The 144,179-nt window shown below is 39.6% G+C and overlaps 1 protein-coding gene and 3 non-coding genes across 4 annotated transcripts; 1 reads left to right on the top strand and 3 right to left on the bottom strand.

Annotated features, from left to right (window-relative positions):
• Nucleotides 1-7,527: 7,527 nt before the first annotated feature.
• LOC116662301 lies at nucleotides 7,528-7,658 on the bottom strand. The gene has a single exon (XR_004318341.1). It is a non-coding gene; the product is annotated as a small nucleolar RNA SNORA61 (small nucleolar RNA).
• Nucleotides 7,659-43,466: 35,808 nt separating this feature from the next.
• On the bottom strand, nucleotides 43,467-43,570 carry LOC116662336. The gene has a single exon (XR_004318372.1). It is a non-coding gene; the product is annotated as a U6 spliceosomal RNA (small nuclear RNA).
• A 6,439-nt stretch (nucleotides 43,571-50,009) lies between these two features.
• On the bottom strand, nucleotides 50,010-50,081 carry TRNAV-AAC. The gene has a single exon. It is a non-coding gene; the product is annotated as a tRNA-Val (tRNA).
• Nucleotides 50,082-51,442: 1,361 nt separating this feature from the next.
• SHROOM4 (shroom family member 4) lies at nucleotides 51,443-100,529 on the top strand. Its single transcript, XM_032475715.1, has 9 exons — nucleotides 51,443-51,849; nucleotides 57,076-57,210; nucleotides 59,863-62,347; nucleotides 67,899-67,960; nucleotides 86,384-87,157; nucleotides 90,347-90,496; nucleotides 91,363-91,543; nucleotides 95,556-95,825; nucleotides 96,979-100,529. The coding sequence occupies exons 2-9, from the start codon at nucleotides 57,155-57,157 to the stop codon at nucleotides 97,246-97,248; spliced, it is 4,248 nt and encodes a 1,415-aa protein (XP_032331606.1). The 5' UTR covers nucleotides 51,443-51,849; nucleotides 57,076-57,154; the 3' UTR covers nucleotides 97,249-100,529.
• The last annotated feature ends 43,650 nt before the right edge of the window (nucleotides 100,530-144,179 follow it).

Raw genomic sequence — 144,179 nt, 5'->3', positions numbered from 1 at the left:
AAGCCGAGGGGTAGGGTTTTTTTTTATGGGGGGATGAATTAAGTAGATAAGCCTCTAGCAAATTTAATCTAGAAAACAAAGACGAATTACAAATAAAACCTAAATGATAAATGGAATATAACAACAACTATAAAGAAGGTCTCTTAAATTATAGGATACTACTAAATTGTACCTTCATAAATTTGAAAATCTCAGAGAAATTTCAAGTACCTAATAAATTGTTAAATACCAAGCATTATTGAGAAGTTGAAAACTAAATGGATCTGTAATTGTAGAAACATTGGAAACAATTATCAAAGAGAAAATTCCAAAAATCCTTTAAGGCTAGATGTTTTTATCAGTGAGTTCTTTCAAGGAACTTTCTAGGCATAGCCAAATTCAATTCTATAACAGTGGTATAAAATTGAAAATCTTGCAGAGTTATTCACATTGTTTTTGAAGCTAGCATTGCTCTGATACCAACGCCTGACAAATTGCTCCAAAAAGAATATTCTATCCAATTTGTGGACTTAGATGCAAAACCTATATGAAATTCTATCCGATCTCCTTCAGTAATGTTGGGCAATAATTCACTGCAATTGTTAAAAGATAATTGTTAAAAAGGCAAAAATCTTAACTCTCATACCGATATAAAAATGAACATATGTTAAAGATTTTATTTAACATTAGTGAAGAAGTTGTTAAGGTGTTACAATCACTTCAAAGGATAAGTCAAAGAAGCACAACTTTAATTTAAAACTAACACACACTAGGCCACGGTCACCATTGGGAGCTCTAAGAAGAAATATATCTCATTCACAATAGCAACCAGACACATACAATTCTCAGGAATGATCTTAATAGGAAATATGTATGAAAGAAAGAGAATGCATATGGTGGGAATTACAAAACTGTACAGAAAGGGAAAATGTGTAGACATTATTTTTGCTCAGGCAGGTAAACTCTTAGAGCACTGCTATAATGATAAAAAAGCAAGACACAATGTAATTAATGGATAGGATATACACATGTCCTGGTTTAGGCATGCTGTTCGAAGATAACTTCCAAACTGTTGTTCCTCCATACTCATGCAAAAATCCCTTCTGAAATTCAAGCAAGTGGGTTTTACCATTTTCATTCCCTTATCAATGTCATCCGTCAGCCTCCAAGTCATTCTCCCACTCCCATTTTATACTTTGGCACCTGCTTCACCATTGTCTTCTCTACCCCAGTTCCTACTGTCATACTGAAAGATTTCAAGGTCCTCGCAGAGGAACACAAACTTTTGTCTTATGGGTCCTTGATCTTGACTTCAGAGATAAACCCTTCCAGATCAGCTGCTCACTCCCCTGACTGTACCATGGACATTCTAACCTTCCAGTAAACAAATATTTATCGAATGTCTAACCTATGCTAGAGTCTAGTGATTCAGTCATGAAAGCCTGACACCTTCCAGTCTTTCTCCATCAGAGTTCCTTATTTGAATCATAGAACAAAGAAAATAAATTGAGTGACTATTACCTCAATTTTTCCCAAGGATGACACATAACTCAGAGTATGCTAGATGCATAAGACAGAAGTTAATTCATTACAAACAATGGATACTTTAGGGCTGTGATTCTCACTGATGAACATCACTTAGGAACTTGCTAGAAATGCAGATCAAGAGTGCTACTGTAGACCTATGGGATCAAAACTCTGGGTGTGGCCCCCAGCAATGTTTTAACAGGCTTTCTGGGTGAAAAGCTTACAGTTTGAGAACACCTGTCTTGAGGCCTTAGGGCTCAATTCCCATCTTAATTCTCATGAATCAGTTGAGAAAGACTGAATTCAACTCTCTGATAACAACCTTTTCTTCTTCTAGCTTTCTCATACCCCATTCTCTTTCCAGCCACTCTTACATATCATTAAGGCTGAAAATATCTTGTTCTCTTATTCTGTCAGTCACCTTTTGATCACCATTGACCATGACTCTCCTTATTCTGCTCATTTAATCTGAACAACTGCATTCATTCATGGTTTTGACTACCACCTCTGTGCTCACAATTACATCTCTAGTTCTGATCTTTCTCCAGAGCTCATATGCACAGCAGCCTGGTAAAAATCTCTGCAGGAAAACCCAACAGAAAATTGAAATGCACTGTGTATAAAGATAAATTCATTATTTTGCTTACAAAACTCTCTCCCCTTCCAATAGTGGTTGGTGGTACTTTCATCCACTTCACCATCCAACTGGGAGAGACCTGAGTCACTTCTGATTCCTTGTTCTCCCTCACTAAGTCATGTTGATTGTTACCTCTCAAACACTTCCAGAATTTCTCTTCATCCCTCCATTCCCACCACTATTGCCCCAGTTCCAGCCCTCATCATCTCTCGCCTGGACTATTTCAGTAGCCCTCTCGGCTGTCTCAGATCTGTCTGCCAAGGTGTTGCTACAGAAACAAATCTAAAATACAAATTCAATTATATTAATCTCCTGCTGGAAACTTGTCTGGGGCCTTCATTACTCAGAGGCATGGTAGATAAGACATCTTATATCTTCATCCCTACGCATACCTGCAACTTCATCTGGCACTTCTTATCTTGGCTTTTATGCTAGAGCAATACCTTTCCCCAAGAATTTCATGCTATTTATCAGCTCTGTGACTCTGATTCTACTGCATTCTCTGCTTTCTACTTGGAACATACTTCCCCTTAGTTAATGCCTTCATATTAACCTTTAAGATTCAGCTCTGGTGTTGTTTCTAAGATACTTTCTCTGATGCCTTGGGTTGAGTTAGGTGGACTTTCTCTGGCTCCTACAGGACTCTAGTAGCTTTGATCACATTGTATTGAAATAATCTGTGTCTCTATGTATCTTCCCCGTTAGACTAGACTGAGAGTTGGCAAAGTACAGCCCACGGGCTAAATCTAGCCCACCCCCTGCTTTTGTATGGCCTGCTACTGAGAGTGGTTTTATTAAATTTTTTTTTGGGGGGGGAGGGAGGTAATTAGGTTTATTTATTTACTTTTTAGAGGAAATACTGGGAATTGAACCCAGGAACATGTGCATGCGCTCTACCACTTTTAGCTATACCCTCCCCTACTGAAAGTGTTTTTTAAAAGATATTTTTAAATGGTTGGGGAAAATAGATAAACAAGTTTCTTCTGATTCACACAAGGAACTATATTCAATATCTTGTAGTAACCTATAATGAAAAAGAATATGAAAAGGAATATGTGCATGTATATGTATGGCTGAAACATTATGCTGTACACCAGAAATTGACACCACATTGTAAACTGACTATACTTCAATAAATAAAAATAATTAAATAAATGACTGGGGAAAAGAAACCAAAGAATAGGATTTCAGGACAGGTGAAAATTATATGAAACTCACATTTCCATGTCCATAAATGAAGTTTTATGGGAGCAGAACCATGCTTATTCATTTACGTCTTTATCTATAGCTGCTTTCGCACTACAATGGTGCAACTAAGGAGTCGTGACAGAACCTGTCAGAACCTGACCTGAAAAGCCTACACTGCTTATTGTTTGGTCCTTTACAGGAAAAAAAAAATGCTGGTGCTTAGCCCTGGACTAGAAGAGGCATGAGGGGAGGGGCTGCTCCGTATTCATTGTTGTGTCCCTAGCACTTATGATATCATATGGCACATAGGAAAGACTGGGAATTTTTTTTTTAACACTTCCTGATGTAGGGAAGTAGAGAATATAAGTAATTGATCCCCTTGATAATTATATTTTTCATGATCACCTAAATTGGCATTTCATTCAGTCTCTTGTAAGTATGGTTATTTATGAGCCTGTTTTTAATGAATCAACTCTAGGTACACTGATGCAAAAAACAAAAAGAAAATCTGGTTTTTGTCCCTGTAAACTTGAGGTCCAGATTTTGGAACAACATGATTATGAAAGGGAGCTGTACTGCCATATCTTGGGGTTTTGTCCAAGCTATCTTCCAACCTCCTTAGCTGACCTCTCTCTGTTGTCAATATATTCTTGTCATCTACAATTATATGGAAGGGGTTAAAACTCAGGAAAACTGTATTCGTCCAATCAAGTATTAATCTATCAGGGATAGGAGGAGCTCCACAGTTGACAGTGTTAGAGAAGTCCTGGAAAGGCAAGAGATGGAAGAGTCAAGGTCATTTTTTTCATGTATTGTCATTCTATTTGACCTGGGTCCATCCTCTGTATCTGCAAACCAGCTCAGGTCTCTCCCATCTTGAAAATAATCTTTGTTAGATCTCTGTTTATCTTTAAACATTACCATTTGTTCTTTCATGGCTAAGCTACCTTGAGAAGTTGTCTACACTCATGGTCTGTGGCAACATCTGGCCTGCCACCTGTTTTTGTAAATAAAGTTTTATTGGAACACAGGCAGGTTCATTGATCTGTGTGTTGCTTTTATACCACAGTAGCAAAGTTGAGTAGTTCCAACGGAGAACATAAGGCCCTCAATGCCTACAATATTTACTACCTGGCCCTTTATAGAAAAAGTTTGCTGACTCTTGGTATCAGGCATCCTTCAAAAAGAGGATCTTGAGACTCTATCTAAAGGTTAAAAAGACTGAAAGAGAACCACCACACTCTATAAGTGAGACTGAATTAAATATCACAGAAGATTTAAATCCACAAACAAGTGAGGCAGACTAATTAATTCTTGAGATTCTATTCTTTTGAATTTTTTTAACATTTTTTATTGATTTATAATCATTTTACAATGTTGTGTCAAATTCCAGTGTTCAGCACAATTTTTCAGTTATTCATGGACATGTACACACTCATTGTCACATTTTTTTCTCTGTGAGTTATCATAACATTTTGTGTATATTTCCCTGTGCTATACAGTGTAGTCTATTCTACAATTTTGAAATCCCAGTCTATCCCTTCCCACCCTCCACCCCGCTGGTAACCACAAGTCTGTATTCTCTGTCTGTGAGTCTATTTCTGTCCTTTATTTGCGCTTTGTTTTTGTTTGTTTGTTTGTTTTTGTTTTTGTTTTTGTTTTTTAGATTCCACATATGAGCGATCTCATATGGTATTTTTCTTTCTCTTTCTGGCTTACTTCACTTAGAATGACATTCTCCAGGAGCATCCATGTTGCTGCAAATGGCATTATGTTGTCTGTTTTTATGGCTGAGTAGTATTCCATTGTATAAATATACCACCACTTCTTTATCCAGTCACCTGTTGATGGACATTTAGGCTGTTTCCATGTTTTGGCTATTGTAAATAGTGCTGCTATGAACATTGGGGTGCAGGTGTCATCCTGAAGTAGATTTCCTTCTGGATACAAGCCCAGGAGTGGGATTCCTGGGTCATATGGTAAGTCTATTCCTAGACTTTTGAGGAATCTCCACACTGTTTTCCATAGTGGCTGCACCAAACTGCATTCCCACCAGCAGTGTAGGAGGGTTCCCCTTTCTCCACAGCCTCTCCAGCATTTGTCATTTGTGGATTTTTGAGTGACGGCCATTCTGACTGGTGTGAGGTGATACCTCATTGTAGTTTTGATTTGCATTTCTCTGATAATTAGTGATATTGAGCATTTTTTCATGTGCTTTTTGATCATTTGTATGTCTTCCTTGGAGAATTGCTTGTTTAGGTCTTCTGCTCATTTTTGGATTGGGTTGTTTATTTTTTTCTTATTGAGTCGTATGAGCTGCTTATATATTCTGGAGATCAAGCCTTTGTCGGTTTCACTTCCAAAAATTTTCTCCCATTCCGTAGGTTTTCTTCTTGTTTTATTTCTGGTTTCCTTTGCTGTGCAGAAGCTTGTAAGTTTCATTAGGTCCCACTTGTTTATTCTTGCTTTTATTTCTTCTAGGAGAAAATTTTTGAGATGTATGTCAGATAATGTTTTTCCTGTGTTTTCCTCTAGGAGGTTTATTGTATCTTGTCTTATGTTTAAGTCTTTAATCCATTTTGAGTTGATTTTTGTATATGGTGTAAGGGAGTGTTCTAGCTTCACTGTTTTACATGCTGCTGTCCAGTTTTCGGAACACCATTTGCTGAAGAGACTGTCTTTATTCCAATGTATATTCTTGCCTCCTTTGTCGAAGATGAGTTGACCAAAAGTTTGTGGGTTCATTTCTGGGCTCTCTATTCTGTTCCATTGGTCTATATGTCTGTTTTGGTAACAATACCATGCTGTCTTGATGACTGTAGCTCTATAGTATTGTCTGAAGTCTGGGAGAGTTATTCCTCCAGCCTCTTTCTTTCTCTTCAGTAATGCTTTGGCAATTCTAGGTCTTTGATGGTTCCATATGAATTTTATTATGATTTGTTCTAGTTCTGTGAAATATGTCCTGGGGAATTGGATAGGGATTGCATTAAATCTGTAGATTGCCTTGGGCAGTGTGACCATTTTAACAATATTGATTCTTCCAATCCAAGAGCATGGAATATCTTTCCATTTTTTAAAGTCTTCTTTAATTTCCTTCATCAATGGTTTATAGTTTTCTGTGTATAATTCTTTCACCTCCTTGGTTAGATTTATTCCCAGATATTTTGTTACTTTGGGTGCTATTTGAAAGGGGATTGTTTCTTTACTTTCTTCTTCTGTTGATTTATCGTTAGTGTAAAGAAATGCAACTGATTTTTGAACGTTAATTTTGTAACCTGCTACCTTGCTGAATTCTTCAATCAGCTCTAGTAGCTTTTGTGTGGACCTTTTAGGGTTTTCTATATATAGTAACATGTCATCAGCATACAATGACACTTTTACCTCTTCTTTTCCAATTTGGATCCCTTTTATTTCTTTCTCTTGCCTGACTGCTGTGGCTAGGACTTCCAGGACTATGTTGAATAGGAGTGGTGATAGTGGGCATCCTTGTCTTGTCCCAGATTTTAGTGGGAAGCTTTTGAGTTTTTCACCGTTGAGTACTATGCTGGCTGTAGGTTTGTCATCTATTCTTTTGAATTTGAGTGATGATGTTGTTGGTATGAGGCACAAGGAACAGTATTTGTTTTCACCCAATTCTGTGTTTGCTTGCTTGCTTCCTCCCATTCAAAAGATGTTCACAGAGTGCTCCAGGTAGTCTAGATCCTGAGCTGACTGCTGGGGATACCATAGAGAATAAAACACACACATTCCCTGCTCATATGGAGCTTAGAGTCTATTGTGTTTGATCCTGGCATGACTTTGAGCAACTTTACATAACATTAGCCATTCTTTTCCCTCCGGTATAATGAGAATACTAATGCCTCTTTTGCAAGTTTGTTGTAAGGATTAAATGAGATTATATATATATTTCCCCCAAGTCATTCAAAGGATATTTATTGAGTGCCAACTATGTGCTAGACACTATTCCAGGTATTGGTGCTACAGCAATTCATACAATAGATTTAAAAAGAAGATCTTGCCCTCATGAAAACTGCATTTTAGTCAAATATATGAAAGTCCCTGAAACACAGGGCTTTTGATGACTGTTGTTTTCCTGAGTAAATAAAAGGAAGGCAGTGCTTAGCCTTTAGTACTGATTTTAGCAGGGAATACAACATTGGTTAAAACTTCATTACACAAATTTCCTTTTTTCCCTACCCTGATGAAACTAGCCCACAAGCTATATAGTGGATACATGGACTGTGAGTATAGCTTCAGTACCACCATTCCTCCTTTTAAGACCACCAAGACCAGTGTTCAGATCCGACGGGAAAGGGAACCGGCAGGTACGCGTTTCCTTGTGATGTCTAGCACTTTTGACAACATAGACTAGGTGCTATTGTCAATCGTAGAGTACCTTAATAATTGCCCATCAGAATAATCATTCGGTTGGATACCACAAGTTGTGAAAAACAGCCAGCTCCAAATTGGTTTACTTCTGCTTCCTTAAGTGTGCCTCTTTTCCTTCTCTGTGTTGTTCCTAGACCCAGAAAAGTTTTCACCCCTCTCTGCCAAACCAAGGACTGGCCAAACACTAAAGTCAAGCTGCAGGCAAATACCATATGATCTCACTCATGTGTGGAAACTAAAAAAAAAAAAAAAAAAAAAAAAGACACAAATGAACTTATTTACAAGACAGAAACAGACTCACAGACATAGAAAACTCACAGACATTATGGTTACCAGCAGGGGAAAGGAGGAGGGGAGGGATAAATTGGGAGTTCAGGATTTGCAGATACTAACTACTATATATGAAATAGATACACAATAAGTTTATGCTGTATAGTGCAGGGAACAATATTCAATATCTTGTAGGTACCTATAATGAAAAAGAATATGAAAATGAAGAAAAGATATATAGAAGTAAAATATATGACAATAAAAGCATAAAGGATGGCAAGGGGAAATGAAAATGTACTGTTTTAAGATTCTTACACTTACATGTGAAGTGATATAATATTATTTGAATATAGATTACAAGTTAAATGTGTATACTGTAAACTCTAAAGTAACAACCAAAAATTAAAGTAAAGAAGTATGGATAATAGGCAATAAGGGAGATAAAATTTAAAAAAAAAGGAAAATGGCTGTCAGAGCTTAAAAGGGGCTCTCTCTAATCACTGTATTCAGCAACCCCATTTTACAGGTGAACAAACTGAGGCCCAGGACAAGAAAAGGCTCTAAGTTCACACAACTTGGAAGTAACAGGGGCAGGAGTAAACCAGCAGCTTCTGCTTACCAGTCAAGCATTCTTCCCACTGTTTCTGGGATGTCTTACATTTTCTGCCCTCTCTAAGAAGCCTTCCTGCACTTGAGGGAAACAGCTTCTTCCTACACCCAAAGTACGTTCATGATCCCATTGTTTACCTTCTCTTTTCCCTCTGCCAACTCTTCTTTTTTGAACTGATCCACATCCAAGTGTTTCACCTCTCTCCTAGATGCAGGGTACTGCCTTCATCTTCCCAGTTTTACCTACTTTCTGAGCTGCCGATTCCCATTGCAAAGTATTACCCCCTCACCCAGCCCCCCTGCCTAATAGCTCTATTTCTGTCCATGGCATATTTCCCAACCCTGTAAGTCAAGCTCACAACTGTAGGCTCCTCTTCAGTTCCCTCTTTTATCCCCAGCAGTCCCCAGGTCCTTTCTCACCTCCTTCTGCAGTATTTCTAATGTCCATCTCATCTATCTCCTTTGCCTTCTTCCTACTACTGGCAGGGACTCATTACCTCTTATCTGGATGCCCTCCAACCCATTCTCTGCAGTTCTGCCAAATGAATCTCCCTAAAGTACATCTCTGTATTCATTTCAATCAGCAGTAATTGTGCTCTGGGTAAACCTCATGAGTTATGAGATCTCAATTGTGCTTAGCCTGGGTCATGTCATTCTCTTCCTCAAAAAAAAAAAAAAAAAAAAAAAAAAAAAAAGCCCCAGTCGCCTCCAGAATTAAGTCCCAACACTTCATTTCAGCCTTGAAGACCCTGTATAGATGGGTCTAAAGGAACTTTTTTCTATCCTTATGTCCCTGAAACCTTAGGGATATGTATTTACAAAGTTTATCTCCTCACTTGGACATACCCAATTCTTTCACTTTGCCCTGGTCGTCATCCTCCTCTACTTCCTGGAGAAATTTTGCTCCTTTGAGCCCTCCTCTCCTTATTTTTCACATATTGTCAGCCTGTTAGCTTTCTCTTTGACCTAGGTCCTTCCTCTGTCCATCCTCTGTATCTGCAAACCAGCTCAGGGTCTCTCCCAGCTTGAAAATAACCTTTGTCAGATCTTTGTTTATCTTTAGGTATTACCATCTGTTCTTTCATAGCTAAACTACCTTGAAAAGTTGTCTACACTTGCTGTTTCTACTCTGCCATCTTCTATGCATAAGCACAACCCATAAGAACCTCATTCTGCCCCCCACTGCATTCCTTAAGTGACTCTGATCAATATTACCAGTGACCTGTTTGTTAGCTTCCATGTCTTGGCTATTGTAAATAGTGCTGCTATGAACATTGGGATACATGTATCTTTTCAAATTAGAGTTTTTCTTTTTTTTTCCAGGTATATACCCAGCAGTAGAATTGCTGGATCATATGGTAGTTCTAGTTTTTTAAATGAACCTCCATACTGTTTTCCATGACTGCAGCTGTTAGTTATTTAAAGCATGAACTTTTTAAAGTTCTTATCTTACTTCCCTTCTGCATTAGTATGCCAGGGCTGCCATACAGCTTAAAATTTTAAAAAAAAATTAAAAAATGGGCAGAAGACCTAAGTAGACATTTCTCCAAAGAAGACATTCAGATGGCCAACAGGCACGTGAAAAGGTGTTCAATATCACTAAGTATTAGAAAAATCCAAATCAAAACTGCAGTGAGGTATCACTTCACATCAGTCAGAATGGCCATCATTAAAATGTCTACAAATAATAAATTCTGGAGAGGACATGGGGAAGAAGGAACCCTCCTACACTGTTGGTGGGAATGTAAATGATGCAGCCACTATGGAGGACAGTATAGAACCTCCTTAAAAAATGAAAAATAGACTTACCATATGATCCAGCAGTCCCACTCCTTGGCATATATCTAGAGAAAACTCTAATTTGAAAAGATATGTGCACCCTAATGTTCATAGCAGCACTTTCTACAATAGCCAAGACATGGAAGCAACCTAAATGTCCATCAATAGATGACTGGATAAACAAGATGTGGTGTATTTATACAATAAAATATTACTCAGCTATGAAAAGGAATGAAATAATGCCATTTACAGCAACATGGATGGACCTAGTGATTATCATATTGAGTGAAGTAAGTCAGGCAGAGAAAGACAAATATCATGATGTTGCTTATATGTGGAATCTAAGAAAGATAAAAATTTTATTTATAAATCAGAAATAGACTCACTGACATAGAAAACAAACTGGTTACCAGGGGGAGAGAGGGGAGAGATAGATTAGAAGTTTGGGATTAACAGATACACATTACTATATATAAAATACATGAACAATAATTTTCTTCTGTATAGCTCAGAAAACTATAGTCAATATCTTATATTAACCTATAATGAAAAAGAGCATAAAAATGAATATATGTATGTACATATATGACTGAAACATTATGCTGTACACCAGAAATTGACACAACATTGTAAACTGACTATACCTCAATTAAAAAGTTAAAAAAAGAATATAACCCTGTTTATCTCTGCACAAGCTTCCACTCTATGCTATGCCCATATTCAACTGCATACTGAACTATAACATCATCTCCCATATCTCTTTTCACATTCTGCTCTTTCTTCCTGGAATGATGACTGTTCCCTCCTACTCTTTGCTTAGCTAACCCAAGACTTGACTAAGGCTTTACCACTTGTAAGACAATTTCCTTAGCTCTTTCATCCCTGGACTGTATTAAGTTTTCCTCCCATAAACAACACCCTCTGATTTCCTCTGTCTAGAACTGCATATTCTATATTGTAATAGCCTATTTACTCACCTGTTTCCCCCTGTAAATTTTGGGCAGTGTCCATGTGTTATTTATTCTTGTATTTCTAGTATAGACATCATTGTGCCTAGCAAGGATACAAGCTCAATACTCATTGAATACCTAACTGAATTGAATGAATGTGTGCCAGGCAAGGGCAATCAGGGTTACTGGAGTGAGGAGTAAAAGCTGAGAATCCCAGGGGTGTTGGGTTGACAGACTTCCAAATACTGGAAAAGTGAGGTGGTAGGTTCAGTACACTAAATAAATATGAGTCAAGATGAGTCCAAAGTTTCTTGCTTAATTGGCTAGATGGAACTAGGATTTATTGAGTGCCTACTAGGCACTGAGCATTTGACTCTGTATTTTATGTACATTATATCAGAAGGCAAGAAAATAATGAGCTTGGTTTTGGTCATGCAGAGATTGAAGTATTTGTAAGATCTCTTTCTAAAATGTCCAACAGGCAATTGTACCTATAATTCTTGGGTATAAGAAAGAAACAAGGACTCAGTAGTCAGACTGAGAGTTAATTGGGTAGATGGTCATTGAACCCATAGAGGGAGGTGGGAGGAGGTCTTCCAAAAAGGGTAGTATAGAGGGGAAGGGAAGAGGACTGGACAAAATCCTGGGGGACATATATTTAAGTGCTAAGCACAGTGAGAGGAACTCTTCCTCCCTTCCTTCCTTTCTCCCTCCCTCCTGTCCTTCCTTCCATTCTTCCTTCCTTCCTCAGACAAATACTAGGGCCATACTCTGTGCCAGGTATTCCTAGAGGAACTGGGGATACAGCAGTGGACAAAATAGTTCTTTCCATCATGAAACTGATACTCTAGTAGGGATAGTGGAAATAGACAATAATCACAAACAAATAAACATTATATAGTATCAGTTTGTGATAAGTCCTATAGAGAAATCTTTGACAAAGGAGGCAAGAACATACAATGAAGTAAAGACATTCCCTTCAGCAAATGGTGTTGGGAAAACTGGACAGCAGCATGTAAATCAGTGAAGTTAGAATACTCCCTCACACCATACACAAAAATGAACCCAAAATGGCTTAAAGACGTAAACATAAGACAAGACACTATAAACCTCTTAGAAGAAAACGTAGGCAAAACATTATCTGACATAAATCTCAGCAATGTTCTCCTAGGGCAGTCTACCCAAGCAATAGAAATAAAAGCAAAAATAAACAAATGGGACCTAATTAAACTTACAAGCTTTTGCACAGCAAAGGAAACCATAAGCAAAACAAAAAAATAACCTGCAGAATGGGAGAAAATAGTTGCAGAAGATGAGATTGACAAGGGCTTAATTTTCAGAATATATAAACAGCTCATATGACTTAATAAGAAAAAAACAAACAACCCAATCCAAAACTGGGCAGAAGACCTAAACAAGCAATTCTCCAGTGAAGACATACCAATGATCAATAGGCACATGAAAAAAATGCTCAATATCACTAATTATCAGAGAAATGCAAATCAAAACTACAATGAGGTATTACCTCACGCTGTCAGAATGACCATCATTCAAAAGTCCACAAACAATAAATGCCGGAGAGGCTGTGGAGAAAAAGGAACCCTCCTTCACTGTTGGTGGGAATGTAGTTTGGTGCAGCCATTATGGAAAACAGTATGGAGATTCCTCAAAAAACTGAAAATAGACTTACCATATGATCCCACAATCCCACTTCTGGGCATATATCCAGAGGGCACCTTAATTCAAGCAAGTTCATACTGTATAGTATAGGGAACTATATTCAATATCTTGTAACTTATGGTGAAAAAGAATATGAAAATGAATATATGTATATTCATGTGTGACTAAAGCATTATGCTGTACACCAAAAATTAACACAACATTGTAAACTGACTATACTTCAATAAATATATATGTATGTATATACAGAAAGAGGAAAAACTTGCAACACAACTTTAAAAAGAAAAGAAAAAGATAAAAATGTAAGAGTATATAAAATGACTGAATGTGGGTATAATTGGTTTAATGGGGGCAGAAGAGTCTTTAGCCAGTTCAGGGAAGTCTTCTGTAAAGATATTTGAACTAAGAATTAAATGATGAGAGTGAGGCAGCCATATAAAGATCTGGGGAGAAGAACATTCCAGGCAGAGGGACATCAAGTATAAAGGCCCTTAAATGGGAGAATACATGATGTATTCAAGGATCAGAAAGAAAGCTGAAACTAGAGTGTATTAAGCAAAAAGAAGCATGAAAGGAGATGAAGAGGTAGTCAGGGACACAGTCGCATAGGGCATTGTAAACACTGGTAGGGAGCTCAAATTTATTCTGATTGCAAGAGGGAACCTGGTCTAAGCAGGACAGTGCTGTGATTTATTTTGAACTTGGAGATGAACACTCTGGCTGCTATATGGACAGTAGACTGTAGGGGGCAGAGAGGAAGCAGGGAAATTTGTTAGGAGGCTAACTGCAATAATTCAGGCTAGAGGTGGTTATGGGTTGGGCTTGGGTTTTAGTAATGGAGGTAGTGAAAAGTAGTTGGATGTGGAATTTGTTTGGGAGGACCTGTTAATGGCTTAGGTGTGAGCTGGGCAGCATTGTGGTATGGAATGAGTAGGCAAGGAATAAGAATTTCCTTGGTTTTGGCCTGAATAACTGGATGGTGCTACTTACTGAGGTGGGTAAAGACTGGAAGAGGAGCGAGTTTGGTGAGTGGTAAGAAGGTATAGGAAATAAATAGCCCAGTTTTGTACATGCTAAGTTTGAGATGTCCCCTGGGCAGCTCCATGCTAGCATTTACCAAGAAATTAGATAGATGAATCTAAAGTTCAGGAAATAAGTCAATATTAAATATTTAAATTTTAGAATCACCCTATGATAATTAAAGCTTTGAGACTAGATGAAATCTCTAATTGATTAAGTGTAGACAGGAAAGAGGAGAGGTCCCCGGACTGAGCCCTGGGATACTCCAATAATTCAAGGTTCGGCAGATGAAGAGCACCAAAAAAAAAAAAAAAAAAAAGGTGAGACATGACGAGTTGACCAGTGTAGTGGGAGAAAACCAAAAGAGAGTGGCGTCTGCAACCCAAGTGGAGAAATTGATTAAAGAAAAAACGAGTAGTCAACTGTGTCAAATGTTAATGAGACATTGATTCTGAGAATTGACTATTGATTTTGGCAATATGGAAACGATTGGCAACCTGGACGATGGAAGGATGGAGACAAAAGCCTGAATGGATTGTTTCATGAACGGATGGGAAGTGAAAATAATAAGAATTCCTACATGTTTAGCTGTGAAGGGGTACAGAAAAGTGGAGGATTAGCTGAAGGGCAACTGGAATCAAGAAAGAGAGATTTAATATTAAATATCTGACTATTTAATATGAAATATCTGACTGCTAATGGGGTAATCCAGTAGTGAGGGAGAAATGGATGGTGTAGAAAAGAAGGGATAATTACAGTAGCAAAGTCCTTGGGAGGTCAGAGCAGACGTAGAAGATTGAACTTTTATTTAAAAAAAAATAAGGATAATCATCTATATTAAAGAGAGGTAAGGCAAAGTAGGTTGGTAATGAAGTGATGGGAAGATGAGGACGTTCTCTTTTCAAAACTTCTCTATTTAAGTCAAATATGAGGGGAAATTATCAGCTGAGAGTGAAAGGAGAAAAGGGGCATAAAAGAAAAAGAAGGGGCAATCAGAGATGGAGGAGAGGAGTGGAGGAGGAGACATATGGGAGAATGGTGTCATGGAAACCAAGGGCAGGGGGAGGATTTCAAGAAAGAGCAAGCCATTGATCAGTAGTGTTAAACGCTCTTGCATTAAAGGTGTACGAATATTGAATAGAGGCCATTGGGTTTGCTAATTAGATTATCATTTGACATTGGCAGAGAAGGCTTCATTAAAACATTAGGGGCAGAGTCCCAATTTCAATGAAGGGTAAATGGGATATAAGGAATTGTATTTATAAACAACATTCTTTAGAACATGAGGCAGGGGATAAGAAGTTGGAGAGGACCTATTTATCTCCTTTATTAGTCTGTGAATTCCTTGAGGGAGAGGAATATGTCAGATTCACAGGGTATACCTAGTGACTTGTACAGGGTATGGCCCTGCTGGTTTTCAATAAAAGTTAAACATGTGAGTGAATGAATGAATTCTGCACCCAGGAAGATCAACAAAATCTTTTAAGATGTTCTTTTGAGAAATTGGATCTGTTCTACTACCTTCAAAACAAGTGGCTGGAAAAATAGAGAGGTGCTACTGTACACTAAAGGAATGTAGATGACAAAGGAGGTAGTTCAAATGCAATCTGTGGTTTTTGAACACCTGCACCACTGCCCAGTCTGTAGGCAGAGACCTGGAAAGTCTGAGCCCAGAACTGTAAGAAATTAGATGGTGCTCTCTGCATAGGGTCGGAAATACTGAGGTGGCTAGAAGTTGTGACGAGGTTGCAAAGTTTCCTCTGCCAATGTTAGCTTAAGAGTCAGCCAGTTGACTTTTGGAGAAGGGACGGAATAGAGCATGAGAGCCATATAGCTATATTTGAAGGGTATAAATACAACATATGAGGAATTGCATAGATTGGAATCAGCGTTGATCTGAACATAATTAGATGAAGTCAAGATAAGGGCTATTTAGGCTGACTATCAGAGAGACCATCTTGACACTGAAAATTACTGGATTGTGGGCTAACCTTTGAGAGGAAATAGTGGAAACCCTGCCACTGAGTCACTGATCATTATTTACAATTAGGCAGGACAATGTAGTTGAGAAATAATGTAGCATAATACAAGGAGTGGTTTTGCTCTGTTCCCAGAGGGATGGACTGGATGTGACCTAATAGCTTTTTCCTACACTAATTTGGTTGATTGTGTCAGAGAAAAGACGAGTTGATCATTTTGTTTTCCCGTTGTTGAGTGACTCATGCTTGAGTTGACCACAGGGCTTTATATAACAAAGAGAATGCCCGTCGATTAGGCAGATGACAGAATATGGAGTGGGAGGCCAAGAGATTGGAGAGAAGACTTAAACTTCTTCCAAACTTGAAGAGTTGGTCAGGAACAGGTAAAGCTCCCTAAAGTTAAGACCTTGTGTTGTTTCCCATTAATTTCAGGATGTGGCTCCAGAGCCTGGAATATAGTATTTGATGAATAAATAGCCGATGAATTAATGAATATGGCACCTTGGGAAGAAGACTTAGGAACAGCAGGATAATACAAGCAGTGGACGTCAGGTTTAACATCAAGGTTGAACATGTTCCTTAACATATCTGAATCGGTTTTCTCATCACATTTTCAGTGGGTTCTTCTGAGGATGAAGTAAGAGCATGTAGATAAGATACATGGGATTTAGCACCTTAAAAAGTATTAGTTCTCTTTCCGCTTTTTTTTTTTCCAGACTCACTCTCTCTAGACAAGTCAAACTTTTTCTGTTTGTGTTTTACCACATTGGGAAGCAAGAAAATTATGCCTTTTTGCTTAAAAAATCATAAATATTGATGTTACAATAGCTTAGCTTAACATTAACCAACACAGCAGGCAATTTTAGAGCAATTTTTAAAAACAATAAACAGCTAAGGCACTACCAGGTGTGATACTCCTTCACTTTGCTTTTATCAGCTCAACCCCGAATCTTAATGCAAACAAAATAAAAAAGCTCCCTGGCAAGATGTTCTCATCCTTTGGGCTCACTCAGTATCCCAAACACCCAGGTCTGCCTCTCTCTGTGATTAACTGTAATTCACACTATAGTGGCCACAGATATAAGCTGTTTTGCTAGCCTTAGCTGTTGGAGCTAACCAGTAAAAAATTCCAAATTTACCTTTTCAAACTCCTTGCTTCCAGATTTTTTTCTATTGTTTTTTTTTTTTGTCCTTCTGCACAAGACAGAGTTTATAGATAAAAGAAGAGCTTTATTAAAGAAGTAATACCACGAAGTGTATAAAAATCTCTTCCCCTTAAGCAGGAGATATTTTCTGTTTTTCTCTTTGGCATTTCTTTTCTTCCTTCCACTTTGCTGCTTTTTAAGCTGGAGTTAGGAGACACCAGTTTAATTTGGAGACAATGACTGGGCTTAATTAATATCCCAGGGCAGCTTACTTCCTTCAGCAACACTGCCTGACACTTTTTTTTCCCCTGAACTGTTTTTTTTTTTTTCTCTCAAGGGGTTATATCCCTCGGATAGAACAGAACATTTTGAACAATATTTAAACGTAGTTTTTGATCAGAGAGTTAAAGTGATCCTATCCTAACAGCTAAAGATGAGTGCAGAGAATCTGGTGAACAATCAAGGAAGTCTTATAAAATGATTAATGGATAGAAAAGTCATTCACGTGAAGGCTTTGTAAAAGAATCGAGATTATTCAACCCAGAGAAGATGAAGTTTTTGGACCCTGAGAAATAGCCACTTGCCATGGATGATTTAAAAAACATAAACCAAAGCCAAAATGTCAACTTAACTCATTCCACAACCAATTTCATGTTCATGGAGGAGTTTTGCCTTGCAAAGTAAATAAGCTATGGGCTAGATTCTTTTTTTTTAATTGAAGTATAGTCAGTTGGCAATGTTGCATCAGTTTCTGGCATACAGCATAATGTTTCAGTCACACATGTACATACATATATTCATTTTCATATTTTTTTCTTTATAGGTTATTACAAGATATTGAATATTGTTCCCTGTCCTATACCATAGAAACTTGTTTATCTATTTTATATATAGTAGTTAAGATATGTGAATCTCAAACTCCCAATTTATCCCTTCCCACCCCTTTTCCCCCTGATAACCATAATTTCGTTTTCTTTGTCTGTGAGTCTGTTCCTGTTTTTTATATATTTATTTCACTAGACAGGAAGAAATGATTGAATAGTGCTTTTAAGTACTGAAAAGTATTCTCAAGGAAAAAAGTCTGCTTTTCTAGAATGCTCGGAGTAGAGCATGGTCTCCTCTCTCTACCCGTTTTTCCCTGTCAACCCTAAGACTTCACATCACCCACTTGTTTTCTTGAAAAATCTACTTTTCCATGCTGTCCACATGAGAAAATATATTCTGTGATACACATCACAGGATGTCTAACTGTTTGCTTTTTCCATTAAGGACAGCAACAAGAAGAAATGGCATCATTGGTAGCACTGGATTTCAGCTAGGTCTTCTAGCGGACTTCCAAATCACTTTCTGGAGTCCGTGATAATTTACCAAAAAAAGCTATGGAATTTTCTTTACTGATCTCAGCAGATCCTTACCTCCCCGGAAATGCCATGCTGAGACAGAATAGAAGGGAGCTGGCAGCAATGGCTGAGAAATGGATGAACTACAGCCTTTTCATTGCCTTATTTTATTCCATCCAGAGTTCTCTAAATATTAATGCATTGGGGGGAATCTAAACTACTTTTGTGAAGACTTAATGGCAGGCAGTCAGAAAAGAACATTTGGACTTTACTCTGTCAATTTCTTTTGGTCCCTCACACATACTAACACACCCAGCTTCCCAGTCTGTCCTTTCAATATATAACAATTCATTACCATGGCTTTGACTACCTGAATACTGATGGCTCTCCCATTTACATCTCTAGCCCAGAACTATTTTCTGAATACCACCCTCATCTTTCCGGTTGTCAAAGGACATTTTTGTCTGGAAACACTGGTACCTCAACCTCACCGTGCCTTGATATCCTTCCTGCAAAAGAAGAACCCTCTTCTTTTCCTGTTTCTTATCTCATTTAATAGTCCTAGTCCCCTAAAACAAGACTTAAGAGAAACATCTCAATTCCTCCTTTTCTCTTAGCTACCCGTTTCATTTTTTTTTGCACTTTAACAGCTTTATTGGGATAAAATTCACATACAATAGGACATTTAGAGCATACAGTTAAAATGAACAATTCAGTTTTTTTTTAGAATATCCACAGATCTGTACATATACAACTGTCATCCATCAACCATGCAATCATCATCATCATCTAATATTTTTGAAGTAACTTTTTTTAAACATTTTTATTGATTTATAATCATTTTACAATGTTGTGTCAAATTCTGGTGTTCAGCACAATTTTTCAGTTATACATGAACATATATATATATTCATTGTCACATTTTTTTCTCTGTGAGCTACCATAAGATTTTGTGTATATTTCCCTGTGCTATACAGTATAATCGTGTTTATCTATTCTACAATTTTGAAATCCTAGTCTATCCCTTCCTACCTTCCACCCCCCTGGCAACCACAAGTCTGTATTCTATGTCTATGAGTAACTTTTTTTTAATTGAAGTATAATCATTTACAGTGTGTCAATTTCTGGTGTACAGCATAATGTCCGATTTCACTTTTATCTCATCACCAAATCCTGTTGATTCTACCCCAAACATGTCTTCTTTCACATCTCTTGCTTTTAGCCTCCTTGAGCACCTTAACCGTTCCCTCAACACACAGTATCCTCTCACAACTCTTTGCCATTTACAGATGCTTTTCTCTCTGCTTGGAGCAGTCTCCCATCCCTTCTTTACCTGGTAAACTCCTACTCACTTGTAAAGGGCCCCACTGTATATTACAAGCCATTCTTCCTTCCCCCAGGAGAGCTCATGGTTCTCTCCTCTGTGCACTTACCATATCTCATCATATCTATCAGTTTAGGTATCTCTTTTCTCTACTAAACTATGAGCACATTGAAGGCAGGGACTGCCTCTTAATCATCTTTAAAATCCCAGCACCGAGCATTTAATAGTCTGTGATAACAATAAAGAATGAATGATGTAATCTAAATCCAATTTATCAATTTGCCTTTTAATGGATCAATGCTTTTGGTGCCAAGTTTAAAAACTATTTGCATAATCCCAGATGCCAGAGACTTTCTCCTATTTTTTTCTAAAACAGTTATAGTTTTATGTTTACATTAAATTCATGTTCCATTTTGAGTTTTTTTGTGTATAAGTAAGTATGAGACTTATGTTGAAGTTCGTTTTTAGACCTATGGTTGTCCAATTGTTAGAGCACTATTTGTTGAAAAAGTTATCTTTCCTCCATTGAATTGTTTTTTGCAACTTTTTCAGAAACAAGTTGGGCATATCTATTTGGGTTTATTTCTGGATTTTCTATTAATGTTCCTAGGTCCCTGCCTTTCTAGAATAATTGTGTCTATGCCTACAAAAAAATCTTGATGAGATTTTGACAGGAATTATATTAAATCTGTATGTGCCTTTGGGGAGAGCTGACATCTTTACTATATTGAGTCTTCTAATCTATGAACACAGTGTGTTTCTCTGTTTACTTAGATCCTCTTTGATTTCTTTCATCAGCATTGTTGTCGTTCTCAGCATACATGTCCTCTACATTTTCTGTTAGATTTACACCTAATTATTTCATTTCCTTTGCAGAAATTGTAAATGATATTTTTAAAAATGTGTTTCCTCATGTCTGTTGTTAATGTATAGAAATGAAATTGCTTTTTGTGTTGACCTTGTATGCTTCAAACTTGCTGATCTTAGGAGTTCTAGGAATTTCCTTTGTTTATTTGCTTTTGTCTTTAGATTCCTTGGAATTTCTAGGTATGTCACCTATAAATAGGGACAGTTTTGTTTCTTCCTTTCCAATTTAAATACCTTTTGATTGCTTTTATGTACTTTATTGTGCTGGCTATAAATTCCAGTGCTATGTTGAATGAGAGTGAGGAGAGTGGATATCCTTCCTTTATTTTTGATCTTAAGGGGAAAGCATTCAGTCTTTCATTATGATGAAAGCAGTAGGATTTTTGTCGATGCTCTTTATCAAGTTGATAGAGTTTCCCTTTATTCCATGTTTGCTGAGAGTTATTATCATGAGTGGATGTTGGATTTTGTCAAATGCATTTTCTGTATGAATATATGTATGAGTTTTTTTTTTTTCTTTAACCTGTTGATATGATAACCTTCTTTAATCCATTAACTGATTTTTGAAAATTGAACCAGCTTTACATCACAGGAATAAATCCCACTTGGCCACATTATACCATTCATTTTATATATTGCCGAATTCTATTTTCTGATATTTTATTAAGGATTTTTTATTATGTGTGTCATTATTCATGAGGTCTGTAGTTTTATAAATCTGTCTTTGTCTGGTTTTTACTTCAGGGTAATACCAACTTCAGAAAATAAATTGGGAAGTGTTTCTTCCTCTTTGATTTTCTGGAAGATATTCTGTAGAATTGGTGCTGATTCTTCTTTAAACATTTGGTAGAATTCACCAGGGAAACCATCTGGGTCTGGGGATTTCTTTAGTGAGAATTTTTTTATGTACAAGTTAAATTTCCTTAACAATTGTGGGACTATTCAAATGATCTATTTCACATTGGGTAAGTTGTGATAGTTTGTAGTTTTCAAGGAATTGGTCCATTTCATCTAAGTTGTCGTATTTATGTTATAAAGTTGTTCAGTGTTCCCTTGCTGTCTGTTTTATATCTGCAAAATCTACAGTGAGAGCCTTTGCTTCATTCCCGATGTTGGTAATTTGTATCTTCTCTGTTTTTAACTTTGTAAATCTTGCTACAGGTTTGTCGATTTTATTAGCCTTTTCAATGAACCAGTTTTTCCCCCATTGATTTTCTTTAATTTTTAAATTCAAATTTCATTGATTTTTGCGCTTATCTTTACTATTTCCTGCCTTCTGCTTGCTTTGGGTTTCTTTTCCTTTTCTAGGTTTTTGACATAGGATCTTAGATTATTAATTTGAGCCTTTTTTTCTTTTCAAATTTAAGCATTTAGTGCTATAAATTTTCCTCTTAGCCCTACTTAAGCTGTGTCACACAGATTTTAGTATTTTGTGTTTTCATTTTCATTTAGTTAACTGTAATTTTGTATTTCTCTAGAGAGTTCCTCTCTGATCCATTCATTACTTAGAAGTATATTATTTAGTTTCCATTTATTTCCATTTCTATTACTCATTCCTAGATTGATTTCACTGTGGTCAGAGAATATGCTGTGTATGACTTCAAATCTTTATAATCTGTTAAGGTTTGTTTTACAGCCCAGGATATGGTCTATCTTGGTATATGTTCCATGAGCGCTTGAAAATAATGTGCATCCTACTGTTGTTGGGTAAGGTATTCTATAAATATAGATTGGATCTTATTGGTTGATGTAATGTTGATTCCTTGATTATTTTAGTTTCCTTGATTATTTTCTGTCTGGTGGTTCTATTAATTGCTGAGAGAGGAGTGTTGAAGTCTCCAAGTATAGCTGTGGACATGTCTATTTTTCCTTCCAATTCTATCAGTTTTTGCCCGAACATTTTGCAGTTGTGTTGTTTGATGCATACACATTTAGGACTGTTGTGTCATCTTGGTGGATTGACTCTTTATCATTTTGCAGTGTCCTTCTCTTTCTCCAGTAATTTTCTTTGCTCTGAAATTTACTTTATCTGCTATTAATATAGACATTCCTTCTTTATTTTGATTAGTATTTATGTATTTTCTTAGCCTTTTACTTTCAATCTGCCTATATTATTTTATTTGAAGTGAGTTTCTTTTGACAGTATGTGGTTGGATCATGTGTTTTTATGCACTCTGCTGAACTCATCTTTTAATTGGTATGTTTAGACTGTTTACACTTAATGTAATTATTGATGTTAGGACTTAAGCATAACATTTCATTTTGTTTTCTCTTTGTACTCTTTGTTTTTCTTGCCTTACTTTGGATTACTTAACATTTATTTGAATTCCATTTTTATTTATCTCTAGTTTTGGGGTATATCTCTTCATATAGACATTTTAGTGGTTGCTATAGGTATTATATATACCTAAATTCAGTCTATTGGTGTTGCCATTTTCCCATTTTGAGTGAAGAATAGAAAATTTATCTCCCTTTACAACCATTTATCCTCCTGCATTTATAATAACATTTCTTAAATATTTACACTACATATATTTACAGCCATTTCAGACATTGCTGTAATTTTTGTTTCCACCATCAAACATAATATAGAAAACTCAAGAGGAAAAGGAAGTCTATTGTTTTTATGCATTTGTGTGCGTGTGTGTTGTTTTTTTCCTTCCTGATATTCCAGGATTTTTTTCTATTGTCACTTCCTTTCTGTTTAGAGAAGTTCCTTTAGCGATTATTTTAAAATAGGTCTGCCAGTGATGAATTCTCTTAGTTTTCCTTCATCTGGAAATGTCTTGATTTTCCCCTTCATTCCTGAAGGATATTTTCTCTGGATATAGGATCCTGGGTTGATAGTTCTTTTCTTCCAGCAGTTGAAAAATATTGTGCCACTTCTTTCTGGATGCACTGATTTATGATGAGAAATATGTTTTTCAAATTCTTTTTCATAGACAGGTAAGATATTATTTCTCTCTCTCCCTGCTTTTAAGATTTATTTGTCTTTAGCTTTCAGACTTTTGGCTAAGATGTATTTTAGTATGAATTTCTTTGGGTTTATCCTGTTGGAGTTAGCTTAGCTTCTTGAGTTTCCAGGTCTATGTCTTTTGCTGAATTTGGAGCATTTTCAGGCATTATCTGTTCAAGTACTTTTTTCAGTCCTATCCTCTTTCATCTCTCTTTCTGTGACTCCAGTGCCATTATTATTAGATATTTCATTACAGTCCCACAGATTCCCTAAGGTTCTCTTTAGTTTTTTCAGTTTATTTTCTCTCCTCTGTTCATATAGTGGGTAATTTTTATTGTTCTGTCTTCAAATTCACTGATTCTTTTGTTCCCTCCATTCTGCTGTTGAGATTATTCATCTAGCTTTTTATTTTGAATATCATATTTTTAAGTTGTAAAATTTTCTGGTTCTTCTTTATATCTTCTGTTTCTTTATTGAAAATTTCTATTCCTTTATTTGTTTCATGCATCTCTATAACTGCTCATTAAAGCATTTTTATTATGGTCACTTTGTCATATGATTCTAACATTTTTGGCATTTTTAAACATTTTTTATTGAGTTATAATCATTTTACAATGTTGTGTCAAATTCCAGTGTAGAGCACAATTTTTCAGTTATACATGAACATATATATATATTCATTGTCATATTTTTTTCTCTTTGAGTTACCATAAGATCTTGTGTATATTTCCCTGTGCTATACAGTGTAATCTTGTTTATCTATTCTACAATTTTGAAATCCCAGTCTATCCCTTCCCGCCCTCCACCCCACTGGCAACCACAAATCTGTATTCTCTGTCTGTGAGTCTCTTTCTGTCCTGTATTTACGCTTTGTTTTTGTTTGTTTGTTTGTTTGTTTTTGTTTTTGTTTTTTAGATTCCACATATGAGCGAACTCATATGGTATTTTTCTTTCTCTTTCTGGCTTACTTCACTTAGAATGACATTCTCCAGGAACATCCATGTTGCTGCAAATGGCATTATGTTGTCGGTTTTTATGGCTGAGTAGTATTCCATTGTATAAATATACCACCACTTCTTTATCCAGTCACCTGTTGATGGACATTTAGGCTGTTTCCATGTTTTGGCTATTGTAAATAGTGCTGCTATGAACATTGGGGTGCAGGTGTCATCCTGAAGTAGATTTCCTTCTGGATACAAGCCCAGGAGTGGGATTCCTGGGTCATATGGTAAGTCTATTCCTAGTCTTTTGAGGAATCTCCACACTGTTTTCCATAGTGGCTGCACCAAACTGCATTCCCACCAGCAGTGTAGGAGGGTTCCCCTTTCTCCACAGCCTCTCCAGCATTTGTCATTTGTGGATTTTTGAATGACGGCCATTCTGACTGGTGTGAGGTGATACCTCATTGTAGCTTTGATTTGCATTTCTCTGATAATTAGTGATATTGAGCATTTTTTCATGTGCTTTTTGTTCACTTGTATGTCTTCCTTGGAGAATTGCTTGTTTAGGTCTTCTGCCCATTTTTGGATTGGGTTGCTTATTTTTTTCTTATTGAGTCATATGAGCTGCTTATATATTCTGGAGATCAAGCCTTTGTCGGTTTCACTTGCAAAAATTTTCTCCCATTCCGTAGGTTTTCTTCTTGTTTTACTTCTGGTTTCCTTTGCTGTGCAGAAGCTTGTAAGTTTCATTAGGTCCCATTTGTTTATTCTTGCTTTTATTTCTATTGCTTGGGTAGACTGCCCTAGGAGAACATTTTTGCGATGTATGTCAGATAATGTTTTTCCTGTGTTTTCCTCTAGGAGATTTATTGTATCTTGCCTTATGTTTAAGTCTTTAATCCATTTTGAGTTGATTTTTGTATATGGTGTAAGGGAGTGTTCTAGCTTCACTGTTTTACATGCTGCTGTCCAGTTTTCGGAACACCATTTGCTGAAGAGACTGTCTTTATTCCATTGTGTTTTCTTGCCTCCTTTGTTGAAGATGAGTTGACTGAAAGTTTGTGGGTTCATTTCTGGGCTCTCTATTCTGTTCCATTGGTCCATATGTCTGTTTTTGTACCAACACCATGCTGTCTTGATGACTGTAGCTCTATAGTATTGTCTGAAGTCTGGGAGAGTTATTCCTCCAGCTTCTTTCTTTCTCTTCAGTAATGCTTTGGCTATTCTAGGTCTTTGGTGGTTCCCTATAAATTTTATTATAACTTGTTCTAGTTCTGTGAAATATGTCTTAGGTAATTTGATAGGGATTGCATGAAATCTGTAGATTGCCTTGGGCAGTGTGACCATTTTAACCATATTGATTCTTCCAATCCAAGAGCATGGGATATCTTTCCATTTTTTAAAGTCTTCTTTAATTTCCTTCATCAGTGGTTTCTAGTTTTCTGTGTATAATTCTTTCACCTCCTTGGTTAGATTTATTCTTAGGTATTTTATTACTTTGGGTGCTATTTTAAAGGGGATTGTTTCTTTACTTTCTTTTTCTGTTGATTCATTGTTAGTGTAAAGAAATGCAACTGATTTTTGAACGTTAATCTTGTCACCTGCTACCTTGCTGAATCTTTGATCAGCTCCAGTAGTTTTTGTGTGGACCTTTTAGGGTTTTCTATATATGGTATCATGTAATCTGCATATAGTGACACTTTTACCTCTTCTTTTCCAATTTGGATCCCTTTTATTTCTCTCTCTTGCCTGATTGCTGTGGCTAGGACTCCAGGACTATGCTGAATAGAAGTGGTGATAGTGGGCAGCCTTGTCTTGTCCCAGATTTTAGTGTGAAGCTTTTGAGTTTTTCACCATTGAGTACTATGCTGGCTGTAGGATTGTTTGGCATCTTGATATGAGTGTCTATTGATGATCTTTTTCCATTCAGTTTGAGATATTCCTAGTTCTTAGTATGACAAGTGATTTTCAATTGAATTCTAGACATTTTGAGTATTATATTATGAAACTTTGAATCATATTTAACCCTTCTGTTTTAGCTGGCTTCCTTTGACAGCACTCTAGCAGGGGAAAGGGGTTGCTGCCTACTGGCTGTCACATGGAGGTAGAAGTCCTGGTTCCCTACTTGAAATTTACTAATACCCAAGGAGGGAGGCCCCTTTCTCCTGCCTAGCCTGTCCTCGCTGCTCCCCATGTGGCCTCCTCTGACATGACTTCAAGAGGGAGAGGGAGTGGCCCCTTGTTACCACGGGTGGGGGTACCTGCCCACACTTCCTACATGGTCTCCATTGACATTGTGGGTGAAGGAGGGCTGGTTACCACCCAGCATGGATGATATCTCAGTATTCAGCCTTTTCTGCCACCACCTTGGCCATGGTGATATCAGAAAAGACTTCATTGTAGTCTAGCCAGGGTGGAAGTCTAGGCTCCCCATACAGCCTTTGTTAGCATGAGTTGGAGATGGGGCCATGGTTTTTCTGTGATGTTCGGCTGGAGGAAAGCAGTTATATCTAAATGTTTTCTGCCTTGGTAGGCTACCCCTCTCCTGGTTCTCTGGATACAAAGAGCAGGCTCCTGTTGGGAATTATTTTGTCTGTACCCATTAGCATTTCCAGTTTGTTGCTTCTCAGCTACAGGCCTGGATTATATAAGGCAAAAAGAAAACCCAGGGAACTTAATACCATGTTGGTCCTTGGAACAGAAGGTCACTAGTCAATCTGCTTTCTTAACGTAATAGAAGTCTTTTTTATTACATCAAGACTCTTCTAATGGATTGTTTGTTTTTTACTCTTGAGCTTTAAAATTTCTCTCTGTATTCTAGTTACTAGTTGTTTGTCAGGTGTATGTTTTGCAAATATTTTCTCCTAATGAGTGGTATCAGAGGAATCCAGATGAGAGTCTTCTTATGTTTGTTTTACATACAAAGTCCAAGGTTTTTAGTTGTAGTCAATGGACAGAATAAGGAAAGCTCACCTACTCCATATTCATAGAAGCGGAAGTCTCAATAACGTTTTAATTCCTCATCCTGAGATTTTTAAGCCTTACATCGCCATATCTTCAATAAATTCAAAATTAAATAAATGTCTAAATTGGATAAATATCTTTATTAAAAATCAGATGTCTTACAAAAATGAATCTAGACACAGACCTTACATCCTTCATAAAAATTAACTCAAAATGGATCATAGGCCTAAGTATAAAACGTAAAACTATAAAACTCCTAGGAAATAACATAGGACAAAACCTAGATGACCTTGGGGATGGCAATGACTTTTTAAGATACAACACCAAAGTCACAATCCATAAAAGAAATAATTGATAAGCTAGAATTCATTAAGATTAAAAACTTCTGCTCTGGGAACAACATTGGCAAGACAGTGAGAAGACAAGCCACAACTGGGAGGAAGTAGTTTCAAAAAAATACATCAGATAAAGAACTGTTATGCAAAATATACAAAGAACTCTTAAAACACAACAATAAAAATCAAACAACCTAATTTAAAAATGGGCCAGAGACTTAACAGACAACTCACCAAAGAAAATACAAATAGCAAATAAGCATATGAAAAGATACTCCACATCATATGTCCTCAAGAAAATGCAGAAGGGGAGGGTAAAGCTCAGTGGTAGAGCACATGCCTGGCATGCACAAGGTCCTGAGTTCAATCCCCAGTACCTCCATTAAATCAATCAATCAATCACTCAGTCAATCTAATTACCTACCCCTAAACAAACTTTAAACATTTTTAAAAAGAAAATGCAAATTATAACAATAATGAGATATAACTACTCATATGTTAGAATGCCCAAAATCTGAAACACTGACACTACCAAATACTGGCGAGAACGTGGAGCAACAGGAACTCTTATTCATTGCTGGTGGGAATGCAAAATGGTACAGCCACTTTGGAAGATTGACAGTTTCTTATAAAACCAAATATACTCTTACCATAAGATCCAGCTATCATACTCCTTGGTGTTTACCCAAAAGGGATGAAAACCTAGTCCACTCATAAACATGCAAACTGATGTTTATAGAAACTTTTTTCATATTTGCCAAAACTTAAGAACAACTAAGATGTCCTTCAGAATGGATAAATAAACCATGATGCATTCAGACAATGGAATATTATTCAGTGCTAAATAGATATGAACTATCAAGCCATGAAAAGACATGGAGGAATCTTTAATGAATATTACTAAGTGAAAGAAAGTGGTCTGAAAAGACTACATACTGTATGATTCCAACTATATGGCATTCTTGAAAAGGCAAAACTATAGAGACAGTAAAAAAAATCCATGGTTGCCAGGGGTTAGCAGGGAGGAAGGGAGGGATAAAAAGGCAGAACAAAGAGGATTTTTAGGGCTGTGAACTATTCTGATGATACTCTAATGGTGGCTACATGCCATTATGCATTTATTCAAACCCACACAACGTACAACACCAAGCATGAACCCTTATGGAAACTATGGACTTTGGCTCGTTATGTTGTGTTAATGTAGGTTTATCAATTGTAACAAATGTACCACTTTGGTGGGGGATGTAGATAATGGGGAAGTTTATGCATGTATGGGGGAAAGGGTATATGGGAAATCTCTGTACCTTTCTCTTAACTTTGCTGTGAATCTATATATGTGCTAAATAAACTAGTCTTTTTAAAACCACAAGGCCTTTTTAAAAACAGCTAAACTAAGCAAACCTTAAAGCACCAAAAGTGTTTCTTCTAGCTGATAAAAGAAACATATGAATTCTGAAGGTGGTCAGTATATTTCACTGGTTCTTACTACTTAACAGCTTCTTCAAGCCCCAGTCTTAAACTTGGACCCTGATGAGTATGCCAACCCTGGATCTTAGTGCATGTGTCAAGATCCCTTCTGGGGATTTGTCTCTGAACTGCCAGCTTTCTGGACTTTAGGCCAGTTTCTATTTTGAGTGAAAGCTCCAATCTAGCAAGAGTACATTGATTGCTTTCCAGCTAATCAAAGGGAAAGCATTGGTTGGCCGTTCTGGCATTCTTGTTCAGCTAAAAATGATTATGTCTCTGGCTCCTAATGCAAAGATATATTCCTCCTTTTTTTTTTCTCCTGTGATGAGGATGCAGAATATCCTTCAATTTTGTTAAGTATAAAGTTAATGTATGCCTTTGAATAGTCTTTGAGAAGTTATACAGCATAGGTTTTCTCTCTAGGGGAAAGAGCAAAACATCACCTGCCCTTCTCTTTCTCTGAGTCATAAAATTGGTATGATTTAAATTTACACACAGTGAAAGTGACTTAGCTGAGGTTGTCCCTCTCTGCACTTCAGGAATAGATTTCTTAAAGTACCCATGGTCCTTCCAACAGAATGGAACATTTTGAACAAAAATTCAAAACTAGTTTTGGTACATGAATTTTGTACAAAATTAGGAAAATTTTCTCTCAGGATAGCCTCCTTCTCTCTCTTATTCTTTTTTTAAATGGATTTTTATTTATTTTGGTGGGGGGAGGTAATTAAGTTAATTAATTTATTATTTTTAATGGAACTACTGGGGATTGAACCTAGGACCTCACACATATTAACCATGAGCTGTACCACTGAGCTATACCCTCTCTCTCTCATTCTTTGTGTGTGTGTGTGTGTGTGTGTGTGTGTGTGTGTGTGTGTGTGTGGCAGGGAGATTCTTTGCTAGTCTATACTTCTTGGTTTGGGGTTCAATAAAGGAAAGTTTTAGGATGAGTGAGAAAAGGCACCCATGAAGTGATGGGAGTTTGGCTGATCTCTTATATGTGATTCAGGATCACTATCATGATGAATTCCCTCAGAACAGAAAGAAGTGCTGAACGTCTCCTTTCATGCCACAGTAAAAAGAATTTCTTCCTTCCTCCCTATTGCCTATCAGGATGAACACTTGCAATGGCCATTGGATTGCCACCACTGGACAGGGACTCCAATCCAGTCCATGTGTTGACTGTAGAATCCATTTCTTTTCCCTGTATTAACATTACTGGGAAGGGGGAAGGGTATAGTTCAAGTGGTAGAGTGCATGCTCAGCACCCAAGAGGTCCCGGGTTCAATCCCTGGTAACTCCTCCAAGCGGAGATCAATGAAGAAACCTAATTACCTCCCCCCCATAAAGTCATTGGGACTGTCACAGTTCTACAGCTCACTGAAATAGTGCTTTATCAGTTCTCTACCAAGTAGTTGATTTGATAATGTTAAGACCAACAAGGGATGAACTGAGTTTTCCAAAGGGATTTGGATTTAGGCCAAAGGGTTTCTTCAAGGTGCCTTCCCACCTAAGCTTGAGGTTCAGTCAGCACCATGATTACTTTCAGATTTAAAAGACTTTCTGTAAATGTTAATTCTGTCCCCCTATCCTAACACTTACAATGGCTCAGATGCAGTGCGAGTAGCTCTTAAGTGCGTCATGTTCATTTAATCATCACAGCTCTCTTAGGAGGTATAGGGATGACTATATCCCCATATTACAGACGAGGAGACTGAGGTATAAAGGAATGAAGTAATCACAAGTCCACTATCTCATAGCCCGGTCAATCTGGACTCCATAGTATATAGTTTGCTCTCTATAATACCTCAGTTGTTTCCCAACTACCTACCTATTTTGCTTCTGTCTGTATAATATTTTCAGAGGCTGCACATTGAATATATTAGTTGAGCTCTTCAAGAAATCCTTATATGACTTTAAAAATCCTTAGGCTGTACATGCTTTCTCCCTTGCCTCACCCTGTATTAGTCTCAGCAGTAACCTTGCACCCCAGTAGAACCCAGAGCAAAAGAAAGTGGAAGTTGGTCAGAGAGGACAGTTGAACCTTTCTCAATCACCCAGGCTCTAGCTTTGCCTTGACCTGGGATGCTTGCTAGTCTTGACAGAAGAATAAATGGAATGAATCGGCCTCACAGATAGGGTGAGAGTTAAGGTTTTGGATGTGGGTCGGTTTGCAACTGAACTGATGGCTTTTGGCTTCTTATATTAAGACATTCAGTAGCCGTCTGCTGGGTGAAGGCATCTTCTTTTCCAACATGAAGCTGGGTCAGTCTCAGTCAGCAGAAAAATGTTGTGATTTGTATTCTGTATTCTTCCCATTTCTTTGGGTTGTGCTATGTTTAATAAAGCATGCATTAGGAGATACTGAAAAAAGAGATTGTAATCTAGTCTTTTTCTCCCAATTGGTTTAAATTGCCCCCAAAGTGCCTGCATGTGTGTGTGTGTGTGTGTGTGTGTGTGTTTTAGACCAAGTATCACTGAAGAAGTTGACACCTCATTAGGCATAGGTTATTGCGTTTGTGGAACAAAAATCTCCCTGAAGTGATATATCTACTCTGTGTCATAAAAAATTAATTCACTTTATGTGAGCATGTTTTCATTTCAGGCATCTTTAATAGGGAAATATATTCTGCTAGATTAGTTTACAGTGTTTCTAAATAATAAATTATAAACACCGATAAAAGACAACAGCTAAAATGTGCATATTTGAGAGTTGATTATATGTTGATTAACCTTATGTGCTTTTGCCATAATTCTTACTATTGCCATTTTCCTTTGGTGTCAAACAATTCATTTTTGGAACATAACATGCATAATTATAAATGTTAATATAGCACCCTGCTGTATCTCATATCTCTGTGCATTATGGTACAAGTTTACTTCGGAGACACAAATGTACTTTCTTTCATTATTCATAGTAACTGTAATTAGACACTAAACCTGAGATAGAAATATATTCATTATTTACCTATTTTGTTAATCTGAATTTTTTTCTTACATAAAGACTATAGAAAAATCGTGTTTATAATTCAACCAAGAACCATGGGAGCCTGTTTAGAAAATGAAAATAATAGAAAGGAATCTGTGTAATGGAGGATGGAGCAATGGCCTTTAATCACAGGCTCTGAGTACTCAGTGGACCAGTAGGAAGGTCTTTAACCATCTCACAGTCTTGTCTTTATGGGTAATTCAGGGCAGTATTTCCCACCTGACTGGGATCTGGTAGGGATTGAATAGGCACTTCATGAGAAAGTGCCTAGAATAGTACCTGATACTGGGAACATAACTAGTGAATGTGTACTATTTTTAATATGACATTTAAAAGTGAAAAACGAAGTAGACATTTTCTAAACATTAATTCACCAAATATTTCTTAAACTACCAAGTTCATATGATATAAGTTCATTGATTTAATAAATATTTTTTTAATTTGAGTGCAAAGCATGTACATAACAGTATGTAGTGGGGACCACAGCAGGACCATATTCTAACCCTGAATTCTAGTGGAGGAAGATAAGGCACACATAGTTCAAATGGTTGAGCAAGGAGGTGGATGGTTGTCAAGATGAGTGACACCAGCAGTAAGTGATTGTGAAAACTGGAAGAATAACATCACAGGAGCTTGAACAAAAGAGGGGGAGTTTGGCTCAAGTCCTAAATGGTATATGGGAAGGCATAAAAAGAGGATGGGGTTACACTGTTCGTGGGAATGCAAATTGGTGCAGCCAATATGGAGAACAGTATGGAGGTTCCTTAAAAAACAAAAAATTGACTTACAGTATGATCCAGCAATCCCACTCCTGGGCATATATCCAGAGAAAACTCTAATTCAAAAAGATACATGCACCCCAATGTTCATAGCAACACTATATACAATAGCCAAGACATGGAAACAACCTAAGTGTCCATCGACAGAATGGATAAAGAGGTTATGTATATATATAAATATATATATTTATAGACACATACAATGGAATATTACTCAGCCATAAAAAAGAATGAAATAATGCCATTTGCACTAACATGGATGGACCTGGAGATCATCATACTACATGAAGTAAGTCAGTCAGAGAAAGACAACTACCATATGATATCACTTATATGTAAAATCTAAAAAATGACACAAATGAAGTTACTTACAAAACAGAGACTCACAGACATAGGAAACAAACTTATGGTTACCAGCGGGGAAGCAGGGGAGTGATAAATTGGGAATTTGGGATTGGCAGATACAAACTACCATGTACAAAGTAGATAAACAAGTTACTACTGTATAGCACAGGGAACTATATTCAGTGGCTTACAGTAACATGTAATGAAAAATAATGTGAAAATAATATGTGTGTGTGTGTGTATATATATATATTCAGATATATATATCTCTGAATCACTTTGCTGTACACCAGAAGATAATACAACATTGTAAATCAACTATACTTCAATAAAAAGTGGGGGGAAAAAGAGGATGGAGAGAAATGTAGATGTAGGTTTAAGCAATATTAAGAATGCCCATCCAAATTAAGATTTATGTAGTGGAACAGTGAGAGGTAAATTGGAAGGTCCAGAAGAGCAGACTCTATCTAGTAGGCAATGAGGAGTCATTGCAGGATTGAGAACAGGTGAATAAGAATGAAATTGATATTTTTGGGGAAACTGGTGTGAGTTGGACTAGATGTCTGGAGGCCATGTGACATGATTACTTATGTACAATAGTGACGGTATGAGTTAATGAGGGAGATGTTTCAAAGCCAGGACTTGGTGACTAATTCAGTATCAACGCTGAAGAATAGAAGGAAACAACAGTTACAAGGTTTGAGCCAGCCAGATCTTTAAGGATTTAAGACAAAACAAAAAGATATGTTAGGAAAAGCTAGGCTTGGTGTCAGTGTTTATTTAGTTTTTTGTTTGGTTTTGTCTTTAGCTTGAGGTGACTGATGGGATATATAGCGATTCAACTGGCAGTTGTAGAGTGTAGGTAGAACTTGTGTGGTGCTTAGGTCCAGATAAGGACCAGAGATTGTTCTAGATGCATAGAATGTTACTCCTAATCCAAACTAGTCTCAGTTACACATAAATATCTTCAAGTGGTCACTTCATCCTAAAAAATGTCATCTGCCCTTAACTTTCACCCTCCTCCAACTACTAATCTCTTATCCTTCACAGCCAAGCATCTTAGGCTCCTGAAAAGTATCCTTACACTCATTGTCTCCATTTTCTTCCTCCCATTTTTCTCACTTCAGTCTGGCTTCTGCCACTACTGTGACAGTCTTTTCAGTATAGTTCCAAGATGAATTAGTGTCTTCCAGATTGAAAAAAAATCAAGGAGCATCTTTTCTTCTCCTTTTCCAGTGGGCAATTTTTCAATAGCAGTTTTTCAACAGTACAGTGGAAGTAGTACAATGGAAGGGACATAGCCATTGGTGTATAATAACACTGGTGTAAAATCACGTATCAGCTGGCTAATCTTTAGCAAGTTAGTTAACCAAAATGTTCTCATCTACAAGAAGGGGATAATGGTATCTACCTTACAGAGTTATGTTAGTAAATGAGCTGATATGTATAAAGCCCTTTGAAAATAGTTGTTGCTTAATGTATGAGTAAATAAGGTGATATGTATAGAGCCCTTGGAAAATAGTTGTTGCTTAATAAATATTAGCCCTGTTGAAGTTTTGTTTCCTGGAAATTTCTTCTCTTTGATTATTAAACATCTATTTCTCTTGGTTTTCTTCCTACTACTTATTTTCAGCTCTCTTTACCTAATTGGTCTCTTAACTACTGATATACCCTAGCAGAGTGGTCCTCAAACTTGAGTGTATATTAGAATCCCCTGTAGGGTTTGTTAAAAAACATATTGCTTCCCTTTCCTCCCTAGAATTTCTGATCCAGTCGGGATCCAAGAAGCTCTTGGGTAGTGCTGGTGCTGCAGATCTGAGGACTGAACTTTGAGACCCACTAACCTAGAGTTCTGTCGTAGACCATCTTTCTCATTCTATGAACTTTTCTTGAAAAGCTTCAGGTATAACTGATGACTCTCAGATTTCTATATCCAGAGAAGGCCACACTCCTAGATGCCAGACTTATTGTCAACCGCATGTTACACTTCACCACCAAGTTGCCTCCCAAACACATTATAATCCAATGTGCCCAAGCTGATTCTAAAGTACATATGGAAATATAAATCTATAAGATTAGTCAGGAAGGGTCTGGAAAAGAAGAGTAATAAGGGAGAAAGGGACCAGGCCTGTTGAAACATGTTATAAAACTACAGTAATTAAAGCAGTCTGGTACTAGCACCTGAATAGACAGATCAGTGGACCATAATTGAGCCTAGTAATTGATCCAAAGGCATAGTATAATATATAATTTTAATATGTGATTTTACTGTGAAATATTAAAGGTCTTTCTAAGCAAGGCACAAAGGAAGCCATAAAGAAGAAAATTGTTAAATTTGATTACACAGAAGTTAAAATTTACAGCACCACAAAAACACATAAACAAAATCCAAAGACAAAAAACTGAGAAAAAAAATTTGCATTTGATATGAGAAAGAGCTGGTTCCTTTTGTATATAAAGAGCTCTTGAGATTAAGAATCACTAAGGAAAATACCAACAAACCATTATGGAAAAAAAGATGAAAAACAGACCTAAACAGGAAGTCCAGGGAAAAAGAAAATTGGCCTATAAAAATACATGAAAAGATGCCCAACAACACTCATAATTAAATATACATTAATTTAAGCAACAGCTCTCACCTTAACATACAACTTTAACCTATCAAAATCACAAAAATCAGAGCATTTACTATACTTTTTTTTTTGGCAAGCTTGTGGAGAAATGCATACTCTTTACACATTGCTGTATGCCTTTCTACTCAAAGTGTGATCCTTGGACCAGCAGTATCAGCATAAACTGACAACTTATTAGAAATGCAGCCCCAAATCAGAACTACTAAATCAGAATCTGCATTTTAATGAGATCCCTAGGTGATTTGTTTGCACATGAAATTTGAAAAGCGCTGCTCTAATACATTGTTGGTGAAAATGCAAATTAGCATAACCTCTTTGGATTTCAGGAGACTTTATCACAATTAAGCATTCATATGCTGTGAACCAGAATTCCACTTACAGGAATTTATCTAACAGATAGAAACATACGTGTGTGTGAAGACATGCTTAAAGGTATTCATTGCAGCATTATTTGTATTTTAAAAAATTAGACACAACCTTAATATTCATTAATTGGTTAAAGATTAAATAACTGTGAAAAATTCACATGGTACAATACTAGGCAGTTAATGAAACATTTGTGAAAAATTACATGCAGATACAAAATTGTCTCCAAATGTTGTTAAGCATAAACAGCAAGATTCTGAACAGTATTCTAGTGTGCTTTTTTGTGTTCTGCTACTATGATTCCCAATCTACAGATAATGAAAGTGAGGCAGAGATGTTAAATAACTGGCCCAGGGCAGTACAGCTAGCAGTGGCAGATTCAGGTGTAGACTGTCTGGTTCCAGAGCTTACATTCTTAACACAATGCCATGATGCTGCTCAGGGGTAAACAAGAAACTTAATTTTGATGGCCCCTGGACTGTCCAGAACTCATTATTCATTGTATATGCCTTTGTACTATTTGGAATGGTTTACCTTTTGCAAGTATTGCTTTAAAAAAATAAAAACTTAAAAAGTTCAAGATTTGCAAATACTACTATATATAAAATAGATAAACAACAAGTTTCTTCTCTATAGCACAGGGAACTATAATCAATATCTTGTAGTAACCTATAATGAAAAAGAATATGAAAATGAATATATGTATGTTTATGTATAACTGAAACATTATGCTGTACACCAGAAATTGACACAACATTGTAAACTGACTATAGCTCAATTTTAAAAAGGCACTCCTGCCTGAATGCTGGGTATTCACACTCCTTGTCAACCCCCAGCACAATGCAACCTGCTTCTCTGGCTCTCCCCCCACCTCCCAGCTAGTTCAGTCTTTCCCCCTGATTTCCTATAGGCCCCAGAACTCTTCTTGGTCACCCAGGATACCTGGGAGACTTTCCCTTTTATTCTCAATTTTAGGTTCATCATCCCCCACCCCTTCCCATCCTTCTCTCTGTACCTGTAGGTGAGGTAGGTTAGGGTAGTAGTTGAGAACATCAGCTCTGGAGCCAGGCTGCCTAGCTTTGAATACCATCTCTGTGACTTTGTAGTTCTGTGATCTTGGGCAAGTTCCTCAACTTCTCCAAGCCTCTGATTTTCCCCACCATGTGACGGGGATGACAGTGGTAGAACCTGCTTCATAGGAGTGTTATGAGTATTAAAAGTTTTCGTATTTGTAATATAAACACTGTAAGTGTAACCGAGCAAGATCCTATTGTCATCATTGTTGAACATCTGATATCTGTAATGGCGTTTGTAACTGCTTAACTGTATAATGGTTTAAAGGGTTTTTCTCATGCTCTTGCTGACCAGGGTTGGGCTTGAGAGGATGGAGGCTTGAGTGGTCCACTCAACCTTCTCATGCTGCTGTGTGCAGGGATCATGCTCAGTGTCCTGCTCTTGACCCCAGTGCCCTCCTCTTGACCCCTTGTGGTTTCCTTGCATCTTGTTGTTTAAGCTGTAGGCTTCAGTTGCTTTAGCCTGACAAAGGATTAACACTGCCTTTTCTACTTCATCCAGAACTCTGTCCTTGACTCTCAATTCAGTAAGCAGGGTATGGAGGCCATGTTTGGGCAACATAAGTGCTTTTGAGATAAAAGACCTAAAGTATAGGGTGAGAGAATCTTCTCAGATTGGCATAGGAGGCAAGCCTTTTTCTCCTTTGGAGGTCTTTTCTACTAAAGATGGCTCGTTAGGTTTAGGAACAAGTACACATGAGTCAGCAAGAATCCCCACCCCTTTTCAAATCTCCTGTCATTCTGGCTTATTTCCCCAAATGGATGATGGACCAAAAGCTTCTTGAGGCTCATAGTGTAGACTTGTTAGACTCCTTGGCACCTACTAGATACATGATAGACACAGGGTTTATTCCTATCACTCTTATAATTAAATCCCAAGTCCTCCTTACAGTGACCTACTCACCTGGCCCGTGGTTCCTTCCCCAACCTCATTTCCTCCCTCTTTTTGTCCAGTTCATTCTGCTCCAGCCACATTGGCTTTCATGCTGTCTTGGACCATGGCTAGCTGATCCTGTTTCAGGACCACTGCCTTGGCTGATGCCTCTGCTTGGATCATTCTTCCCTCAGATATTCACCTGTCTCCTCTCCTGACTTCATTTAGGTCACTGCTCAAATATCACCTCCTAACAGAGGCTTTTCCTGACCACACTCTCTAAAATAGCATTGGCCCCCGAATAGCCCCGTTGATCAGTCTACCCCTTACCCTGCTTTTTCTGTCTTCAGAGCACTTACACTACCTGTCATATTATATATTTATTGAGTTGAGCACCATGAGGACTGTCTTGTCTGTTTTATTCATTGGTTTGTCCCTAGCACCTTGAACAGTGCTTTTTTGGCTCTCAATAACTAAGGGATGAATCAATCAATCAAGGAATGTGTAAATGAATGAATTCAATGCAAGTACCTGTGTAGAAGGTGAAATAACAAATTCTGTTCACTCCTAGAATTTTAAATACTTTATCATTTTCATTCCACAATTCTGTCTTTCAGCTTTAGCATTTTCAAATTAAATCCACATATCTATGTATGGGTTTTATTTCAATTTTCCAAACATCACCTTGACGAAATTTAAAATCCAATTGAAGTCAAGTTCAGTTTTCAAATAACTGATTTGTTTGTTCTCCATCCCATGGGGAAGGAACGTACATGCTTGAGAGTGTGTGTGTGTGTGTGTGTGTGTGTATGTGTGTATGTGTGTGTTTGTGTGTGTGTGTGTGAGAATGAGAGAACAGTTACCTGCAGTGAGGAAATTGGGTAGGGAGTGGGTTGGAGAGGCAGGAGTAGGGATTCCAGGTTCCCCAGAAGTAAAATAATTTTGTTTCAATTGCTGTATTTTTTTCCTAAATTGTTGATTCCAAATCCATTTAAAAAAACCTAACTGAAAGCCAAAGAAATGAAAAGCTTGATGAACCTAGAGGTTTGTAAACGTAAATACATCAGTTCAGGGAATTTCCCAGGGGCTCATGCTGAGCCTTGTGAAACCAGGCAAGAGCCTTTATGAAGAGAAACTTCAGCAGAGGAGATAGATATACAGCAGCTGCTCAGCAGCTCATATCTTCATTCAACAATGGAAGTGGTGATGCGGGAACTGCCCTCTTAATTCTGGGATGTGCCTCACCATGAAGTAGAATGTACCTGCCCCTGGAGCCCAAATTCTATTCAAGCAGCTGCCCTCTATGATGGACATAGCCACTGGTAGTTGAAGGGAGGCTCCCGGGCTGCCTTGAAAGACAAGATCCCACATAAGTCAAAGCAGCAGCAGCAGTATTTTAAGGGAGCTATTTGAAAAAACTGTTTTCAAATGTATGGTAGCATTCTTTAGTTATGGGTCTCAAACTTGAGCATGCATCAGAATCACTTGGAGGGATTGTTAAAATTCAGATGGCTGGATAGGCACATGAAAAATGCTCAGTATCGCTAATTATCAGAGAAATGCAAATCAAAACTACAATGAGGTATCACTTCACACCAGTCAGAATGGGCATCATTCAAAAGTCCACAAATGATAAATGCTAGAGAGGCTGTGGAGAAAAGGGAACCCTCCTACACTGCTGGTGGGAATGCAGTTTGGTGCAGCCATTATGGAAAACAGCATGGAGATTCTTCAAAAAACTAAAAATAGGCTTACCATATGATACAGCAATCCCACTCCTGGCATATATCCAGAGGGAACTCTAATTCGAAAAGATATATGCACTCCAGTGTTCATAGCAGCACTATTCACAATAGCCAAGACATGGAAGCAACCGAAATATCCATTGACAGATGACTGGATAAAGAAGCTGTTGTATATTTATACAATGGAATACAACTCAGCCATAAAAAAGAATAAAATAATGCCATTTGCAGCAACATGGATGGACCTAGAGATCGTTACTCTAAGTGAAGTTAGGCAGAAAGAGAAAGAAAAATACCATATGATATAATTCATATGTGGAATCTTAAAAAAAAAAAAGGACACTATGAACTCATCTACAAAACAGAAACAGACTCACAGACATAGTAAACAATCTTATGGTTACTGGGAAAAGTGGGTGGGAAGCGATAAATTTGGGAGTTTGAGATTTGCAAATTTTAGCCACTATATATAAAAATAGATTTAAAAAAACAAGTTTCTTCTGTATAGCACAGGAACTATATTCAATATCTTGTAATAACCTTTAATGAAAAAGAATATGAAAACAAATATATGTATGTATGTGCATAACTGGGACATTGTGCTGTATACCAGAAATTGACACATTGTAACTGACTGTACTTCAATTAAAAAATAAATAAATAAAAAATAAAATTCAGATGACTGGACTCTACTCTCAGAGTTTTTTTTTTTTTTTTTTTTGGTGGGGGAAGTGTGGGAGGCAATTAGGTTTATTTTTTATTTTTTAATTCTTATTTTTTATTGAAGTGTAGTCAATTTACAATATTAATTTCAGGTGTACAGCAAAGCAATTCAGTTATATATACACATACATATTTTTTTCAGATTCTTTTCCATTACACCTCATTACAAGAAATTGAATATAGTTCCCTGTGCTATACAGTAGATCTTTGTTGTTTATCTATTTTATATATAGTAATGTGTACCTATTGATCTCAAATTCCTAATCTATCCGACCTCCTCTTTTTTTAATGGAGATACTGGGGATTGAACCTAGGACCTCATGCATGCTAGGCATGTTCTCTACCACGGAGCTCTACCCTCCACCCCTACTCTCAGAGTTTCTGATTCAAAAGGTTTGGAGTGGGGTCCCAGAATTCATTTCTAGCAAGTTCCCAGGTGATGCCAATGCTGATTTATAGAACAAACTTTGAGAACTGTTGTTTAGGGGAAAAATGCAGAAATTTGGAAGCAAAGAACTAGGATTCAAGCTTTGTGTTATTTACTTCACCTCCAAGCTTGAGTTTCTTCTTTTCTAACACAGAGCTTGTAAGGTTGTTATAAGGGTTAAATGGAATAGTGTCAGTGAGATTTCTTTGTGAACTGGACATATGTATACAAATGTTACCAGTTAAGTGGCTTCGCAAATAGTACTTGCTGCCACCATCTCCCACCAGATTTTCCTGTGCTTTGACCCCTCTCCACCCAACTTTGTCCTACCAAGTCCATCAGGCACCTAGAAAGAAACTAAAGCCAAGAAGGCCCTGAATAATAAATTTTTTTATCCTATTGGACATGGCCTTGTTGCTGATCTTGATCTGACCCCTCTTTTCCTCTGTCTAATGTGTTCTCAACTTGCTCCTTATTCTTTAAGCCCTGGCCACCTTGCACAGCCAGGAATAGCATCTCGTGCTGATAACAGGGGTAAAGAACTTTCAGGTGGAACCTTTTTTAATTAGTAGAATAAACAGAGGAATCCACTGCTAAGCAGGAAAGCATTTGTTGGGGAAACCATTTTGCTAGGTTGGTGGGCTCTAGGCTGATTTCCCTGAGGGCAAAATCCAGATGTTTGAAAAAGTTAAGTGGATTCCTAAGTATAATTGCAGATTCTGAACTTAGCAATGTGTCAGCTGTATTAGACAGTTGCCAGGGTAAATGGTAGGTCTACGTAGAATGGTCTCCTTTTTCTTTGAGACCCTTTTCTCATCCCAAAGTAATATACATGTAATGTAGAAAATTTTGAAATTTTGTATAAGAAAATCAAAATGACCCTTAGTTCTGCCACACAGAGATAACTACTTAGTGGTAAGATATTAGGATATTTTCACCCAGCCTTTAAAAAAAAATTACCCACTAAGAAATGTTTTACTTGAAAAGGAATAAGAAAGTCAAAAGCACCCATAACCATATCACTTTAAAATTACATAAAGTACAAAGGGAAAGTCCCCCTTCTGTCCCTATAATGCCGGCTTCCAAAATAATGTCGGTGGAAACTTCCCTGCATTTCCTTAGCTTGTACAGATGAAGAGATGATTATAATACAGTGTTACAATTTGTGTGTCCAGTGCTTGGCATGATGCTTTCCACTGAGGGAGCCACATGTCATCTTGTCTTTTAATATGTGAGTGCTTGTAAATGAATATATGTATATGGATATATTTTTTTTGAATTGGGCTGTACCATGTATAGGTTTGTGTATTGTTTTTTCACTTACCATTATATTGTGAGCCTTTTCCAGGATCATTAAGCAGCCTTCAAAACATTTTTTTTTACTTTTTTATTGACATATAGTTGATTTACAATGTTTTAGGTATACAGCAAAGTGATTCAGCAAAGTATCATATATATATGTATATATATATATATATGTGTGTGTGTATGTGTGTGTGTGTATATATATATATATATATATATATATATATATATATATATAAACTGAATCACTGAATCACATACATATTCTTTTCAGATTCTTTTCCATTATGGGTTATTACAGGATATTAAATATAGTTCCCTGTGCTATACTCCATCACCCCCCACCAGATTTTCCTTTCCCCCATCCATTTTTACATAGTAGTGTGTATCTGTTAATCCTAAATTCCTAGTTTATCCCTCCCCCTGTCCTTTCTCCTTTGGTAACTATAAGTTTGTTTTCTATGTCAGTGAGTCTATTTCTATTTTTACTTATATGTCTATTTATATATTTGGGGGTTAATTAGGTTTATTTATTTAAATTTTTTAATGGAGGGGTTTTAATGGCAGACTATTATTCCTTCACCTAACTTCCTAAATGTTGAACGGTTGGGATGTTCCTAATTTTACCTTATAAATAATCCTGCTGTGGATGATACTTCATGTCCATAAATCAATGTGTGCATCTCTAATTGTTCTCTTAGGATAGAATCCTCAGAATGGAAAGACTGGATCAAAGGGTAGGAAATTTTTTTAAAGATGTAACTCACTTCCCATAAAATTCATTACTTTCCAGTGTGAAATTCCGTGTTTTTTAGTATATTTACAAGGTTGTACAACCATCACCACTGTCTAATTCCAGAAAAAAATATGGAATGCTTCACAAATTCGCATGTCATCCTTGTTCAAGGGCCATGCTAATCTTTTCTGTATCATTCCAATTTTAGTATATGTCAGCTGAAGCAAGCACAGTAGGAACATTTTTATGTCTCTTGGTAACATATGGCAAATCTCCCTCTGGCAAATGTGTCTCCAGATCCATTCCCATCCAGCAATGTAGAAGAAGAAGAATGCCTATTTCCCTGCAACTTTGCTGACACTTAGTTTGAATATATATATAGCCAATATCATTGAAATTGGCATTTTTTTTTGGCCTTTTGATTAGCTCTTCTGCCTCTCTAGCTGTTATGTAAAGATATGTCACCACCCTCTTTCCTTTGCATGCATTTACCATGGGCACTCACACCCGCTGTGACAGCCTCAGATGCCTCCTCTCTGTGGGTCATAACCACATGTATGGACCCCACACTAACCTTTCTCAGACTGCAGCCCAGATGTCAGGTAGCTTACTGAGTATAACTATCTACATAATTTGACAGCATAACAAACACGCTCGTGCCTAAAACCAAACTCATGTCTCCTGAAGCCAGCTCATGCTCTCAGCTTCCTTGTCTAGATTAGTGATACCACTTTTCTCCCAGGTGTCTCATGGCCACCTTCACTCCTCTCTCTCCTCCATATTGCATTAGTAGCCCAAGTTTCTTAGATTCTGTCTCTCATATTCTTTCTCACATCCTTCCCTTCTGCTCCATTCTCATGGTCATTGCTCTAGTTCTATCTTTTACTGTGTCTATCACGCACTGGCCTACTCACGTCACTATGATTTCAGTACTTATCCACATGATTCATTCTACATGTGGCTATGAGAATAACCTTCCTAACATGCTGCTTTCACCATGTTTCTCTCCTATCCTGGAACCTCCAAAGCCTCTCTCTTTGCCTATGGGATTATATAAAGTAAATGCTTTATCCTGGCACTTAAGGCCCATCACGTTCTTCCATCATTCTAATTTTACTGCTTGTGTGCCTTACACAAAACTATGTTCTTCTCTCAGCATATTCCTGCTTTTCCCTCTCTTCTTTATGCAAACCCTGGCATGACCTCTTCCCTAGTCTCCTCCAGTTTAAAATTGTACTGAGTTTTCAAAATCAGAGGTTCTGTCAGGTCTTCCTGCATTCAACGAGTGGTGCTTTCTCCCTTTTTCCCCCCATGGACTATCTGGTTTTAGACACCAATTTTATAATATTTTCAACAAAAAATTAAGGAAGCTTGCTTAATAATGTTTTTATTACATGAGTGTTTTTTAATTTGTTTAAATTGAAGTATAGTTGATTTACAATATTGTGTTAGTTTCAGGTGTACAGCAAAGTGATTCAGATTATCTATCTATCTATCTATCTATCTATCTATCTATCTATCTATCTACCTATATCTTTTTTGGTTCTTTTCCATTATAGGTTATACAAGATATTGAATATAGTTTCCTGCACTATACAGTAAATCTTTGTTATTCTCCTTTTTTAAAAAAAAAACTCTCATTTTGTTAGCTTTTCCTTTATGATAAGACATTCTGCCCTGTTTAGTTACTTAGGTATTTTTATTTACCCCCCTACCACATTATAAATTTCTTGAGCACAGGGATAATATCTTTTTCGTTTTGACGTATTCCATAGTACCTCTCCAAGCACCTGAAATGTAGATAAGAGTTCCATAAATGCTTGAATAAAAGACTGGTGAAGACTGCCAACTTTTTTTTTAAAGAGCTACTAATGACTCAGTTTCAGGAATAAATTCTGTGCTAGGAAGGTCCAGATGCCAGATGACCCAAATGTCATGGCTAATTCTCTTTTTTCCTTCACTCTCCACATGCAATCCATCAACCAATGCTGTCAGCTCTACCTCTTTAAGAAATCTCTAATAAACCCTTTTTTCTTGACCTCTGTTGCTTCCTCCCTCGAACAAACCACCATTGTCTCTTACCTATAAGGGACTTTTTAACTGGTTCCCTGGCTTCTATTCTTGTTCTGCCTAAATGCATCAGCCAGGTGAGATCTTTTTAAAACTTAGATCATGATAGTCCTCTGCTTAACAACCCCCAGTAGCTTCCCACTGCGCTGAGAATAAAATACAGACTTCTTACGTTGGCCTTTGAAAACTCCATGGTCTGACCTTGGCACTTCCCCAACCTCATGTCCCACTACTATCCACCTTGCTCACTGGGCTCCAGATCTCTGAGCACTGGCCCTTCCTCATTGTCATGTTAGCTCAAAGTGAGCAAGTAGGTTCTCTTGGTTCTCTTGGGGTCATCACTGTTGTTGCCTGTTGTTCCTTGGGCTGTATGTCTTTAGTAGTGGAGATGACTCAGGTAGTGGCCACAAGCAATTCTAAGGCATTTGAAACTTGACTTGGGGGAAAACCTGTGTGGATTCCATCCTTATCCAAAAAATTGGTGTCTCCAATACTGAGTTGGAGCTGAAGAAGGTATTTGGCTTAAAGGGAGAAGAAACAAAATCTTTCATTATACCTGGAACCTCCTTCCCAAATACTACTGTTAGAAACCAGAGCTGGAATACAAACATCCTTCACTTTCTTTATCACTCTGGGTGTTGGTTTAGGAAATTGAGCATCATGGCAGAAGCTGACTCAATAGATGGTGTTCTGTGAGCCTATTGTCATTTCCCCTGTATGCTCCTCTGAAGTCTCCCTCAGCCCTCTGGGGTTGCACCCTTAGCTTTCGTATACACAGGGAAGACAGATCCTTGACTTGCTCCCCTTGCTTCTAGAAACTATGAAATATGCCCCACCCACCTCCTTGTCTTTGGGATCATTGACAGTATATGATAGGTATGTTTTTATCAGACTGTATGTAGAAAAACGAGAATGTGCTTCCCAGTCCACTCTGAAAGAGACTTCCAAGTACTGTGTTTCTAAATCACTAAGCATTTTTCTAGCCCCTAATATTTGCACAGCTCTCCTCTGTCATTCATATGGTTGGCTCCTTCCAACCTTCTTTAGAAAAAGAGGTGTCCTTGTGTTTTAAAGAGTCCAATGTGGAAAAAATGGAGAAATGAAAGCAGAAGTTCAATTGTAAAGGTCCTAACCAGATGAAGGTATCACTTCTGACTTGGAAAGCCAAAAGGCACCCACTGACACCCATCACAGCATTTGAGGGAGTCTTCACTTTTGCCCCAACATGCCCTTCCTTTCTTATTTACTACCCTGGGTTTCCTTTTAGCCAGGAATGATCCTGAGCTGGAGGGTGGAGAGGGGGATCCAGCAAATTTACATGAAAGAACTTGACCTGGCTATTCAGAGAGGTGAGGGGAGATAGAGGAATTGGGAAAGGTTGGGAGGCAGAACTAGGTACCAAAATCTCTTTCTACATGAAGTACCTGACTCTCAGATGACTCAAATTATAACTCTCCAATGGACAAGAAAGGCATTGTCTTAAAAGTTCTCTTTAAAATTATAGAAACAACACAAATGTCCATCAACTGGTAAATAGATAAGTAAATTGTAGTATACAGAATGGAATATTATTCGGCAATAAAAAATGAAGTACTGATGCATGATACTACACTGGTGAACCTTGAAAACATGCTAAATGAAAGAATCCAAAAACAAACAAAAAAATCACATATTATATGATTCCACTGAAATGAAATGGTCAGAATAAATAAGTCCATAGAGAGGGAGGGTATAGCTCAGGTGTAGAGCATATGCTTAGCATGCACAAAGTCCTGGGTTCAATCCAATCCCAGTACCTCTGTTAAACAAAAATTTTAAAAAATAAACTTAAAATTTTTTAAAAACAAGTCCATAGAGACAGAAAGTAGATTAGTGGGGGAGGGTATGCTCAGTGGTAGAGTGTATGCTTAGCATGCACAAGATCCTGGGTTCAATCCCCAGTACCTCCATTACAAAAGAAAATCTTTTAAAAAATAAATAAACCTAAAAACTAAAATCAAGTCCATAGAGACAGAAAATAGATTAGTGGTCACCAAGAACTAGAGATAGGGGTGGGGGAGATGGAGGGATGGGGTTTCTTTGTGGTATGATAAAAATATTCTAGTTGATTATGGTGATGATTGCATAATTCTGTCAATATACTAAAAACCATTTAACTGTAAACTTAAAGTGGGTGAGTTTTTTATGGTGTGTGAATTATGTCTCAATAAATCTGTCTTATAAATTTTTATTTTGTTTTTATTTTGGGGGGGAGGTAATTAGAAATTTATTTATTTGTTTATTTGTTTTAATGGAAGTACTAGGGATTGAACCCAGAACCTTGTGCATGTTAAGCATGTGCTCTACCACTGAGCTATACCCTCCCCCTGAAAGCTGTTTTTTAAATAAATAAATAAAATTATACAGACATATATATATATACACACACACACACACACACACACACACACACACACATATAGACATATACACAAATACACACGTACATACCCATACCCATACACACAAATACATACACATACACATACATGTTCCCCCTTGGTTGGGTCTGTAAAAGGAAGGGTCTCTGGATCCCCAGGCTGCAGGGTCCCCCAGCTAACAGTGGGGTGTGAGGAGACCTTCATAACTCTGTATCCCTCTATTGCAACCAAGCAGCTTTTGCCTTCTTCTGTCAGATAAACAAGCCAGGCATTGTTCTGTCCACCGGCCTGTGTGCGGGCTTCCCTTCCTGCTGAGCGGGCCAGAAAGAGCTTGGATTCCTTCATGTGGGGCAGGTGGAATGTGCTGTCTAGGAGGAGGCTGGCCGAGCCACAGAAAGTAAACAGAGCTAATCAAGGACACTCTTTTGTGCTTCTCCTTATCTAAACACTTTCAGAAGAGGAAAGAGCCTGAAGTTGGTTATGGCCCAGACCTCAGGCTAAGCACGACCCCAAGCAACAGGGGCCATATTTTACTTCTGGCCCTGGGTTGGGACAGAGCCATTGTTCATCTTCTGCTCATCCCCTACCTTCCCCCCAACAAGTAGCCCTTGAGGGGTCTGTTTGGAGCCAGGTTCAGAGACAAGTAGTGCTGTCAGAAGATATTGGGGTGACAGCCCACTAGAGTAGCTGGAGATTGACTCCTTCTAGAATTGGTCCACCTCCCTCCCCACACCTCTCACATCAGCCTTTACAAGGACTCTTCTGGGAGCCAGCTTCTGACTGATCTGCCACCTCTGCCACAATGTGCCCACCCTCCTTGCACCCATGCCAAGTTCCTATCCTCTGAGTGTTTGGAAAAGAAGCAGTCATCTTTACCTTCCCCTGAACACTGAAGGTAACACTTGCTCATGTTGTCCAGAACTCACCTCTGCTAAGTCAGAAGGTGCTCCCTATACCCCCACCTCATATCCCAGCCTCTTTCCCGAATCCCAACTGGCCAAACTGCTCACATTGCTCTTATCATCCTCTGCCCAAGGATTTCCTGAGTGTACGCTGTCTGTGTCCACCTGCTCATCAGATCACCTCATGTGGTGACCACCCAGCTTCACACTCCCACCCTGACTCCCTACCTCAGCCAGTCCCATGAACACCTCTAGTCAAAACTTCCAGAAAGAGAAAGAAAAATACCATATGATATCACTTATATGTGGAATCTAAAAAAGGCCACAGATGACTTATTTATAGAACAGAGACAGACTCACAGACATAGAAAACAAACTTATGGTTACTTGGTGGGGAAAGAGATGGGGAGGGGTAAATTGGGAGTTCTGGATTTGCAGATACTAACTCCTATATATAAAGGAGATAAACGACAGTGTTCTGCTGTGTAGCACAGGGAACTCTACTCAATACCTTGTAATAGCCTATAATAAAAAAGAATATGAAAAGGAATATATATATGTGTGTGTGTGTGTGTGTATATATATATATACATATATATATATATATGTGTGTGTGTATATATATGTATATATGTATATATATAAAATCTGAATCACTATGCTGTACACCAGAAATTAACACAATGTTGTAAATCGGCTATACTTCAATTAAAAAAAAAAAAAAAACTTCCTCAGCCTCATCTGGCTACTGACAGGGCCAGACTGCTATCAAATTTATTATTCTTCATTTTCTTAGGAAGTGAGGGTCTATTAGCCTCCTCAGGGAAGCATTTTTATGGGCTGGGTTACTGAGTGGAAGGAGGGAGGCAAGAAGATTTGGGAAGGCTGGGCCCCCAGGCCCAAGCAATGCCATGTGAATTGACTGTTTATCCTGATGCTTTTTGACACCAAGGGTTATTCCCCAGCATACTGCAAACACTAAAGCTATCGTATGCCCTAGTTTATTGGCACAGTGTGATTATCACACCAGCACCATCACCATCACTCTAGAGCTTGTTAGAAAGAGTCTGGAGCCCACTCTAGACTTACTGAATCAGAATCAGATTTGAGATGGCCAGGTGATTAGTATGGCTATTGAAGTTTGAGAAGTACTGCTCTAGAGAACTAGGCTTGGCTTTTGAACCTTCTCTTAGTCCTTTCACATTCACCTTATTTGGCTTGAAGAAGTTCTTTCTCTTTCTTCCTTCCTTCCTTCCTTCCTTCCTTTCTTTGTTAATGGAGGTACTGGGGATTGAACCCAGGACCTCATGCATGTTAAGCAGGCCCTCTACCACTGAGCTATACCCTCCCCGCAAGGAATTCTTCTCTTGGCAGTCCTAGTGCCTTGCCCATTCTTATGGGGTAGAGGATAATGTTCATAACGGATATTATTTATTGAACGCCTATTGAATTCCAGGCATGTGCTGCAGATGAGGAAATGGAGGCTCCGTGACAGGCCCAAGGCCAAACAACTAGTAAGTGGTAAAGCTGATACTCCAAGACAGATCCGCATGCCCACCATATCCCCAAACTTCCCCCTCACAGTACTTCTAACTGCCAAAGGAGGGCCTGTAGTCTTACCTGGATGGCACCTGCCTCTTCTGGAATAAAAAAAAGTCGACCCAGACCTCCCTAGGAGGCACAGAGGGAAGAGAGGGGAAGGGGCCTCCCGGCATGCTTTCCCCAGAGAGGAAAGGCCCTAGCGTACTTCTTGTCCTGAGGAAGCAAACTCAGGCACCAGAAATGGCTAGAAATGGGACCAGCCACCAAGATCCCCAACCGGACTGGGGATCCAGGAGTATTATGAAGGGTAAACCCCAACTCTGAATCCCCAAGAGAATTTCAATTCTGATACCCAAGCTTGGGCTCAGGATGTGCGACATACTCTCGTGGGGCTGCTCTGGGGTGTGGCTGTGGCGTGGGTCAGTGAGGACAGCTGGCGGACCCCTGGCCAGAGGCCTGCAACCATGACATTAGAACATACCATCGCTGGAGGGGTTGTTTGTGACAGTGGACTTGAATGTTTTATTTTGCAAAGAGGAAACAGAAGCCCAGAGAGGGGGAGTACATCACTAGAGGTCAGAGCAAATTCATTGCAGAGGCAGGGACTCTGACCCCAGGCAGCACTGTTCTGGAGTTGGGGTCTCTGGTGTGCAATTGAGTGTCCTCTGGGTCTGCTCAGGTGCCGGTAGGACATTCCAACCCTGCCAATACGGCCCAGAATGGTTTGTAAGTCTTTATATGTCAGCAGGACATTCATCTTGGGTAATCTCTAGGTCACTTGCCCCCGGCTATGTAAAACCAGCTTGTCTTGCTACTTGCTTTTCTGGAACTGGAGGCTGCTAGGCTGGGCTGATCTGGGCTTTCCTTTTCTGGGGCCCAGGGGGCCCGCGGAGATGGCTGGGTGGGGTCATCTCAGTCCAGGAAGCACAGGAATTCTTTTAAGTGTATGTGTCTGGGGTATTTTTCTCTCTCACTTACGTGTATTTTTAAAAATTCTTTTTAGACACCCGCTTTATCTTTCCCAAACATCATTTCCTTGCTCCTTTCCTGAGTTCTAGCAGTAGCTGGGGGCCCAGCTTCCTTATTGGCTTCTGAGCTGGGGAAGGGGGCGGGTCAGGGCTCAGAGGAGGCTGGAGTAGGGAACAGGGGGGCTGTTTATGCGGCTGGAACTGCCTTTCATCCTTCCCTTTGCCACCAGGGTGCTGGCTGGTTTCTGGAGCAGCGTCTTCATTCCTAACCAGCCCTTGACCCTGGCTTTCATTCCCTAGGACTGTGGCCTCATCTGGGCACAACCAGGCTCATGGCCACACCTTGCCTTCAGTGCTACTCCTTTCTGTTCTTGGAACTGGGACCTGACTGTGCCTGAGCCCCTTGGAGCCCACTCAGGGGCTTGGGCTGATGGCCTCTTCTCTCAAGAGGTCTTAAAGGAAGGCAGATGGGTCTCAGCTAAGGGAGGATCCAGCCCACAGAACGAAGCCCTGGGGGCTGGCTGGAGGGTTTGTTGATGAGCAGCTGAGCTGGCTGGATACCCAGCTCTCTCCTAAGCCATCTCCCCAACCCTGGCAACTTCCATGGTAGGTACTATGGTAGCCATGGCCATCATGGCTGCTGCCCCACTTCCCCCTTCTGCTTGCTTGCTTGCTTGCTTGCTTGCTTGCTTGCTTGCTTTAATGGAGGTACTGGGGATAGAACCCAGGACCCTATGCATGCTAAGCAGGCACTCTACCACTGAGCTATACCCACCCAGCTCCTGCTTTCTTTCTTCAATATCCCTTTCTTTTTGCTTCCTAAGAAAGAATTTGGTGGTGATGAATGATAGGGTGTGTGTTTCATGATAGTGCCTTAGGAGAGATGGCAGGCACCCGAGTTGTTCCCTCCACAGCTAGACCTGGAGCTAGATAGTTGGTGGTTGGCATTTTCTTAGCTGCATGCTTATTTCTCCTCATCCTCCTTCCCCACTGCTGAAGGAGGGGATGATTTAAATGTTAGGACTACCGAGCCTTTCCTTTTCAGATTACTTCTTCAGGTAATGGCTAAGAGAAGCCTCAGGTATATAAGCTTTTTGAGATAGACCCCTCTTGGGGGAGGTGGGGTCATGTGGTATCCTAGAAAGGGCTGGAGGACCTGAGCCTCACCGTCAAGTGCTGGTTACTAGCTTTGGATTCTTGACAAAGCAGTTCAGCTTTCTGTGTCTCTGTTTCCTCATCTATAAAGGGGACATAATAATAGCAGTTAGCAATGAGGTTGGAATCAGGATTGAATAAGCTAACGTATGCAGAGTGCTTAGTGCCGGGTACCTCTTAAGTATTCAATAAATGGTCCCTGTGTTTGTTTGCTTTTTAAGTTAATAGTATGTCAGGCATTAGGCTGAGTGATTTCACACATGGGACTGCATTTAATCCAGACTGTAAACTCATGAATAAGGGATGGTTATCATCCCCATTTTACAGATTAATAATCTACAACTCAGAGAAGTGATTTGCACAAGGTCACACGACTAGGATTGGAATGTGAGTGTGGACTGACTCCAAGGCTAGGGCTATTCAGGAAAAATAATAATAGGCCAAGCATTAGACCCTCTAAGTAGTTTCCAGTCCTTTCCCCTACTAGGGCTAGAAGGCTCCATCTCTGGCTGCAGTGCCTCCACTGGGATTTTCCTCCCTGCATCTTGTGCTTTCCTCCCAGTGGTCCCAATGCCCCCACTGTCTTGCTTCTGTCTCCTTTAGGGTTGTTTCCCCCTCCTGGAGAAATCCTAGAGAGAGTAGGGGCCTTTGTAAGTTGCCTTTCAAAGTGTGGCAAGGGAGTGATGCTAGTGGAACCTTGACAGTGGATGGACAAATCTGGGTGGAGATAATCTTGAACCATCAAGAAGGACAAGTGTAAGCCGACAACCCTTATTATCGTCCCTACTACTTTTTGACCACTTGCAACACATCACTGTGTCCCAGATGCTTTGAGAATATTCTCTCTCATCTCCACAATAACCTAGCCCAGTAAGGATTGTTGTTCTTTTTTTTCAGGTAAGAAAACTAAAGCTCAGATGGGTTAAGTGACTTCCGTAGAATCACACATCCAAAGTGGTAAAGTTAGGATGTGAACCTAGTAGATTTGTCTCACTTGTTTTAGTCTCATCATCTACTGGCTTGGTATAGTTGGTAGAATGAGACTGACATACATGAAATGATAATGAGCAGTATAAAACACTATATTATTTTGGGTTAAATTGTGAGGACTAGATTACTGAGGACAAGCTCCCTGGAGTAATCTTACTTGAGGAGTACCTGGAAGAACAGTGGATTTTGATTAAGAAAATGAAAGGGGGCATTCCAGGCAGAGGGAGCAGTCATAATCAACTGAAATTGATTGAGGTCTTACCAGACCCTGTTCCAGGCAGTTGACATGCACTGTCTCATTTGATCTCTACCACCCCATTAATTAGGTACTATTATCCCCATTTTATTGTCATGGCAACTAGAGCTCAGAGAAGTGGGGGCACCTGTCTAAAGCAACAGAGCTAATAAGTGGAGGAGCTGAGATTCAAACCAAGGTGCTCCAACTCCACAGCCGGTGCCGGATTCTACTGGAAACCAATAGCAAAGGCATAAAGCTGGTTGCAGGGCATGATTGGAGCAGAGAAACGAGAGGTTGGGATGAGTGGGTTCAGATAGCTTATAGAGGGCTTTGAAAGTTGTATTTGTGAGAGAGGATGAGCCCCACGTCCTTCTATTCCACCATCTTGAAGCCCTTCTGAGGGCTTTGAAACTTGGATCCACTTCACATTTAATGCTGGACAGGTTAAGAAATAGGGAGCCAATGAAGATTCTTGAATAGGAAAGTGCCAAAATCCAACTGGTATTTGACATGGTAAGATCTAAGAGCAGTGACTGGAAATGAAACAATGTGAGATGACTAGCAGACTAACACTGTATGTTGGACATCAGGTGTCAAAGGCCTGGACTAGAACAGGAGGTGGTGGTGCTGGGTTCTGTGGAGAAGTATGATTATGTGGAATAGTCTCAGTGAAAATGGTAGTGGGGGTGAGGGGCAGTGCAGGGAGAGAAAGAGGCAATGCCAAAGAGATATTATGAAAGAAGACTCAGTAGAACTCAGTAAAGGATTGGATGGTTGAGGAGAAGGTGGTACCAAGGTTGACTACTCACATTTTAAACCCTGGACTCAGAACCTCAGGAATCTGGGATGTGGAAGAAGGGCCCCAAATAAGAGAGGTGCCCTGTTCTCCGCTGTATCCTCAGTGCCTAGAAGCATAGTACATAGTAGATATCCATGGTACATAGTACATAGAGGTACATAGTACATAGAGGTACATAGTACTTCTGTGAGATGCTTTTTATTTATTTTTTTACTTTCTTGATGGAGGTACAGGGGATTGAACCCAGGACCCTGTGCACGCTGAGTATATACTCTACCACTGAGCTGTATACTACCGCCACAACCCAAGATGCTTTTTAAATCATTTTTAGAAATTGACTGCTGTTGACAGCCACTGGAGAGATTTCTAGCATCATGGTTTTATGTGTGAGACTCTGGGGCAGGCACCTTCCCCCAAGGTCTTCTTGTGCCTTCAGCCTCCCTGCTGGGCACTCCAAAATCCATAATAGAACAGTGTGGTTAAATGCAGGGGGCCCCACCTGCCTTTCGTTCCCATAAATTTAAGCCGCTGCTGCTGACCTGCGGCCCTGGTTTCCTGACCTTTGGCCGGCAGCTTCCACTGCCCTTCCTCTTCCACCTCCTCTGTGTCTGAGACCACTCAACCCGTGTCCCCCCCCCCCCCCCGGCCACAAGGCCATTCTCTTCAGGACTACCTTTTTAGGCCTTCGCCCTCGAGAGCCTTGCACTGCTGGGATTTTCTGGGTTTCCTCTGGGGTGAGGGGCATTCCCAGCCAGGATGGAATCCAGCTTGAGTCTGTCTGCTACTGCTCCTGGGAGGTAGAGAGCTGATTGATCCCACTACATAACAAGAGTGTTGAAAACAGGAGCCCTTATCTTCATCAGCTTTGCTCTCTTGGTGTGTGGTGTGTCTAGTATAGAATCTGCCACAGTAAATGAATGAATAAATTAGTCAGTAAGCTATCATCTACTTATCTTTCTGTCATCTCCTTTATTTATCATCTGTTTCGCTTACTCTGTCATCCATCTCATACACTGTCATCCATTTTTCTCTATGTAGTTCCCTATAAACTTCCTCAGACTTTTCTCCCTTTCCGTCATTTGCTTTTCCTCTGTATCATTGCTCTCTCTTATTTCCATCATCTACCTGGCCCTTCTTTTTTTTTTCTAATTGAACTATAGTCAGTTTACAATGTTGTGGGTTTTTTTTTTAATTTAAAAAAAATTGGGGGTGGGGAGGTAGTTAGGTTTTTTTATTTGTCTTTATTTCAGTGGAGGTTGGAGGTAGTGGAGATTGAATCCAGGACCTCATGCATGCTAATCATATACTCTACCACTGAGCTATACCATCCTCTGCTACAATGTTGTGATAATTTCTGGCATACAGCATGGTTATTATATATATATATATATATATATATATATATATATATATATATATATATATATATATATTCCTTTTCATATTCTTTTTCATTATAGTCTATTACAAAGTATTGAATATTACCAGCCCTTCTGACATCTTTCTCTCCTTATTTTCTCCCCCTCCCTCCTTTTCTCTCCTTTCCTCCCCTCCCCTGTCCTCTCTCTCATTCCCCCTTCCCTCTTCCCCCTCCCTCTTCTTTCATTCTCCCCCTCCCCCCCTTTCTCTCTCTCATTCTCCCTCACATCAGTCATCTCTTATCTCCTGGCACTACTCATGCCCCACATGTACTCTTCCCTATACCATTCTTCCCCACTGACAAGGGCGGTGTCTATTTATGTGAAATATACCCGAGGACATGGATGGGTCCTGTGTAAGCCAGTCAGTACAAGAGTTGTGGCTGTAGCCTCCGGCACCAGAAGGACCCTATGGTTGCATCCAGGACCTTGGTCTCAGACCTGTTTCCCTTTATTCACCCCTCTGCTGCTGAAGAGTCTCCTCTGTCAGCCTATCACCATGCCATCCACCTCCTTGTTCGATCTTTCCTGGCAGGATTTGGGGCTCCCTGCCACCACTTTGCCTGCAAACTTCGCTACTTCATCTCTTTGCCCATTTTCTCATTCACTGTCTCAATGCCTTTACTGTGCTTTATTTGTGCTAGCTCTTTCACTCTCACTAATCTGTAAGTTTTCAAGGGCAAAGCCTATGTTTGATTAATCTCTGTATCCCCAGAGCTATGCACAGATGGTAGACCGCACATGTACCACAAATGCTAATCAAATGAATGAGTGAAAATTAGAGAATTGACAGTCTGGTGTTGATTTGTTCAAACTTCTCAATCATTTCCCTCTTCGTTTCTTAGAGAAAAATGGGAAGATGGGTCAGATTGATTATTTTTCTCCAAGAAAACTTGAGGTGGGCATGCCATTCATTGGGCAGCTACACTCACTTATTCCATGAATATTTATTGAGCATCTACTGTGTCTCTGGCACTGCGGTACATGCTTGGGATATACCCATAAGCAAAAGAGCCCTGTGAGGCTAACCTTCTGTAACTCCAGGAATTGCCCTCGGGGTGAAGGAGATTTGGGTACTGGGTGCTGAGGGGAGCCACAAAGATTCCTACACCAGCTCCTTACAAGATGGCCTACTTCATTTAAAGGAAAGAGGGGGTGGGGGTGGAAGCTGCCTGGGAAGTGATTTCAGCTCTGGTTCCCTAAGTTGACTTCCTGTCCCTCTCTTGCTGTAGGAGAAACGCCCCTGTCATTAGGCCGCACTCATGGCATGTGGCCAAGCTGCTGGAGGGATGCCCTGAAGCGGCCACCACCATGCATTTCCCTTCTGAAGCCTTCAGCTTGTCCTGGCATTCCGGCTGCAACACTAGGTGAGTCTAGAACCCTCCTCTCAAGACAGCCTGGAGGTGAGATAACCTGGCTTCTCCTTCTCCCTCACTCTAGTCCCCATTGGAGGTGGCTGAGCCCAGAATGCTATCCCAGAAAATGGAGTTGGGGTCCAGGGTGCCTGGCTTCTAGTCCTCATCTCCTGCTAACTCTCTGTGACTTTAGGACAGTCCCTTTGCTTTTTGAAAATATTTCCTTGAAATACTGACCTTACTTGGCTTGCCAGACACCCCTCTCCTTGCTTTTTATCTTATTTCACCGGCTGTTCCTTTGCAGACCCTTTCCCTGGCTCCTCCTCATCATCCTGGTCTCTAATGTCGGTGGGCCCAGGATTCAATTCTGGTCTGCTTCTCTAGCTCCAGCGACTCCCAGGTGACTTCCTCCAGTGTTCCTCTCATCCAGCTCTGCCACAGAACCAAAGCCTTCAGAATGGGGACCTCCCTGAATAGCAGGGTCCACCTGCAAGAATGAGGATCTCTCAGCATGGGGGGCTTGGTATGGTTTGTCTTTGGAACATCTGCCCAGAAGATGCAAAGAACTTTTTCAGCCAACTCAGAGGCAGCAGAGCGGCTGGCCTTGGCTGCCTTTTCCTTACCTGACATAATCTTCCCTCCAAGAGGAGTTCTCTGTTTAGGAGGCTCAGGGAAGCTAAGGGTTGCATTTGCCCCTACACAGTGTCTTTATTTGGCATTGGAAGCCAGGGGCTCAGGGCCGAGGCATAGGCAGTTTTGTTCTGGAAGAATACACAGAAACACATTCTAAGCTTGGATCCTGTTGGAGTGGGGGTTGGGTGGTTTTCAGCAGAAAGGGTGATGGGTGTGGGTCGCAGCTCTCCTTGCCAACCAGGAATTGATGGATTCCTAGCCCAGAGGTCAAGTGAGTGGAGTGGCTAAGGGGCAAGGCAGGGAGAAAAAAAGAATTAGGAGAGGCTGACCTGGGCGGGTGGCAGTGGGGAAAGGGAGGTCCTGCCAGTGCTCAGCTCTGGCATTCGGAAACTTGGCCTTTCTGAGAGCAGCCTGCAACCTCTGAGGTTCTATCATAGGGAGTTACTGGCATGACTTGGCTCAGTTTGACTTTGTGTGTGGGAAATGATACTTAAAATTCGGGATTGGGTCTGATCCTCATCCCTTCCTTGGTCTTCCTAGTTTGGCTTTGCCATGGGGGGATGAGGGCGGCGTGGGTGAGCAGGATACTATAGTATCCATACACGCTTGTAGTAGAGAGGATGCTGATAACAGTAGCAGTGGGAACAACAATCAAGAGAGCAGCAGCTCCCAGGTATTGAACCTTTGCTAGGTGCCCAGGCTGTGATGAGAGCTTTACTTTTTTTGGCATTCTTTTTTTTATTGTAGTATAGTCAGTTTACAATGTTGTGTCAATTTCTGGTGTACAGCATAATGTTTCAGTCATATATATACACATACATATACAAGGGATAAATTGGAAGTTCGAAATTTGCAGATACACATTACTATGTATAAAATAGATAAACAACAAGGACCTACTGTATAGTACAGGGAATTATATTCAATATCTTGTAAGGACTATAATGAAAAAGAATATGAAAACGAATGTATATACGTATGTGTATAAGAGCTTTACTTTTATTGTCTGACTTCACCACAAAGCAACCTTCTGGTACAGATAATACTATTCCCATTTAACAGACAGTATAACAGAAGAACAAGGACATTAGACTCACAGAGGCCTGGGTTCACATTCCAGTTCTGCTTCTTTAGTGACTTGGTGAGCTTGTCACTTTGCTTTCTCTCTCTAAGCTTCAGTTTTTCTTATTTGTCAAGTGCAGATTATAATCTCTCCCTTGAAGTTTGACATGATACATTGAAAAATGCCTGGCACAACATAGGTCCTTGGTAAATGGTCGGGATGACTATTATCAAGAAAAGAACAGAGAAGCGCCTAAATTCTGGTCCTGTCCAGGCCTTGAACTAGAGCTGGGCTATCTTGAGAAAATCACCCCATCACAATCACTTCCCTTCACAGGGCTGGCTTGACGCCAGTGGTTCTCCAAAGCGTGGTCCCTGGACCAATGGCATCAGCCTTGCCCAGGAACCTGTCAGAAGTAAAAATTCTCCAGATCCCACCCAGACCTAAAACTCTAGGCATGAGGCCTAGTCACCTGCTATGATGATCCCTCTGGGTGATTCTGATGCCCGCTCCAATTTGAGAAACACAGATTTATAAGATGGGCTGGCTGAAATGGAATCAGCCCTCTAGGGCCCCTCGCAAATGCTTATAGTCTCTGCTTCTTTTCTCCTAGCAGAGAGCTCCAGCTGGCTCTTTGGGGACACTGACAGGCCAGAAGCAATTCTAGACTCACTGAAGGCACAGAAACAGAGCATAACCCCCAATGGAGTTGTCACACTTTTTGTCTTTGGGATCTCACCCTATCCTTCTTCCGTAGATCATCTTGTCTCCCATTTTCCCACATTTCTGTGCCACACCCAAGTGTCCATCTCTTCCCCTGTTTCCCTTCCTTCTTCTTTTGCCTCATCTCCCTCTCCTTGTGGCATGTGTGCCTCTGGATTTTCCTGCCTTCTCCTGTGGCAGGACTGGCCATGGTGGCAAAGGGATCCAGTGACGTTGCTGACTAACCAGTGTATCCTGTCTTTCAGTGACGTGTGCGTGCAGTGGTGTCCCCTCTCCAGGCACTGCAGCACCGAGAAAAGCAGCTCCATTGGCAGCATGGAGAGCCTGGAGCAACCAGGCCAAGCCACCTATGAGGGCCACCTCTTGCCCATTGACCAGAGCACATACCCCAACCAGCGTGATTCAGCCTATAGCTCCTTTTCGGCCAGCTCCAATACCTCTGACTGTGCCCTTTCTCTCAGGCCAGAGGAGCCAGCCTCTGCAGACTGCAGCACGCAAGGCCCCGGGCCAACTAAGGCCCCTAATGGCCGACTTAATGTGGCCGAGACCTCAGGAGGCGGCCGGCTCACCAGTGGGGGCCACCTGACTCCAAGCTCCCAGACGTCATCCCGTCCCCAGGAGGTCCAGCCCTCAGGGCCTGCCAAGGCTGCCAGGGGTCCCCCACAACCTCCAGTGAGGCGAGATAGTCTTCAGGCATCCAGAGCCCAACTCCTCAACGGAGAGCAGCGCAGGGCTTCTGAGCTTATGGACTCCTTGCAACAAGAGAAACCTAGCTTAGACACTGTGCTCTCCCCAAGGAACCCTAACAAGTTCTGCTGCCTCAGCGGGCCAGACGAAGTGACAAATGAGGGCCATCAGAACTGTGAGCTCAGCCAACCCCCTGAAGCCAGCCAGAAGGGCTCTGAGCATCTACTGATGGAGGCCTCGGCCAAAGCTGTTGGATTCCCAAAAACATATGACAAAGCTTCCAGCATAGATTCCAGCCCACTCAACAAGGCTTCAGCAGAGCTGGCTAAGGCTTCCTCTTTTGGCAGCCCTCCACACCTCACAGGACCCACAGGGCATCGTCATAGTGCCCCGGAGCAGCTGCTGGTGTCCCACCTGCAGCACATGCACCTTGACACTAGGGGCAGCCAGGGGACGGAGCTCCCAGCTGGGCAGGATGGGCAGGAGTGGACTGTATCCCCTTTGCACAGCAGCCACACTGGGAAGAAAAGCCCATGTACCCCTGTGGGAGGAACCCAGGACCAGCCTAGCAAAGAGAGAAAGACCAGGCCAGTGGATGAGAGGCCTTTGGGTTCAGGGTGCCAGAGCCCAAGCAGTTCCCCACATGGAGAGGCCGATGGACACCCTCCAGAAAGAGGTTTCCAGGAGCCAAACAGAGCAAACAGAGCAGACAGTGAATTGGCCAGCCAGCCACCCTCTGCCTCTGGTTCCCTTGCTCAACCAACCAGGGACTGTTCTTCAACCACTAAAGTAGCTGGCAGCACAGAGGCAACTGAAGAAGGGGACAGTGAGCCCAAGGAGTGTGTTCGGGTAGGTGGGAAGCGAAACGGAGGGACCCGGGGCCGCTCGATCCAAAACCGGCGGAAGAGTGAGCGTTTTGCTACCAATCTACGTAACGAAATTCAGAGGAGGAAGGCCCAGCTCCAGAAGAGCAAGAGTCCCTTGACACAGCTGTGTGACCCCAAGGAGCCAGTAGAAGAGACAGAGGAGCCCCTAGAAAGTCCACCACTTCCTGCCTCAAACTCATCCCTTCTGTCTTCATATAAGAAACCACCTAGCCCCAAAGACAAGCTCTTCAAGAAGAGTATGATACTCAGGGCTAGGTCTTCAGAGTGCCTCAGCCAAGCCCTAGAGGGCCATGAATCTAGGACGGGCTTGGAGGGACAAATGAGCCCTGGCCAGAGACCGGGCCAGTCTTCTTTGAGCCTGAACACGTGGTGGAAAGCCTCCGACCCATCCTCCTCAGACTCTGAAAAAACAAATGTTCACCGCGGAGTCCACGGAGGTCATTGGAGGTGGTCCCCAGAGCACAACCTGCAGCCACACGTGGCACTAGCCATGGAAGGCCCTTCCAACCCAGGTGACAAGGAATTGAAGGCTTCTAGTGCTCAAGCTGGGGAGGAAGCCATCCTCTTGCCCTTTGCAGACAGAAGAAAGTTCTTTGAAGAGAGTAGCAAATCCTTATCTACATCTCACTTGCCTGGTTTAACCACTCATAGCAAGACTTTTACCCAGAGACCAAAACCTCTGGACCAAAACTTCCAGCCAATGAGCTCCAGCTATAGGGAATTGAGGCGCCATCCCCTGGACCAATCATATCATTCCACCGACCAACCGTATCATGCCACAGACCAGTCGTATCATTCCATGTCACCCCTTCAGTCAGAAACTTCCACTTACACAGAATGTTTTGCGAGCAAAGGTCTAGAACAGTCCATGTGTTGTAAGCCACTCCACTGTGGTGATTTTGATTACCGCAGGACGTGCTCTTACTCCTGCAGTGTCCAGGGAGCTGTAGTCCATGACCCTTGCCTTTATTGTTCTGGAGAAATCTGCCCTGCTTTGCGAAAGAGAAATATGGTGCCAAATTGCTACAACTGCCGATGCCACCACCATCAGTGCGTTCGGTGTTCAGCTTGCTATCATAATTCCCAGCATGGTACCCTCGAGGACAGCAGCTTGGCACCAGGCAACGCTTGGAAACCTAGGAAGCCAACGGTGCAGGTGAGGACTTGGTTCTTGGATGGGTGAGCTTCATTATTCTCTTTGTGAGGAGAAAACTAGGCAAATCATTGGAAAAGATAGCAATTCTAATGCCTTAAAACTATATAGTGCTGGCCACACCAGAAGATAGCTGACTAACCTTGGGCAAGACACTCAGTCACCAGAATTGCAGTTACCTCATCTTTCGAGTTAGAATAAAATAACTTTTGCTCCACAAAATGGACAGAACTGGGCTTTATAGCTTGACTATACAGTTGGTATCTGAGTGACCTTAAGTGAGTCATTCAACCACCAAAAGTGGTAGTTACATGATTTTTAAAGGGAAAATTAAAAAAGAAGTTTTACTTCATAAAATGGCCAGTATGAAATAAGGTTTTATTACCTCATCTCTAAAGGAGAGGAAAATAATGGCTGCCCCTTGGATTGGTTGGGAGGATCAAAGAAGATTGTTTAACACAGAGTGCCAGGCTCAGTGCCTGATACAAACCAACATGCAGTCCCTTCCCTTTCCTGCTTTAAAACTATTTGAAGCTGCCAAATTTGCAAATGTCTCCCAGGCTTAGCTCTCAGAGATCTGATTGTCTGGTTTTCTGAAGGGCAAATCCTTTCCCTCTTCTCCTGTCTGTCTCTGTCAAAGACCCAGGTTGAAACTGGCTGTGGCTCTCCTCTGGTTATGACCTACAGCCCTAATACAAGCCACCACCATCCCCCAGGGCATCTCTGAGAGGACTCTGTATGCCCTTGCCAGCTTACTGCCAAATTTCTTCCCCACGGCTTTTCTAGGGCCACCTTTTGGCTGGTGCACTCAAACCAGAAGTTAGTTATTGTGTTGAATTGTTGCACAGACCGACACTTCTGAATGACTTAGTGTATGAAATTGCCCAATACATATTCTTTGAAAAAAGGTAACTTAGGGGTAAAAGAAGCCTTACACAAAAGAGTGCATACTCTACTGTTCCCTTTTATAATGGTCTTAAGTAATTATTCTATGGGAAAAAAAATCAAAACAGTAGTTGCCTGTGGAAGGGTAGCATGGAGATTGGGAAGGGACATGAGGGAACTTTGTTGGGTGTTTATATTGTTCTATATATATATTTTATTGAAGTATAATCAATTTACAAAGTTGTATTAGAACAGAATCACAGACATAGAAAACAAACTTATGATTACCAGGGGGAAGTGGGGGGAGGAATAAATTGGGGGTTTGGGACTTGCAGATCCTAGCTATTATATATAAAATAGATACTGTTCTCTATCTTGACAAGAGTCTGAGCTACACAGGTATATACATTTGCCAAAACTCAACAAATGTATACTTAATATTTGCACACCTCACTGGAAGCAAAGTTTGCCTAAAAATATTGTAAAATAATATCAAACTTTATTTAATGATATGCATGCTTAATTTTTTTAAGTTTATTGATCTATACAACTTATTTTATAGGTTTTAGCATATAGATATTGCACACATTTTGTTATATTTACCCCTAAGATTTCATGTTTTTGATGCTATTGTAAATAGCATTGTTTTCTTAAGATCAAGTTAAAATTCTTTACTATTATGTTATAATATAATAGTGAAATTATACGTTCTTTACTATTATATTATAATAGTAATATTATATATTATTGTTATATAGAAATGCAGTTTAATTTGGTGTATTGGCCTTGTGTCCCGAAACCTTGCCAAACTCACTGTTCTTGGTAGATTTTAAAAGATTGTTTACATAGTCAATCATGTCATCTGCAAATAGAAGTAATTTTGTCTTCCTTTCCACTATGTATGCCATTTCTAGGAGAGGGGGGCCCTATTTCACCATCTAAGATGTCCTATACAGTATTTAGTAGAAGTGATAAGAGCAGATGTTATTGCTTTGTTCCCAATTTTTCATTGTTAACTTTGATGTTAGCTATAGATTTTTTGTAGATGCCTTATGTAACAGGTTGAGGAAATTCTCTTTTATTCCTAGTTTGTTGGGAGAGCTTTTATCAAGTGGATGTTTGATTTTTTTCAAATGCTTTTTCTGTATCTATTGAGATGGTCATATAGTTTTTCTCTTTTAGTCTATTGATATGATAAATTACATTGATTGATTTTTGAAACAAGAACCAGCCTAGCATTGCCAGAATAAATCCCACATGGTCATGACATCTTAGCCTTTTTATATGTTATCTGATTTGATTTGCTAACATTTGGTTTAGGCTTTTTGTCTATGTATATCAGGGATTTTAGTCTGTAGTTTTCTCATGCTGTCCATGTCTGGTTTTCAAATCAACATGCTAGCCTTACCAAGTGAGTTGGGAAATATTCTCTTCTCTTCTGTTTTCAGGAAGAGTTTGTATAGAATTGATATTATTTTTTCCTGGGATGTTTGTTTGGTAGACTTCATCATTGAAGCCATCTGGGCCTAGAGTTTTCTTTGTGGAAAGATTTTTAACTACAAATTCAATTTCATTAATAGAATATAGGGTGATTTGGGTTATATGTTTCTTCTTGAGTGAGCTTTGGTAGTTTGTCTTTCAAGGAATTTGTCCACTTCATTTCAATTTTCAAATGTATGGGAACAAAGTTGTACTTTGAAATGCATCAAGAATTTAAGATGAATTTGTGGATGGATAGAGGAGTGAATAGATATGTGATAAGGCAAACATAGTAAAATGCTAATTGTAGAATCTATACAGTGGTGGATACATGGGTGTTCATTGAATACTTATTCAACTTTTCTGTATGTTTGAAAATATTGATAATAAAATATAAGGGGGAAAAGGAGAGGAACTGTAAAATGATGGTTTAAGGCCATTACCTGGGTTTGAATTCCTAAGCATTCTCTTTTTAAAAAATGGGGATAATAACAGTACTTCATAAGTTGGTTGTGAGGATTAAATGATGTAACATGTGCAAGGCACTTGGTACTTTGCGGCCAGATAGTAATCATCTTTTAAGGGCAAGTTATCATCTCTGAAAATAAACAGAGATTTTGGCTTACCTTGAGAAACTTTTACCAAAAGAAGTACCTACAAGGAGACAATGGAAAAAGGGGGCTGAAGTTGAAGGGGTAGGGTAAGCAGATGATGGCTGTAGAAATGTCAGCCTAGGGCCAATAACTCCATAAGGGAAGGAGGTGAAATTTGGAGGTTGCAGCAGTTGGCAGCAGTAGTGCAGGGCTGCCTGTGCCCATACCATGCCTCTCCTTTTGTATTCTGAGAGAGGAGCACATTGGGTTCCTAATGTCTGTTAGACTAGCTGAGTAGGTCTGCTTAGACACTAGGCTTTTCAGACATCTAGGAGCCACTTCCTGCCCATTTCTACCCCTGCCACCTGAAGTCATCCTCCCCCTAGACATGGAGAAGACTTGCAGCATGGGTTAGGATAGCCAAGCTCAGAGGACTAAGGTCATTGTGATAGTGGCTGTCTGAAGTAAGGTCAAGAGCCTGCTCTTTATGGCCCCTGGAAGAGGTTGAGGAGCTGACTGGTTCCTGTTTGTTGCTGTTGAGAGGACTAAAATCAGCCCACGCTTAAATCCCTCATGCTTCATGCTGGCTAGTTCTGCATATATTATCCAATTATTTCATTCAACAGTTATATGGGGTAAGTTAGAATAAGATCCCCATTTTACAAGAAAAGGTACTGTGGTGAGTACAGTCATTATTAAATAGCTGGGAGAAAGGGGCTAAAGAGAAGTTGGGTAGTTGGTCTGAGGTCACACAGGGTGTGAGATTCAAATCCATATAGTGTAGCTTCAGAGGTCAAACTCCTAATTGTGCTCAATTGCCTCTCCATTAAACTGACTGCAGAGCCGGAGTCCTCTCTAGTATGGCAGAATGCCTTCTAGCAGTAGAATTTCCACTGGGCCAACTAGTGCCCACCACAATCAGTCACCATCTGCAACAAGCTTGTGGAGATAATGGCCTCTTTGATGCAAAGACTGAGGACAATTTACAGTAACCTAAGTGGGCTCAGGAAAAAACATAGTAAGTAAGGTGATACTGGGAACTCGAGAAGGAGATGGAGAGTTGGGACAGGACTTTGTTTGGTTTGGCCACTGCTGTTTACTGAGCACTTCCCACAGGGCTAGACAGGGCATGGACAGGAAATCCTGGTTCCCACTGTGGCTGAGCAAGCAATCATGTCTTTGAAAGCAGGGACATCTCACAAGGGCGTCAAGGCAGAATCTGAAATCAAACAAGTGGTTACAGCTGCTCTAAGAGGACAGGTACAGGCAGGGACTGCTTTGGTCCCATGAAAGCTGTGAAAGCTTGTCTTTTCCATCTTTTCTACTAATATCTAGAGCCTCCTATGTGCTGAGTGCTGTGCTCAGCAGTTTCTACGCACATCCCACTTTATCTTCCCTCCTGGGAACCCGGCAAGGCTATACAACATAGTCCTTATTTGCTAGCTAGGAGGCCGAGGTTCAGAAAGGTGACATAACTACCCTCAAATAACACAGCTAATAACTGTCTTAGCCAGAATGACTGACAACCAGGTATCTTACCCCCAAAAGGTAGTAGTAACATGTTTTTAACTAAGGCAAAGGTAATAAAACTTTGAATGAGACCAATAATAGCATTGGAGAAAGAAGAACTTTGTACGATCAGTGAGATTTAGGAAAAACCGTGCATTCCATGGGCTAATTTCTGAGTCGCTAAGTAGATGGTGCAGAATGCCAAAATCAGGGAGAATGTCAAGGGCAAATTTGCATTAGGCTTGGGGCTAGACTGGGAAGGCAGGGACATTTTTACAAATGGCATACATAACTTGGGCTACAAGGAAAGGAAAGTTTAGGCAAAGCCCTTAAGGTTAAAATGCCCAGGGTGAAGAGTTGCCTTCTGTAATATGGAGAATGTGGCACCCAGGACACATGCTTCCCAGAAATGAGCCTGCCTCAGCTCCCATCAGCAGATCTGGGAGGAGGAGAAGGGCAGTGTGCTGGCATGCGTGCTCTCCAGCTGCCTTGCCCTGGGACAGAGTTGCAGCAGCAGGAGATTTAGACCTCAAAGCCCCCTCAAGGGCCGGGACTTCCAAGAAGATGCTTTTCTATGGTGGAAGAGGCAAGAGGAATGAGCAGGTTCACTGGGCAGAACAAACAAAAAGACCTCCTTTGCAAGAGCCAGAGCAAATAGCAAACGTGCTAAACTGGTTTTGAACGTGGTGTGGGAGGGGAGTGGAGAAAGAGAGGGAAACTCAGAGTTTCTAGACCACACTGTCCAGGTCTCCGAGTACTGTCTTTGTCTCTGCCTGCCCTCAGCAGCCCAGGGGCCTCCTGACAGAAAGGCAGACCTCTAGGTACATAGTCCTCTAGCCTGTATGGAATAGTAGAAGGAACCAGTGTGTGTGTGGCGGGGAGCTGGCTTGGGACGGACTCCTGACCTCTTCACATTTTTTTAAATGGAGGTACTGGGGATTGAACCCAGGACCTTGTGCATGCTAAGCATGTGCTCTACCACTGAGCGATACCCTGCCTCCCCTACCCCCGACCTCTTCACACTTTTGAAGCCATCTAGATACCTGGCTGTTCAGAGCTCCCTAACTTATCAGAATTTTCCTTTGCAGGAATTTCCTGGGGACAAATGGAAATCAATAACAGGAAACAGGAAGACTGGCCAGTCAGGGAGGTAAGTGACCGGTCAGGGAGTCAGGGGGAGTTAGTACCTCTGAGGCCTCTATGGTTTATTGATAAGGTTTTCTATTTGCTCCGTTTCCTTTGAGGTACCTGGTCTGGTGTCCGTACCAAGGACTTGATGCCATAGATGTATTCCAGCCTGCCCCCCAACCCTGGCAGCTGAGCTATTGACCAGACTGATCGCTAGCACATTTTGGAATATGTAGTAGTCAGGAGTATTGTGGGACATGGTGCCATCAGCTCAGAGGCCTGAGGCAGGGACCAGCCCATGCTGAAACATAGATGGGAAGGCATAAACTCTGCTAGTCTTCCCAGCAGACACTGGGCGGTCAAGTGAGGAGGTAAGACTGTCCAGCTACTGCTGTGCCTTTGCCTCAGAGTGTTTCTTGGATTCTGTCACCTTTCTTTTTTATAGGGCTTGTTGAGTACTTAAGGTCTGCTCATTAAAAGTCCAGGAGCAGATCATGCTAACAATAGGTTAAAATTCCTGAAAGAAGGCAGGGACATTTTACAAATGGTATATATGGTTTGGACTAAAAAGGAAACAGTTGCTTGGTTGGAACCCTTAAGGAAAAAAAGTGGCCAGAGTGGAGAATGCTCCTGTCATGTGAGGAACATGGCACCTGGTACTCATGCTCCAAAGAGATGAGCCCACCTGCCATAGGTGACCATGAGGAGGAGACAGTTACCTTCTCTACATTGCTCTCCATCAGCCTAGTATGACCTTCTCTTTTGTGAAATTTCTTGATATGCTCTTTCAGCCAGTTCTTCTCCAGGACCAATTATATAAGAGGCCCTTAAATTATATTGAATCTTTAACTCTAAGTCCAGGAATGAAGGAGGGACAGGGAAGATGGTTCTTAGCTGTGCCTCTGGGCATGGGATCACGTAGGGAGAGGACTAGAATCTGGGTCTCCTGACCTCTGAAGAGCCCAGGGTTCTTTCTGGGGGGTCTACATTATCCCCTGTGGTTTGGTGATGTAGTCAGGAAGAATTTGGGCTTTCTTTTGACTCCAAAGTCTGGGAAACCTATCGGTTTTCTGGTTGGCAATGGAAAGAGAGGAACCCCACATTTATCGATCATCTACTAAGGGTCAGTCACTGGGTTTGGATCTTTTTATACCTGTAATCTCATTTATTCTCCACAACAGTTCATTTTACTACCTAGTTTATAGATGAGAGCCAGAGAGGTTCTATAACTTAGCTGAGCTCACACAGCTCAAAAGTGATGGAGCCAGGATTCAGACCTAGGTTTGTCTGGCCCCAAAGTTCATGCTTTTTCCATTATAACTGCTTCCATTAGGATCCCTAAAGAAACCCTTCAAATGGGTCCCTTAGCACATCTCAGGAATCTAAGGCCTGGATGAGGATACTATGGGATTCTATGGCTGGGCTTGATTCCCCACTGTGGGCTGACTTGTACCATGTTTGTGGAGAAAGCATTTCGGTCTAGTGGGTCTGCTGAGTTTCCCCTATTAGACTGAGGCCATTGAGAAAGGAGAACCCGCCATAGTCATGGATGTACTCTCTGTGCCTAGCACAGTGCCTGACACAGAAGTTGCTCAAGAAATTTTTGTCATTTGCTTGCCAAATGCAGAAACAGAGTCTCCTCTGCCATCGAATGGGTGACATGACACACAAATAATAATGCTAACATTTCTTGAGGACAGTAGTCTATTTTATTCCATTCAAAGCATTTTCCAGATATGTATTTCTCATCATAACCTTATGGGGTAGGTACTGTTGGTCTCCCCATTTGACCGAGAGAAGGAACTGAAGCACAGAGAGATCTATTCATTTGCCCAAAGTCCCACAGCTAGGAAGTTGACTTAGACCCAGTCAGTCGAGCTTCAGAGACACTGTTCTAAACTACATTGCTTCTCCAAAATGGTTCTCCTACCCATCAGCCAGTCAAGTAAGAGGACTTAATTCAAAACCTAGTGTGTGTACAGCCTGTTTCTAGGCAAACAGGGAAATATGAGAGATAGTATCAGGAAGCATAATGCCTGCCCATCCACAGCTTGGAGCAAGGACGACTAACCCACACAGAGTTAAGTAGCAGTAATAATAAATTACAATTTATTATAACAAATTACCACTAGCAAAACAACCTATGTGCCACTAGCTAAGTTACATATATTATGTTTTATCTTCCCTGAAACTCTGTCAGGTAGGCATTATTTTAACTAGGACAGTGATTCCTAAACTTGAGTGTGCATTAGAAATACCTGGAAGGCTTGTTAAAAAATAACCCAGATATGGGGGGAAGGGAACTAGCTCAGTGGTAGAGCACATGCTTAGCATGCACGAGGTCCTGGGTTCAATCCCCAGTACCTCAATTTAAAAATTTTAAAAAAATATCCAGATGGATAGTTGATCCCAAAGCACCCACCCTTCCCTAGAGTGTGATTCAGTAGGTGTGGCGTGGGGCTCAAAATTTGCATTTCTAACAAGCTCCCCAGGTGATGCTGATGCAGCTGGTCCTGGGATCACACTTGGAGAACCATTGACTCTGATAAAGAATCCAAGGTTCAGGAGACCTAAGTAACTTACTTAAAGACTCCTAGCTACTAAAGGGACAAGCCAGGTTTTAAACTCAGGGGAGTTGCTATAAGATGAAAAATGTCAAATAAAGGGTTTAAACTAGCAAAGTTCTGGTGCATGGTAAGGGGCCAATACATGATAAGTATTATTGTGCCCTATTGAAGTTCATTGGAGAGCAAAAAGACTGAAGGCTGGGGCCAGCAGGAGGGAAGGCCCGGAAGGGAGATTAAGCAGGGTGTGTTGGTGGAATAAACCCTGCTGGTGGTTAAGAGTTCCAACCTTGAAGTCTGTCTGCCTGGGTTCAAATCCAGGTTCTTCTGTTCTCCAGCAGTGTGAACTTAGCATGTGGCTTGCTCTGCACCCAGCTCCCGCCCCTCCCTTTCACTCCACCCCATCAATTTCCTTATTTGTAAAATGGGGTAAGAGTACCTACCTCCTGTGGACTGTTGTGGGAATTAAATGAGTTAATCTATGTAAAGCATTTCGGACAAAATCTGGCACTATAAACCCTCATAAATGTTAATTGTAATAAGGAGGAGGAGCAAAAGGAAGAGGAAAAAAGGGAAGAGGAACAACAGCAGCAATGGTAACAGTAAAAAAAAAAAAAGGGTAAATAGTGAAGTGTTGCACCAGTATAGTTAGGCCTTCAAAACGAGATGGGATGGCAAATATGGAAGCAATTGAAGGTTATTGATCAGGTAAGTGACATGGTAAAATTGGCACTTAAGGCAATTTGATAGCTTTGCAGCCTAGATGGGTTGAAAGGAGACCAATTAGGGGCAGTGATTCAAGCATGAAAGAGTGCGGCCCTGGATTGGGAAAGGGTGGGGCACATACAATAGGAATGGAGCAGAAGGGATAGATAAATATGTGTGATATTTAGGGGGGAAAGTGTTTATTCTGAAAACAATATTACAGGAAATTAAAAACAGAAGAAAAAGTATCCTTATTCTGACCACTCTGACCCCCTGATTGTTTTCATTTCCCTGCCAGCTTTTATTTCAAGGCATAGAGATTTGGAGGGTCATGATTATAATAACTATGTAAATGTGATTTTTTTGTGTCCTGCTTTTTTCCTCACTAAGCATTACTTGGTAAACAATTTTTCATGTTGCTATAAAGGCTTCCTCAATAGTTATAAATTTTAATGGGTGCATAATATTTCACCAGCTTAATGCACTCTAATTTGCTAATCATTCCCAAATTGGTGGATAATTAGGTTGTTTCCAATGCCTTGCTGTTATAAAGTAATGCCACTGAAAAATTTTGAGCAGCTATAACCTTTCTCTCATTTTGAATTATCTCATTAAAAACAATTATCCAGAGTTGGGATTACTCGTTGAAAGAAAATGAAAATTCTTATTATTCTCAAAAGATTTCACCAAACTGCCTTACCCAGAGGCGTTTTACTCTGCTGTTAGTGATGTATAAGGATACCCATTTCCCCCAAATTTGCCATCATGGAAAAAATTTCTTTTTCTAATGTAATAGGTGTAAATGGAACCCATTATCATTTTAATATGCCTACTTTGATTATTCTAGTTTGAACACTTTCCATGTATTTATTTCATATTTGCCCTCCTTCTCATGTGAATTGTTGGTTCAGATGATTTGCTCACAATTATTATGGGACAACTCTGGAGAGAAAAGTAAAGAGAACTCTGTGATTGGAACTTGGGAAAGAAAGGAGATAAGTCAAAAATAATTCTGGGGGAGGGTATAGCTCAGTGGTAAAGTCCATGCTTGGCATGCATGAGGTCCTGGGTTTAATCCTCAGACCTCCATTAAAATACATAAATAAATAATTTTTTAAACCTAATTACTCCCCCCCCCAAATTTTTTTTAAATAATTCTGAGCCCCAGTGACTTGGAGAAAGTTATTGACATAGTGGGGACAGGTGAGGAGGGGACCTGGTTTGGTGGAGATGATAAATTTGAGGTGGGATGTGTTGAATTTGAAGTTAGTGAAAGAGACAAGGGGAAGCTTTTGAGGAGGCTTATCGATCACCCAGCCAGTGGGGGTAGGATGAGGAAGAAGAACCAGCAAAGGCAAATGAAGGGGTAAGCAGCTGGAGTGGTCAGGAGGAGAAGGATGCCAGTGCATCATCACAGAAGATAAGTAGAGGACTGATACTAGCTTTGACAGTTTGGACTCACAAGTTACCTTCAAGAAAGCAAACTTAGTAAAGTGGTGGGCATGGAAAGTAGATGGCATGATGGTCTATAAAGAGAATGCATAGGGAAGAAATGCATACAGCTTAACACATCCTAAATTCACCTGTTTTAAATGCAGTTTCATGAGTTTTGGTCAATTTACATGCTATGCAATCATCACCACGATCCAATTTTAGAACATGTCCATACCCCTACAAAGATCCCTTCTGGCCATTTGCAGTCACTCTTTATTCCCACCCTCAACCTCAAGCAACCACTAATCTACTTTCTGTCTCTAGGAGTTTGCTTATTCTGTACATTTTATATAAATAGAATCATACAGTATGTGGGTTTGGCTTTTTTGTGTCTGACTTCTTTCACTTAGCAGGCTTTAGCAGTTCCTCTGTGTTGTAGCATGTATCAATATTTCATTCCCTTTTTTAAGCCAAATAATATTCCGTTGTATGGACATAGCACATCTTTATTTATTCATTCATCCATTAATGGACATTTGGGTTGTTTCCACTTTTTAGCTACTGTGAATAATGTTGCTGTGATCAGACATGTACAAATTTCTATGTGGACATATTTTTTAATTCTCTTGGGTATATATTTAAGCATGGAATTTCTGGGCTGTATGGTAAATCTGTTAACTTTTTGAGGAACTGCCCATTTTCCAAAGTAGCTGTACCATTGTACATTTCCACCAGCAAAGTAGGAGGCTATCAGTTTCTTTTTATTAATTTTAATACAATGATTATGTGTTACTGTGTGTTTTGGAAAATCATTTAAATGAAGAATGCATCAAAAGACTGTGGAAAACAGTATGGAGATTCCTCAAAGACTAGGAATAGACTTCCCATATGACCCAGGAATCCCACTCCTGGGCATATATCCAGAAGGAATCCTACTTCAAAAAGACACCTGCACCCCAAAGTTCATAGCAGCACTATTTACAATGGCCAAGACATGAAAACAGCCTAAATGTCTGTCGACAGATGACTGGATAAAGAAGAAGTGGTATATTTATGCAATGGAATACTATTTGGCCATAAAAAAGAATAAAATAATGCCATTTGCAGCAACATGGATGTTCCTGGAGAATGTCATTCTAAGTGAAGTAAGCCAGAAAGAGAAAGAAAAATACCATATGAGATCGCTCATATGTGAAATCTAAAAAAGAAAAAATGAACATAAATACAAAACAGAACCAGACTCAAGACATAGAATACAAACTTGTGGTTGCCAAGGGGGAGTGGGGTGGGGAGAAACAGACTGGGAGTTCAAAATTTGTAGATACTGACAGGCATATGTAGAATAGATAAGCAAGATTATACTGTATAGCACAGGGAAATATATACAAGAGCTTGTGGTAGCTCACAGCAAAAAAAATGTGACAATTAATATATGTATGTTCATGTATAACTGAAAAATTGTGCTCTACACTGGAATTTTACACAACATTGTAAAATGACTATAAGTCAATTAAAAACAGTTTTAAAAAAGAGATTTATACATTTAAATATGTTTAAAAACAATTTGGCTAAGAAAAGGAAGGAGAGAAATGGGGTGGTGGTTGGAGGGGGAAATCGGATTTAAGTTAGTGGTTCTTAAAACACGGTCCTAGGACCAGCAACCTCAGTATCACCTAAGAACCGAGGTAGAAATGCAAATTATTATGCACCCAGACTTACTGAATCAGAAACCGGGATGTGGCCCAGAGATCTGTGTTCTAACAAGCCCACTAGGCATTTATGATGCAAGCTAAATATATGAGAACCACTGGTTTAAGTGAAGGTTTGATCAGGATTTGGGAAACGGGTTTAAGTTTAAAAACAGAAAGGAGAGGTCAATGGAAATGGAAGGAATATTGATGCTAAATATAAAGGAGGCCAATCACAGCTTACAATCTAAAGGAAGATGAGAAGGCCTACTAGGAAAGGTCAAGGGCAGAGATGACATTTAAAGAGGAGAAATCCTGATGGAGTTTCCGTTCACCCTTCCCCCTCCACACACACACTTTTAACATTACTTATGTCATTTCTGTCACAATTGGAATGATGTGCGTAGGTGGGAAAATCAAATGTATATTCTTGAGCCACTCTCTGCCTGGAAACCCACAAGGAATTTTAATTCTAGGTAGTTACACTCTTGGTTGTCTCCCTCCACTGTTATTTGGTTTGTGTGCAGAGAATGCAAATGCATTTTAATATTAGCAGGAGGGAAAAAAATTGGTGAGTAGATCTGCTGAGAGAAAAAGCCACCTAAGTGTGAAGTATTTAAAAGCCAAAAGAAATTCTTTTCTGGATTATCTCTTGGTTTTCTGTCCTTGTGATTGCCTCCTGTGATCCTTTCCAATTTTCTACCTTTCACAGACCTTTAGAATGTGTAGGGTGTTTTTATATACATGGCCTCAGTTAATCCTCGCAACAACCCTGTGCAGTTCAGCCTTACTTTTCCCATTTGACTGATAAGGAAGCTGAGACTCAGGAAAGGTATTATTATACTATTATTAATAACAACCACAACCAAAGGTAGAATAGACACATTTATTGTTTATTGTGTGTCAGGCACTGCTATAAGCATTTCACATAAATTCTTTTATTTATTACTAATCATGACCCCATGAGATAGTTGCCATTGATTGACCCAATTTTACAGATGAGGAAACTTACAGAGAGATGAAAGTCACTTGGCCCAAGGTCAAACAGGCATCTGACTCCAGAGCCCATTACTTCTGGGATCATACAGCAAGGACGTGACAAAACTAGACTACTATCCAGGTTTTTCAGTTGTCAGCCTAGGGTTCTCTCCCTTCTCTTGATCATACCCCATTGTAAGCAGAATATGGACTATCTGTACACATTTCCTACTTGCCAACTGAGTGAAAGAAAATGGATAATTCCCAGTCGAATCTCACTTCCCTAGGAAGAGTACACTTTTCAGGAAGGCTTTACCAGCTGAGAAGAACACAATCTTCAGAGGCACTGAAGGATTTGTCAAAGAGCACGACAAAGCTAATTTAAATACTTGGGTATTAATTTAATCCTGGGCACACAGAACTTATTCAAGGAATATTATAAAACTCTAATGGGAAAAATAAAGACATGAATAAATGCACAGATATACTCTGCTTCAATTTGGGAAGACTAAATACAGTAATGATTACAATACTCCCTAAGTTAATAATATATAGATGTAATGCACTACCGATTAGAGTCACTGTGGGATACTTTATGGAACGTGTCAAATTCATAGTGAAATTTATCTGGAAGAATAAGAGGGCAAGAATACCAAAGCATACATTTATTTTAAAAGGTAATGATGGTAGACTTACCCTATCAGATTTTAAAGTCTGTCATAAAGTGACAGTGATTAAAACCATATGATAGTGGGTTGAAAAAAGTCAAACAGTGAAATTAAATTAAAAAAAGAGAGATTCTAGGAACAGATTCTAAGAATACAGAGCACACTGGAAGCAACCATGAACTGGGAAAGCAATAATCTCTCTTCAATAAATGTTGAGAACTTTAGGTATCAACATTGAGAGTAATTAGCTTACAGCCACAGCACATACAATATTCTGTAGTAAATTTCAGAAAGCAGATCAGTGGAATAGCATATTCATTCCAGCTATGGATGGAAGATAAATTTGTGTCTGTTAAATGGAGACAAGATGGATGGTTTCAAATATATAAAACTTGGCGGAGTAGGGGGAACCTTTGCACAACAAAATGTAATAAAAAAGCTAAACAGAATGAGGGGAAATGTCTTGGGTCAGCATCACAGATAACAGTAATTGACTGTCCAAAAAAATATAACAAATGTATACAGCTAGAGAAGGTCAGCTTTCAGATTCAGCTTCATAAAAGGGCAAGGAAAATGAACAGGCAATTTACACATGAGTAAATAAAGGCAGTAGAATCACTGCATGGAAAAGTCCAACCTCTCTACCAATTGAAGAAGTGCAAAGAAAAACAACTTCAAGTTATCCCAGTCTGCTTCTTAGATTATCAATTAATTGAAATTATAAATAGAAATGACAAAACCCTATCTTGACAAGACTCAAGGAAACACCATATGTTTCTGGGAGCAGTCTTAAATTGGTAGAGCTTTCCTAAAAGACAATCTAGAAATCTGTGACAAGAGTTACAAAACTGTTTGGACATGTGCTTTGACCCTGCATACCCCCAAGGAAATTAACCTAAAAAGAAAAAAAAAAGAATTTGTTTAAAGATATTTGTAGTAGTGCTATTTATAATCATGGAAAAGATTTACCAATCTCATATATCATCCTGATGGAATAGAATCTAGCCATTAACAGTGACAGGTATACAAATATTGGCTCTGGCACAGAAATGGGTATTTGTAATAATATTAACAAAAAAGGCTAAATTCTAAATCTCACATTGATCATAGCCATATACAAAGAAAATTCAGAAAAGCATCTGGTAAAATGTAGATAGCTGGAGTTAAATGGACATGGTGTTCTTTGGGTGCTTGTCAAGTTGCTGGAATTTATAATAAAGAAAGTCTGAAGAAGAGGCAGCCCACTTTGGTTTGATTTAGGCCTGAGAAGTTAAAGATCAAAGGTTTTGGATTCCCATGTCAGTGACAGACAGTGACATACTTACCAGACATGCTTCATCTCTCTCTTAGCTAGAATTTGTTTTGCTAGAATTCTTCATCAACCAGCACTTCCAATTACATCTATGATAACTTGACATTTCTGAAGGACTACATCCCCAGAATTTGTGAATCTGCAAATTTGTCACCACCACTACAACATAGAACCTCCCCACCCCAACTAATGAACATTTTCTTATCTGGCTCAGAACCATTACTTTCTCAAGACCTTTACATTTCTCTTCACTCCCATCATCAGCACTAGTTTGCAAATAGTTTGCATTTCAGTGCCATTATTCACAAAGAAGCACATTTTCTCTCTACCATGGTTACTGTGCACCTGTGTACCTTGACAATAACTAGAGACCCATCAAGTCACACTGAGATGGCAGTGCCAAGTGGTTGACTAGGCTCCCTCCTTTGCTTGGTGAATTGCCCTACAAACCAGTACTGTGATGCCTTGCAAGTCAAATTCATACCCTCTGCAGAATGACCAGTTACTACATTTCATGGATCTTTAGGGTGATTCTCAAAGGGTTGACACCTCAAATGTTGAATACATGCATGCCAAAGAACTACCCTGTATAATAATTGTTATTCATCACTGAGCGCCTTGAATGCCTTTTAAACTATCTGAGATAGAATCATGTTCTTTATAACTTTGGTATCAAGTCTACTCCATTGTATTCTAGGGCTTTGAAATCCAGTACATTAACATCTGGTATACATGAGGACCCAAATATACACAAATTGCTTTCTCCCCCAGCACGTGCAATGTTTAACGATAGTGGAACACCAAAGTTCCTTAAGTAGCATCAGGATTCCTGGAAGTTTATGGACCTCCAGTATACCCATTATTTTGTTTTGTAAATCTTCATCCCACTTGTCACATGGGTGGTATGTATATAGTTAATTAATGCATTTTATTTTGAGAGATTTTTTTAAATGGCTTTATACCTCTTAAGATACCCTGGTGAGTTGGAAACCTGGTAGGCGGTGACTGCTTAGAGCATCACAAAGTGTGATCAGGAACCAGCAGTTTCATCATCATCTGGGAAATTGTTAGAAATAAAAATTCTCCACCCCCCCCACCTGAGACCTACTAAATCATAAATTCTGGGGGTAAGACTGAGCAACCTGTGTTTGAATAAGCCCTCCAAGTGATTCTGCTGTATGCTCAAGTTTCAGAACCACTGGATATTGGAGAATAGAGCCTCAGTAACCTCGGCCAGCCCGATCCTCAGTTAAATTGTTCACGTGGATATCAAACCCTCCAGGTCCCTTGACGATATGTTATGTATGATATGATATGTAATAAAATTTCTTTTACTAAATCTCTTGAGAAGTTTATGAGAATGCTGAAGAGGCAGCATGTTATGCTGATAAAAGCATGGGCACTGGAGTCAGATGGACCTTCATGGTACCTCTCCTCGCTGCTCATTCTTTTTATGTTCCCTCAGTTGTTTAACCTCCCTGAGCCTCATTTCTAACATGGACAAGAGAATACTCATACTAGAAGATTGTCTCAAGGGTTAAATGAGATCGAGTCTGTTAATTGTCCGGCTCTGTGCCTGACCCGTGATGGACTCACATGTTCAAAAGCGATCATGACCATCTCTTAGCACCATGTCTAAGGGGTCTCGAAGCATAATGGGAAGACGCTCTTAGAAACTCCAAATTAGGATCATTGGTGAGAGGGAGCTAGGCTTCACCCAGGAGAGCCTCAATAAAGCAAGGACCCCTCTGATCTCTTCAAAGGACACTGCTCCAGCCTCCTGGGGGCTGTAAAAGGTTCAGGAAGAGTCCTGACAGTTGCATTTGTTGTTGCAAGCCTAATTATTCCTCACTTGAAATTCTGTGGCCCCAGAGGTGGAGAAGAGTGGCCACAATAAGCTCTCTGGGCCCTTGTTCCCTCCGTGCATAGCCCCCTTGTGTCTCACTTCCTGGATCTTGCAAATACTTCCTTCAGCCACAGGCTGGGAGTGGCTGTTTCTCTTGGAGCAGTCTTATCTTTTGGCTGCCGAGGAAATGGGGGGAAAAAGGGAGAGGGGCTGGAACTGTGCATTCTGGCTGCTGAGATCCTGGAATGCCAAGCTATTGTGGTGAGTTTAAAAACAAAAATTCCAAACAGGACAACTTCAAAAGGCCTGAGGAGGAGAAGGGAGGTGATTTTTCAGTCTCTGCAAGTATCAGTTTTCATTTTCAATTACTATGAGGCCAAAAAAAAAAAAAAGATTGTAACAAAAGGGGAAAATCTATTCATCAGAAGAACAGGCGACCTGTGCCAAGAGGAAGAGAGAAGAACTGCCCAGGACGTGGCACGTGATTTGCTTTTGTTTTTTGAGATGGAGTCTCTTTGCTGGTGTCAACAAAGCCCTTTCTCATACTTAGCTTTCATGCCTCCTCCCCTCCCTTCAGCATGAGCTGAAGTCTTTGTGAACACCTTGGGGATGAATACAGTGGAGGTACCTTTGGCCTCACCCCAGGCAACCTTGCTTCAGTGGGCTTGTCCCTGGGAGCCATATAAGGCAAAAGTTCCTGTCTGGACACTACCATTTCTTACTAGCTGGGAAAATGAATTATCCTTGCCAAGCCTTAGGATCCTCATCTACAAACTAGCAAAATGGTAACTCCTTCAATGAGCCAGTGTGACGATTCATAGAACTACATACGTGAAAGTGCCTAAGACAGTGCCTGACACATAGTAAGAAGTAAGAAACTGTAGTTCTTTTCCCTTAATGAAGCTCCTTTTCTTCTTCCCCTCCAGGGAAGAATCCTGACTTGATCCCAAAGCACAGTTGTAGATTTCTACACATATAAGAGGCCTGAGCCCTTTGAAAAGAGGACCTCTAGAAACTAGTATCCTTGGCTTGAGCCTGATACACTTCAGTGAAAGCCTCCCATTCACCAGTCAGCTTCAGCCATTAGTGCCTGGAAAGCAAGGGCTATGGGTTTTGCTCCTCTTAGATCTAGTCACCTTGCACAGTGTAATACTCAATAAGAGCTTGGAATGACTCGTGCACACACTGGCCCAGCTGATCCTATGGAGGGAGTCTTGCCTACTTCTTCTTCCCTGATGTAAGTGACTCAGCAAGGTTCAGACTGGTCTTATCCAGGCTGTGTTGGTGGAAGGGCAATGCTTTTCAAGTTAGGATTGATGCAGAGAATAGCAATTTCTGGGTCGCCTTGCTAGAGCCTGGTACCTCCAGATAGTGCCCAAGTGCCATGAATTGGGGTACCAAATGTCCCTAGAAGGGTCTGCTCCTTTTCTTCCAACTGATTCTGGAGTTGGCTACTTAGAGGTAAATTCTGTAAGGCAGACATAAATGATAAGTACCTAAATAAGACAACTGAGAATATCCAGTCTTGTTGATCTTCACACTGCTCTTAAACCTAAACTTGCCTTTTATTATCTCTCCCTTTATAGTGTATGAGAAGAGTGAGTGAGTGAACCTAGGTTTAAAATCCTTGGATATCTAGGGCCTCTTGGCTAGACAGCCATATGGCTGAGCTGGGACCCAAGGTCTCCTGGTTTCTTGGCTATTGAGCAGGCTTGAACATTAACCAGGGGGCAGTGGAGTCCAGCTCCCTGGATGGGAACAAGGAGCAGGGCTGAAGCATACAGCAGTGCAGGTTGTACACTGAACAATTTTCACGACCATATGCAGTCACCCTGAGTAAGGGACTTCACTCTTAACAATAAACATCATTCTGTCGTTTATTAATCACCTTTCCATGTACCCAGCACCATTGCTAGGTCTTTTTTACTTAGTTAATCCTCACAGAAGCTTTTCAAGACATATTTTACTGAAACAGAGATAAATTAAATACTTTGCTCAAGGTCATGCAGCTTTGGGGTTAGGGAGGCAGATTTTTAAATTTGATTGGAATTCAGACCCAAGACTCTCTAACACTGTGTCCTTTCCATTCTTCTCTGTTGCCTTTCCTGTGCCCTGGCTAGGGAAGAGGAAAGAGTGGTAAATTTGATGACTAGCAAGAAGCAGGGTTTTTCTTACCAGAGCGGTAAGACATCAGCCCAACTGGGGCCTTTGGAGATGTTCCTTTCACCACCTGAATTTCATAAGATCTAGACTTGGAGACCTCTGCCCGCAAACCACAACACTGGCATCTTTTTTACCCTGGACCTTTGTTTCCATAGTATGGTCCCTGAACCGCTGGTATTAAAACCCTTGGGGCAAACTGTTTAAAATGCAGGTTCCCAGGCCCCACCACTGTGGTATTAAATCTCCATTTCTAGAAGTGGAGTCGATGAATTTGCATTTTAAACATCTTTAGGCAATTCCCAGTGAGGGCCACTTTGATGACGAACAACTGTCCTAGACCAATGGTTTCCAACTTTTTAGATCATGCACCCTTCTCAGAAAGAATTTTTTGAGCATGCACCTTCAGTATATGTTGGTAATTTATTAATAAATCTCTTCTATCTACTTCTGTTCTAATATTTGTTTTTAAATGAAAAATGGTGAGGGTTTTTCATTAGTATTCTTCAGTGAGAATGGGCCCTAGTTTTCCTTTATGTATGTTCTAGTTGTTGGATTTTGGCATTTGGCAGGATTCTTTTCTTCTCCCCCTATTCTCCAGATTTCAGAGTCTAGAAAATATAAATAGCATTGGGGTTGTCTGTTCCTTGAAGGTTGGTAGAATGAACACAAGACTATAAGAGTGTGCTAATTTTGGGTTGTCAAATTTATCAATTTTTTTTTTTTACTGTGGTAACTGGGGGTTTAGATGTTTTCATTCTTCTGCAGTTTTGGTAATTTTTGTTTTCCTATAAAACTCTTCTAAGTTTTCAATTTTGTTTTCATACGGCAGAGTAAATGGTTCTCTTACTCTTTTCATTTACTCTGTAACTGTGGTTATTTCTCCATTTCTAATTTTGTGCATTTAGGGTTTTTAATTAGATTAGCAAGTGGTTTATCTGTTTTACTGTTTTATATTTTCTTTTGAAGAAAGCTTTTGGCTTTAATTATTAGCTCCATCATTTGTTTTCCAGTGTATTAATTTCCACCATTAGTTTTCTTTCTGCTTTGCTTAGGTCTATTTTTGTGGCTCTTAACTTCTTTTGTTGAAAGCATAATTCATTTATTCTAATTTGTTCTTATGCATTAATGTAAGTATTTGACTATAAATGTTCCTTTAACTATTGCTTTAATCAACCATATCCTCTAGTTTCTGATATTTTCATTGTTGTTATTTTCTAGGTATTCTACAATTTCAGATTAGATTTCCTCTTTGACTAGAGTGGAAGATATTTTTTACCTTTTATTTTCTATGTGCTTGAAGTTTTTGTTTTTTTCATTTTTGTTATTAATTTATAGTGTTGCTGTATTGTGATTGGATACTAATCTACCATACTGGAAGTCTGCACTACTTCCACTTTTTGACTTAATATATAGTCAATTAAATTTTTTTCAATGGGCCCTTGAAAATTTTGAAAGTAGAATCTCTTTTTAGTGTATGAAGAAATTTAGATTCTTTTGATTGTCATTATCTGTCATCAGCTGAAACAGTCTTATATTTTGTTTCTGCTTTTTTCTACCTTTGCATTTTCTATACAATCACTTTATGAATTTTGATTCTATGTTATTTGGTACATAAAGATTCAAGGTAATTAGATCTTAATTATGTTTTCTAATCATTAATATTATAGTGACCTTCTTTGTCTTGTTTTTTTTTGCTTTTTGCCTTTAATTCAACTTTCTAATGCTATGAGTATCATGGCCCTTGGGGTATTTTTTGGAATTAGATCATTTATTAAATGTTTATTGAATGCCTACATTGTGCCAGGCACTAGGTACCAGATGAATGAGACACACAAGATCTCTGCCCTTATGGGGATGTACGCTCTGAGAAAGACAAAATAGAAAAAGGATAATTAAAAATAAGTTGTCTCTACTTTAGATAAAGTGGTCAGGAAAGGTCTCTCTGCCTAATAGCATTTGTCATCCTGTTACTTTCCACTCACTACCTTGTTTGTTTGTTTGTTTCCTAAGGGGGGAAATACCAGGTGGAACAGTTTGTACACAAGGGATTATTATCATCTTAAGGAGCTATAGGTGGGTGAAGGTCCAAATGAGAGAGAGTGGGGATGTGTGGCTATGAATTTCTGATCCACATGAGGGATGAGCTAGCCAGGATGGGAGATGAGGGGAGTGAAGGAGGTCTTGCTTTCCTTCCTATCTGAGTGTGGCTATTGTGTATTATTATTTTTTAAGGAAATATTCCCAGTCGTCAACATGACTATTGAATGGACATTCTGTCTGATGATTTAATTGAACTGCTGGAATTTCCTGACAGTAGGCAGTACTTAGCATGATGCTGATTGCTCACAGGCTACAGCAGGAAACCAGATCTTCAGGCTTACAGGGCTTAACTCTTTAAACTCTGAGACTAAAGAGATATCCTTCGACTTTGGTTATTCTTTATTATACAGAAGTGACTTTTTATACATACGTAAATAAACCTGGACTTCTGTTCCTTGAGTATACTTTTCCAATGCTTACGAGAGTCTTATTTCACCTCACAAATGACAACTTTTTACTTTTCTGATTTTTTTTCTTATAAGTATATAATATATATATATATATGTATATACATATATTAACATTTTACACACACATACCCTTAACTCTTGAATCTGAAATTCATTTTGGTATATCATATATGGTGCAGCTCTAAATAACACTGCTCTGAAATTGTCTCAAAAATATCTATTAATTTTTCTTTATCTTCTGACTTTGGAAGATGAATTGTATGGAATTATATGACATTTTTATAGATAGTTTGATATGTTTCTGGACTTTCTCTTCTGTAGAAAAATATTTTATTATACAGTAGTTCCCCCTTACCCATGGGAGATACATTCCAAGACCCCGCCATGGATGCCTGAAACCACAGATAGTACCAAACCCTGTGTATACTGTTTTTTTCCTACACATACATACCTATGATAAAGTTTAATTTATAAATTAGGCAGAGTAATAAATTAACAATAACTAATATTATAATAGAACATTATAAACAATATATGTGAATGCTGTCTCTCTCCTTAATCAGTTTCCTCAGCTCAGCCAGAAATGTGGCAGTGGCTTCTTCACTGGCAGATGCAGCCTCTACAGTATTTTTCTATATTTCAGTCCAAGCCTATTCCTGAATCTTTGTAATTATCCCTTTCTTGCAGTAAATGGCTGGTGTCACTCATTTCAGGGGATCCCTTGCTGAAGTCTTCATAGAGACTCCATGCTTTCTGGCACAACACGTTGCCATCAATAAGAATGCGTTTTCTGTTCATGTTCTTCCACCCACAGATTTAATACCTTTTCCATCTTAACTTAGCACATATCATGCACTGTGACAGAACTTGCAGTTCGAGGTGTGACAGCAAAACTAGCAAGAATTTCTTTTTCCTTCTTTACAATGTTATGGATTTGTTCTTACTGTAGATCTTAGCAACCTCAGCATATGATTTTTTTCTTTCCTTATTAAGTTGAGGACTTTCCTCTTTTCACTTAAAAGAAGCACTTTACAGCTTCTCTTTGGCAGATCCAAATTGCCAGCATCACTACTCATGGGCTTTGGGGCCACTATTAAGTAAAATAAAGGTTACTTCAACACAAGCACTGTGATACTGTGACAGTCGATCTGATAACCTAGATGGCTACTAAGTGACTAATGGGTGGGATCTGCTGGACAAAGAAATGATTTATGTCCTGGGCAGGATGGAGCAGGACAGTGGGAGATTTCATCACACTGCTCAGAATAGCAACAATTTAAAATTTATAATTGTTTATTTCTGGAAGTTTTCATTTATTATTTTTCAGACAATGGTTGACTACAGGTAACTGAAACTGTGGCTAGTGAAACAGCAGATAAATGGGGACTACTGTATCTTGCTTTATTTTGCAAGTTAACAAAAAGAATTCTATAGTTAAAAATTCCTGTTGAGAATTCCAATTGGAATTGTGTTATAAGGGGATGGGTTTTTTTTTTTTTGAAGTATAGTTAGTTTACAATGTTGTGTCAATTTCTGGTGTACAGCATCATGTTTCAGTCATGCATGTACATACATATATTCATTGTTATATGCTTTTTCAGAAGGAGATAGTTTAAATCCAAAATAGCAGGTATTTGTGAATGGCCTGCTTGATGTTTTTCGGTACGAGAACATGGACAGAAAGTATACATGTCAAATTCATGACATAGCTTTCAGGTAGAGAGGCAGCAGGGGAATAGAAGTGAGGAGTGAAGCAAAGGATGTTATTTATTTATTTTTAAAAAGTCATGACACATAGATGGAGAAGTGTTAAAATGTGCTAAATTCTGGGCAGTAGATGGGAACGTGAACATTTATTACAGCAGTCTCTGTATGTTTTCAAATATTGGAAAACTTTCCTCATTAAAAACAACAAACCGAAACAACAGATGTAGCAGGAGAACCACATTTGCAAACCCCAGAACACAGCACATTCAATCTGAGTACTACAAACAGAGTGGGGTAGTGTGTGTATCTAGCCTTTGGAGTGAGACTTTCCATGTTTGAATCCTCGCTCTGCCCCTTACTAGCTTTATGACCCTGAGCAATTAACTAACCTGTCCATGCCTCAGTTTCCCAAGCTGTAAAACCAGGACAATAATAATACCTACTTCCTAGGGTGATTGTGAGGATTAAATAAATTAAGACATGGAAAGCACTTAAAACAGTACCTGGCACTTAGTACATGCTCAGTGTCTGCTGTCAATATTATAGATGGTATATTAGCATTACTATTATTATTATTATTACATTTACTACCTATATTGTTTTGTAGCCATTTAAATTTTATGTAAGTTGAGGGGGGGAGAGGGTATAGCTCAGTGGTAGAGCACATGTTTAGCGTGCACGAGGTCCTGGGGTTCAATCCCCAGTACCTCCATTAAAAAATAAATAAATAAACTTAATTACCTCACCCCCCAAAAAAAAAAACAAAAAAATTTTAAAAATAAGTAAAATTTTACGTAAATGATGTCATCAAAAATTTTGGAGCCATCGCAATTTGCTGGTTTCACACAACCTTCGTCTGCTATTTTGCAGGGAAATGGCTCATTCCAAGGCTAGCTTTTCATGGGCAACCCCCTTCCGTCCTTGTCTTGAGAACCCAGCACTGGACTTGTCAAGCCACCGAGCTGTCTCTTCTCTTGACCTCCTTGGAGACTTCAAGCACGCCTCCAAAAAAACAGAGGAAACTTCCGTCTATGAAGAGGAGAGTTCCATGTCCTCCACGCCCCATCCGCTACGTGGCCGGGCCTTCTCAGAGAGCCACATCAGCTTGGAGCCCCAGAGCTCCCAGGCCTGGGGGCAGCATAGGAAGGAGCTCTTTACCAAAGTTGATGAGACCCAGCCGGATCGCCTGGGTGCCAGGAAGAAGGCCTTTCCTCCTCCTCGCCCTCCTCCTCCCAACTGGGAAAAATACCGCCTCTTTCGTGCAGCCCAGCAGCAACAGCAGAAGCAGCAAACGCAGCAGCAAGAGGAGGAGGAGGAAGAGGAAGAGGAGGAAGAAGGGGTTGAGGAGGAGGAAGAGGAGGAGGAGGAGGAGGAGGAGGAGGGGGAAGAGGAGGAGCTACCACCCCAGTATTTCAGTTCAGAAACCACTGGTTCTGGTGCCCTCAATCCCGAAGAGGTCCTGAAGCAGCAGGGCTCCAAAAGCCTCCCAGCAGAGCAAGAATCCTTTGCTCTCCATTCCAGTGATTTTCTGCCTCCTGTCAGGGGCCACTTGGGATCTCAGCCCGAGAAGGCTCAGCCCCCTTGCTACTATGGCATTGGTGGCCATTGGAGGACGTCAGAGCAGGAGACCGCTGATTCCCCCAAGTAAGTGCTTATGAAAGACATTCAGTCCTTAAAGAGGCAGCAGCGTGAGGTTCACTTCCACCTCCACCATTTCCCAGCTGCGTGACCTTGGGCTGGGCAAACTTTTCCTAGACTCAGTTCTCTCACCCGGAAAATGGGCATGATGATACCTATTCCACGTGGTTGTTGCGATCATGAGGATAATGCATGTAAGGCATAGCCCCATGCTTAGTGCAGAGTTAATGCTCAGTAAGTGGTGGTTGTGGGTGTTCTTATCCCTAAATATCACTATCAAGATGCTATACTTACTGTTTCTCAGTTTGTCTTTAAGGTATGCATCCATTTCTGGCCCCTGAGCCAGAAAACCTTAAACAGCTTGTGGCCCTTTTCAAAAGCCTGGCTCTGGCCCTTTTCTGCCTTTTCTCCTACTTGCTCTCTCAAACAAGAGGCCAGCTCACCACCTGACCTGCCTGAGCTTCTAAACTCTTCCCCCACCCCCAGGATCAAAGGTGTTCCTGGGGTTGGGTGCTTTATGCCCCGATCATTCCTTACAACAGCCAAAAGCATGCTTTTCCTCTTCCACTTTCTCCATCATCCACACCCGTGTTTCCTCTGCCTTTTTGCATTTGCTTCAATGGGCAGATGGTACTACCAAAAGTAGTAGTTGACAGGGTCAGCTGCCTGGGCAGGGAGGCCAAAGCCGGAGCGTGGTCTGGCCACAGGACTCTTCTATTCACTGTGGAAAGCTCTCCCCCCACTCTCTGCTGGGGATGGAGGTGGGGGGGGGCAGGTGTCAATCCTTTAAGTGCTGTCTTTAAATGCCTCTATAGAAGGGAATTGCCTGAGATTTGTTGCTATGAGAAGTCCCTGGTTATTGTGTCTTTTACTGACAGGCAAATCCTTTGCTTGGCTATCTGGAGCTAGTTGAGAACTTTTCCAGCCTAAGGTGCCACAAGCCCAGCCCTTAGAGGGCCTGGTTCCCAGACCCTGTGAGAATCTCTTATCAGATTCCTAGTGGCTGCTTCTCAAGCTGCTCATGTAGCTGGGGAGCGTTCTTACTGGAATTAAAAAACACATGTGGAAAGTGATTGTGATCATTACCTATCATGGCAGGGAGAAGGAAAGGTGACCTAGCACATAGTAGGTACTTCATATTTCAGAAGAAAGAATGAATAAAGGAGTACATGAACATGTATTAAGCATTTTCTATGTGCCAGACACTGCTAGTCATTTCCTGGCTATTATTTCGGTTAATCCTCCCAACAGCCCGATGGGCCATGATTATCCTTCATTTAGGCTTTATTTAGGTAACTAAAGCTGAGCAAAATATGAGACTGACTGACTGAGAATTACACAGAAAAGATTCAGAGTTCTTTTCCTCATGACTATGGGATGCGAGGGGAAACATGTTTGCACACCACCCTGGCTTGTGGCTGGAAAAAAAAAAAACCAATTACAGAAGCTTCTTTGAGTGATGGAGATTTCAGGAACCACATCATTCCCAACATAGCTAAGATGTTTTGCCTGTTTACTATGTGCCGAGCATTCTTCTAAGCACTTCTGTTTATTGATTGAGTTAATCTTTGCAACAAGCCTATGAAATAGATACCACGAGTCTCCTACATTTTTTTAAGAGGAGAAAAATGAGGCACAGGGAAATAAAGTTGCAGAAGATCACGGGTAGCCAGAACCCAGATAGTCTGGCCCACTGTGCCCACTACATCACCCCAGGATCTCTGGGCTCCTCAAGAAGATCCTAGTCAGACCCTCCGAGAGCACAGGGTTCTAACCAATGGAAAGTGGCTTTAAGGTTTTGTAAGGGAGAGGAGTGTAAAGAGCAAGCAGATGTGTAATATTTCGAATCTAAAATGCAAACAAAAAGACATTCTAATTTCAGCCCAGTTAAACTAGAGTATCTCTATAACCCACATACTATTTAGTTACATGTAGTTAGGATACATGTAGATGCAGGTTAGTGGAATTATTGAGTGTTGGTTAAATCTAATAACTCTGAGTCAAGTCCGGGTATAGTTTGCTTTATGGACTCCATGCCTTTCATCTCAGTGTTCTGTAGAGGGAATCTGATTTTTGCATCAGTATTCATTATCAAAGTCAGATGATGTTCTCATAGATCCTCTAGACCCTCTTCCCTTTTAATGGAGATTATCCAGGAAGGAGCCCTAGAACATAGTGCCTAATATGAAACACTAATACTACAGGACAGGGCCGTGTCTGCTGGGGAGCTGAGTCTCCAATTAGCACATCCTTTAAAATTGTTTTCCAGTTTTATTGAGATATAATTGACATACAGCCACATCACCATCTTTTTAAAAAAAAAAATTCTCTGCTTTTTTTCCCAATGCTTTCTGACTGAACTCACACACATGCCCTAAACATTTTTCTCGTAGATTGGAATTCCCTAAGTTCATACATTCATCTTCTCTCCAGAATGTTCTCTCTTTCTCTGCTAGCATATAGTCTAGCCAGAAAATTCCTTACCTGTAGGGTTTTATATGATGTCAAGTTGGCCCTTTGGCAGTAGAACATCGTGGCTAAAAGCACAGATTCTGGAGTTAGGTCACCTAGATCTGAATCATGGGTCTGCCACTTACTGTCTGGTGACCCCAGGAAAGTCACTTTCCCTCTCAGTGCCTCATGTTCTTCATCCATAAAATGGTTGTCATGAGTATTACATTTTATGTCTATAGTTACACACACACACGTCCGCACATGTTCCTATATATCCTAGGACAGCTCCTGGGCATAGTAAGCACTGTGTGAATGTTCCCTAGTAGCAGTCCTTTATCACTGCTATTAGCTTACACATCTACATGTAAAATGAATACCTAAGATGAGGAATATTGGCATGCCCAAGTTTCTTTTGTGTGATGAATTAGGAGACAGCATAGCATGAATCAGTAAATAGCTGTGGAGCCTTTTAACCATTATTTTTGACCTTTATCTAAGAGCTGCAAATAGCTGCAAAAATGACTAATGAGTCTCTCCTGTTTTTTTCCTTTCAAACAGCTAGAGGTTAGTGAAGGGGCAGTGACACACACACACAGGTGGAGGGTAGGGATGGTGGGTAGGCAACAAGAATAGAGTGGGGGTGGGCCTCCTCTTTGCATAAACCATAGGCAAAATTATTTGCCCCTCCATCCCTGAAGCCTAACATTGAAGCATTTCTTTCCATTTCTTTCTTCACACCAGACCAGAAGCTCTGATGGCAGAAGAGTCCAAACCCAAGCCAGTGTGGAGCCAGAGCTACTTCTTTCCTGAGGAACAGCTTTCTTTCATGGGCTGGGGCCCTGAGAAGCAGCACTTCAACCCTGCAGGCTTCAGTGACCCCAAGACCACAGGGTCTGCTGCTACAATTGTCCAACCCCTGGGCACCACTGATTTCAGTTCCCCCCTCCCATTTTGTTCTACAACCATGGAGGAGGCTGCTGCTACTGGGGATGTGCCACGGGTGGAGAGATGTAATCCTTTTTCAGGCCGAAGGCCCACCCCACATCGGGAAGTCTCAGAAGAGCTCATGAGAGATGTGGTGGGCCATGACAAGTCTCTGGCAAGGGTGCTAACCCCAGCCTCCAACATGGTGACCACTGCTGAGGTCATGGGTGACCTCTTTGCTATGGGAAATCTGTCACAGAGGGGTTGTTTCAAGCAGGAGTGGCACCATTGGGAAAGAAGTGATGAGAGTGTCCAGGAAAGCCCCACGGTGCCTTTGTAAGCAAGCAGACTAGATAAAGCCTGAGCAGGCTGGGGTCCAGGATGGGTAGGAGGGAGGCCAGCAGTCTTGGAAGACAAATAGCTAAGGTCTCAGACACATGCCTACCACCCAGCCCCTCTCCTGGGGCCATGAACCAAGGGAAATCATTGATAATCAGAAGCCTAGAACTGTAGGGGCCTGCTAGTTTTTCTGGATTTTAGTGGAGTGTTAATGGCCAAACCCCTTGATCTCTAAAGAAATCCCCGTAGCTGTGGAAGTCAAGGGCATATAAATAGCCCTCTAAGTTCTTAAAGTTGGCCTTGACTTGGTTTCTAGATAGCCTTCATGTGGCCTGTTTATGTTTGAACAGTGCTTCCCAGTCAGTTATTTCCTTATCTTACAACTCCTTGGTGAAGCAGGGTCCCATTTTACAAATGGGGAAATTAAGAAGCAGAAAGGTCAGTGGGCTCTCAACAGAGGTGTTCAAATGGTCTTTTTTTGTTTGTTTCCACAGACAAGAGTTTCAGCACTTCTCACCTCCTCAGGGGGCCCCAGGGATCCCTACCTCTTACTCAGCTTATTACAATATTTCTGTGGCCAAAGCAGAGCTGCTGAACAAGTTGAAAGACCAACCGGAGATGGCAGAGATTGGCCTGGGAGATGAGGAAATTGACCATGAACTGGCTCAAAAAAAGGTGAAGTTTTTGGCTATGGCTTAGGGACTTTTAGCATTTAGCTTGAGTGTGTCTGGAGGTTGACCCTATCTCTATGCCCTCCAGAATATCTTGGTGCCTTCCTGTATTTTCAGTGTGGAAATCAAATAGCCTCTCTGGGTTTCTAACAAATGCAACTCCAATGTCTTTTTATTTTTCATTGAAGTATATTCAGTTTACAATGTTGTGTTAGTTTCTAGTGTATAGCATAGTGATTCAGTTATATATATACATATACTCATTCCTTTAAAGGTTATTTTTCATTATAGGCCATTTCAAGGTTCCAATCTCTTTTTGATCCATTCAGTAATAGTAAGAATGTTATAGCAATCATAATCATCATCACAATGTCTCTCAAATCCTTAAAGCAACTCTACAAGGTAGATATTACTGTCTTCTTTGTCCCAGTTGAGAGGACCAGGTTTCCCAGGGTTACAGACTAAGTGGTAGATCCAGAACTTGAAGTCAAGACTGTCTGACTTTCAACTCTGAAATAAACCAACCTTGTAAGTAACTCGCTACCCAGGGCACATCAGAGCTTTTGCCCGTGAGCTCTAACCAGCTGCAGCCATTGTTTGTATTCTGTGTAAACTTCTGGAAGAGAGAACAGACTGACCAAGAAAGGAAAGGAGAAATGACAGGCCAGTAAACTTCCATATTTATTTGCGAGTAGAGTCAATAATCTCTTAAAAATACTAAAATAGATACATAGGGACAATGTTGTTGTTGTTCTGAAGCCTCCTCTTTCTTCCTCTAAGTGCCACTAGCCTGGTCTTCTAATCAAATTCCTGGAATCACTTTGCCCTCCCTGCACTTACCCATTTTATTTCATAAGCAAAGAGGGTTTCCATGACAACTTCCAAGGCCCAATTTACCACTTTGTGGACATCTGAACTCAACTTAAACTGCTCTTCTGCCCGTCTTTCTCATTCAGGACATGACCTGTACAAAAGCTCAAGGCCATTTGCAAGAGACCCCCTACCACTTCCCAATCTGAAGCAACATGTTGGGGAGAGAATAGGAAGCATGGTGGTATCAAAGTTTTACTGATCCAGAAGCCATATTTCCTGAGCACGGCTGGGCTGCTCCTGGCTTCCTCAGGACCTTTTTATTAGGCGCAAACCTAATCAAAGTCTGACCAGGAGAAGAGAGAAATGATCAGAAATGACAAAGCACAGAACAGCAGGTATTGATTTGAAGTGATTGTGGGTGGGCTCAGAACCAGTTTTTGTCTCTGATGAAAATCGGTGAGGAAGGTCACCAATTTGCAATATCCCACAAAAGCCATTCTGCTCCAGCTGGGTCTGTGATGACGCCACAGCTCTAGCCACTACACTTGCCCCAGAGTTGAAGTTCAGGTGGCAAAGCCCAAGTGCCAAGAAACAAAGGGCTGTTGTGTCCACTTTCATACTTCTAGATCTGTGGAATCTAAGAGCCGGGGGCAGGTAGGTGATTTTCCAAGTTGATCGTTTGGCCCTCAGCCCTCCCTTGTTGCTGGCATTGAGTTTTGTTTGGGAAAACAGAGGGTGAGGATATAACTGGGAGCTTCTTGGCATCTAATTGTGTTGCCTCATTCATAACATTGATCCCTAATTTCCAGTGGGGTTTTTAAATTGAAGTATGGTCAGTTTACAATGTCGTGTTAATTTCTCGTGTACAGCATAGTGACTCAGTTATACGCACACACACATATATATTCCTTTTCATATTTTTTTTGTTATAGGATATTTCAAGATATTGAATATAGTTCCCTGTGCTATACAGTAGGACTTGTTGTTTATCTATTTTATATATAGTAGTTAGTATCTGCAAATCTCAAACTCCCAATTTATCCCTACACCATCCCCCTTCCCTCCCACCCAGTAACCATAAGTTTGTTTTTTATCCCAGTGTGTTTTGGAATTTTCCCTAAATGTAAACCTCTTACACTCCAGACTAAGATCGTGGTGATCACTTGACTTTTGACCAGTTCTGAAATACGACAACAGGCCCAAACCCAAAGCAGGCTCTTTTGGTCTTGGTCACCTTGGACATGTCTAAATAAACTACTAGAAAGGAACACACTCTAGAAAACTATAAGCCTATGATCCCAGAGTATCCAGGCAAGAATAGTAAGAAAACAAACACTGAAGGATACTTTCCACGTACAAGATACTATTCTAAGCAGGTAGCATGTATTAGCTCATTTCATTTTTCATAACAGCACAATGAGGTAGGTAATATTGTTACCCCATCTTTTAGATGGCAAAATTGAGGCACAGAGAGGCTGAGTAATTTGCTCAAGGTCATAGCACTACTTTGTGGCAGAGCTGGGGTTCAAACCAAGGTAATCTGGCACTAAGTCCATGCCATTAGCCATGATGCAATACTGACTGCAAAGGCTGAGAGCCACCTGGGACAGGTCTCCTCTTGTCAGAACCTTGCAGCTAGACAAGTATTCATTAGCTCAGAGTGCCTGGTAGTGGTAGTAGTAATAGTAGTAGTAGTAATAATAAGAATAGTAGTAATAATGGTATCAAAAAACATGTATTGAGCACTGAACATGCCTGGCATAATACTGAGTATTTTAATTCTGTGATCTCATTTAACCCTCATAACAATGAGGATTTGGGGGAACACCTCTCCAACTTACAGATGAGGAACCTGAAGTTTCAGTGGGATCAGGTATCTTGCCCAAGGTCGCACAGTTTGGAGGAGGTGGAATTGGAATTCAGGCATCTTTGACTCCCAGACTCCACTTTACTGCATGAGCTTCTTGTGAGTGTTGTCCCAGAACTGGCTACATGGAGACAGGAGACAAATCAAAAGACACGGGTGGTGCTTCCTTTGAGAAACTTAACAAGCAGGAGTGGGAGAGGGATTGTACACACACACACGTGAAACAGGAAGCGATCAACTTTCACATTACACTCTGGGGTTCTCATTCTCAAAGATTGGAGAGTTTAGAAAAAGATCATTGAAAGAGGAGAGATGGGGGCAGGGGCTTCCCACAGGGAGGGTGGGGGCAAAGCTGAGCTCTGAAGAAAGAATGGGAATAGCCAATGTGAAGGAAGAGATAAAGAGCTGGTGGAACTGCATAAGCCAATCAGGAACAGAAGAATGAGTGTTGTGAACACGGAGAGGGAGGTGCTAATCCTCAAAGGCTCAGAGGAGTGAGATTAGATTGGTAGGCTTAGGCCAGACTGAATAATCATCAAAGCAGCTGCTTTAACGACGGGGTTAGTACATACTACACCCTGGGCATGCCTTATCTTATTGAATCCTTATTGCAATTCAGTGGAGTCAATACAGCAGTTACCCCCATTCTGCGTCTAAAGAAAATAAAACTCTGGAGGGGGTGGAGGTACAGCTCAATGGTGGAGTGCATGCTTAGCATGCACAAGGTCCTGGGTTCAATCCCCAGTACCTCCATTTAAAAAAAAGTAAAACTCCATAAAGAAAGTCACCTAAGGTCACACAGCTAGGATGTGGCAGAGCTAGCGGTCAAACCTAGTCATTGTGACTCTAGAACTCACACTTGTATACAAAAGGCCTCAAAAGCCAAGCTGAGGGGGGAGTGGTGCAGATCTAGCACAGTGCCATCAACATCAGAGGTGCTGAATCGGACTGGAGAATGAATGAAGCAATAGACAAAACTTGATGGCACTGCTTCTCTAAACTATGCTTTTACAAGCATTCCTGTTTATTTAAGTAGCCTCCACAAGTGTTTATTGAGTTACATTTGGCAGATGAGAATTAGCCGATGGGTGCCACTCATCTAATGCCAAGAAATTTGGTGGTGACAGAGCTTTCTCGCAGATCTGAAGCAATGGGAAAGAAGGCACCTGTCCAGAAAACTGGAATTGCTCATGACTTCCCCAGGCTTCCTTTGTTTGCAATGTCTAGGGCAGAGCCCACCATCTGTTTCTAGGATCTCAAAACAGAGCTTACAGGCACAGATCGTTTCTGTCGGTCCCCATTCTCATCCTTTGCTTCCCTTGTTTATTTCTCCTAGATACAGCTGATTGAAAGCATTGGCAGAAAACTTTCTGTCCTGCGGGAGGCCCAGCGAGGACTGCTGGAGGACATCAGTGCCAATTCTGCCCTTGGGGAGGAGGTGGAGGCCAACCTAAAAGCCGTCTGCAAATCCAATGAGTTTGAAAAATATCGTTTGTTTATCGGGGACTTGGACAAGGTAGTCAACTTGCTGCTGTCACTCTCTGGACGACTGGCCCGGGTGGAGAATGCTCTCAACAGCATAGATTCAGAGGCCAACCAGGAGAAGGTAGGGTTGAGGTCTCCAGGGTGTGGATGGAGGGAAATACCATTTGTTTCTTCCCAGGGGTCCCTCTTTCAAGTTTGACTAGTCTGGGAGGCAATAAAGCCTAGTATGAAGTGAGGGCACTGGCTTTTAAGTGCCTGGAAATTCTGGCTTTACCACTAAGCTAACTGTGTGACTGTGGGAAACTTATTTAACCTTGCTCTGTCTCAGTCTCCTCAAAAATGGGGTGAACGCACTGCCCACCTCATTGGGTGGTGAGAGTTAAATTTGATAATCCATGTTAATGACTTAAAACAGATCCTGGAACAGGGTAAACACTGAATCAATGGTAGCTGCCAGTTGTAGTAGTAGTAGTAGTAGTAGGTGAAGGAGTAGTAGGAGGAGGGATAATAGGAGTAATAGTAGCAGCAGCAGCAATTTGGCCTCACTCAGAGTTAAAGGAGGAGGTCTCACCAAGTAGTTGAGACTGGGAGGCTGTCAGTTTCACAGGTTGGGTCACTCTACATACATTCCTGAACCAAAACTGCAGTACATGGGGAGGGTATAGTTCAGTGGTAGAGCACATGCTTAGCATGCACGAGGTCCTGGGTTCAATCCCCAGTACCTCCATTAAAATAAATAAACCTAATCACCTCCCCCTGCAAAAAAAAAATTTTTTTTTAAAGAAACAGCAGTACCTTTTCCTATCCAAGTGGTTTTGGATACAAATTTGAACCCACAGTAAAAAGGTACATATACTCATGCATACACACATGGGTACATGCTCACACATGGACACTCACACAGAGACACTCACCATTTTGAAAGCATTGTCTCAGTGATGATTTTTCACCTGATGGAATGCATAAAAGCTGGCTTTGTCAGAGCCTTCCCCAACTCCGACCCCAGGGATGGCCCATGCATTAAAAACAATTTAGAGATGGAAGGAGGTGATTGCCCATCCCCCTGTTCAGAATTGCTGTCATGTTTATCCTTCTCCCTGCTACAGGAAAGAAAGGCTTTTGCAGGAAGGTGGACTTCAGGGCGGGAAATCTAGGACTGATCGATGGATGAGCAGAATGGGGTGGTTGCTCTGTGGCCGCATCCCTGGTGGAGCACTGGGTGGGGCAGATGACTGGTCATTGGGCTGGCCCTTATTGGACTTCTGCTTCCTCAGTTGGTGCTGATTGAGAAGAAGCAGCAGCTGACAGGGCAGTTGGCAGATGCCAAGGAGCTGAAGGAGCATGTGGACCGCCGGGAGAAGCTGGTGTTTGGCATGGTCTCCCGCTACCTGCCTCAGGACCAGCTCCAAGATTACCAGCACTTTGTGAAGATGAAATCTGCTCTCATCATTGAACAGCGAGAGCTGGAAGAGAAGATCAAGCTTGGGGAAGAGCAGCTCAAATGTCTCAGGGAGAGCCTACTCCTGGGGCCCAGTAATTTCTAAGTCCACCAGCAGACTGCCTACACCATCCCTGCCCAGCCACAGTGGGAAGTGCTTTCAATCTTCGTTAGCAGTTTGTTAGCAAGTAGATAGCAGTTAGTTAGCTGTGTGTGCCATATTCTCTACTAGCCTGGACTTCTCTCACTGCCCCTTCACCTAGCAGTGTTCCCAACCAGCTAAGAGAACCTGGGGAGGCCCCAAGCTTCTACCCTAGGGAGTAGAAGGCAGAAATTGGAGCTGCAGCCAAGGGCAATCACACAACCACCATGCCCACAGTTTGCATGGACAAGCGCTCACCACACACAGAACCAACCAAGTGCCTTCCTTCTTCCTGGTACTAGGACACTGCGAACACCATGCACTCTCCACACACCCACACCATCATCAGCCTCTGAAGTCTCAGAGGGAAGTTGCCAGTGCAGCTCCATTCTGCCCCACGCATGGCTGGTGGACCGGCCGTTTCCCAGGGAGATCTGGCTGCCTTGAGGGCATTTCCCCCACCACCAGCCTGAGGGCCTCACCCTAGCTTTGCAGTCAGAAGCCCGGAAGGAGAAGTGACATGTAACAGAATGTGAGCCAAGGTTGGGACTCCCTAGGTGCCCTGCTGGAAGGAGCTGCACTTAAACAAATTGGCTCCACCCTACATCCCCCAGCATCCACTACAGGGGGAAAGAGGCCTGTCTTCAGCCCTGGCTAGTGTGGCTCTCCTCCTGTCCTAAGACTTTGGCCTACCACTTCCTGTATCATCTTGCCTTTGCATTGCTGAGGGTTACAGGGGCCTATATGCTAAGGGCTTCCCACTATTGGCCATTTATAACCCTACTAAAGCTAACTTCTGGATACATGTTTTATTATTAGGGGGTGGGGGCGTTACTGTTATATTTTAAATGGCCTTTTGATTTTATTTATTGTTCTGTCTTGATTGTTTCTTTCCCCTTTTTAAACTAATAAGGTGAGAAGAGGGGAGTTGGAGAGGGAAAAGTTAGCCCAGAAGGAATGCATTTTCTGCAGGTCAACCTGAATTCACCATGGCTAAGTAAGCAAGTACCAAGGCCTGGAATTCTTCCCATTGTCACTGACAAGCGTCTAAGAAAGGAGTCCTCCTTTCAGAACTCAGAGCTTCCTCACTGTGGGCTGGCCCTATACTTCCCTTGAAGTCTGGATGACCATGAGCTCAGAATTCCCCAACAGGGTTCCATTTTCTCATACTTATTTTTTTTCTCGAAACCAAAGAAATCTGAAAGTGACGAAAGTTCACCCATTTGTCTACCATCTATCTACAAGCTAAGGGAGGCATAGAGGTGAGTTCTGGAAGAGATCCTCTATCGAATTGTTTTCTTAGCCTGGGGTCTGGCTCAGGAAACTGAAATGTACGGTAGCTAGAAGTTCGAGCCAGGCCCGGGCCTCTACTCGGAGCAAGTCACAATCCAGCCGGGATCTGAGGCACACAAACAAGGAATGCTGCTGCTGTTGCTAAGGTCCTGACACCGGTAGCCAGTTGCTAGCCTGGAAAAGCCCTCAGGTAGGTGATGGCAGGAAAGGAGTTATGGCCGAACTCTGCCCCATTATCCATCTCAGTTCCCTAGTCCTTATGAACTGGGGCCCATGCTTGGTCTCGCAGTCCTGCTCAGCCAGCCGGGCATTGGGCATCCCTTCAAGTTACTGCTGAGTTCCTCAGGGTCCTGGGAGGTTAACTGTAGCAGCAGGGGTGCCTCATTCAACCAAAGAATTTGCCAAGGAACTTTGCTGCTGCTACAAATACTGGTTGCTAGCTTCCGTTTCCTCTTCATTGTATTTGGAAACAATGGAAGAATCTTGGCCAGCAGGGTGTCCTGTAGGGAGGGGGGGCCCTGAGTATGCTCTGAGTACACTGCTGCTGTCAGAACCACTGTTAAAATGTCAACCTGCCATTCTCCCACCATGTGGAGAAATCTACTCTATTCAGGAAGGCAGCTGGCATATAAAAGGTTAGGCTTACCCGAGCCCAGGCTGAGGAAGGTGGGGGAATACTTTGAATAGAGGCTGTGGTTGCCTCCTTTTTTTTTTTTTTTTTTTTTTTTTTTTTTTTTTTTTTTGGTAAACAGGCTGTAAGACAAACAATGAGCAAGCCGAGATGTCCTGTGTTGGGGGGATGAGGCCAATGTAGTCCATCATTCTAAGATGTGTTTTTGACTAGAACAGCTTTTGGGGAATATAGCCCAGGGAAAAGAGTGACCGCTTACCTGGACACCATGACCATGGTCTGGGCTTTTCTACTCAGCGTTAGAATGGTTGTACCTTAAGTTTAGCACACTAAGAGTACTGTTGACTCTTTTTGTGTGTGTCCCTCAAGTTCTTCTGAAGTTGGAATCAGAGCACAAGAATGCTCATGTTCACACAGAGGGACAGTTTCCAAAGCACTTAATAAAAATAACCCCCAAACTATATTGAGCAGTGAAGCTTGGCAGACGCAGGTGAACGACCGGCCAGGCACAGATGCCCTCCCCCTGCTGATGTAGCAGCCTGTCGTGACTGCAAAGCTGCCAGTATTACTTGAGATGCAGTGTCTCTCACCCATTCTCATTTTCTGGGTGGTGGACTAGCCCATGTCCCCCTCACTCCCCTGTCCTGGGGCTCCTCTGGGTCATTGAGTCCCCTTGAGTCCCATCAGCAGCAGACTCAGCCAGGGGAGAGCAGTAAATACTCAATGGGAATTCAAGAGAAGGGACAGAGACACTGAAAATAAAGCCCTAGAAAGGGAGAGACTAGAAACAGAGGAACTAACGGAGAAGGAGAAAAGATAAAAAGCCTCTTCCGAGGTCCAGTTCAGGTTCTGTTTTCCACTTAACCTCATGTGCCAAAAAGCTGCCGAGGGGCACCAGAGCCACAACCTTGACCCCAGCCTCCCTAAAGGTGCTGCTCTGTCAGTAGCAGGCCCCCAGTGGAGGAAACTGGGCACATTCCTGGCCACTTCCTCCTGTCTAGAGCTTGGTGTCTCCCACTGTCTTTGCCAAAGGAGTTGTCTAGGTCATTACTATTTCTGTAACAACGTATTATATTCTTTGAAGATTAGTAGGTCTTTAGAGGGGGGTGGGGCAGGGGGCAATTTCTATAGAGAAAGAACCAGTGTTTGTTGTACAACTGTTGGGGGGTCATCCTATCCCATGTGAAGCTATTATTTTTCTGAATCGTATTGTTTCTGCATTTGTGTCCTCCACCACTCCCTCCTTGGCTGACATTGATATGCCTGCCAGATTGTCATCAAGGGTCATACTTCAATAAAAGGTGCTAAGGACAAAAAAAAATTATCTCATGTGTTTTGACTGAGGTGATGGAAATCCCCTAATATTCTGCTGAAAAGTATTGGAAAGGAATTTGGTTACTTTCCCTCAATCCTTCATAAGTAACTACATGATCAGAGCCTTACCCACATCCCTAAACCCTTACCCTAGCCCCTCAGGGATAACATTGATGCTATACCATTCATTATTCCTCTAAATCTCAAATAATTGAGAATTCAGGAAGAATCAACAATAGCTATATGAACTCAAGTGTAGACCTCAGCAGTATAGAGAACCCAGTTCTGGACTCTATCCTAATCAGAGGTGAGCCACATTCTAGACCTCCTCTAATCCTGACTTATGTCTACTTAGTATTATCTTACTTCCACCTGATAGTCTGGTCTCACAACTTTACTCTTAGTCATTCATCAGCTCTCCAAGATAACATCAAGGTTTAGACCCAAATACACTCTAGGCAGCTCCTCTGACCCTGAAAATTTCCCCTTTCCCCTGATCCCTACATTGTTCATATCCCAATGATCTCCTCCTATTCCAGATATCCAGTGCAGTAGAGGGGAGAGCACCCAGCTTTGGCATTAGAATGGGCTGGGTTCCAATCTTCATCCTGCCACTTATTCCATAAATGGATTATCTGCTCACCTTTGGAGTTCATTTTCTTATCTATAAAGTGGCGACAACAATATATATCTTACAGGATTGCTGTGGTTTAAAAATAATGAATGAAAGCCACCTGCTATCTACTAAGAAGTTGTTAGACAGAATCCCAGACTTCATCCCAAAACCACTGACAGCAGCCTACATTTTTAACTAGATTCCCAGGAGATTCACATTTTTAACTAGATTCCCAGGAGATTCATATGCATATTAAAGGTTGAGGAGCACTGACTTACCACAAACACACTCAGTACACAGTAACCGTAATTCTAGTCTAGTTACTCAATTCATTCTGTTCTAATCCAGACATGTCCTTGCTCTTCTTGTACTGCTCACAAGTACCTGCCTAAATGAGTTCAGTGAGGTCACAAGATACAAGGTTGACATATAAAATCACTTCAGTTTCTAGACACTAGTGACAAACAACCTGAAAACAATTCATTTATAGTAGCCTCAAAAAGAATAAAATACTTAGGAACTCATTTAACAAAAGAAGTGTAAGAATTTTACACTGAAAACCTACAAAACATTGTTGAAAGAAATTGAAAAAAAATCTAAATAAATGTAAAGACACGCTATGTTCATGGATTGAGAGGGTTAATACTGTTTAGGTGACAGTACTCCCCCAAATTGACCTACAGATTCAATGCAATCCTTATGAGAATCTCAGCTGTCTTCTTTACATAAATTGAAGAGTCAAACCTAAAATTCATGTGGCATTACAAGGGACCCAGAATAGTAAAAGAATCCTAAAAAAAAAAAAAGTTGGAGGACTCACACCTCTTGATTTTGAATCTTACTACACAGTAACCAAGACAGTGTGATATATGCACAAAGATAGACATATAAATAAATAGAATAATATTGAGAATACAGGAATAAACCCTCATATTTATGGTCAGTTAATTTTCAATAGTGGTATCAAAATGATAAAATGGAGAAAGAACAGTGTTTCAGCAAATGATACAAGGACAACTGGGTAGTATCCACATGGAAAAGAAAGCAGTTAGACCCTTTCCTTATACCACACACACAAGTTAACTTGAAATGGATTACAAACCTAAATGGAAGCATTACAATTACAAAACTCTTAGAAGAAAGCATAGGAATAAATCTTCCTGACATTGGGTTAGGCAATGACCCCTTGGATAGAACTCCAAAAGCACAAGTGACAAAAAATATCAATAAATTGGAGTACATCAAAATTTAAACCTCTTGTGCTGCAGACAATACCATCAAGAAAGTAAAAAGACAATCTACATAATTGGGAAAAATCTAATATTGCACTTTTATTCAGAACATATAAAGAACTCTTATAATTCAATAACAAAAATAACTAGTTGAAAATGGGCAAAATTATTTTTGTAAGAATAGGCATTTCTCCAAAAGATATATGCAAATGGCCAATAAGCACAGGGAAAGATGCTCAACATTAAAGAAATACAAATCAAAACCACAATGGGATACCACTTCATACCCACTCTGATGGTTATAATAAAAAATACAGATGATAACAAGTGTTGGTGAGGATATGGAGAAATTGAAACATTCATACATTGCTGGTGGGTAAAATGTAAAATGATGTGGCCACGTGAAAACAATTTGGCAGTTTCTTAAAATGTGAAGCATAGTTTCCATATGACTTAGCAGTTACACGCCTAGGCATTTACCCAAGAGAATTGAAAATGGGCATTCAAACAAAAACACATACACAAGTGTTCAAAGCAGCGTTATTCATAATAGCCAAAAAGTAGAAACAACCTAAATGTCCATCAACTGAGGAAGAGGTAAACAAACAAGCTTTGGTGGGATATTATTCAGCCATAAAGAAGGAGGAGGTACTTATACATGCTACAACATGGATGAACCTTGAAAACATTATGCCAAGTCAAAGAAGCCAGTCACAAAAGATCACACATTGTATGATTCCACTGATATGAAATGTCTAGAATAGGCAGATCTACAGAGGCAGAAAGCAGATTAGTGGTTGCCAAGGGCTGGTGGGCTGGGGGAATGAGGACTGACTGCTGATGGGCGTGAAGTTTCTTTCTGGGGTGATGAAAATATTCCAAAATTAGATTGTCATCATGGTTGCCCAACTGTGAATATACCATAAACCACTGAATTGTACACTTATGTGGGGAGCTATATGGAATATGAATTATTTCTCAATAAAAGTGGCTTAAAACCAATTTTTTCCTATTTCTCTCAGTCTCATTTCTATTGATCAAAATGCAGATTAATGGTAAGCATGCAATTCACGCCTGAGCCTGAAAGATAACAGTATTCACACTATTTGTGTTTTGGGAGGGAGACTGTCCTTACATTCCTTCCCCTTGCAGACTTGGCGGACTCAGCAACACAAGGAGTAGAAGTAGCCTCAGCTCTGTCTCATGACATCAGCGGGAATAGTAAGGATGGGACCTACTGGGGAAGAGGGCAATCTTTCTAGGCAAGAAGTATGGTTATAGTTAAGGACTTCAACTCGATAGGCAAATAAATCAGGTTTTGGATCCTGACTCTACCAATCTACTATGCCACCTATATAAGTTTCTTGGCCTCTCTCAACCTTCATCTCTACAAGGGGACTAATTAAAGTATCACCTCAAAGAGTTATTATGAAGATTGAATGAAATCATCCATATAAAGCACTTAAAATCATGCCCACTATACAGGAGGTATTCAATACATGTTATCTGCTAGATTTATTATTTCTATTGAGGTGAGATGAAAGCAAAACAATTTAAGGAAAAGTAAAGCACCCTCAACTTTGGAATCAGACAGCTCTGTTCATATGACCTTGGGACGTCACTTCATTTATGGAGACTTAGCTCCTCTGTAATAACGAAGATAAGCATCCTTCTCTAGGGAGGCCATTTAAAGCCTAGACACTGGAACCCACACCACCTGGTTTTGAATAATGTCTCCATCAACTACAAGTTGTGTGACCTTGAGCATTGTTAACATCTCTGTGTCTGGGTATCCTCTTCTGTCCATTGGAGGTAACAAAAATACTTGCACCTTGGGCTGGTGTGAGGAATGATTGAGTTAGTCCATGTGAAGTGCTTAGAATGGTGCCTAGCATAGAGCAAGTACGCAATGAATGTTAACGGCTGTTATAAAGCTAAAGTGGGAAATACATGAGATCCTTGGTAAAGCTAGGCCTGGAGTAGGTCCTCAGTAAAAGGTGGTTCCCTTTCTCACCCATCCTGTTCCCTGCACCAGGTCAGGATTTCCTTGCACTTGCAGAGAAAATGTTTCAGACTAAGGAGGCCCACATAGTAAGTAGACTTTTCTGGCAGGCTCAATACTACCATCTGATGGGAACAATGTCATATATCAGCTGCTTGCAAGATGACCACTTATATTCCTAAGAACACAACCCATTCAGAGCAGCAGGGAAAAAAACTTGTCTGTGGACTAGTTGGGCTCCAATTTGAGGATGATTTAGGGAAGTCGTCTATTTCTCTTCAAACTTCCTCTTTAGATTTGGAGTCAACTTAAGTGTCATTGAGTTCCCTACCCTAGGTTAGGCACTTTTACATGTCTTCCACTATTTTTTCTCTCCAAATATGCAATTTTTAAACAAAAATTCCCTTTGATCTTTACAACCTCTCTGTAACTTTTAAACACTTTATTAAATAGAAATTAAGTCATGGCATCACTTTTTTGCTGTTTGTAAATTAAACAAAAAGTGTATGAGTGTGTAATGTCATTCATTCCTTCAATCATTCATTCATTCAACTAATATGCCAGGTATTGTTTTATGCTCAGGGGATTCAGAAATGAACAAAACAGGCAAAGTGCCTACCTTCATGAGGCTTCCATCCTAATGAAAGAGACAATTACATAATACCTTATATATAGAAATACATATGTAATTATTGTTTACCCTAGTAGAGCAGGCCAAAACAGATTTTTCCTTGATTCGACAGCCATTAGCAATAAGCTAAATTCGTGAATTTCTTTGCTGCTGCAATGACTAAAATATTTTTACATTCATTTTTAGCAGAGATATTCTTACTTTCCCACTGAGTGCAATTTGTAATGGGATTTTTAAAATGCCTTACAAAAGGATGACAAACCCCTATCACTGAAGAAGTTGGATTTAAAGATGGTTTAGACAGAAAGGTTAAATTCCACTATTAATACAGATAACTAACTTATATCACATGGAAATAGTACCCATTTTGTGCATGGTTCTGACATAGCCACAGGCTAAAGGGTTCTGGCAAAAAGCCTCTCTCCTACTGGGCAATGTAAATCTTAAAAGACCATTCTTTGTTTGTAACTTAAATATGTTCCTTCATCCCAGATTTGTTCACTGCTGCTAACTGAGTAAAACAACATGGTTTGAATTCCCATTTTTCTCCCAGCTACTGATTTTCCATCTAAAAAGTATAATTAATGGAACTCACTTCCTCAGGTGCTGAGCTGGTCATATTTTTTGCAGAGGAAATAATTTGGGAAAAGGCCATGAGTGAAAAGTCTTTCCAACTTGAAAATGCATTAGTTTAAATGTGAATAAGTCAAAGTACTGGAAAAAATAATCTGTACCCTGATCTGTCCACATTTTTTAGTTTGATAAAGGTAAAACAGCAGAACAAATCCATTAGTAGATACAGCAAATGATAGCTCCTAATTGGGAAAAATCTCTTATTTGGGCTAAGCTTCAACAGCTACTGTTTGGAGTCTCATAAATGACTGTACATTTAAACTTTAGAAATAGGAAACCTTTATTTTTCTTTTAGAAAATTAGGCAGTGGTCATTATTTTATAAAAACCTTAAATAGAGTATAATCTATAAAGATATTGAATCACTATGTTGTACATCTGAAACTAATATTGTAAATCAACTATACTTCAATAAAATAAAGACATTTTGGAGACATTGTGGCAAATCTGTAGGGAGTTATTAGAGTGAGATTGGAAATCAACTGGCAATCCCCCTGCCACAAAAAAAAAAAAAAATGAGTAGGCAGTGAAGAGTGAGGAGTGGCAGATAGAAAAGGACTGTGGATAAATTATGTAATGCAATGCATTTAGAACATAATTTTGGTCACTTTCCCCCAGGCTGGTAGCTCTTAAGTAAGCCTGTGGTAAGAATCAGACAGTTACTAAAACCTTTTATAAACAAATCCAGTTTTAACAAAGCATAGCCTAAACCATGTCTGTTACTGAACAATCCAAAAATGAAGAAAACCACGTGTCTTCTGGACCTTGTTGTAATGGCGCTTAGACCCTTAAACCTAGAGCCATCTCTGCCCTCCCTCTGAGACTTAGTGTTGCTTTGTCAGGTCTGTGAAGGGGATAGTTTTGTGATTATTAAAGAACCCTGCCTGGCTCCAGGCTCTGAGTACAGGGGTGCACATTACTGTACTTTCCACACCTGGCCCCCAAATGGCATACAAGACCACATTCCTCTAATTAGCCTCCCTGCCCACAGGATAAAGTCCTGATTTCTTGCATACAAGGCCCTTTGTGATCTATTGCCTGTGTATCCATCTCTTCTCCAACTAGGACTCCAGACACCTCACAGTCATCCTTAACTCTAGCCAAGTCTCCAAACTTGTCATGCAGTCTCATCCCTCTGTGCTTTCAGAGAGGTGGATTCCTCTCCCTGAAAATCCCTCCCCTGACTTCCTCCGTTTAACTAATTACAGCTTGTCCTTTGGTGTCAAGTCAGATTTCACCTCTTTTGGAAATATCCCTTTTATTATATTAATAAAGATTGTATGATATTTGGGAAAGATAATTCTTTATGCTTTTTGTCTCTCCCTTGAGGCTGTGGGCTTCTCCAGGGCAAAAAGTAATGTATACCACTAATACTTATCACAGTGGCCCATAGCTCATTGTAAACACTTCAAAAGTATGGGGTAGTAATATTTTATGAGAGGGATGCATTCATGAAGCCTCTACTGGGGGCTTCACAATCTGGAGATATTTTATGCTGGCTTAGCCTCCTCAACACAATTATTAAATGTTGGAATGTCTTGAAACCTAATTCTCTCCCCTCTTGTCTTCTCACTGTGTTCTCTCTAGTCCCTCTTCTGTTCTCACTGCCTCTCCCTTCCATCAGAAAACTCATCCATACCATGGTTACAGTTTACCTCCCTTATAAAGCTGCCTCCCAAATTTGTATCTCTAGGTCACATCTTGGTTCCAAAGCTTTATATCTACTTGGAAGGCTCAAGGACATTGTAAACCCCATGTTTGAAACTGAACATGTGATCTTTCCTTCCCATAACTGGTTCCCTCCAGTGTTCTTTATATTTCCATGAATGATAACTCCTATCTTACAGAACAGGAAGGACAGACATCTTAGAGTGATCCTGGATACCCTCACCTTTCTTCCTTCTCCCACCATCACCAAGCCCTGTCAATTTGATCTCCCAAATTTGTCTCAATCTATTCCCTTCTATTTCCACAACTATTACCTTCTAAACCACAGCATTAGCCTGTTAGCTGCTTTCCCTATATCATCTCTTGCCTTCTATAGTCTATTCTCCATGCTGTACACAGGGCAATCTTGCCAAAATTCAAATAGGACTATGTCACTCCTTCTCCTTCTTAAGTCATTTTAACATATTCCAAAGCCGATTCCATTGCTAATGAGGCTCTGCATGCTCCAATGTCTGAAGACCCATCACTTTGGCTTCAGCCTCATCATCTGGCCAAATCTGCTTTACAGGTTCACCTATGGCTTTGGCTTTTTATCCCAGGTTATTGAGATATAATTGAAATAAAACATTGTGTAAGTTGAAGATGTACAATGTCATGATTTTATACATGGATATATTCTGAAATATTTACCACAATAAGGTTAGTTAACACATCCTTCACTTCATATAATTACTATTTCGTTTTTGTTGTTGTTGTTGTTATGATGAAAACATTAAAGTCCTACTCTCACAGCAACTTTCAAGTATAAGATACAGTATTATTAATTATAGTCACTGTGCTGTACCTTAGATCCCCAGAACTTATTCGTCTTATAACCGAAAGTTTACACCCTTTGACCATCATCTCCTCATTTCCCCAACTCCCCTCCTCCTGGAAACTACCATTCTACTCTTTATTTCTATTAGTTTGATGTTTTCAGATTCTACATGTAAGTGAGATCGTATAGTATTTGTCTTTCTCTGACTGACTTCTTTCATGTAGCATAGTGCCCTCAAGATCCATCCATGTTGTAGAAAATGGCAAGATTTCCCCTTTTCTGGCTGACTACTTTATTTCACAAACACACACACACACACACACACACACACACTATAAAATATATGTCTCATTTTGTTTATCCATCTATCCATCAATGAACTCTTAGTTTCTTTCCATGTCTTGGCTATTGTAAATAATGTTGCAGTGAACATGGGAGTGCAGACATCTCTTCAGGATAATGTTTTCATTTCTTTTGGATATATACCCAGAAGTGGGATTGCTGGATCATAGGATTGTTCTATTTTTAATTTTTTGAAGATCCTTCGTACTGTTTTCCAAAGTGACTGTGCCAAATTACATTCTCATGAACAGTGTACTAAGGTTCCCTTTTCTCCACATCCTCACCCACATTTGCTATCACTTGTCTTTTTGGTAATAGCCATTAACAGACATGAGGTGATATCTCCTTGTGGTTTTGATTTGTGTTTCACTCATGATTAGTGATGTTGAGCCCCTTTAAATGTATTTGTTGGCCATTTGTGTGTCTTCTCTGGAGAAATGTCTATGCAAGTCCTCTGCCCATTTTTTAATTGGATTGCTTGCTTTTTGGCTGTTGAGCTGTATGAGTTCCTTATATATTTTGAATATTAATCCATTATCAGATATATGGTTTGCAAATATTTTCTTCCATTCCACAGGTTTCCTTTTCAATGTTGGTTGTTTCTTTTGCTGTGTAGAAGCCTTTTAGTTTGATGTAGTCCCACTTGTTTATTTTTGCTTTTGTTGCCTTTGCTTCTGGTATCAAATCCAGAAAAATTGCTGCCAAGACTGATTTCCAAGATGTTACCACCTATATTTTCTTCTAGAATTTCTATGGTTTCAGGTCTGAATAGTCCTTAATCCATTTTGAGTCAGTTTTTGTGAGTGGTGTAAGATGGAGGTGTCCAATTTCACAGTTCTGCATGTGACTATCCAATTTTTCCAGCACCATTTATTGAAGAAGCTATTCGTTCACCATTGATTATTCTCGGCTCCCTTGTCAAACATTAGTTGACCATGTATACATGGATTTATTTCTGGGCTCTCAATTCTGTTTAATTGGTGTAGGTGTATTTTTATGCTAATACCATACTGTTTTGATTACTATAGCTTTGTAATATATTTGAAATCAGGAAATGTGGTGCCTCTAACTTTGTTCTTTCTCAAGATTGTTTTGGATTTTGTGGGCTTTTTGTGGTTTCATATGAATTTTAGGATTGTTTTCTATTTCTGTGAAAAATACCACAGGAATTTTGACAGGGATTGCATTGACTTCTGCAGATGACTTTGGGTAGTATGGACATTTTAACAATATTAACTCTTCTGATCTATGAACATGAGATATCATTCCATTTATTTGTCTTCTTCAGTTTCTTTCATCAATTTCTTATGGGTTTTGGTATATAGATATTTCACCTCCTTGATTAAGTTTATTTCTAAGTATTTTATTGTTTTTGATGCTATTGTAAATGAATATGTGGAATCTAAAAATACAACAAACTAGTGAATAAAACAAAACAAACAAAAAAAGCAGACTCACCAGTATAGACAACAAACCAGGGGTTACCAGTGGGGAGATCCAAGAGGGGAGGGGCAACATAGGGAGTAGGGGAAAAAGGGTTATTATGGGATTACATGAAATCATGTATGTGAAACTTTAAAAAATTGTAAATCACTATAGAATTCAAAGAATCTTCCACTCAATAAGAAAAATAAATCTATTTTGTCTGATATAAGTATAGTACACCTGATCTCTTTTGGTTTCCATTTCTATCTAATATCTTTTTCCATCCCTTCACTTTTAGCCTATGTGTGTCCTTGAAACTGAAATGAGTTTCTTATAGGCAACATAGATAGCTGGGTCCTGTTTTTATTTAATCACTAAGCCACTTTATGCCTTTTAATTGGGGAATTTAATCTATTTACATTCAAAGTAATTATTGATAGGTAAGGACTTACAATTGACATCTTGTTATTTGTTTTCTGGCTGTTTTGAGGTTCCTTCATTCCTTTTTTCTTCTCTTATTGTCCTCTTTTTGTGAATTGATGATTTTTCATAGTAGTGTACTTTGATTCCCTTCTCTGTATCTTGTGCTCAGCTATTATAGCATTTTATTTTGTGGTTACCCTGAGACTTATTGAAAATATTTTATTGATGTAATAGTCTATTTAAGCTAATAACAACTTAATATTGATTGCATACAAAAACTACCCTTTTGCTCCCCTCTATTTTATAGTTTTGATGTCACAATTGACATAGCCATTAACAAAATTTGTAGCTATTTTTAAAACTTTTGTCCTTTAACTTTTATACTAGAGTTATGTGGTCAACACACCACCATATTATAGTATTAAGAGTATTCTAAATCTGACTATATACTTACCATTACTAGTTTGTTATATATTTTCTTATGTTTTCATTTTACTAATTAGCATCCTTTCATTTCAGCTTGAAGAACTCCTTTTAACATTTCCTGTAAGGCAAGTCTGGTGGTAATGAACTCCCTTAGCTTTTGTCTTTTTGTGAAAGGCTTTAACCTCATCTTTGTTGTTTTTTTTTTAATGGAGGTACTGGAGATTAAACCCAGGACCTCATGCACACTAAGTACGAGCTGTACCACTGAGCTATTAACCCCTCTCTCATCTTCATTTCTGAAGGACAACATTGCCTGGTAAAGTTATCTTGGTTGGCAGTTTTTTTTTCTTTCAGCACTTTGAATATATCATCTCACTCTTGAATATATCATCTCACTCTCTCCTGGCCTTCAAGGTTTCTGCTGAGAAATCCAGTGATAGCCTTACAGGATTCCCTCATATGACAGAGAATTTTTTCTCTTGCTGCTTTTAAAATCTCTTCTTGATTTGATTTTAGACAGCTTTATTATAATGTTTCTTAGAGAAGATTGTCTTAGATAGAAATTATGAGGAGGTCTATTAACTTCATGAACTTGGATGTCCAAATTTCTTCCCAGGTTTGGGAAGTTCTCAAGCCATTATTTATTTAAACTTTCTCTTCTTGTCTCCTGGGACTCCAATAATGCATAGTTTGTTTCTTTTAATAGTGTCCCATATGTCCTGTAGACTTTCTCTTTTTTTTTCTTTTTGCTCATCTGAGTGAATAATTTCAAATGATCTGTCTTTGAGCTTGCTGATATTTTCATCTGTTTGGTCCAGTCTGATGATGAAGCTCTCTATTGAATTCTTCAGTTCAGTCACTGTATCCTCAACTCCAAAATTTCTGTTTGGTTCTTCTTTATGTTTTCTATCTCTGTATTGGGCTTTATATATTTTTTTTTACTGTGTTCTGATTTTGTTAAATTGTTTATCTGTGTTCTCTTGTATCTCTCTTAGTATCTTTAGAAAAATTATTTTGAATTCTTTGTCAAGTGATTCACAAACTCCATTTCTTTAGGGTCAGCTACTTGAAGTTTACTGCGTTCTTCTGGTGGTATCATATTTCCCTGATTCTTTGTGATCCCTGTAGTCTTGCATAGGTTCCTCATGCTTGAAGAAGCAGTCATCTCTTGAAGCCTTTATGGACAGACTTTGGTAAGGAAAGGCCTTCACTTGTAAGTGGGGCATGCTGGAGCATGATGTGACCCTGGATCTAATGGTACAGGGCACAAATGTGGGGGCATGTGGTGGCTCCAGGTCTGAGGTGGTCGTGATGTCTTGTCAGCTCAGGATGCTGGGGTTCACAGCATCAATAAATTTGTGGTGAGCACTGTGGTGTTTTGCAATGCTACAAAGGATGTTGGGGTCCTCAGCTGCACCTCCAGGTCTATCAACTAGGGACCAGGAAGGCAGTGGCAATAGCTGAAGCTGGTGGCATGCAAATGCTTGGCTATGGGGGCCAGCTTCAGGTGCCTGTATAGTGGCAGAGGATGCTTGCAGACACACACACACACAGTGGTGGGTCCCAGGGCCAGCAGTAAGGGTTTGGGCCAACTGTGGGTTTACTGGGAACTTTGGAGGCCCTGGCTATTAGTGTGCACACCTGTGGCTGTAGAGTCTCCCCATGGTTGCACACACAGCAGTGGAGGCTGGGGAATGGAGTCGGTTGGAGTTATATTGGTGCAAAGCTGGAGGGGCTAGCTGCAGTTGAGTCCAGTGGTAGAGGCTAAAGACAGGAGACAGGACCAGAGCAGAGCCAGGTCCACAGCAGTTTCAGGGGCCCTGTCTGTTGGCATGCACTATAGTGGCTGCAGGGTCTCCACATGGGTCTGTGCACGTCAGTGGACATGAGTGATGAAGGTCAGGCCAGGGGCTTGCAGGTGCATAGCTGGGGGGCAGGGGGAGGCCAGCTGCAGGTGAGCCCATTGGTGCTGGCCAGTGACTGGATATAGACCTATAAGCAGCTGTGAGAGCATTGGCTGCAGGATCTTTCAATGGGCACAGAAACAGCAGTAGAGGCCAGAGATGAGAGGGACTAGCTCCAAGCACTCACATAGCAGTTAGGGCCATCCACGGGGTCTAGGCTGGGTAGCTGGCATCTATGAATGCAAATACCTATGGGGCAAAAGCCAGTGAAATCTGCAGGAGGTCCACAGAGGCTGTGCTGGCCATTGGTTTCTTCAGGGGCAAAAACATGGTGTTTTCTACAGAGCAGGACACTGGGAACCACAGTCTCTCCTGCTGCATAGCTAATACTGGTAGCCTGGTTTGTTCCTTGCCACATCTATATGTCTCACCTTTGCTGGTCTCTGGATGAGACGAAACTGAAATGGATCCTCCATAAGGTGCCCCAAAAGGCTGGGGAAGCTGGTCACTCAACCCATTCTCCTTTTCCCTGCAATGAAACTCTTTCAAGCTGGGGAGTTACTTCTTGGCAGTAAGTAATTTGTCAGCTTGGGGGATGGAATGATGCAGGCAAAATGAAGCTGTTTTTCCTTCTCTCTTTATGTGGTTATTCTTAGGTTTTTTTGTTCCATTGTGTTGCTGAAGTTTCTTAAGTGGATTCCTATGGTCTCCAAGAGCTGTTTCTTTTTGTGGACAGCTATGTTATTGTTGATCTTTGTAGGAAAACAGAGGCTTGGTCTCCTACTTCACCATCTTGATGACATCACTCCTTAGCTTTGGCTTTGATATTTGAAGACTGAATAGCCAATATATTCTTCAACTTTGAATTAATTGGCTTTTTTGCAGCAGCAGCAAATGGTTCCTAAATTTCAGTGGCTTATGACAACAAACATTCTTGTGTATCTTACATGAGGGCTAATGGTTAGTTACAGCTTCGCTGATTTGGCTGGGTTCAGGTTGCTACGTGAATCTTCTCACTCAGTGACCCAAGCTAAAGGAACTGCCACTCTCTTTGGCACACTCTCCTTTTGTTGAAAGGCTAAAGTTTGAGGGAGACAGAGCCAAACCATGAAAGGGTATTTAAACCTTCTCTGATGTAGGGTATACCATATCCACTATATTATCTATTGCTATATAATAAGTTACAAAAAACTTAGTAGCTTACAACACATTTATTATCTCACATTTCTGTGGGTAGGAGTCTGGCCATGGCTTAACTGGGTCCTCTGCTTAAATGTTTCACCAGCTACTTGCTTACTGTAAGCTGAAGGCTACCCTCATCCCCTAAAGGTTGTCCTCAGCTTCTGGAGGCTGCCTGCAGTTCTAAATGCTGTTTGCAGTTCTTAGAGACCTCCCCACATTTCCTTGCAATGTGATAATAGGGCTGACTACTTCATGAATCTGCTAACAAGACTAGATCTTATAAAATGCAGTGTAATCATGGAAGTGTAATTTCATCACCTTTGCCATATTCTGTCAGTTAGAGGCATGTTACAAGTCCCACCCACACTCATGCACAAGGGCATGAACACCAGGAGGTGAGGATCATGGAGACTATTCTAGAGTCTGTACACCTCATCTACAAACATTCTATTGACTAAAGTAAGTCATGTATCCGGCCAATCCCAAAGACAATGGGGCAGTAAGGTATACTCTGTCTACAGGGTGGGGAAGAAATAAATAATTTTCAACATATAATACAATCTACCAAAAACTTAATTTCTGGCATTCTTAAGCTTGTGTGCAAATAATAATTATATGGTCACCTGTCATATTCATTAGCTATCATATTCATTAGCTTAATAATGATAGAAATAAAAACAAGGGAAGTCAGTAGGTCTTACCTCAACATAATAAATCAATAGCTAACATCATACTCAATGGTGAAAAGCTGAAAGCATTTCTTATAAGATCAGGAATAAGACAAGGTTGCTTGATCTAGCCACTTTTTCTCAACATGATATTGGAAGTCCTAGCCACAGCAATCAAACAAGAGGAAGAAATCAAAGGAATACAAAATTGGAAAAGAGGTAATACTGACACTATTTGCAGATGACATGATGCTATATATAGAAAACCACAAACACTCCAACAAAAACTGTTAGACTAATAAATGAACTCAGTAAATTTGCAGAATGCACAATTAGCATACAGAAATCTGTTGTTTCCCTAGACTAACAAAAAACTATGAGAAAGAAAAATCAAGAAAATTATACCATTTATAATTGCATCAAAAAGAATAAAACACCTAGGAATAAATCTAACCAATGAGGCAAAAGATCTGTACTCAGAAAAATATGACATTAGTGAAATAAATTGAAGATGATGCAAATGAAAAGATATTTCATGCTTATGAATTAGAAGAATTAATATTGTTAAAATGACCTAACTACTCAAGGCAATTTACAGACTTAGTGCAATCCCTATCAAAATGCCAATGGCATTTTTCACAGAAAACATAAATAATTCTAAAATTTGTGTGGAAACACAAAAGACCCCAAATAGACAAAACAACCTTGAGAAAGAAGAACAAAGCTGGAAGTAACATGCTCCCTGATTTCAGACTATACTGCAAAGCTATAGTAATCAAAACAGTACAGTACTTGCACAAAACCAGACGCATAGATCGATAGAACAGTATAGAGAGCCCAGAAATAAACCTACACTTATATGGTCAATTAATCTATGAAAAATTAGGCAAGAATATACAATGGGGAAAAGATAGCCTCTTCAATAAATGGTGTTTGGAAAACTGGACAACTCCAAGCAAAAAAATCAAACTGGAATTATTTCTCACACCATATATAAAGTACTAAATGGATTAAAGACTTAAATGTAGGACCTGAAATCATGAAACTCCTAGAGGAAAACATACAGTGTAGTGTGCACTCTGAAATAGGTCTTAGCAATATATTTTTTTAAATTTCTCTCCTCAGGCAAGGGAAACAAAAATAAAAATAAACAAATGTGACTACATCAAACTAAAAAGCTTTTGCAAAGAGTAGGAAACTATCAACAAAATGTAAAGGCAGCTTACTGAGTGAAAAAAAGATATTTTGCTAATGACATATCTGAAAAGGGGTTAATATCCAAAATACACAAAAAAGTCACATAACTCAACATCAAAAAAAAAACCAAGCAACCCAATTAAAAAATTGGCAGAGGACTTGAACAGACCTTTTTCCAAAGAGGACATACAGATGGCAAAAAGACACATGAAAAATGCACAGTATCACTAATTATCATAGAAATGCAAATCAAAAGTACAATGCTATATCACCTCACACCTGTCAGAATGGCTATAATAAAAAAGGCAACAAATAACAAGTTTTGGTGAAGATGTGGAAAAAAGGGTACCCTAATGCACTGTTGGTGGGAATGCAAATTGGTGCAGTCACTACGGAGAACAGTATGGGGGTTCCTCAATAATTAAAAATCGATCTATCATACAATTTAGCAATTCTACTTCTGGGTATTTACCCAAAGGGAAAAAAAAAACACTTGTTCAAAAAGATATATGTACTCCAATGTTCATTGCAGCATTATTTACAACAGCCAAAGTATGGAAGCAACCTAAGTGCCCATTGGTAGATACAATGGAATATTAACTAGCCATAAAAAAGAATGAAATCTTGCCATTTGCTACAACATGGATGGACCTAGAGGGTATTTTAATAACTGAAATAAGTCAGAAAGAGAAAGACAAATACTGTATGATTTCACCTACATGAGAAATATAAAAAATAAAACAAATGAACAAAATTAACAAAGCAGAAACAGATTCAGAGATACAGAAAACAAACTGGTGGCTGCTGAGGGGAAGGGAGTGGAGGGATGAGTGAAACTGGTGAGAGATATTAAGTAGAAACTTCTAGTTATAAAATAAATAAGTCATGGGGATGTAATGTACAGTATAGGGAATATAGTTAATAATATTGTAATAAATTTACATGACAGATGACTAGAATTATTGTGGTGATAATTTTGTAATATATAAAAATACCAAAACATTATGTTGTATACCTGAAACTAACATTATAAGTCAATTATACTTCAATAAAAAAATAAATAAAACAAGTTGGATAGCAAGAGATTCTTACACATAATGTAATATATTCACAGGATTGACATCCCATCACCTTTGCCATATCCTGTTGGTTACAAGCAAGCCACAGGTCCTGCTCAAATTCAAGGGGAGGGGATTACACAGGGGTGTGAATACCAGATGATGGGGATCTTAAGAGGCTTACCTCAAAATCTATTCACCACTGAGAGGCATGGTGGTGCCAGGTAGGTGGCAAGTGTTCACCTAATTCACAGTTTGGACAAATGCTGCTTGGCCAGGTATCATAAACAGTAATCAGCCAAAGCTAAGGCCAAACCCCCAAATTCTCATTATATATTGAAATTCTTGTATTCAAGAGTAAATTTGAAATTACATCAAAATGTTAATTACAAATTTATTATTTAAATGTTAGTAGTCAATTTTTTTTAAGTTTATCATTGTAACCTGGGAACAAAATTTCTAAGTACTATCACACCGCCTACTGTTGATCTCTCCTTCAGAACATTTTTACAGCCACAACTTTACATTTATTGGTATGACTAATTAATTAATGTTTGAATATTATGCTAAACTGGAATTAATGTTTGAGTATTATACTAAACTGTAATCTCCAGAAGAACAGGAGCATATGTCCAGTTTTGGTTATAGTGGTACTTTTGGTAGAACAGAGTTTTTGGTTCCCCTCCATCCCCCTTGCTCCTACCTATCCTCACCTTTCATGGGAAGGAAGATTGTTAGCATTATAAAAGTGTATCAAAATTATTCCTCAGAGGTGATCAGTAAATAGCAAGAGAGAGGTTTATGAATAAGGAAGTTCACTTTAAAATTTTTAATAATTGTGAAAATTTGGAAGCAACCTAAATATCCAACAGTAAGGGAATTATTCATTATAACATGATACATCTAATCCATGCAGAAGGAATGGATACTATTCCTCTATTAGGTGATTACCCTTTCCAGAGACACAGAATACAAATGAGACTGCTGCCCAAGACTGGTTTCCTAGTAACAGTGTAGTGAAAAATTAATGTACTTTGGAGTTGAACAGACCTAGGTTCAAACTCTTTCTACCAATCTTGGATGGCCAAATGGAGGTCTGCCTATCCTGAATGAAGTTTGTCTAAAGCAGTGGTTTTCAAACTGGTCCTCAAAGCAGCAACAGTAGCATCACCTGGGAACATGTTAGAAATGCAAGTTTTCTAGTCTCAGCCCAGACCTACTGAATCAGAATCTATGAGAATGGGGCCCAGCACGCTGTTTTAACAAGCCCTCCAAGTGATTCTGACGCATGCTCAAGTATGAGACCCCAAATTCAAGTCACATTTGTTTTACCTGTCCCATCTTGGTTATTTTGGTCTCCAACCACAAGGTGGCAACCTCTGTCTGAAGTCCTATGGGTTGACCAATGGTTACAGTAAGTGTATCTGGTCTAGTCACCTAACTGTCCAAAAGGTAATAAGTAGTAATGTGACATAGGAGTGTGAAAAAGAAGTGAGATCACAGAAGAAGCAAAGAGATGGAATGAGGAATAGAGATAGAGGGGGCTTTATCTTTGCTTTTAACGTAGCAAGTTAGCTAGGGTGAGGAAGTAGCAATGGTGGTGGCTGGGGGTGCTAGTATCAGGCTGTTTTCTACCTAAAAATTCAGTTCATTCTGAGTACAAAACAATGTGCATGAACATTGGAGAGTTTCTGGGCAACCACCTTCATCTATGCTTTTCATCCTTTAATATGCAGACACAACTCAAAGGCAACTACTTCCTCACACCATCACCTACCCTCTTTCTACCTTCATACTCGAATCATGAATTCCTTATCCATTTCTCTTCCCATTATTGATTTCCCCCTTTTGAAGCTTTTCCATAGTTCTCCCTGGAACTCCATTGCACAGAAAAGCAAGCCCGGCCCAAGAAAATGTACTTTGTTGCCCCTCTTTATTGATCCCTCCTTAACTGAGACTTGGTACTTCCTTGAAGATTATACTTTCCATACAGCCCTCTCTGGTGAATTCTGTTCATTTTCTTATTCCCCATAAATTATATGGCTTGATAAAGAGGGTAGAGAATGAGAAATCCCAACAACAGAAGTCTCAAAGGAGGATAAAATTTCTCATCTCTGGCAATGGGATCCATGAAGACATATCACCCAGTGCCTTAGATTCTCACCTCTGTTGAATGCCTCAATTCCATTTCACTTTAGCCAATGTCACCCATGGCCACATAGTGGATCGTTTCAACATCTAGAAGAAATCCACATTGGGAATCTTTTTTTTAACTCATTTATCTTTTTCTTCTTTCCTGCTTTCTGTAGGGTAGATGGAATTTTATTTTTCTGGTTTAAAACTTATACATTCTATTTTTGTTCTTATTATGGTTTCCCTTAACACCCATGTTTACCCCTATTAATTTATCAATATCTATATTTACCTCTTAACAATACAAGTATTTGAAAATGTTATGTCCTTTGGGTCCCATCACACCTTTTCCATTATTTTGGTAATGTTTAAAAGTTTAGTTCTGGATTACTATGGATAAGTTTTTTCTCTGTGTGCTCAGTATTTTTAATTTTTCACAATAAACTATACCATGATGTTTTATCACCCTTAGTTCCCATATCTCTTGCACCATCCTTCTTTTTTCTTCTCACTTGAAGACCTCCTCCAAAATTGTCTTCAACAATGATCTTTGTGTGGCAAACCTTCTGAGACATTGTATGTCCCCAAATATTTTTATTACTCTACTATATTTAAATGAAGATGACTAAATACAAAATTATAGGTTAAAAGTCTTTTTAAACACTATAGGTCCAGTCCCTTAAAAATATTACTCAATTGTCTTCTTGTATTTAATTTTGCTAAGAAGAAGTTTGTTACTAATTTAATTATTTCCTTTGTAGAGAATTTTATATTTCTATCTGGAATTTCTGAAAAGTCTTTGATATTCTTAAATTCCATTAGAATGTGTGTATACACACATATACTTACATAAGCTTTGCCTTCTCTCTCCTAGTCTGTGTCAGCCACAATATGCTTGAGATGTGAAAAGATAGCCCCAGGTACCCCAGAACCTGTTGATCATTGCCATTTGCTGTCACTCTACGGGCAACTGCTGTGATCAAAGCTTCATCTTGATACTCTTTGAAAGAAGCAGCACTGTTGAGGAGTCAATGTCCCCAGGTTGTAATCTACCAGCCTTGGGGATTTGAAAGGGATAGAAGAGTAAATGCCCAGTGAGGTAGTGCCCACCTGTTTTCAACCTCCTGCTCAACCAAGATGGGCCTTTTTTGCTGCCTGATATACTCCGATATATCCACAGATACTGGTAACTGTGGTTTGGGATGTTTCTGCTGATTTCTGTAGTGAAGGGGTAGATAATGTAGTTACCATGACAATTAGAGGAAATACATGAGTGAAACATCAAAATCTTTCATTAAACTTATCCTCTTATTGATGCTTCCAACTACCCTTTATTCCAGACTGCTAAAAACAAACAAAACGCATATAGCTGTGTAGATTGAAGTCACCACAAGCAGATGACTTCCTTTCTCAGGGCCCTCAGCACCACTCAGCTATCTTTTTGTTTGTCAGCTTCCTTTCTCATTTGTTCAGTGCTTATTCAAATCTCCACCATACTCATCAAGCCTCTCCAATCCCTCTTCTTTTCAGCAATGAGCTGCAAAACTGCGTGTTACACCATTCCAGAGGCACTCTCTCATATGTGAATGGCAGTCGTAGAACACAATATAGAGCACAGCAAAAATTACACCTCTAGTTGTGTTAGGCTGCAGCCCTGTAAGAACTTTGAAGCCTCTGTCAAAGGAAAATGAAGACAGTGAAATGACAAGAATGGCAAATCACAGGCCAGTCTCTATAGTCAGTGAACACATCCTTCAGGAATGAAGCAAAAACCAAGACATTCTCAGACGAAAGAAAACTAAGAATTTTTCATTGGTAGGCCTATGCTGTGCTTAAAGGAAGTTCTTGAACAATAAAAGAAACATAAAAAAGGAATCTTTGAACATCAGAAAGGAAGAAAGAACAATGGAAGACTAAAATTATGGTTAAATGTAATAAACTTGCCTTCTCCTCCTGACTTTTCTAAATTATGTTTGATGGTTGAAATAAAAATTAGAATATTGTCTGATGTGACTGTCAATGTATAGAGAGGAAACAGTTGACAAAACTATATTATAAATGAGAGAAGGTATAGGAATTTAAAGGGAAATATCTCACTGGAACTAATCAATATCTACACAATCTGTACACTTTGGTAAGCTATGTATGCATAATGTAATATCTACAGCAACCACTAAAAAAAGCTATATGAAGAAGTGTACTCAAAAACACTAGATAATTCAAAATGGAATTCTAAAAAGTCTTGCAGTAACCCACAGGAAAGCAGGAAAAAAGAAAACAGAAATGAAGCGCAGAGAGAACAAAGAGAACACAAACACACACACAGAAACACAAAATGAAGGACTTAAGCCCTAACATACCAATAATTACATTAGATGTAAATTCTCTAGAAACTTTGATCCAGACAAGATGGCATAGACTCATCTCTCACTGCTTCTCCCTGCTAAGTCCAACTATAACATGACACATGAGGCAACCGTAGGAGGACTCTGAATGGTGGCGAGAGGAAAATAGACTGGCTAGAGACCCCAGCACTGGAGGAAAGATACAGCATTTGGGCATCTTACAACCTCTCACCCAGCATCACAAGGCGACCCAGGCCTGGCATCTCCTGACCCTAACATATTAGATGAAGGTGACTCAGGTAGGTTCATGCCTTCAGATTAAATGGAAGTTATGCTGACAACTCCAGTCAGTCCCAGTGGCAAAGGTAAGAGTGATCAATGGGGAGCTCCAAAAATAAAAGATGGCCAGGGGAAATACTCTTTATTTCTGTGGGCCAGAGAGTTTCTTCCCTCACCAAGTGATGCCCAGTGGCCCTAGTGGCCCCAGTAGGGATGACCCCACCACAACAAGTAGCCCAGCCTGGAAAGCATTCTTTGTATTCTGTAGTTAGACTCTCTTTGCCCACTTAGAGACACTGATAGGACTGGCAGCACTGGGAGGGGGAATCCCACCACCACAAGTGGCCAAATACAGGAAGTACAGGTAGTGTTCTCTCTATATAAAATATCCTGAAAAAGGCAAATTATTAGAGAAGAAAGTAGTTTTGCCTGGGGTTGGGGATGGAAGCAGGGCTTGACTACAAATGGGTTCAAAATACTGGAGTTGAGGAGTGGTGGTAGATGTTCTAAAACTGGATTTGATATGGCCACATAACTCTATAAATTTACTAAAAATTATTGAAATGCATACTTACAACAGGTGAATTTTATGGTATGTAATTTATACCTTAATAAAACTTTAAAACTCATAGTTAACTAAAATTAGAAAGAACTAGAAAGAAACTATTCTTTAACCTAATAACATGCAATTTATAGCTAAAAATCACACTTAATATAAAAGATTGATTACTTTTCCCTTAAGACCACGAAAAAGACAAGCATCCTTATTTTCACCACTCCTATTTAACATGTTGAAAGTCCCTAACTGGTACAATAATGCAAGAAAAAGAAAAGGCATACAGAATATAAAGGAAGAAATAAAACTACCTCTATTCACAGATAAGATGATTATCTATGTAGAAAATTCCGTGGAAATTACAGGAAAAACCTATTAGAATTAATAAATGAGTTTAACAAGGTTTCTAAATAAGAGGTCAATATATAAAAATTAATTACATCTATATATTAGCAATGAACAATCAGAAGTCAAGAGTTTAAAAAAAGTTTAATTTACAATAACTTCAGAAAAATGAAATACTTCAGTTAAAAAAATATGTTCAGGATATGTATACTGAAAACTATAAAACATTTAAGAAAAATATCAAATAAAAACTAAATAAATGGATATGTGAGCCATATCCATGGATTGGAAAACTCAATATTGTTAAGATGTTAATTCTCCCAAAATTGATCTATAGATTCAATGCAAACCCAATTAAAATCCCAACAGGATATTTTTCTAGAAATTAACTAGCTGATTCTTAAATTCACATTGAAAGGTAAGAAAATTAGAAATAGTCAAAACAATTTTGAAAAAGAATAAATTTGAAGGACTCACAATACCTTATTTCAAGGCTTAACTATTAACTATTTTGCTACAGTAATGAAAACAGTGTGTTATTTGGAGGAATCAGTCTATCAAACGTTAAAGCTTACTATATAGCTATAAAAGTCAAAGTAATTGTTGTATTGGCAGAGGGATAGACAGGTCAATGGAACAAAATAGAGAATAAGAAATAGTCCAACACAAACAGAGTCAGTTGATGTTTTACAAAGATGTGAAGGCAATTTAATGGAAAAAGAGAGTCTTTTCAACAAATTGTGCTGGAATATTTGGATATTCATATATTAAAAAAAGGAATCTTTATTTTTAATTTTTATTGAAGTATAGTTGATTTACAATGTTGTGTTAATTTCAGGTGTACAGCAAAGTGATTAATATATATTATATATGTATATTCTTTTCCATTATAGGTTATTACATGATACTGAATATAGTTCCCTGTGTTACACAGTAGGCCCTTATTGTTTATCTATTTTATATATAGTAGTGTGTATCCCCTAATTTATCCCTCCCCTACTTCCCCTCTGGTAACCATAAGATTGTTTTCTATGTCTGTGAGTCTGTTTCTGTTTTGTTCTGCAAATAAGTTCATTTGCATCATTTATTTAGATTCCACAAACAAGTATTATCATGTATTTGTTTTTCTCTGACTGACTTACTTCATTTAGTATGATAATCTGTAAGTCCATCCATGTTGCTGCAAATGGCATTATTTCATTCTTTTTATGGCTGAATAATATTTCATTGTATATATATATATACATACATATATCATCACATCTTCTTTATTTTATTCATCTGTCATTGGACACTTAGGTTGCTTCCATGTCTTGGTATTGTAAATAGTGCTACTATAAACATTGTGATGCATGTATCTTTTCAAATTAAAATTCTCATCTTTTCTGGATATATGCCCAGGAGTGGGATTGCTGGATCATATGGTAGCTCTATTTTTAATTTTTTAACAAACCTCCATACTTTTCTCCATAAGCACTGAACCAATTTACATTCTGACCAACAGTGTAGGAGGGTTCCCTTTTCTTTACACACTCTCCAGCACCAAAATGAACCTTAATCTATACCTCACACATTATATAAATATGAACTCAAATGGATCATAAGCCTAAAATTTAAATGTAAAATTGTAAGACTCTTAAAAGAAGAAATAAGAGAAAATTATTGTGACCTTGGATTAGACCAAGGGTCTTAGATATCACACCAAAAGTACATGCTATTAAAGAGAAAATTAGTAAGTTGGAACACATCAAAATTTAAATAAAAATTTTTGCCCTATAAAAGACACTGTTAAGGGAATGAAAAGATAAACTACAGAAAATATTTGCAAAACTGATATCTGATAAAAGACTTCTATCCAAAGTATATTAGAAACACTTAAAACTCATCAATAAGAAAACAAACAACATAATTTAAAACTGGACAAAAGAGCAACTACCTCACCAAAGAAGATACACGGATGGCAAATAAGCATATGAAAAGATGCTCAAAATGATATGTTATCAGGGAATTGCAAATTAAAACAACAATGTGATATCACTACATGCCTATTAGAATGGACAAAATCCCTGACAATACCAATTGCTAGTGAGGATAAAGAGTAACAGGAGCTCTCACTCATTGCTGGTGGGAATATAAAATGATGCAGCCACTTTGGAAGACAGTTTGGCAGTTTCTTATACCACTAAATTTAGTCTTACCATACAGCCCAATAATCCTATTCCTAAATATTTACCCAACTAATTTGAAAATTTATGTCCACACAAAATCTTGCATGCAAATGTTTATAGCAGCTTTATTCATAATTTCAAAAACTGTTAGCAACCAAGATGTCCTTCAAGGTAAATGGATAAACAAACTGTAGTACATCCACATTATAAAACACTATTTAGCAATTAAGAGGATTGAGCTATTAATTCATGTATCAACATGGATAAATCTTGAATGCATATTGCTAAGTGAAAAGAGCTAGTTAGAGAAAGCTATAAACTGTATTATTCTATTTATATGACATACTGGAAAAGTGAAAACTATACAGACTGAAGACGGATGAGTGGCTTCCAGGGGTTTAGGGAGGAGCGAAGTTTGAGTAGGTGAATTGGAATCACAAGGGATTTATTAGGGTCATGAACCTATTCTATATGACACTGTACTACTGGATACACTGCCCATTTGACAAAATCTATACATTACAATGTAAAGAGTAAACCTTAATGCATACAAATTTAAAAAGTCAACTAGGAAACTGGGAATCTCTGGATGGAATGCAGACTGTGACAAAATAATTTAACTGTGTTACAAAGGTATGACAACTTCACTGAAGTGGGTGGGAAAAAGATGCGCTGACCTAAGAAACTTTGAAATTTCCTAAAAACTTTAAAGATAAAAGTAACTGTACCTAAGCACTTTACCACAAGTTGTTTTTCACAGGAGTACAGGTCAACAATTTTGAAACCACATGTATACCAAAACTCAAACAAATAAATAAATGGATGGTAGATAGGAGGAGCTAGGTTTCTCACTGTTGGAGTAGGAGGTTACAGATAAGCAAGAGAGAAAGATTAGAATGAACCAGGTAGTACTGTGTTAATATCAGAGACATCAGCATGAACTGATGTTTAGCTTAATATAGATACTGCCATATAAATCATTATAGATATACATGTATACATGTATTAGAATACATATGTATATTCCCTAGCTCCAACTGCTGAAAGAGCCTAGAAACAATTATACTCTCATAGCAACAAGCACACCCAGATCTTAGTTTTTAATACCATTCTCCAATAAAAGAAACCAAGGATCCTTGCAGAAATGGATGATTCTAGGACCGAGGCATCTTGTAACACCAGAAAGGAAGGAAGTGCTCAAAAAAGCCACAGTGATGGGGGACATATCAAAGGGACATAGCCACGAACTGAAAGAGCTCCCAATGGCCAAAGCTGGAACAATTTGAGCAACAAAATAAAATAGTATTGGATTGTAATCCAAAGTACAAAATAAATATCCATACATCCATACTGATTTAAGTGATTGAATAAGTAAATGGGAGGAAGACAAATCTTCCATGCACAAGAATTTAAAATAATTTCTGTAGATACTCCCCCCTCAAGGAAGAGGTTCATAACTCCTTTCTCTTAAGTATAGGCTGTTTATAATGACTTTCTTCCAAATACTATGGTACAGAGAGGGGGAAAAATATTAACTTTACAGTGGAGAAACCTGACAAACACTACTTGAGCCAGGTAACCAAGGTTAACATCTAATGTGATATGTCATATTGACAGTGTGTACCCTTGATATGATGTTATGAAAATGACACTTTACCTCTCTGGTCTTCCCCCCAAAACCAATAACTCCTGTGTAATCATTAGAAAATCATTAGGCAAATCCCAATTGAGGGGCATTTTATAAAGTAACTGACCAGTAATCCTCAAAACTGTCAAGATCATAACAAACAAGGAAAATCTGAGGAACTGTCACAACCAAGAGGAAGCTATAGAGATATGACAACTGAATGAAATGTGGTATCCTAGATGGATGATATCATGGAACAGAAAAAGTAGGTAAAAACTAAGTAAATTTGAATAAAGTAAGGACTTTATTTGATAATAATGTGTCACTACTTGGTCATTAATTACAACAAATGTACCTTAATAACATAAGATGTTAATAATAGGGGAAACTGGGTGTAGGAGATATGGGAACTCTGTACTATCTTGGCAAATTTTCTATAAAAGTGTTTGGTAAAGTGAAAAAAAAAATCTCAATACCAGCAGTCATTAGGGAAATGAAAATTAAAACCACATTAAAATACCTCTATACACCTATCAGAATGGCTAATAAAAAATTACCTAACAATATCAAGTGCTGTCAAGGATGCAGAGCAACTAGAACTATTATACATCATTAGTGGGAATGAAAAAAATGGTACTTTGAAAAAAATTCAGCAATTTCTTTTAAAGTTGAATATATATTTACCATAAGACCCAGAAATCCCACTTGTGGGTAATTTCCTAAGTTAAATGAAAACCTATGTTCACATAAATATTTGTATATAAATGTTTATTGAAGATTTATTCTTAATTGCCCCAAACTGGAAACAACCCAGCTATTTCTCAAATAGTGAATGGATAAGCACACAGTGGCACATCCATATAATGAAATATCACTTATCAATAAAAAAGGAATAATTGATACATAAAAGGAACTAGACTTAAAAGGCTACATACTGTATGACTCCATGTATATAATGTTCTGAAAAAGGCACAACTATAGGAATGGAGAATGTATCAGTTGGTGACAGAGGTTAAGGGTTGGGGAGGAAGTTTTAATTACAATGAAGAGGCTTAAGGATATTTTGGGGGGTGATGAAATTGTTCTGTATGTTCATTGCGGTGGTGGTCAGACAACATTATGCATTTTTCAAAATTCATAGAACTGCACACCACAAAGAGTAACTTTTATTGTATCTACATTAAAAATAAAACCTGAGTTGGCCCTCTGTATTCATGGTTTCCCATCCACAGACACAACCATGAATTGTGTGCTATGTCACTTTTGTTTGCTTGTTTGTTATTTTTTATTGAAATATAGCTGGTTTACAATATTATATCAGTTTCAAGTAAACAGCATAGTGATTCAGTATTTTTGCAGACTATACTCCATTATAGGTTATTACAAGATAATGGCGACTGGAGCGGAGCCAAGATGGCAGAGTAGAGAGACTCACAGCTCACCCTCTCCCACAAATATACCAAGAATTACATCTACAAACCCATCGAGTCACATAGAACACCTACTAAACCCTGGCAGAATGTATCATTTTGAAATACAGGAGGATTCTCACAAAATCTGGTAAGCAAAAAAAAAAAAAAAAAAAAAAAAAAAAAAAGGAAAAAGAAAAGAATCAGTGCAGGACTGGTCCTGCAGGGAGGGAACAGCATAGGAATAAAGGCACTGTCACACTGGGATGCCCCCTCTCCAACCTGGAGGTCAGCAGGGACAGAAGCAGAGCTTCTGAGGCTTGGAGGAGAAAGTGACAGCAGAGAGAACTAAGGGAAACTGACACAGAAGGTCCCTGCGATCCCTGGGCCAAGATACCATCCCTGGGACTGGCTGCTAGAGATCAGTGAGGAGCCCAGGCAGACGTCTGGGGCCTACTGCACAGAGGCAGCCTCAGGGAACTGGAGGGCAGTGTGAGCTCTGCTAGGGGTGTGTGCAGAACAGAACAGCCTGGGACCCCCATAAAAAAAAAAACAACACTGTTGGTGTGGGGAGGGGGAAGGGGCACAATGCAGCGACACCAGCTTTGTCCCCTAGGCTCCATTGTTGGTGTGTTCTTGGGAGAAGAGAGGTGGGGCTCCATCATAGCCATCACTGTTGTGTGGAGGTGGGGCTGAAGGCTGAATCCATGCCCAGGGGCCCTGCAACTTCAAGGGGGGATTGAGATTTGTTTACAGCCCCAGGCAGAGTGGGTGGATTTGCCATTGTGAACCTGCACCTCTAAGGGAAATAGAAACTATAAAGAGGAGACAATTAAAAACAGACAACTCAATGGCTCAGATAAGAGCCAAGCTAAAGGCAGTCAAAAGCAGGCTAGATAATGCAGAGGAATGAATAAGTGATTCAGAAGACAGGATAACAGAAGTAACCCAATCAGAACAGCAGACAGAAAAGCAAATAAAAGCCAATGAAAGCAATATAAGGGACCTATGGGATAATATAAAGCATGCCAACCTACACATAATAGGGGTCCCAGAAAGAGAAGAAAGAGCAAAGGGGATTGAAAAGGTATTTGAAGAAATTATGACTGAAAACTTTCCAAACCTAAAGAAGGAAACAGATACCCAAGTACAGGGGGCATAGAGGGTCCCCAACAAGAAGAACCTAAACAGACCTACACAAAGGCATATTATAATTAACATGGCCAAAGTTAAAGATAAAGAAATGATCCTAAAGGCAGCAAGAAAAAAAACAAAGAGTTACAAGGGAACCCCCATAAGGCTTTCAGCTGATTTCTCCACACAAACACTGCTGGCCAGAAGGGAGTGGCAAGATATATTTAAAGTCCTGAATGAGAAAAAGCTGCAACCTAGGATACTCTATCTGGCAAGACTATCTTTTAGAGTAGAAGGAGAGATAAAGAACTTCACAGACAAGCAAAAACTAAAAGAATTAATCAATACTAAACCTATGCTAAAAGAAATATTGAAAGGTCTACTGTAAATAGAAATGAAGCAGGAAGCTATAGAAATGAGAAAACCATAATTGGAAATGCATAACTATAGTGAATTGCAAGAGAATAAACATGAAGATGTAAAAAATAAATATACTATAGGTGGAAACATAAATTGTTACAAGCACTTTGTAAAACAGTCTGGCATTACCAATTAAAATGGAAGATAATATTTATGCTATGACCCAAAAGGTATATCATGAGTAATAACCAGAACACAAATGTGTCAACATATATGTAAATGGTATGAAGCTTTATTCATAACAGCCCAAAGCTAGACACAATCTAAATTCACCTCCATGTGGAAGGATAATTGTTTCTGGGTTTATATAATAAACTACTAAACAGATGCAAAAATAAAGATATTACAGTACATGAAACAATATGGATAAATCTTACAAACATAATTCAGTCATGTAAATTTCAAAACAGACAAAATTTAACCATAACATTTAGGGATTCATACCTAAGTGGTAAAGATATCAAGAAGTGGTAGGAAATGATTACCACAAAAGTCACATTATATTTCTCTTTTAGCAGGAATGGAAGGGTGTGTGATAGGAAGGGACCCAAGTACGAGGCATTGTTTTATTTCTTATCTCAAGTGATGGTTGTACACATGTATTCACTTTGTCATAATTCATTGAGCTAAACACTCACGATTTTCATGTGATACTTCATTTCACTATTTTAAAAATCTTTCAGAACAAAGAATGGAGGCTATCTGACAAACTCTCTCAGCTTGTCACCTCCTCCCCTTGCTGGTAAATGGATCTGAATATATACCCATCCTTGTCTTTCCCCCTCTAGCCTCAAGGATAAGGCATCCCCACTCCTGTCTCCGCTAAGCCCACTTGCCACCAAGTTATCCTCTTTCTCCAACATCTTTGACCTCTCATTCCACTGCTTCATCCTATAAATATAAATATGCTAAAATAATCTAGTCTGCCCCATCGTTTTATTTTCTTCTTCTTTTTCCCCTTCCACCTCCCTTTCTTTTTTTACAGTCAAACTTTAAAAGGTTAATTGACACACACTCTCTCTCCACATCACCTTCAATCAATTGAAATCTGGTTTCCGCACTTTGTCTCACTGCTCCTTCTCCCTTTAAGTTCAACAATGACCTCCTTCCTAATTGTCAAGTCCGTTGGCTGAGTTTCAGGTGTCATCTTTTTGGTCCTTTTAATTGTATTTCATATGAGCAATCAAATTCATTAAAATCCTCCCCTTCTTTGGCTTCCAGGACATTGCTCTTCCTGAGATTCCTTTTGCTTTTGTTACTAAGAAGAAGAAAATATATTTTATAGCTAACAATCGTATATATATTTCCTATGTCCTCAGCAACATTCAAAGCATTTACATGCATTAACTTGTCTAATCCTCATACAACCCCATACAATAGACACTATTGCTGTCATATCTTTTTACAAATAAATAAATGGAGGCACCTAAGGTCATCAAGATAAGTGGAAGAAGGGGAATTTGAACCCAGGCAGTCTGGATCCAAAAATCTATTCTCTTAACTTCTAGTCTCTTGCCTACACATTTGCCAAAGAGGGCTTTCTTTCTTCTCTCCACTATTTAACTGTTGTTGTTCCCTGGAATTTATCCTCAACCCTTTGCTCTTCAAAGCTTTCTTTAGCTAATCTTGTCCACTCTGATGATTTAAAAGACCATCTGGGGAGAAGGTATATCTCAGTGGTAGAGCGTGTGCTTGCACACACGAGGTCCTGGGTTCAACCTCCAAGACCTCCGTTAAAAATAAATAAGTAAATAAACTTAATTATTCCCCCCAAATTAAAAACTAAATAAAAACATTTGTTAAAGACCATCATCTATGCCAGTGATTCTCAAATCCATAGCAACCACCCTGACTTCTCTGTGAAGTTCAGGACTGGCTTCATGGGCATGCATCCTGTGCAGGCTCATAGGGCCTCATGCTGACAAGGGTCCTGCACTTGGTTTCATGCTCTGCTGTCACTGCCTTGAAATTCTCAGTCATTTTTGAACAAGTGGTTCTGCATTTTAATCTTGCACTGGGGCTTGCAAATTAGGTAGCTGGTCCTGCCTAAGCTCTTGATATATATTTAACTGCCCACTGGACACCGCCACCTCTCTGTCCAAATCTGCATTCATATCCTTCCTATCTCAACCTTTCTAATATTCTGATAGCCTATTTTCAGTTGATGGTAATATCCAGTCACCCAACCTAGAAACCTGCAAACCATCCTTCATTATGGTTATGTTAATACCCTACTTAAAACTCTTCAATGGCATCCCATCAACTATGGGATCCAAGCTCCTTAGCATTCCATTCAAGCATTCCACGATCTAGGTCCCAACAACCTCTCCTGTCCTTCAACTAATGCTCCATCAATACAGACCTATACTCAGAATTCCCTGTTCACACCATGTTTTTCTCTGCCTGGAGTGTCCTCTCCCCAGCCTTCTAATCTGTAATCCTTTTCACCTGGATAATTTCTAGTTCTGCTTCAGAACTCAGTTCAAACAATCTCATTTAGTAAGCATAGTCTGAAACTTGACCCTGAACCCCAGGCAGGTCTAAGAAATGCTCCCTCTAACATAGCACTTAGAATACTCTATGATCATTGCTCATTTTTATGTCAGTCCCCTCTCTGAGTATAAGCTCCTTAAGAGATGATACTCAGTGTCCTCAGCACCTAGCAAAATGCCAATCCAGGCTGAATTGACCCAAGCAAAAGACAGACTCTACCCTAACCTCAGGATAGGAAATGGTTTTTCAGAAAACCTCTTAGGACTGTTCATAATGGCAAAGAGTAGTTTAACAAGTAGCCCCCTCATAGAGGAAGAAAATGATAAATAAATCCAGGTCTTATATGAAGCTGGTATGCAGTATTTCAGTCATACTGATTGTAAGAATATTAAAATATTTCCGTACTAGCCAGTAAATAGCTGTTTAATACTGAAGCTTTCCAAGTGCTTCCACCACTATTCTGGGCCCGCCTCTAAGATTCTGCCAGAACTCTCCACCATCCAGCCCAAAATGGGCTTCTAGAACCCTGCTCTAGCACTAATGTTTCTTCTGATTGATTAGTGCCCATGCTAAGCTAGTTGTTAAATATTTTGAAGATTACCTCTAAATTTACTTCTCCCCAGTTGTGCAGCATTCCTTCCCACAACATTTTCAGCTTATTTTTATGTTTCAGGGTCCTGGGGACCTCCTTGTTGAGCTTAGACCCTAAGCTGAACAATGAAACATCTACTAGAAAGAGTAAACTATAGTCAAAACAGACATTTATTTTGTAAATAAGTTCATTTGTGTCTTTTTTTATATTCCACAGATAAGTAACCTATAATGAAAAAGAATATGAAATGGAATATATGTATGTATATGTATGAGTGAAACATTATGCTGTATGCCAGAAATGGACACAAACTGTAAAGAGACTATACTTCAATTTTTTTAAAAAGGGATTAAAAACATGTTTAGCATTATCAGGACTAATGTCTTTGTAGCTTTCTCTGGCATAGGATCACCCCCTTCTTCTCAAATAAAATTTTATGGCAGGGCAATATACTACTAAGTTAATGCCCAGATACATGTCTCTTTCTCTTTTCAGTGGAATGGATTAATAAACAAAACAAGAAACCAGGAGGTCTGGAGCAGGTCCAAGGTTGTAGCATATTTAATAAATTCCCAGATTATTCCAATACACACTAAACTTTGATCGAAAGTCATTATGAAGATGGGATGAGTTGCCAAGATGGAGAGGGAGCACACTGGCCTGGAAGAAAAGCAATGAGATCTTTGTCACCAGAGCCTGATTACCAGTGCCTTCCTGGATTGCTCAAACCCCAAGATTCTGTATAATTGAAGGGAGGTGAAAGGATCCCACAAAGCAACTGTTACTGGACTTCTGGCCAACACTGCTGAGTAGGGGCTCATAGAGGATTATTATTTTTTCTAATTTAATCCACATTGATTTTTATTGCACTTTTAAAAATGGAGATATATGGCAGTTCATTTCTAATAATTGATAAGCCTAATACATGGAGTTAAAAGCCAATGTTGTTTTAGCTGCTAAATATAATAGTAGCTCTGAAGCTAGTATTCAGTTCTGCAACAAATCTTCAGGTTTGTGTACCTCAAACCTCAAATACACAAAATGAAACTTTCAAAACTGTGCTTATATTAACAAATCTTCTGGACTCAGTTTATCCCAACATTAGCAGTAACATAAAATGAAGCAAGCCCACAGTTAGAATAAAATTCTATTTTCTCTATTACTCAAATCAAAGAATCAATTTTATTTTATTTTTAAAAATCTTCTTTAATGTAATTTTTTTTACTTCTTGGGGAGGGAGGTAATTAGGTCTATTTATTTATTTGTTTATTTATTTATTTTATTTATTTATTTATTTTTAATGGCGGTACCAGAGATTGAACCCTGGACCTCGTGCATGCTAAGCACGTGCTTTACCACTGAGCTATACTCTCCCCCTATCAATTTTATTTTAGTCAAGCATTTAAAACATAAGTTATCTTATCATTTTCCTTAGACTGTTGATTTGAGATAATTACAGATTCACATGAAGTTGGAAGAAATCATCCAGCAAGATCCTGTGGACCCCTCACTCAGTTTCCTTCAATGGTAACTATAGTACAATACAAACAACCAAGTTATTGACATTAATATGATCCACTGATCTCATTCAAATTTCTCCAGTTTTACTTGTACTCATTTATGTGTGTATTTAATTCTACACACCTTATCACTTGTATAGGTTTGTGTACCCACCACCATGGTCAAGATATAGGACAGTTCCATCACCACAAGAATCTCTTGTTTTGCCCTTTTATAACCATACACACTTCCCTCCCACAACCCTCCCCAAAACCAAAACTCTAAGTCCTGATAACCACTAAGCCATTCCCAATTTCTATGATTTTGTCTCTTCAAAAATTTACATAAATAGAGTCATACTGTACATAACTTTTATGGATTGGCTTTTTATTATTCAGCATAATTACCCAGAGATTTTTTTTCTATTAATACATTTTTCAGTTTGCATTTAGTTCTTTTTTATAACTCCTATTTCCTTGCTGAGATTTTCTATTTTTTCATTTGTTTCTAGCATGTTCATAATCGCTCATTGAAGCATCTTTATAATGGCTTCTTTAAACTCTTTGTCAGATAATTCCAACATATGATTCATCTCCGTGTTGGTGTCATTAGATTGTCTTTTCCTTTTAAAGTTATTTTCCTGGTTCTTGGTATGACAGGTGATCTATTTTAATGCATCCTAGATATTTTGGCTATTGTGTTAGGAAATTCTAACCCTGTGTAAGTCCTCCATTTTAGCAGGCAGTCTCCTTGTTTAGGTTTAGCATGTAGGTCCTGGCCTAATCTTGAGTGCTGTGGTTCAATAACTGTTTAATTTTCAGAGCCTTTGCTGTGCTTTGATTGGCTTGGATCATCTGATACCACTTGGGCTCCCAGTGGTCTGTGCTGGTTCTGACTGTGGAGGGAGAAGATACTTCCCCAGGCTAGGTTGTATGATGCTTCTAAGTGGGTGAAATGGAGTCTCCATGAAGAAGAACACTTTCTGCACTTGGCCATTTGTTATGGCCAGATCTTTCCACCCAGGGCAGCCTGGTAAGTCTGTGGCAGGGAGGGGATTCTCAGGTCCATGGACACAAAGAAGCTCTCAGGCTAGGTCACTTGTTCTGGAGGGATCCTGCCTGGCCACCCAGTATCTTTCAGTAGGGAAGGAAATCTCAAAGACCTTCGCCATCTCATCTAGACCACAAGACCTCTTTATTCTCTTTTATGCTAGTTAAGATGTCTTAGTATTAAACTAATCTCTTCCTTCTTCTAAATTGTATAGGGCATTAAAAAAAATATTGTTCTTGCTCTACATTTAAGAGACTTAACATCATCTCTCATTTCTACAGCCAACTGGATTATTCACCAATAAATTAACTTAGCCAGTCCCTGGTGTTTTATTCAATATTATCACTTAGAAAAGGAAAAAATTCTTCTTGAAATGTAACATAAATACAGAAAAGTGAACGAATCTTAAATTTACACACCAGCAAGTTACCACAAAATGAGCACACAGGAAACTATATTCAATGTCTTGTAGTAACCTATAATGAAAAAGAATATGAAAAGGAATATATGTGTGACTGAACTATTGTGCTATACACCAGAAATTGACACAACATTGTAAACTGACTATACTTCAATAAAAGAGAAAAGATAAAATAAACAAACAAACAAACAAAAGAACACACTAATACAGTATTTCTTTTGATTAGAAAAACAATCTGGATAATTTCACAAGAATGTGAACATACTTAACACTATTGAACTGTACACTTAAAAATGGTTAAGATGCTAAATATAATATGTAAATATTATATATATATGTTACTAAATTTAAAAAAAAGAATCTGGGGAGATAAAACAGCTAAATTCTGAAAAATACCAACAATGCCTCCAGATTCAGCCTAGCAGAGGTCACTGGAACAAATTCCTAGTACATAGACCCTTGGCTTTAGCTCATTTTCCTCCTACATATTCAGGAAAACAGATCTTGATGGTTTTTCGTCTATGAAGAAAAAAAGAAAGAAATGTGGCATCTGTTCCATCTTAAGTGTTGTGGAAAAAGCAAAGCATAGATTCTTTAGCTGAAGTCAGGATAGTACAGCAGCCCTGCCCTTTTCACTTTGACTTTTCACCACATGGTCATCCTATCATCAGGACTGTTGTGCAAATTAAGTGAAATAAAATAGACAAAAGGTCTTCTACATGGCAGATATTCTTTAAAAGTTTAATTGAATATGAAGATAAATGAGAGGTTAACATAGACTCATATTATCACACATGCTGCTGACATCTCTAAAGAGGAAAACCAGGAAAGAAGAGTCAAGGAGTTGGACTTACTTGTGTGCCAAGCATCATGAAAAGTGATTTATAAATGATATCCCATTTAACCCTCTACAATGAGTGCTAAGGTACTATTAATTTTCCCACTTGACAGATGAAAAAAACCAAAGCTCGGAAAGATTAGGATAACTTGCCCATGGACACATAGTAAAAAAAAAATTAAAATTAAAAAGTAGCAGAACTAGGATTTGCATATCTACTCTCTAGCCTAAATATAAAGCCAAGCCTGCCAAAGAATAAAACTCAAACCCCTTTTCATGGAGTGCAATAATCCAGCCCCAGCAGACCTTCCCAGTCTTCTCTCTCCACTTCTCCACCTTATAGTTTAGGCTCTAGTAACTGAATAATCCCTCCCTCATCCTTCCCTTCCTTAACCAACCATTACACATTTACATGCTGTTGTTTCTCACTTCTATGCTTTGTTCCTAATGTCCTCAACTTGGCATCCTCTCCCTCTCCCATTTACATAGCTAAGTCATCTCTTCTTGGAAATCTTCCCAAATCCCCACTGTCCCTATCTCCTTAACCTGCCTACCTTCATATACTCCCACTATGTTCTGTGCTTATTTATGTTGAATTGTCATTGTATATTTACTTTTGTATGAGCTCCTTGAAGGCAAGAACCATTTCTTATTCATCTGCACTATGTTTAACATGATTCCTGGCATATACTTGCTATCCAATAAATGTTTGTTGTATGAATAAACGACTGAGTGAACCAATGAATGACTCTAAACTGTTTTTCCCTCTTCAGCCATTCATCTATCTTGTTCTGAATTTTGGAACCATGTTCTTGTGCCAGTCACCTCTACTGTTATTATTTACTTAATATTTTTCTTTAACTCAAGTCACTTTTTCAATATTTGAGATCAGTCTAGCCTTGTTCTAAGCAATATCTGTGAAATCATGGGTTGAATGTATTCAATGATATACATTTATAAACATATATATAATACATTAAGATGAATACATAACTATTGAAAGTTTTTAAATGTTCATATGTTTGCCTCCCAAATCACCTGAACCTCCAGTGGAACACACACCTTGCTAAGGAAATAATCACCTAATGTCACTGCTACTGTTTCCTGAAGCCTAGATCTGATGGGCACAGGAAGCCAGGGAGGGTACATGGCAGCTCGTTACCTTTGTGATACTATCACTAGGGCAGGTGACTGACTCAATACTGAGACTATCTTGACTGAAGTAGGAAGTCTTTAAACATCAGCAGTTGCCCATAATACTGCTTGCCTAGTCTCTGGAATACAGCATCCCAGACTTGACCCTGGGATGCCTATGGGATGCAAGGGGTTCAGGCCAAGCTATACCCTGCCCCAACACAATGCACCTATTCTGTTATAATTGAGTTCTGGCTCCAAGTTTTGAGTTCAAGCCTTCTCTGAGTGGTACACAGTGTGTAGAACTGAATGTGAGACAGTAGATCCTAGCACTGGTTCTTAATTGGGTGACCTTGAGCAAATTTTCTGAACTTAATTTTTCTCACCTATAAAATGTATATGTTATAGCTATACCTCATGCAGTGTTTCTCAGTCCTGGCTGTACATTATCATTATCTGGGGAGATTTTTAAAAAACATTTTTTTGACCAAAATATTGATTTAATTGGTGCAAGTAAAGTGTGGGCCCTAATAATTGTTTTTCAAGTTTTTCAATGTGCAGCTAAGGTGGAGAAGCACTGAGTTCATTCCAGAATTAAGTGAAACATTTATAAAGCACCTGGAACACAACCAATACCCAAGATATTATTCATGTTATCATCATTACTATCAGGCTCGTTCATTGGTCATCCTTTCTAGTTTCCATCCTGGTAGCCCACACATCTCCCGCCCCAAGGACCAGGCCAGCTGTCTGAATCATGTTTTCTGATGATGATTTTGAACATCATCCTATGCCTTCTTAGCAGAGCCTCTGTGACTAGGACCACATGTCTTCCACACACTCTTGTTGAAGCCACCCATGCCCAGGTTTGTGGGTGATTGTGAATAAGCCCCCATGTCCTGCTTCTCTGTGGAATCCAAGACAGAGTGGGTGGCCATGGCAATCACACGTTGCCTCTCTCCCCCTCCCCCTTATCCAGAGACATCAGGTTACAAGAGAACAGGCTGTTCTTCTTAGTAATGGGGTGGGGGAAGGGAAAGAGGCCAGCTGTATGCATATGAGTCACATATGAGCTGCATATGAAACTCAGGTGACTTTTTTTTCTTGTTATGGAGGGTGTTTTGCTTTTTTTTTCATACCATTAGTGACTAAAGCTGGTTTTGAGCCTAAGGAAGGCTGCTAATGTGACTACTTGTTAATGATCACCCTAAAAGCAATAGTTAATATTTACTGAATGTCATGCACCATGTTAAAGTGCTTATATAAGGATTATCTTATTTAATCTCCAGAGCAACCCTTGGAGACAGGGTCTATTTTTATCACCTTCATTTTTCAAATAAGAAAACTGTGAGGCCCAGATTGGTGAAGTAAATACCTTGTCTCAAGGTAGCAGGTGAAGGATCCCAAGAACTCTGGCTCTAGAGACTGTGCTTTGACCCATATTTCTAAACTTTTAGTCCTAGAGATGCAAGAGACCCAAGAGATCTCCCAATCCATCTCCCTTATGTTATCAATGAGAGAAACTCAGAACCAACTAGGGAAAGGAACATTTTCCTGAACCATGGGCATCTTTTAAGAAAATTCATTTAACAAAAATTTATTGAGCACTTACTAATGCCAGGTGTTGTGCTGGGTGCTGGAGATACAGAGTTAAAAAAAAAAAGTAAAAATCCTTACTCTAATGAAGCTGATATTGTAGGGGAGAGACAGCCAATAAACAAAGTAATGAAATAAATGTAGTGTATTAGATATTGATAAGTACTATACAAAAAATAAAACAGGGGAGAATCAAAAGGAGTATAGGGGTGGCTGAAATTTTAAATAGAGCAGTCAGGGATGGTCTCACTGAAAAGGAGCATTCTTTTAATTAAGATATGAAGGAGGTGAAGGAATGAATTATTTGAGTATCCGGGGGAAGATTTTCTCAGGAAGAGAAAATAGCTAGTGCAAAGCCCCTGGGGCAGAGGTGTGATTGCTTATGCCTAAGGACCAGCAAGGAAGCAAGTGTGGCTGGAACAGAATGAGTGGGAGGCATTCTGATATTGTAGTGCTGAAGAGGGGACAAACCATGCAGGGATTCAGAGGCCATGATAAAACCTTTGACTTTTACTCTGACTGAGATAATAAATCATTGGAGGATTTGGAGCAGAGGAGTGATATGATCTGACTTGAGCACTGAAAGTATCCCTCTGGCTGCTGTAAGGAAAACAGGGGGGTAAGTACAGAGGCTATTGTGAGTGAATGGTGGCTTAGAACAAAGTGGTAGTAGTGAGAAGGGTGAAAATGTGGTCAATTTCTGAGAAAATTTGAAGGTAAACCCAGTTGTAAGCGAAGAATGTTTGTGAAGTGTGAGAGAAAGAGAAAAGTCAAGAATGTCTGGTTTACCCCCTATAATGTTGGTGGGAATGTAAATTGGTGCAGTCACTATACAAAATAGTATGGAGATTCCTTAAAAAACAAGAATTTCTATGTGATCCAGCAATCCCACTCCTGGGCATATATCCAGAGGAAACTCTAGTTCAAAAAGATACATGCACCTCAATATTCATGGCAGCACTATTTACAATAATCAAGAACTGGAAGCAACCTAAATGTCCATTGACAGATGACTAGATAAAGATGTGGTACATATATACAATGGAGTACTATTCAGCTATAAAGAAGAAATGAAATCATGCCATTTGCAGCAACATGGATGGACCTAGGGATTATCATACTAAGTGAAGTAAATCAGATAAAGAAAGACAAATATATATCACTTATATGTGGAAACTTTAAAAAAAATGACACAAGTGAACTTATTTACAAAATGAAAACAGACTGTTGGACATAAAGGACAAACTTATGGTTACCAAAGGGGAAAGGAAGGAGAGGGATAAATTAGGAGGTTGGGATTAGCAGATACACACTACTATATATAAAATAGGTAAATAACAAGGTCCTACTGTATAGCACAGGAAACTACATTCAATAGCTTGTAATAACATATACTGAAAAAGAATATGAAAAAGGATATGTGTGTGTGTGTGTGTGTGTGTGTACTGAATCACCATGCTGTACGCCAGAAACTAACACAACATTGTAAATCAACTATACTTCAATTAAAAAAAGAGAGAGAACGTCTGGTTCAGCCTCCTCCATCACACTCCCTGGGCCCACACACTGTTGGGCCCAAGAATTTCTTTGACCAAGCAGCTGCCATTAATTCTCATCTTTTCCTCCTGCCTCAGTTTTAATCCAACTCCTAGGATACTCGGGGGAGTCTACTGCCCTCTTAGCAAATCATGGAAAAGAGGTGAAGCCAGCAGAATGACTGAGCCCCTGTAGTGAAGGTGAGACAACTTGGCCAGAGGTACCCTATCCTTATTAGAATTACCTGCCCCAGAACCACTGCAAGAAAACAGAATATCCTGAAATTTGAAACCATTTGTGCTCACTGGTCTGCTGGATGAGGCAGCCATTATGGCCTGAACAAGAAATTGTGTGACTCCCCCAGCCTCTCCTGCAGATGGTCAGCAGAGGCCCACTTGACAGCCTGCAGGTAGACCCCAGAGGGGAAGAGTCCACTCTACTCCACTTAGCGGTCAGCTTTAAGAAGGGTCTCAGATCCTGTGGCAGACATTGGGAAACCAGAAGTGGGTAAACACTTCTTTGGTTTTCCATGTGGGGTGACCACTGTATATTAAGATATTTGCAGACATTGGAAAAGTAAAAGGTTTTGTTTCTCCTCCCCTCCCCAATGTTTGAGTCTTGCCTACACAGATTTACACTTTCAAGGTCCTTGAGAATAGCAGCTAATCCTAGTAATGCTTTCAACTATGTGCCTCTAACAACTGCATTTCCAGGAAGATAATCAGGCCAGTTAAGAGTTTCCTTAGGTCTGGGAGTTTGAGATTTGCAGATACTAACTGGTATATATAAAAATAGATAAACAAGTTTATACTACATAGCACAGGGAAATGTATTCAATATCTTGTAGTAGCTCACAATGAAAAAGAATATGAAAATGAATATATGTATACTCATGTATGACAGAAGAATTGTGCTGTACACCAGAAATTGACACAACATTGTAAACTGGCTATAACTCAATTTAAAAAAAAAGAGTTTCCTTAGGAAATCCAAAAAATCAAATGGTACTTCATTAGAGAGAAAAAAGGGTGTACTAGGAAATAAGGAAATGGCAGAGTCCCAGCAGGGTCCTAGGCAACGTGTTTCCAAAGTTATTCATTGCTATCTTCCCACAACTGGACTGCAGTAGATGAAAGGGATGGGGCAATGCAGACATCTCCAGAGTCTAGCAGTGACATATGGATCAATATCAAGAAGAGAAGTTGAGCTATAGCCTTCTTCCTTTCTAGCTATCCTCACCCTGATGGTAATGCCCCCAAAGTGATAACTACCCACTGGGAATGGTAGGTACACATGTGGGACAGTTTCTCTAGCCCAAACCATTCTTTGGTCATATTTGACAACTAGAAGGCATCAGCAACCCAAGGCTGCAGAGTTTTCAGTAGTCTGAGCCACAAGCTACCAGGAGAAGAAATTTTTTTTTTTTAAAAGTGAATGTTTTCACCAGAAATTCCACTTAGATGGGCCTATGAGGAATCACTGACTTAAAAAACCTTGAAGGTAGAGGGTATAGCTCAGTGGTAGAGTGTATGCTTAGCATGCATGAGTTGCTGGGTTCAATCCTCAGTATCTCCATTAAAGATAAATTTTAAAAACCTAGTTACCTGCCCCCTCAAAATAAATAAATAAATAAAAATTTAAAAATAAATAAATAAAATAAAAATAATAAAAATAAAATTTAAAAAACATTCAAATAATTCTTCTGCAAGTTCTGCTGTGAACTATGAAAGTCATAGAGTAATAGTCATAGCCTCCCTTAATACTGACTGACTTGGTGCTGGAAATGTTATCAACTTTTATGCATTTAATCCTCGCAGCAACCTAACAGAAAGGGCATTCTTGATATTGATCCATATGTCACTGCTAGACATCTGAAAGATGAGGAAATGGAGGCCACCACTGACTTTGATGTCACAGAACTAATCAAAGGCAGATTCAGTATCCAAAGCTGGATCTGCAGTGCTTTTTCTACGATTGATGCAAGTTATCTCTAGAATACAAGACCTGCTGAAGTTGGCTCCTGCTTTCCCTATCAAACTCTCATGTCTCATGGCTACCCCATTTGTGCCTCTAGCAGCACACTTCTTCATGAAAAGACCTTGCACACTCCAGCAGGTAGGTAGGGAATTGGTTAAGACTGCAGGTTCTAGAACCCGCCTGTCTGGGTTGATAATGCCATTTCTGCCACTTCCCTGTGGTGGGGGTCTCACCTTCCTTATCTGTAAAATTGGAATAATCATAGTCTCTCCTTCATAGTGTTGTTTTGAGGGTTAAATGGGATAGTGCACATAAAGCTCTTAGAATGGTGTTTGGCAGAGAGAAGGTATTCTTTCTTTATTTTTTTTAAATTTTATTTTGGGGTGAGGTAATTAGGTCTATTTATTTAAATGTTTTTTTTAATGGAGGTACTGGGGATTGAACCCAGGACCTTGTGCATGCTAAGCACGTGCTCTACCACTGAGCTATACCCTACCCCCTGAGAATAGGTATTCTTTAAGTGTAAAGTATTATTATTCCTGGCTCCAGGCCTTTTCTATTTCTGTTACATTTTAATTGAACAACAGTCTCTACCTCTTCTTTCCAGGTACTTCTTAGCTAACCTTCAAAGCCCAGCTCAAACCCCACATCCTCCAAGATTTCTCTGACCATCAAAAGTTTCCAGTGCTTAATGTCTGGACATATTAACCACTCTGTGTTTGCAGTTCCTGACCTACGCTTTGAACCTAGAAGTCGCTCAAGTAAGTCCTTGTGGAGATGCATAAATGTGCAAATAAAGGAGTCACGTTGCCAGCAGTTTTTCATAAGGACTCTTCTCAGCTACCCTCCTGCCTACTGCCCAATTAGGGCAATGCAGTCCTTCCTGTTCTTTTACAGCTTAGCTTAATAAGATCCGGATTTCAGGGTGGGATTTTTTTTTTTGCCCAGGCAACTTGCTCATTTCTCACTGTCTGACTGGTCTCTAGAAAATACATTAACCTGACTTGCTAACACTTTGCCTTTCTGACTGGGCACCTGAGCTACATAGTGAGAAAAGTATAACTTTCCTCCTTTTTTACTGGTCAAAGGACCCCGGGGGGATTCTGATTTGAGATTTTGAAGTTTCTCTTCCTAGTCCAATTCATGCCACTCTCTACTTACTATACCTGAGTGATCACATCCATTCACATAATTTTAATTACTGCCTCTAAGTTAATGGCTCCCATGCAATGATGTGCTGGTAAATATTTAACCACTGGCTCTCTGAGGGAAGAAAACTTCCTGATTCATATGTAGTGTTTGCGAATTCCCCTTGTGTAAATGCCTCCACAGTGGTAGATTTCAAGTTACCAACATAACATCGCTGAGCACAGAAATGGGAAGAGATGCGTGACAGCATACCATCATATAATATTTCCAGCATATAAACACAATAACGTAAATAAAATATACAGGAAGTGATGAGTTTTGAATACTTAACTTTGTTTTTTCTAACATATATTTTCTCATTTATTCCTCCTCACAATCATATGAGATAGGCAGTATAATTAGCCTCTATTTTATAGATAAGGAAACTGAAGCTTAGAGAGGTTAAGTACTTACCCAAAGGCACAAGTGGAGAAGTCTTCTTATATTATACTCTGAGGAATGAGTGATATAATACTAGTTAAATAGGAAAATTCCAAGTATGTTAATGACTCAATTAGCTTTTACCACTCAAGAATATTTTCAGGCATTCAACTAGGTCTACAACCTTCTAGATTTTGAACTTAGTCCTCTATTCTTTGTGTATTCATTCTTCAGTTTTATTAGGTAGAATTGTTACAATTTGACTACACATATACAATGCATTGCATGTAAATACATATACACAATATAGTG

Source organism: Camelus ferus, chromosome X, assembly GCF_009834535.1.
Source record: "Camelus ferus isolate YT-003-E chromosome X, BCGSAC_Cfer_1.0, whole genome shotgun sequence".
Lineage (NCBI taxonomy): Eukaryota > Metazoa > Chordata > Mammalia > Artiodactyla > Camelidae > Camelus > Camelus ferus.
Note: the sequence above shows the minus strand (reverse complement) of the source record. Positions and strands in the feature narration are given on the sequence as shown.

Excerpts from the sequence above, each read along its gene's own strand:
- SHROOM4 (XM_032475715.1), top strand. The coding sequence starts at position 57,155 with ATGCATTTCCCTTCTGAAGCCTTCAGCTTGTCCTGGCATTCCGGCTGC. Across the intron at positions 87,158-90,346 it reads GAGACCGCTGATTCCCCCAA|ACCAGAAGCTCTGATGGCAG; the intron begins GTAAGTGCTTAT and ends TCTTCACACCAG. Across the intron at positions 95,826-96,978 it reads CAGAGGCCAACCAGGAGAAG|TTGGTGCTGATTGAGAAGAA; the intron begins GTAGGGTTGAGG and ends CTGCTTCCTCAG.